This window comes from Rana temporaria, chromosome 10 (assembly GCF_905171775.1).
Source record: "Rana temporaria chromosome 10, aRanTem1.1, whole genome shotgun sequence".
Taxonomy (NCBI): domain Eukaryota; kingdom Metazoa; phylum Chordata; class Amphibia; order Anura; family Ranidae; genus Rana; species Rana temporaria.
Genome location: NC_053498.1, coordinates 8,530,367 through 8,674,545, shown reverse-complemented (window position 1 = coordinate 8,674,545; position 144,179 = coordinate 8,530,367). Strand labels below are relative to the sequence as shown.

Genomic DNA, 144,179 nt, shown 5'->3' with positions numbered 1-144,179 from the left:
ATGAGGAGAGGTGGCCATTGACCTTGACCTGAGCCGATGGGCGGGAGTATATAGCTTGCACCCACTTCATCATGCGTTCCCCCAGTCCTATATTTGTTCAGGTATTTTAACAGCAAGAGACAAGGACTTTCAGAACGCAATGGGTGCAGTGGGAGATTAGGCAATCTTTGCAGGTTGGTGTGGATGAAAAAAATCGGTTAGATTTTTAAGGAAATCTATGGGTGTATGGCCAGCTTCACACTAGGGTTAGGGCACAAGAACAGGACCATGATAGATGAAAGGAGCTTCCCTAACCTTTAGGAGTCCTTGTACTCTTGAGAAACCCCAAAAAAGAACCTTCATTGTATCTTTCCCATTGACTTTTGAAGGGCAAAATTTTGCCAAAATTTCCCCCCATTTTGACAAAATTTTGGTAATGAGAAAACTCTTCATTTTGATTTCCTATGGAAATAAATTAGCAAAATGAAGACAAGGAAGAAGGGGGAGGGGTCTGGCTGAGGTTGCGGCAGTTCAGTTGACCAGTTCAGTTTACCGAAGCAAGGATTCTAGACTAAATGTACCTGATCTCAAATCCATGAAGTCCTGCAAAGCCCGCTCACTGGGGGCGTCCAGTGTTTCCATGCTGTCGCCATCTTCTGTGATCTCAAACTCATCCCGGACCAAAGCAAAATCCTCCAGATCATCCTGCACTCCTCTGTCCATCCTCCATGGTCTACATCTGCAGGACGGACTATAAAAAGAGAAATCACAGCTCTAATTAGGAAATACATCTCATGCATAATAGTAGCTATACACCAGTAGAATTTAGTTGGAAAACAGTTTGTTTCAGAACGTTTGTTCAGTTTTCTAAAGGTTATGCGTGACAAATTGGCTTATTTTCGACCATATGGATGAGAAAATGTGAAGGTTCGGGATGGAAAATATTTCTTGTTTCTTACCTGCTTAAACCAGGATCCCACGCCAACAGACCTCTGTGTATATACAGCGGTCCTTAGACCCCTTTCACACTGAGGAGTTTTTCAGGCGGTACAGCGCTAGCACTGCTATACCGCCTGAAAAACTCCTGCCCAGCCTTCTCAATGTGAAAGCCAGAGGGCTTTCACACTGAGGCAATGCGCTGGCCAGATAGATTTTTTTTTTTCCTGTCAGCAGTATCTTTGGAGCGGTGAGAGGAGTGGTGTGTATACCGCTCCTTCCCATTTAAAACAATGGGATACCACGGTAATACCGCCCGCAATGCGCCTCTGCAGGCGGTATTAACCCTTTATCGGCCACTAGCGGGGGTTAATACCGCACCGCTAGCGACCGAATCCCGCGGCAAATCCGACGGTATAGCGCTGCTCTCTCTCTCTTTTAAGGGGGCGAGCAGGAGTGTCAGGACGCCCACTAACACACAGCTCCTTTCTCTATCTGCAAAGTAGAGTGTCCTGACTTGCCTGGTCACCCCTCCCCCTCAAGAGGCTTTCTCCACACCAGGGAGAAAGCCTTGCATTACTGTGTGGAGTTACAGACAGAAGAACAGGAAGCTATTTGTCCAGCGGATCTACCTGTACATCGATCTGCGCAAAGTTGGCAAAATCAAACGTTCTCTAGGGTATTTTCTTTTTTTTTTTTTTATTAAAGGGGTTGTAAAGGTAAAAAACAGCTTCCTTTACCTCAGTGCAGTCCTCCTTCACTTACCTCATCCTTCCATTTTGCTTTTTCTTCTGAGAAAAACTTCACTTCCTGTTCTTCTGTCTGTAACTCCACACAGTAATGCAAGGCTTTCTCCCTACTACAGGAGAGTCAGGATGCTCTCCACGTTGCAGATAGAGAAAGGAGCTGTGTGTTAGTGGGCGTCCTGACTCTCCTGTAGTCCAAGGGAGGGGGGCGAGCATGACACTCCACACCAGGGAGAAAGCCTCGCATTACTGTGTGGAGTTACAGACAGAAGAACAGGAAGTGAGGATTTCTCAGAAGAAATAAGGACATTTAAAAGAAAAATGGAAGGATGAGGTAAGTGAAGGAGGACTGCACTAAGGTAAAGGAAGATATTTGGGAAACATTTTGTTTTCCTTTACAACCCCTTTTACAATGTTTACTTGTTTGTTGTTGTTGCTAATCCCTTATAATTGCTACATTGTACCTCTTGTTACAACAACCTATGTGGCCACCAAGTGGTATTTTACTACTGCTGCTATTAGAAGAACATTTGTCTCTGTCCAATTGCAGATGCAGATTGGCTGGAAAAATAGTTAATTTTTATTTTATAAACTGACCCCAGTGGGGGAGATTGTAGTTTGTTGTATATTGTGATATAAGTGGCGGTTCACATTTGTGCGCTCTGCGACACCCCCATTTCAGCTCGCATATCGCACTGACAGTTCGGACATTATTATTATTATACAGGATTTATATAGCGCCAACAGTTTACGCAGCGCTTTACAACATCAGGGAAGACATTATAGTTACAATACAATTTAATACAGGAATGATTAGAGGGCCCTGCTCGTTAGAGCGGACATGAATCGGATCTCATTGGTGTGAACACCCATGCGATGCGATTCTGGTGCGAACCAAAACAAAGGGTCCTGTGCGAGTTTGGTCCGAATGCGATGCAATATCAGCCATACTATCTGTATGTCTGAAATCGCATTGTGTGGTGCAAATCACATGCAATGTCCGTGCAATGCGATTTCAGACATACAGATAGTATGGCTGATATTGCATCGCATTCGGACCAAACTCGCACAGGACCCTTTGTTTTGGTTCGCACCAATGAGATCCGATTCATGTCCGAACTGTCAGTTCGCAGTGCGATATGCAAGCTGAAATGGGGGTGTGTTTAACAATGTATTGACACTCCCAGCAGTTCGCATATGGCAGTTTGAACTGCCGTAGGAGTCGGGTGCGATGCGGGAAACCGAGCCTAAATGTGTTTATATTTCTGTGTCTCATGTGTAGCGCTCGTCCTCCTTTCTCTTTGGTTCAGGAAACTGATAAAGTCTTGGTGATCATGGGGCCGTCCTCTGCATTCCTTCTGGCCCTAATTGGTGAGTAGAAATCATTTATAACGTCTACAATGATTTATATTAAAATGTCAGTATATCCTCACCCCCGAGATCCAAGATGGCGGCAATCATCCATAGTCAACCATGTAATATGGAACAGTGCTTCGCAATGTGTGATCGGGATTATCTATAATGGTGTAGTCTTTGGACCAGGGGCCCCAACAAAGGGCCACTTCCCTGTTTTGGAGCTGGACTGTGGTCAGTTGGAGTAAAAGGAAAGTAGGAATAAAAATGACCACGTATCCTTGGTCAGAAAGGTGCCCCAGCATTGGTGTCAGTGAATGTAATAACCCCCCAGCACTAGGGGTCAGTAGGTATACTAACTACCCCTCAGCATTGGGGTCAGTGGGTGTCATAATCCCCCCCAACATTGGGGTCAGTGGGTGTAATACCCCCCCAGAACTAGGGGTCAGTGGGTGTCATAATCACCCAACATTGGTGTCAATGAGTGTTATAACCCCACAGCATTGGGTTCAGTGGGTGTATTAACCCTCCCCCAGTACTGGTGTCAGTGGATATAATAACTCCCATTCATCACTGGGGTCAGTGGGTGAAATAACCCCCCCAACATTGGGGTCAGTGGGTGTAATAACCCCCCCCAACATTGGGGTCAGTGGGCGTAATAACCCCCCCCAACATTGGGGTCAGTGGGTGTAATAAGCCCCCCCAACATTGGGGTCAGTGGGTGTAATAATCCCCACAGCATTGGGGTCAGTGGATGTAATACCACCCAAAAAAATGGGGTCAGTGTGTGTCATAATCCCCCCAACATTGGGGTCAGTGGGTGTAATACCGCCCCCCCCAAAAAATTGGGTCAGTGGGTGTCATAATCACCCAACATTGGTGTCAATGATTGTTATAACCCCACAGCATTGGGGTCAGTGGATGTTTTAACCCTCCCCCAGTACTGGGGTCAGTGGATATAATAATTCCTATTCGTCACTGGGGTCAGTGGGTGTAAAAACCTCCCCAACATTGGGGTCAGTAGATGTATTAACCCCCCCAGGATTGGGGTCAGTGAGTGTAATAATCCCCCCAACATTGGAGTCAGTGGGTGTAATAATTCCCCCAGTATTGGGGTCATTGGGTGCATTAACCCCCGAGGCATTGAGGTCAGTGGATGTAATAACCTCCCCAACATTGGGATCACTGGGTGTAATAATAATCCCTCCAACATTGCGGTCAGTGGGTGTAATAACCCCCCCAACATTGGGGTCAGTGGGTGTAATAACCTCCCCAACATTGGGGTCACTGGGTGTAATAATCCCTCCAACATTGGGGTCAGTGGGTGTAATAACCTCCCCAACATTGGGGTCAGTGGGTGTAATAACCTCCCCAACATTGGGGTCAGTGGGTGTAATAACCTCCCCAACATTGGGGTCAGTGGGTGTAATAACCTCCCCAACATTGGGGTCAGTGGGTGTCATAATCCCCCCAACATTGGGGTCAGTGGGTGTCATAATCCCCCCAACATTGGGGTCAGTGGGTGTAATAACCTTCCCAACATTGGGGTCAGTGGGTGTAATAACCTCCCCAACATTGGGGTCAGTGGGTGTAATAACCTCCCCAACATTGGGGTCAGTGGGTGTAATAACCTCCCCAACATTGGGGTCAGTGGGTGTATTACCCCCCAACATTGGGGTCAGTGGGTGTAATAACCTCCCCAACATTGGGGTCAGTGGGTGTAATAACCTCCCCAACATTGGGGTCAGTGGGTGTAATAACCTCCCCAACATTGGGGTCAGTGGGTGTAATAACCTCCCCAACATTGGGGTCAGTGGGTGTCATAATCCCCCCCAACATTGGGGTCAGTGGGTGTCATAATCCCCCCCAACATTGGGGTCAGTGGGTGTCATAATCCCCCCCAACATTGGGTCAGTGGGTGTAATAACCTTCCCAACATTGGGGTCAGTGGGTGTATTAACCCCTCCCTCCCCCTTTCCCGATGTTGCCACCTAGGATCCCATTGTAAAGATCCACCCTCTCCGTGTTTCACAGTGGTGGGAAATTCAAATATATACAGGGGTCACCAGGACAGGAATAGAGGGGAAATCTTTTAATGGGGACACCTGTTCTAGGGACCATGATCATAGGGGGGGATTTTTCTTATTTTGGAGAGATTATCTCACATTTTCTGTTGTGTCTACTTTACAGGAAGTGATGAAATACCCACCGCGGCCACAAAAGCTAATTTAGCACATAGGCACACCTGTGAATGCCGAGCTAGAGTTCCAGTGTTATATTCTAAAATCCCTTCCGGAAGGATTTTATAAAGAATATATATATTCTTGTTAATATGAATGAATGTGAGACTGTTTGAGCTAATCATTTTCTTATGTAAATTCGCTGGATTCGATATTTGAAACTCCAAAAACGTATAAGTTTGAATATGAAATATATATATATGTTCATTTGAAATGTTTAATGTTTTAAGTAAAGAATTGTATTTGATTGGAATGTGTTCTCCTATTGAGGTAATTCATATGGCTGTTTCTCAGTGATTGATTAGTTAGGCCACATTCTGTTTAGACTGTGATTTTAGCTGTGTAGACCTTTCACCTTTTCTTACCTAAACAAGCCATTTCCTCTTGAGATCTACAGAATATTTAGACTAGGTTCTCAGGAGACATTTCCTATGTAAAGGTTGAGATAGATGTAAAACAGATGTTGTATCAGGTTTTCATTTTAAGTCACACCCTTTTGGGAGGGTATTTGTCTGAGCGCGAAATTCAGACAAAGAAATGTCTTTGATATATAAACTATAGGTCTGAGGGCTTTGGTAGCTTTTCTCCTATTCAGCCACCAAGAAGAAGCTCACATTGACAGACATTCATTTTGCAAACATACGGAAGCAAGTCTTGGAACACACATCTGATTCATTTGAAATTCTTATTTTTTGAACTCTTATTTGAAGCTATTTGATACATTTAAACTGTTTTTGTACTTATGTTAAGTGTGTACATTAAACACACGTTTTTTTATTCACGAATCTGTCTCACGATCGATTTAATAGCAGTAAGTGTGCTATTTAAATATAAGTCAAGTTATCAACTTTATTTCATTGGCTAAGCCAGCCAGGCTTTGAACGATTTTCAAATTTTATACCACTTTCTCAAAGTGCTATCGGAGAGAAGTAGAGTATTGAGTAATTTTTGAAACGTTTGACGAGAACCTAGAAGTCAACAATCAGCCAGTCGCTCATTTTGTCGCAGTTTTTTTACAACTGTCCCTTATATCGAAAGGGGGAACATGTTAGTACTGAGAGAAACTACGGAAAGAGTTTGACGAGAGCCTAGAAGTATTGATGTATCGTGAATGACCTGGAAGATTCGTAGAACACGGAAGACTTCTTATTCGGTGAGTAAAATCATGGAATGTTTTAAATGTTCAGCAAATGAATGTCAAGGTTTATCGAAACAGATTTGTTATTCTGTTTTATGGAAGTCGTTATATTTGCAATGTTTAGAATCTAATCTGGCTATTGATGCAGAGAGATTCTCGTTAGCTAAAATTAAAAGGAAATTAAGTAATGTAATGAAACTAGTTACAGATTTTAATTCAATGATTTCTGAGGTAACAGAAATACATTCAGAGGACACTTCGGGTAATGCAGGCAATATGCAAACACATGAGAATGTATCTACTGCAGCTAGTTGTTTAAATTGTGGAACTGTATGTAATTATGTTGAGCAGAGTGAAATAGGAACGCAGTCAGATATGGTATTAACAGAATTTGCTCAGTCCTCAGATAAAATGGAGGAGATACCACATGCAGGGAAACAGGATAATATTATTGCAGCAGACATTACTAAAAACACAGTGAATGTTTTTGAAAGCATTTCAGGCAATAGTGACAAGCAATGTGTTACGTTTGTTCATTCTAAGAAGCAATGTGTTTATCCATCGTCATATGCACAGAGAAAGCAAGTTTTCAAATGTTCTTTATGTCGCAGGAAAGGTCATATGGCAAAATTTTGTTGGTCAGTGAGTGACAGGAAGTCACATAATTTCAAAACGTCTCCAAGGCGTTATGAAGTTTACTCTGTAAGATGGAGTAATCATAGGAGGTATAATTTTCAAGTTAGACAAGAAGAACAATATTATTTAAAGTACAATAAGCCATTTGTTACTTCTAATGTTACGCTGGGAGGAAAAAATAGGCATGTTCCTTAGTGAGCGGCATGGAATTTATGATTTTTGGTTATGACTTTTTGGCTATGATTTTTGGTATTGCATAAGGATTATTGAATAAGGTTTTGATGTAAGTTCGACAGATTTCATGTTGGGAATCAGAAAGTTGAATATTTTATTTTTCTGGCAGAATTGCAGACAATTCTGAAAGAAGAGATTTTAAGTGGAATATATGTAACGTCTAGCTCATGAAAAGTGAAGTGAAATTTTAAGGAATATTAATTGGTTTAGAAAAAGAGACAGAATTTATTGTTTCTTTACTTGTATAGTGTAGTGGATGTGCATTGTGCAGTAAATGTAACAGATCATATTGAAGTCTTTTTAAGATATGAAGGGAATTGATTTTAATGATAAAAGAATATGTATTAATAAGGAAGAAATTTATATATGTGTATGTATGTAGTGTTATTTGTTTCAAACATTGAGTACAATATATATTATTCCTATCTCAGCTCTTCACAGTCCATCCTTAGTAATTTTGGAGTAAGTGACATACATCCTTGTGATTTAAATTTTGCGGGGTTTTGCTTCCAAAGCTCTCCTTTGTAAGAAAAGGTGGGGGCCAAAGGGAGACATGCAGACGTGCTGACAGCCTGATAGGAATCACACACACACACACTTTTGAAAAATCACACACACAAGGAAGTTGATCCAGTTTGAAACACATACACATACGCACAATATATATATATTTATACTATCTTTATTAGTATTTTGAGGTTTCTATTTAAGAGACTTTAGCAAAGGAAGTAGGTTTTACATGGTGAAATGGTGATTCAACCTGAATTGGTATAATTGTTGCAAGGAAAACAAACACACAGATACCCTAATTTGCTGAAGAACAGAAAAAGGAATTTTTGTTCCTCTACAGGTTGATTCGATATCTTCTATGGTTCATGAGAACGTTGATGTTGCGTCATGACTTTCAATGGGTTTTTGTGTCTTGTTATATCTCAACACCTTCAGGGAATTCACTAAATTCATTCATGAGAGTTTAGGTCACTTTGGTAAAAGAATAATTGTTTGATTTTCTTATAGTAAAGTTCTAGTGGGACAAAATGGAATACATAACAGACAGTGTAATTTAATCTTGTTTTTTTTTGAGTAGTGTCAGAAGTATAGCATCTTCTGAAACACTGTGAATTTTATGACAGGAAGGAAAATGTCATTTGGTTTTTCAATGAATTTTTTTTTGTCTACGATGCACAGAGGGGCAATAGAGAAAACATAATGATTAATGGTGGAAGTTCAAAGACCTCTCAATTCAGTGGAATATGCACGTAGACAACAAAAATATGGATATACATTGATTAGTGGAAATGGTATATTATGAGATGATAATGTTATTTTATGAGATAAAAATTTATATTTTGAGATAAATGATACTGCTTTTCTTTTTTCTAGGAATGATTTTTACAAAAATTGATCAAAGAAGGAAAGATGACTACAAAAGAGATGAAAAATCTTAAAGAAAGAAAGTTGATCATCATCGTCATCGTCACAGGATTCATTTTTTTCTCTATTGACATTTTTATCAGTGGTAAAATATATCACAAACTGTTCCAGCCATGCAGAGGTTAACATGATTGACAATTTTCTCAAAGACATTACAGTATTAAGAAGCAAAAGAAACATGGACAATGATATTAATGTAGATAACAAATTGGATAGGTTTAGATATACCAATGTCAATACAGCTGATGATTTGATTGGGTATATAGCTGTGGGACAGGGGTATGAGCATTGTATGGAATTATATTTCATTCATAGTAATGAGGTGGAAATAGAAGTTAAAATAGAGTCGAAAACAAGTTTTGTTAAAATGCAAGGATTTTATAGGTTTAATAATATAACCAAGACTTTTGAATGTAATATACTGAAAAGAGCTTTTTGGACATTATTTGTAAAAGGTAATGATTCAACAATTTGGTCTGGAGATGTCAATAATGATATGTCAAGGTCTGGAAAAATATTTTATCCAGTAGACCAGTATTATTACCTTTTTCAAAGTTTTGTACAAATATTAAATCCAAAACATTTAAAAATAATTGGAGATAAAAAGGGAGACATTGTAAGAAAATGGGATTTTAGAGTGATAAGGAAGTTTGCTCAATTACGAGTCAAAATTAGCATTACTGTGGTAGATATTATTGTTCCAGAGATAAAAGTGTCACCACAGTCTTTAAAAGTCATTGAAGATGAAGATGGATTGAATTTGATGTGTAGTACTCAAATTTATTTACCTCAAAGTTCATTGTTAACTTGGAAAAGGAATGGTGATTTTTTGGGTAGTTTTTTCCACAGTACAACTAATATAATTCACAAAGGAATTTTTGGTAATGTGAATTGGATCAATGATAAATTTATTTATCATCAATCAGGTGTATCTTTAAATGATACTGGTATATATGAGTGCTGCATATTAATAGAAGGCTATCCCTTGAAATGTGCTAATGCAAGTATAATTGTCATGTCCCCAGGGAAAACTCCATGTGTTGGTAAAAACAGTGTTTTTGCTAATCCCTTCCAGATTAACCATTTACAATCCAGAGCTCTATTGAGAGAAGGAACATTCGTCATTATATTATGGAACTTTAATATTTCAGAATGGAAAATTTCTACAAGGTTTCCACAATGTCAAAGACATTTGGTTAATATGGAATTGGGTATTGAAAGATGGTTTGGAATCAATAGTCATAACAGAAATAGACGTGGTATTGTCGAAGGAGCCCTAGGGGGCATAGGTGTAATTGGCAGCATTGCAAATAGTATGGATATTAACACGTTAAAATCTGATCTTGAGTCAGCAGGTTTAGTGGGAAGTAAAGGTTTTAAGATCCAAAGAAACTTAAATCAGATATTAGAAGATATGGTTATTAAAACAGCCAATGTAATGGGTCCATCCATACTACATCTTCAGAATATTACTCTCAATTTAATGACTAGTGAAGAACATTCACATATTGCCAGATTATGTTTAGAAATTCAAACAGAATATTCCACTAATTTTAAAATAATTGCACAAGCTTTTCAGAGTGGAATTACCCCTCTTGGTATATTGCAGAATTTACCCAGAGAATATGCATATGCAAGAAATCATACTGATTTATGGGTAAATAAATGGTTAGGATGTAGTCAGGATGTATGTTATAGTTCTTCTATGATTCCTATAGCAGGGAGAGAACAAATTTTGGTTCCAATTACTGTTTTGGGATTACCAATTAGTGATACTCAATTATTATTTTATAAATTGCAGTATACAGATTTTGCGCTTAACAAGGATAATTTGGAATTAGAACAATTAGATTTGTCATCATGTTTACAATTTCAGTCTAAAGTTCTTTGTTTACCTAATCAAGATAAAAGTATATTTCATTCTTGTTATCATAATCATACATTATGTTCTGCAAGAATAGAAACATTTGAAGCTTCTTCTGAATTAACTACTCTTGTAGATAAAAGGAAAGTTTGTTTTCAGATCATGAAAGATACAGAAAGGGTTCAGACTTTCTTTTCCTCTTGCACAAACACAGAAAACCTAAAACGGGGATTGTATTGTGCAGAAGGTGATTTAAGGGCCATAAATGTAAATGGTATAAGAACTAATTTATCTCATCTATCATTGAGAAATGTTAGTGTTAGTCCGACACTATATAATTTGTCTCAAATAGATGAGTTTCCATGGAGAGAATGGGTTAACATAATTCAAAAGGATCAAGGTTTATTAATGGCTCTAGCTAAAGAACTCAGGAATGCAGAGATATCGTTTAAACATGAGCAAGGGAATTTGCAAGAGGTAGTTCACCAATGGTCCACTTTAACTGGTTCCAGTTGGTGGCATCAATTTAAAAACAGTATATCTATTTGGGGAAAAACTTCAATTACTTCCGCAGCAGGAAATATTTTATCACATCCTATAGTTATTATTTTTATTATTATTATGTTATGCATTATATATCAATTATTTTTAATGTTTAGAATGAAAAAACTGTATAAGCAAATCAGAAATGAAATCAAGAAAGGTGACGATATGTTGCAAAATAAGCTTAAAAGGAGATTAGGTTTTGGAGTTGCAAATTCGATGACAGGTGACAATGCATTTGGAGTTATTAGATCAAAGTCAGAGTGTTTGTGACATAAATGGGTGTATAAATGATTAGGAAATATGGTCATTATTCATATTTCAGAGGGGAATGTTATATTCTAAAATCCCTTCCGGAAGGATTTTATAAAGAATATATATATTCTTGTTAATATGAATGAATGTGAGACTGTTTGAGCTAATCATTTTCTTATGTAAATTCGCTGGATTCGATATTTGAAACTCCAAAAACGTATAAGTTTGAATATGAAATATATATATATGTTCATTTGAAATGTTTAATGTTTTAAGTAAAGAATTGTATTTGATTGGAATGTGTTCTCCTATTGAGGTAATTCATATGGCTGTTTCTCAGTGATTGATTAGTTAGGCCACATTCTGTTTAGACTGTGATTTTAGCTGTGTAGACCTTTCACCTTTTCTTACCTAAACAAGCCATTTCCTCTTGAGATCTACAGAATATTTAGACTAGGTTCTCAGGAGACATTTCCTATGTAAAGGTTGAGATAGATGTAAAACAGATGTTGTATCAGGTTTTCATTTTAAGTCACACCCTTTTGGGAGGGTATTTGTCTGAGCGCGAAATTCAGACAAAGAAATGTCTTTGATATATAAACTATAGGTCTGAGGGCTTTGGTAGCTTTTCTCCTATTCAGCCACCAAGAAGAAGCTCACATTGACAGACATTCATTTTGCAAACATACGGAAGCAAGTCTTGGAACACACATCTGATTCATTTGAAATTCTTATTTTTTGAACTCTTATTTGAAGCTATTTGATACATTTAAACTGTTTTTGTACTTATGTTAAGTGTGTACATTAAACACACGTTTTTTTATTCACGAATCTGTCTCACGATCGATTTAATAGCAGTAAGTGTGCTATTTAAATATAAGTCAAGTTATCAACTTTATTTCATCCAGCCACCAACATTCACCAAAATTAACCGGCTTTTACCAAATTAAAAAAAATATATATTTTGTTTTGTGAAAGCTCCAGGTCAAATAATTTTCATTCAGGCAAAACAGAGTGAATTAGGAAAAATATGCATTATGGCCACTAGATGGAGCTGAGTGAATCAGGAAAATAATGCATTATGGCCTCTAGATGGAGCTGCCAATCGTAGGAAATAAATATTTATTCTAGTAGCCATAATGCAGTATTTTCCTGATTCACTCAGCTCCATCTAGTGGCCATAATGCATATTTTTCCTGATTTCACTCTTTTTTATGAATGGATTCCATGCAACCAAGAGAGTGAATATGGAAAAACAGAAGGGGAGCCAGAACACAAGCAACAATGGAAGAACAAGTCCTTTATTTAAAACAATAATATAAAAAACGCACATCTAGGTGAGCAGATGGCTGTGTCAGGTGAGAAAGCTTCTGTGGCCGGCGTGACTGTCTGGCTGGCAGAACCGGCTTCCTCTGCGGCTTTGGCAATCCATGCATGACAACCGGTTCTGCCAGCCAGACGCCCACAGAAGCTTTCTCACCTGACTCAGCCATCTGCTCACCTAGATGTGAGTTTTTATTATTGTTTTAACCACTTCAGCTCAGGAAGATTTACCCCCTTCAGGACCAGGCCATTTTTTGCATTACTTCAATTACCCGTAATTTTTTTTTTAAATCAGCAGCTACAAACACTGTAGCTGCTGACTTTTAATAAGGACACTTACCTGATCTAGGCGTCCGCGATCCCTCGATCGTTGCAGGTCCCGGCGCCGCCATCCTCACTAAGGGAAACAGGCAGTGGAGCCTTGGGGCTTCACTGCCCGTTTCCTACTGCGCATACGCGAGTCTCGCGGCGCTGTATGAATGGGCGGCTGCTCTCTGGGATACACACAGTTCCCAGAAGGCAGTGCGCACCATTCCCCAGAAGACAACGCGAGGATGAAGACCAGCCGCGGACTAGGAAGAGGCAGATTAGGAAGATCCGCCTAGCAACTGCAATTTCTGGTAAGTAAAAAAAATTAAAAAAATCTATTTTTTTTTGTATATTTTTGGTGTAATTTTTTTTTTTTAGGGTTGACCTCCAATTTAACTGACAATTGCAACGGTCCGTGTGAAGTTGTACCCAAATAAAACGTTTGTCCTTTTTTCCCCCCACAAATAGAGATTTCTTTTGGTGGTAATTGATCACCTCTGTGTTTTTTTTTTTTTTGGTAGAAACATAAAAGGAGCAACAATTTTGAAAAAAGAAAACACAGTTTTTTACTTTCCGCTATAAAAAATATTCAATAAAGTGTAAAAATCTAATTTCTCCATCAATTTAGGCAAATATGTATTGTGCTACATATTTTTTGGTAAAAAATAAAAATAAAATCTCGATAAGTGCATATTGATTGGCTTGCACAAAAGTTATAGGCCCAGATTCACAGAGAGGTGGGCGCACATTACAGCGCCGTAACGCAAACGCCGTACGACACGCCGACGCAGCACGGAGAGGCAAGCACTGCATTCAGCAAGCCAGTGCTCCCAACGCTGCGCCAGCGTGGCATAGGATTCAAAGGCGTAGGCCGGCGTAGGTGGAAGTGGGCGTGACCGATGCAAATGAGGCGTGACCCCATGCAAATGATGGGCTGAGCGCCAGACAGATACGTATTACGAACTGCGTATGCGCCGTGACGTGGACGCATCCCCCTGCGCCTGCTCACAACCACGTCGAAACAACTGCCTAAACTATGCCGGATCACTTCGTACGGCGTGAACGTAACCTACGCCCAGCCAGACACACGTCCAACGTAATATTCATTTGCTATTATCACACAACTGGGTGGGCTCAGGGCACAATGCTCTGCGCCCCAAGCCCACCCTTTTTTAAGCCAATTAGAGCCTCAGGCACCAATCATGTACTTGAAAAAGAAAAAAAGAAAACATTAAAATCCATGCGTCCGGCGCCTTGCATGTAGATTAGGAGCCGGTGCATGGATAAGGGGGGGGCTGCGCCCCATATGGACGGGAGCCCACTTTTAGAAACCCCATTCAGCTTTCTGAAAACATCTCTGCCCATATAAATCCGACTCACACTATCCAATAGCGATGAACTTTAACACCCTGAATTTCCAAATGTATATGTGCCAATACCATGGGAATATTAGGCGCTTTATTATCATATAACATGGGAAGTACTCCCGATTTCTTCACTATTCAATCACAAAGTAAACATGTAACAATGAAGCAATGTGACTTGTGACACTAATTAATGTAAGCATCAGTCAGATGACAGCAGGTTGGGTCAGGGTCATGTAGGTGACTCTGGAAAGGATTACAATGATATCTGATTCTATATCCTTCACTCACATAACACTGGAGGGGGGGGGGGGGGGGTCTGCGAATAAAACATTCGTTGTGTGGATTTGATGGAGCCTGATATTCTGGGAAAGACGATTCATCCTCCTGCCTGCAGGAGACCCGAGACATGATCTTAGCCCAGCCAGTGGTTGATATGGGGCCCCTTATGTTTCCCCTGACATCACCATAAAGTTAAGGGAATATTCAGTCTCAGATACAGCAGACACACAAAGGGATATTGTCAAAGAGACCATGGAGATAATATAAGAGATGGTCAGAGACTGCAAACATGATACAGGAGATGGTCAGAGACTGCAGACATGATACATGAGATGGTCAGAGACTGCAGATATACTACAGGAAAATGCCAGAGACTGCAGAAATGATACATGAGATGATCAGAGACTGCAGAAATGATACATGAGATGATCAGAGACTGCAGACATGATACATGAGATGGTCAGAGACTGCAGATATACTACAGGAAAATGCCAGAGACTGCAGAAATGATACATGAGATGATCAGAGACTGCAGAAATGATACATGAGATGATCAGAGACTGCAGAAATGATACATGAGATGATCAGAGACTGCAGAAATGATACATGAGATTATCAGAGACTGCAGACATGATACATGAGATGGTCAGAGACTGCAGACATGATACATGAGATGGTCAGAGACTGCAGACATGATACATGAGATGGTCAGAGACTGCAGACATGATACATGAGATGGTCAGAGACTGCAGACATGATACATGAGATGGTCACAGACTGTCGAAATAATACAGGAAATTGCCAGAGACTGCAGACATGATACAAGAGACGGTCAGAGACTGCAGTCATGATACAGGAGATGGTCAGATACTGCAGATATACTACAAGAGATGGTCAGAGACTATGGACATAATACATGAGATGGTCAGAGACAAATTATTGATTGGAGCTCAGGGCCGCTTTTAATAATAAAACCTGAATATTTTTTTTGAAAAATGATGTTGCAGCTTATTGTTTCATGTTGGGAAATCGGGAAATTATTCCTGTAAAGCTGGAATAGAATGGAGGATGAGAGCGGAATATTGGCCCACTTTGGATCAGTAGAGGAACAAGGAAGATCCCAATCAAATGACACAGCGACGCCATAGCGTGCCAACCTACCAATTATAGAGCTGAGTGTTCGGTGCCCTGTACTTCCTCATTTTATAAGTGATGCCATGTCTATGTCACAACAATGGAAATACAGAATATACTGGGAATTAATTACTGTGCCGCACCCGTCTCCTGTATGGTCACACCTCCAGCCCTCATCCTATATAATGCTGAACCCGACCATACCTGATACAGGACCCGCCGACTACTACTACCCCACACAGGTCAGTGCCACAGCCAGATATTCCCGCATTTTTCTAACTCCTTACCAAAGACTTCACTCATCAACCTATTGTTTCTAAAATATATTTATTTAAATGTTATTTTACAGCTTTGTTTGTATCTTAATTTATGTATTTTTTTTGTTATGCTTTAACAAGTTCATGCACGCTTTGCAATGTTAAAAGTTGCTTTCAATATCTTTAAATGTGTAGATTAAAAAAAATATGTGATATATATATATATATATTCCCTGGTGATCCTGCCATAAAAGTCCTTGTCCTGGAGTCGTTATTTTGTATCTCTTTTTACAAAGACCTATGTATTTCTTTTCTCCTCAGCTCCATCTAGTGGCTATCAGGTGGTATTTTACTACCGCTACTACTAATAAAATAACATTCCTGTCTGACCAAGTACACAGAAACAATGTAGATGCAGACAGGGCTGGACTGGGACAAAAATTTGGCCCTGGGCTTCATCCAGACTGGCCCACATTGACAGGCCTCTCCCATGGTGGCCGGACAACTCCTGCACCCCTCCCCCGGCCACCCAAGCCCCCTCTCCCCCTTCACTAGCCACTAGCCATTCTACTTTATTAGAGTAGAATGACTGGTACTCTTATAGGCAGTACCAGTGGGGAAGACAGGGCTGTCTTAATAGCATCATGGGCCCCTGGGCAAAGTAATGCTCTGGGGCCCCTACAATGGAGACAGGGCAGATAAACAGAAATCACTTAGGTAGGAGGTAGGGGATATCTAGGGTGAAGAGGAGTCATAGTTCTGGGGGGATATCTAGGGTGTAGAGGGGTCAGAGTTCTGGGGGAATATCTGGGATGTAGAGGGGCAGCTCGGGCTCAAGGACCAGCTGCTTTGAGGAAAAGGGCAGGCCCCCCCCATGCAGCTGGGGCCCTTGGGCAGTGCCCAGGTGTGCCCTCTCATTAAGACAGCCCTGGGGGAAGCTAGACATTATTTCACCCGGGGCAAAGAATCAGTTCGGTGCCCCCCCCCCCTTATGGGACAAGGTTAGGCAGAAGTGAGAAACTCCCAGGCCATAGCTGTTGAGTCAGCTGTCTGTCCCCTCCCCCATGCTCCTCTGTCGTCCCCCCTGCTCCTCTGGTCCTCCCCTGCTTCTCTGTTCCCCCCAGGTGAGCCCTGCAGGTAGGGAGAGGAGGTGAGCGCTGCGGAAAGGGAGAGACAGAGGAGCGGAGGGGGGGGGGGACGGTGGTCCGCTGCCACTGAAGCCGGCCCACTGAGCCATCGGCCCACCGGGAAACTCCCTGTAGTCTCAATGGCCAGTCCATCCCTGGAGGGGAGGGATAAGAGATGAGCGCTGCGGGAAGGGAGAGACAGAAGAGTGGAGGGGGGGGGGGGGACGGTGGTCCGCTGCCACTGAAGCCGGCCCACTGAGCCATCGGCCCACCGGGAAACTCCCTGTAGTCTCAATGGCCAGTCCATCCCTGGAGGGGAGGGATAAGAGATGAGCGCTGCGGGAAGGGAGAGACAGAAGAGTGGAGGGGGGGGGGGGGCGGTGGTCTGCTGCCACTGAAGTCGGCTCACCGGGAAACTCCCTGTAGTCCCAACGGCCAGTCCATCCCTGGATGCAGATTCACTGAGTGAATAGATCATTTTTGTTTTATAAACTGAGCCCAGTGGGCGAGATTGTATTTTTTAAGAAGCAGAGCTCAGTAATTAGAGTTTGAAAAGTGTGATCACAATCGTGTTGTATATTGTATTATTATTGTGTATATATCTTTCTGTGTCTCATCTGTATGGCCAGAAGATGGCACTGAGGAGCATTGTAACAAGAGATACAATGTAACAATCTTAGAAAATAAATGTAACTAATGGCTAACCATGTTTACTTTTTTTTTTTGCCAATCCATAACATGTCTAGAATTGTAATATCTACCCGTGTATTTCTAGTCTCCTCTGCTCCATCTAGTGGCCATCAGGTGGTATTTTGCCACGGCTACTAATAAAATAACAATTGCACAGAACTGATGTCTATGCAGATTGAATGGACAAATAGGGAAATTGCACTTTTTAGAAGCAGAGCTCAGTAATGTAAATTTGTTTGAAAAGTGTAATCATGTTGTATATTGTAATATAGATGTGTTTATGTGTCTCATCTGTAGGGCTCGTCCTTTCTCTTTGTTTCAGGAAACTGATAAAGTCTTGGTAATCATGGGACCGTCCTCTGCATTCCTTCTGGCCCTAATTGGTGAGTACATTTTTTTTTGGTGTATCAGAAAAGTCCCCCACCCCAGCATCAGAGGGTGTTATAATAGCCCCCCCCAGAACTGGTGTCAATGGGGGTGATAAAAGACCATCCTCCACTTTGGGGTCATTGGGAATAATAGCAGCCCCCTTCTCAGCGGTGAGTAGAAATCAGGGGTCAGGCTTGGAGATTTCAGTATATCTTCACCCTGAGATCCAAGCTGGCAGCAATCTTTCATGGTTAAGCATGTAATATGGCCATATGGCCCAATGTTCCTCTATGATGGTGTAGTCTTTGGACCAGGGGCCTCAAAGGGCCACTTCATTGTTTGGGAGCTGGACTGTGGTCAGTTGGAGTTTAAGGAAAGTAGGAGTAAAAATTACAAAGTGTCCTTGGCCAGAATGGTGCCCCAGGATTGAGGTAATGGGATGTAATAACCCTGCAGCATTGAGGACAGTGGGTGTAAATACCCTCCCCAACATTGTAGTCAGTGGGTGTAAATACCCTCCCTAACATTGGGGTCAGAGGGTGAAAATACCCTCCCAACATTGGAGTCAGTGGGTGTAATAACCATCCCTAACATTGGGGTTAGTGGGTGTAATAACTATACCTACCATTGGGGTCAGAGGCTGTAAATACCCTCCCCAACATGAGAGTAAGTGGGTGTAATAACTATACCTAACATTGGAGTCAGTGGGTGTAATAACTATACCTAACATTGGGGTCAGAGGGTGTAAATACCCTCCCCAACATTGGAGTCAGTGGGTGTAATAACCATCCCTAACATTGGGGTTAGTGGGTGTAATAACTATACCTAACATTGGGGGTCAGAGGGTGTAAATACCCTCCCCAACATTGGAGTCAGTGGGTGTAAATACCCTCCCCAACATTGGAGTCAGTGCGTGTAATAACCATCCCTAACATTGGGGTCAGTGGGTGTAAATACCCTCCCTAACATTGGGGTCAGTGGGTATAATAACCATCCCTAACATTGGGGTCAGTGGGTGTAAATACCCTCCCCAACATTGGGGTCAGTGGGTGCAAATACCATCCCCAACATTGGGGTCAGTGGGTATAATAACCATACCTAACATTGGGGTCAGTGGGTATAATAATCATCCCTAACATTGTGGTCAGTGGGTGTAAATACCCTCCCCAACATTGGGGTCAGTGGATGCAAATATCATCCCTAACATTGGGGTCAGTTGGTGTAATAACTGCACAGCACTGGGGTCAGTGGATATAATAACCCCCCCGGATTGGGGTCAGTGAAAGTAAAAAAAGGAACCCCCCTCCTAAGTTTTTTTTTTTTTTTTGGGGGGTGGTCAGTTGGGTCACCCCCCCCCCCCCCCCGCCCATGGTTAGTCGGTCATCCAGCCAAACACTTACACTATCTAGTTCACGGACCAGAACTAGACGACGGCCACTAGGTGGTGGCTTTCATCGCATCTCCTCCTCCTCTGCATCGTTGTGGCTTCGGCCGTATGTCTCCTCCTAGACCTACAAAAGGATTGCCTGTCCTTTCAGCCAATCTGGTGATGAGACCAGCTTCCTGATTGGCCGGGAGGAGAATCAGTGTAACAATAGCGAATACTCACTATTATCCAAGAAGTGGGTGTGCTTGAGGCTCAGCGCTCTGTGCCCCGAGCCCACCCTTTTTTGAAGCCTATTAAAACCTCAGGTTTTAATCACATGCTTAAAAAAAAAGTCCATGCATCCGGCGCCCCACATGTAGATTAGGGGGCTGGGCACACGGATGGGGGGGGGGGGCGCCACTGCTTCATATGAAATATAAAAGCAAATGAACTTTTACTTAAAATGTATTAAACTTTTTTTTCTTTTATTATTTTACACTTACAATTTTTTTTTTTTTTAAATATTTAATAATCACTTTTTGTTTTCCAGGTGTCTCCTTCATATTTATATATGCTGGACCAGGTATGTATAAAAATGAAATCTCTCCATAGACGGGGATAATAGTGTAACCCAGGGGATGGGGACGGGGGACACATACCATGGGGCACACTGTATAGCTGTACAAGGGCCCTCTATGACTTTGGGGGCCCATATATACTAGATGCGGGTCAGGAGGGTTGGAGATCACTTCTGTCTAGATGTCAATAGATACACAGGGGGTGGGTGTTTTTAATTGGCCAGCAGTTAAATGGGGGGGGGGGGGGCAAAAACTGACCTTGTACAGAGGACTGAGTGTAACATAAATGAAATACCTGCCAGAGCCACAAAACCTCGCTCTGCACATAGGCAGACCTGTGAATGCCGAGGTAGAGATCCAGCCACCAACATTCACCAAAATTCACCGGCTTTTACCGAAAAATTTAATATTAGTCTTGTGAAAGCTTGGCGCTCCAGGTCGAATAATATTCACTCTTACAGAACGGAGTAGGATCAGGAAAATGCCACATTATGGCCACTAGATGGAGCTGCCGATCAAAAAAAAAATTATTCTACGATCGCCAGCCCCATCTGGTGGCCCTAATGCAATATTTTTCTGATTCACTTAGCTCCATCTAGTGGCCATAAGGCTTTTTTTCCTGATTCACTCAGCTCCATCTAGTGGCCATAAGGTTTTTTTTTCCTGGTTCACTTAGCTCCATCTAGTGGCCATAAGGGTTTTTTTTTCTGGTTCACTTAGCTCCATCTAGTGGCCATAAGGCTTTTTTTTCTGGTTCACTTAGCTCCATCTAGTGGCCATAAGGCTTTTTTTTCTGGTTCACTTAGCTCCATCTAGTGGCCATAAGTTTTTTTTTCTGGTTCATTCAGCTCCATCTAGTGGCCATAAGGCTTTTTTTTCCTGGTTCACTCAGCTCCATCTAGTGGCCATAAGGTTTTTTTTTTCTGGTTCACTCAGCTCCATCTAGTGGCCATAAGGCTTTTTTTTCCTGGTTCACTCAGCTCCATCTAGTGGCCATAAGGTTTTTTTTTCCTGGTTCACTCAGCTCCATCTAGTGGCCATAAGGTTTTTTTTTCTGGTTCACTCAGCTCCATCTAGTGGCCATAAGGCTTTTTTTTCTTGTTCACTTAGCTTCATCTAGTGGCCATAAGGCTTTTTTTTCTGGTTCACTTAGCTTCATCTAGTGGCCATAAGGCTTTTTTTCCCGATTCACTCAGCTCCATCTAATGGCCATAAGGCTTTTTTTTCCTGGTTCACTCAGCTCCATCTAGTGGCCATAAGGTTTTTTTTTCTGGTTCACTTAGCTCCATCTAGTGGCCATAAGGCTTTCTTTTTTCTGGTTCACTCAGCTCCATCTAGTGGCCATAAGGCTTATTTTTTTTTTCTGGTTCACTTAGCTCCATCTAGTGGCCATAAGGCTTTTTTTTCTGGTTCACTTAGCTCCATCTAGTGGCCATAAGGCCTTTTTTCTGGTTCACTTAGCTCCATCTAGTGGCCATAAGGCTTTTTTTTTCTGGTTCACTTAGCTCCATCTAGTGGCCATAAGGCTTTTTTTTTTTCTGGTTCACTCAGCTCCATCTAGTGGCCATAAGGCTTTTTTTTCTGGTTCACTTAGCTCCATCTAGTGGCCATAAGGCTTTTTTTTCTGGTTCACTTAGCTCCATCTAGTTGCCATAAGGCTTTTTTTTCTGGTTCACTTAGCTCCATCTAGTGGCCATAAGGCTTTTTTTTCTGGTTCACTCAGCTCCATCTAGTGGCCATAAGGCTTTTTTTCTGGTTCACTTAGCTCCATCTAGTGGCCATAAGGCTTTTTTTTCTGGTTCACTTAGCTCCATCTAGTGGCCATAAGGCTTTTTTTTCTGGTTCACTTAGCTCCATCTAGTGGCCATAAGGCTTTTTTTTTCCTGGTTCACTTAGCTCCATCTAGTGGCCATAAGGCTTCTTTTTTTTATTTATTTTTTTCTGGTTCACTCAGCTCCATCTAGTGGCCATAAGGCTTTTTTTTCTGGTTCACTCAGCTCCATCTAGTGGCCATAAGGCTTTTTTTTCTGATTCACTTAGCTCCATCTAGTGGCCATAAGGCTTCTTTTTTTTATTTATTTTTTCTGGTTCACTCAGCTCCATCTAGTGGCCATAAGGCTTTTTTTTCCTGGTTCACTCAGCTCCATCTAGTGGCCATAAGGTTTTTTTTTCTGGTTCACTCAGCTCCATCTAGTGGCCATAAGGCTTTTTTTTCTTGTTCACTTAGCTTCATCTAGTGGCCATAAGGCTTTTTTTTCTGGTTCACTTAGCTTCATCTAGTGGCCATAAGGCTTTTTTTCCCGATTCACTCAGCTCCATCTAGTGGCCATAAGGTTTTTTTTTCTGGTTCACTCAGCTCCATCTAGTGGCCATAAGGCTTTTTTTTCTGGTTCACTTAGCTTCATCTAGTGGCCATAAGGCTATTTTTCCCGATTCACTCAGCTCCATCTAGTGGCCATAAGGCTTTTTTTTCCTGGTTCACTCAGCTCCATCTAGTGGCCATAAGGTTTTTTTTTCTGGTTCACTTAGCTCCATCTAGTGGCCATAAGGCTTTCTTTTTTCTGGTTCACTCAGCTCCATCTAGTGGCCATAAGGCTTATTTTTTTTTCTGGTTCACTTAGCTCCATCTAGTGGCCATAAGGCTTTTTTTTCTGGTTCACTTAGCTCCATCTAGTGGCCATAAGGCCTTTTTTCTGGTTCACTTAGCTCCATCTAGTGGCCATAAGGCTTTTTTTTTCTGGTTCACTTAGCTCCATCTAGTGGCCATAAGGCTTTTTTTTTTTCTGGTTCACTCAGCTCCATCTAGTGGCCATAAGGCTTTTTTTTCTGGTTCACTTAGCTCCATCTAGTGGCCATAAGGCTTTTTTTTCCGGTTCACTTAGCTCCATCTAGTTGCCATAAGGCTTTTTTTTCTGGTTCACTTAGCTCCATCTAGTGGCCATAAGGCTTTTTTTTCTGGTTCACTCAGCTCCATCTAGTGGCCATAAGGCTTTTTTTTTCTGGTTCACTTAGCTCCATCTAGTGGCCATAAGGCTTTTTTTTCTGGTTCACTTAGCTCCATCTAGTGGCCATAAGGCTTTTTTTTCTGGTTCACTTAGCTCCATCTAGTGGCCATAAGGCTTTTTTTTCCTGGTTCACTCAGCTCCATCTAGTGGCCATAAGGCTTTTTTTTCCGGTTCACTTAGCTCCATCTAGTTGCCATAAGGCTTTTTTTTCTGGTTCACTTAGCTCCATCTAGTGGCCATAAGGCTTTTTTTTCTGGTTCACTCAGCTCCATCTAGTGGCCATAAGGCTTTTTTTTTCTGGTTCACTTAGCTCCATCTAGTGGCCATAAGGCTTTTTTTCTGGTTCACTTAGCTCCATCTAGTGGCCATAAGGCTTTTTTTTTCTGGTTCACTTAGCTCCATCTAGTGGCCATAAGGCTTTTTTTTCCTGGTTCACTTAGCTCCATCTAGTGGCCATAAGGCTTCTTTTTTTTATTTATTTTTTTCTGGTTCACTCAGCTCCATCTAGTGGCCATAAGGCTTTTTTTTTCTGGTTCACTCAGCTCCATCTAGTGGCCATAAGGCTTTTTTTTCTGATTCACTTAGCTCCATCTAGTGGCCATAAGGCTTCTTTTTTTTATTTATTTTTTCTGGTTCACTCAGCTCCATCTAGTGGCCATAAGGCTTTTTTTTCTGGTTCACTCAGCTCCATCTAGTGGCCATAAGGCTTTTTTTCTGATTCACTTAGCTCCATCTAGTGGCCATAAGGCTTTTTTTTTTGGGTTCACTTAGCTCCATCTAGTGGCCATAAGGCTTTTTTTTCCTAGTTCAATTAGCTCCATCTAGTGGCCATAAGGCTTTTTTTTTCTGGTTCACTCAGCTCCATCTAGTGGCCATAAGGCTTCTTTTTTTTTCTCTGGGTCACTTAGCTCCATCTAGTGGCCATAAGGCTTCTTTTTTTTCTGGTTCACTTAGCTCCATCTAGTGGCCATAAGGCTTTTTTTTTCTGGTTCACTTAGCTCCATCTAGTGGCCATAAGGCTTTTTTTTTCCTGGTTCACTTAGCTCCATCTAGTGGCCATAAGGCTTTTTTTTTTCCTGGTTCACTTAGCTCCATCTAGTTGCCATAAGGCTTTTTTTTTTTTTTTTTGGTTCACTTAGCTCCATCTAGTGGCCATAAGGCTTTTTTTTCTGGTTCACTCAGCTCCATCTAGTGGCCATAAGGCTTTTTTTCCTGGTTCACTCAGCTCCATCTAGTGGCCATAAGGCTTTTTTTTCTGGTTCACTCAGCTCCATCTAGTGGCCATAAGGCTTTTTTTCTGGTTTACTTAGCTCCATCTAGTGGCCATAAGGCTGTTTTTTTTTTCTGGTTCACTGAGCTCCATCTAGTGGCCATAAGGCTTTTTTCTCCCCCTAATTCACTCTTCTTTATGAATGGATAACATTTGGCCTAGAGAATAAATAGCCTAATAACACTTGATTTTAGCCCTAATTCACAGATAAGTATCTCTGAGAATTTGATTTATAAATTAGTATTTTCAAATGCAGCTTTCTCTTGCAATGATGTAATTAATTTTATTTATTTTTCGTCATTTTCAGTCACTGACCCTCAATGCCCAATAAACCAAGAATTCAATAGGTGTGGCTCTGCCTGCCCAGCAAACTGCAGCCACCCTGACCCTCCCGCATGCATTAAGATATGCAAGAAGGGATGTTTCTGCAAGAAGGGCTACCTAGACAATGAATTAGGAGGCTGCATCAAAGAAGAGATATGCAGAGCTTGTACAGGGAACAAAGTGTACAATAGCTGCGGGAGCGCCTGTCCTAAAACATGCAGCAACTGGAACCAAACGGGGCGGATCTGCACCATGCAATGCGTCAGTAACTGTTTCTGTAGACCCGGATTTGTGATCCTGAGTGAGGGTGATGACGAGACCCGCTGCGTCCTTCCCAAGGATTGCCCCCCTGTTAAAAAACAATGAAACTGAAGCCTTATGCAGGATTACAGGATGCTAATATAAAAAAGACTCTGGCACTTATATTAGCTGTGTGTTTACATAAAATACACACACATACACACACACACACACATACAGTATGCAATATATGTATATATTAATGTCACATTTTATGTTGATCATACACTTGGTAGTTGAATTATTGCAAAATAAGTTTACCGTCTTGTGTTTTAAAGTCAATTATCACAGAATAAAACACGTTTCCTAACAATCTAGATTGTGATTGTGCTTTATAAGGACTCTTGGGGGATTCCAAGGTGATGGGTCCTTTGAGTGTGATTTATTTTGTGTGATTTATGTGCATCATACTAGGGAACATACATACAGGTTGGAGCCCCATTTACTCTTCCTGGGAACATTTCTGCACATACAAATCTGACCCACAATATCCCATAGTGATGTACTTGCACATCCTGAATTTCCATATGTATGTCCAAATACCATGTGAACATTGGGAGGGGAGCATATGCATCTGTATCATACAGTGCCTTGAAAAAGTATTCATACCCCTTGAAATTTTCCACATTTTGTCATCTTACTACCAAAAACGTAAATGTATTTTATTGGGATTTTATGTGATAGACCCAGGGCTTGTGAAAGGATCTTTGACATCCTAGGCGAAACCTACAGCTCAGCTCTCCCTGCTTGATGAACAGTGCAGGGAGAGGAGAGCACAGAAGAGGGTAATGCCGCGTACACACCATCACTTTATGTGATGAAAAAAAACGACACTTTCTGTGAAGTAAAAAATGACGTTTTTGAAACTTCAATTTTCAAAGACGAAGTTGCCTACACACCATCGTTTTTCTCACAATGTTCTTGCAAAGCGAGGTTACGTTCCACCACGTTTTACCATTGAAGCTCGCTTCATAAGTAGCTTCTGGGCATGCGTGGATGAAAAAACGTCTTAGAAAACAACGTTTTTTGCTACACACGGTCAATTTCTGTGTAAATGCTTCATGCTTCAATTTTTTTTGGTCGTTTTTTACAAGACATAAAACGACGTTTTCCCCCACACACAGTCAATTAAAGTGACGTTTTTAAAAACGTCATTTTTTTTCATCACATAAAGTGATGGTGTGTACGCGGCATTAGGCTTTTCTGGTGCTGCAACCAAGGGACCAGACCCGCCCCTGGCAACAGGACAAGGGAGACTTTTTATTGGTCAGTGGGGCCTGAAACTATTTGGTTGGTAAGCCCTGAGTGAGTAACTCCCACCCACCACCGTATGAACTGAGCGCTGCCAGAAGCCATGCAGGGTGAGGGGTTCTAGTTGGAAAGGGGTTAACTGACTTGAAAAAAAAGAGAGAAAGGCCGGGTGCCATGGAAGTCGGCTAAAAAAAATGTTATTAAGTCAGGTGAGCAATGAACAAAAGCGAACGTGTTTCGGCCATCACGCCTTAATCATGGCAAACTGACTTGTGGTTCGCCCAGGATTGGTAAGTCCTTATATGGGATCTGGAATTCGGAGCCTCGGAGAGACTTTGGGTGGGAAAGAGGCTCCAACCCCCGAGTGAAGGGACTTTGGTTACTGAAAAAGGTTACCCTGCCTGCAGGGAAGGTCTGGAAGGAGTCAGCACCTGTCGCTGAGGTGATGAGGCTATGAGATAATGTGGACTGTCTGGTGACTGAGACATTGTTTGCTGAGCTCCTGCCGCTTTTGCAGTACACTGATCATATATGATCAGAGACTGCAGACATGATGCAACAGATGGTCATTGACTGTATATACGATACAAGAGATGGTCAGAGACTGCAGACTTGATACAAGAGATGGTCAGAGACTGCAGACATGATGCAGGAGACGGTCAGAGACTGCAGACATGATACAGGAGACGGTCAGAGACTGCAGACATGATACAAGAGATGGTCAGAGACTGCAGACATGATACAAGAGACGGTCGGAGATTGCAGAGCTGATACAAGAGATGGATGGACAAAATGATTGATTGCAGCTCAGGGCAGCTTTTAATAATAAAAGGTGAATATTGTTTGAAAAATGATGTTGCAGTTTATTGTTTTATGTCGGGAAATTATTCCTGGAGAATTGTAAAGCTGGACTAGAATGGAGGAAGAAAGCAAACGATCCGCTGAATACCGAGGGCCCACTTTGGATCAGTAGAGGGACGAGGAAGATCCCAATTAAATGACACAGCGACACCATAGCGTGCGAACCTCCTCATTATAGAGCTGAGTGTTCGGGGCTCTGGGCTTCCTTCTTTTATATCTGTAACTCTGACGACAAAGTGATGTCATGTATGAGTCACAACAATAGAAATCCTGAATATACAAGAACTGGGAATTAACTACAGCGCCGCACCCATCTCCACTCATCTCCTGTATGGCCACACCCATCTCCTGTATGGTCACACCCATCTCCTGTATGGTCACACCTACACCTCTCATCCTATATAATCCTGAGCCGGGCCATACCTGATACAGGACCCGACGACTACGACTACCCCACACAGGTCAGTGCCACAGCCAGATATTCCAGCATTTTTTTACTCATCAACTTATTATTTCTGAGATAGATTTATTTAAGTGTTATTTTACAGCTTTGTTTGTATCGTAATATGATTATATATATATATTTTTTTAAGCTTTAACCAGTTCAAGCAATATTTATCATTGACAAAAGTTGCTTTCGATATCTTTCATAAAGGTCCTTTTCCAGACACTTGTTATAGGGTGACAATGCTTTGTCCCTGGCTCCCAGATGTGCTGCTGCTTTGTCACCCAATCACCTGGGCTCCTAATTGAGACTACTAGCTAGATTCAGGATGACAAGCGCATACTTGCGGCGGCGTAGCTTATGGCATTTAGGCTACGCCGCCGTAAGTTCGCGAGGCAAGTACATGATTCACAAAGTACTTACCTGCCAAGTTACGGTGGCGTAGCCTAAAGCGGGCGGGCGTAAAATAGGCTGAGGGGGCGTGTTTTATGTTAATTAGGCTTGACCTGATGTGATTGAAGTTTTTTTGGAACTGCGCATGCGCCGTGCGCCTACATTTCCCAGTGTGCATTGCGGCTAAGTCCGCCGCACGGGCCTATTGATTTCGACGTGGACGTAAACTACGTAAATCCCTATTCACTGACGACTTACGCAAACGATGTAAATTTTTCGAATTTCGACGCGGGAACGGCGGCCATACTTAACATTACTATTCCATCTATTTGATGGAATAACTTTAGGCCGCTAATGCATTACGTAAACGGCGTATCTGTACTGCGTCAGCCGGGCGTACGTTCGTGAATTGGCGTATCTACTGAATTACATATTCTACGCTGACCGCAATGGAAGCGCCACCTAGCAGTCAGCCTAAAAATTACACTTTAGGATACGAGGGTGTAAGACACTTACGCCGCTCGTATCTGAGCCTAATTTAAGCGCATCTGAGAATACGTTTAAATTAGCGCGGGCGCACATTCAGACTTAGGCTGGCGTATCTACTGATACGCCAGCCTAAGTCTCTCTGAATCTGGCTATACAAGCGTAAATTCATTCTGTTCAATTTAATTGTGCAAATGAGGAAAATACTGCATTGTGGCCACTAGATGGAGCTGACTATAATAAGGACCGTAGTATGTTTCTTAGCGCCATCTAGTGCCCATAATCAGGGTCGGCGCTACCACTAGGCAAACTAGGCAGCTGCCTAGGTTGTACTGCCTCCTAGGGCGCCTGGCCGCTGGTGTTCCTGCCTTCTGGCTCCGCAAGCATGTAATTAACGCTCCGCAGGCAGCCGCTCCATCTGTCCGTAATGTCAAAGGCGCAGCGGCAGCGGACTGTGTCCTGAAGCCAGAATGGAAGAAAACCAGTCTCTGAGTCAGTGGCGTATCCATGTTTTTGGCTAGGAGGGGGTGGGCACTGGGACCCACACTGCACACAAGGATCGGTGCTTGGGTGGGGGTGTCGGTACTTGGGTGGGGGTCTGCACTGATGGAGAGGTCAATACTGATGGAGGGGGTCTGTACTTAGTGGGGGGTCTGTACTGAGGGGGAGGGGTCTGTACTGAGAGGGGTCTGTACTTAGTGGGGGGGGGGTCTGTACTGAGGGAGGGGGTCTGTACTTGGTGGGGGGTCTGTACTGAGAGGGGTCTGTACTTAGTGGGGGGGTCTGTACTGAGAGAGGGGGTCTGTACTTGGTGGGGGGTCTGTACTGAGAGGGGTCTGTACTTGGTGGGGGGTCTGTACTAAGAGGAGTCTGTACTTACTGGGGGGGGTCTGTACTGAGGGAGGGGGTCTGTACTTGGTGGGGGGTCTGTACTGAGAGGGGTCTGTACTTAGTGGGGGAGGTCTGTACTGAGGGAGGGGGTCTGTACTGCAGGTGGAGTGTCTGTATTAGTTGAGGGGGGTCTGTACTGCGGGAGGGGGGTCTGTAGTTGGTGGGGGGGGGGTGACACCAACCCTAGTGACGCCACTGAGGTTTCTTCACAGAAAGAGCTGTGAAATGTGGAACAGACTCCCTCCAGAGGTGGTTCTAGCCAGCTCAGTAGATTGCTTTAAGAAAGGTCTGGATACTTTCCTAAATGTACAGAATATAACTGAGTACTGACATTTGTAGGTAAAGTCGATCCGGGGAAAATCCGATTGCCTCTCGGGGAATCAGGAAGGAATTTTTCCCCTGCTGTAGCAAATTGGATCTCATGCTCTGCTGTTTTTTTTGCCTTCCTCTGGATCAACTGTGGGTATAGAATTGTGTATATGGGATTGTACAATATTATTATTATTATTTTTTTTTTTTTTATGGTTGAACTAGATAGACTTGTGTCTTTTTTCAACCTGACTAACTATGTAACTATGTAACTGTGTATATACAAATAATTTGCATAGCTATTTGTCCAGCGAATCTAACTGTACATCGATCTGCGCAAAGTTGGCAAAATCAAACGTTCTTTAGGGTATTTTCTCTCCTTTTTTTAATTAAAGGGGTTGTAAAGGTAAATGTTTTTTCACCTTAATGCATCCGCTGTCAATCACAGAGGTCAATCATAGCTGTCACATCTGCTGTCAATTACAGCGGATGACGCGGCCCGCCGGGGGGCGGGCCCGAGTGATACAGTCGGCGGCTATGGCCGACGCTGTATCACGGTAGCGCGCTTGCAAAAGCTTTCCAGAGCTCGCATGAAGGTGGAAAGCTTTTGCGAGGAGGAGCCGAGACAGCCGCCGAGGGACCCCAGAAGACCGGATTCGGGGGCCACTCTGTGCAAAACGAGCTGCACAGTGGAGGGAAGTATAACATGTTTGTTATTTAAAAAATCCGAGGAGCATTATAACAAGAGATACAATGTAACAATTTTAGAAAATAAATGTAACCAATAGCTAATCATGTTTTGCCAATCCATAGCATTGTCTAGAATTGTTACTCTGTGGCCTGGATTCAAGAAGCAATTGCGCCTGTGTAACCATAGGTTACACAGCGCAATTGCTTACTTGCCCCGGCGTAACGAATGCTCCTGATTCAGGAACCTGGTTACGCCGACTGCAGCCTAAGAAATGCGCGGCATAAGGCTCTTATGCCCGCATATCTTAGGCTGCATTCTTGCGATGGCCGCTAGGTGGCGTTCCTGTTGTGCTCAGCGTATAGTATGCAAATTGCATACTAACGCCGATTCACAACGTTGTGCGAGCCCTGCGTACACAATTTACGTTGTTTCCGTACGGCGTTTTTTGCGTAAGGCTGCCCCTGCTAATAGCAGGGGCAGCCAATGTTACGTACACCCGTCGTTCCCGCATCGCGAAATTTGAATTTTACGTATTTTGCGTAAGTGAATCGTGAATGGCGCTGGACGCCATTCGCGTTCACTTTGAAGCAAATGATGTCCTTGCGACGTCATTTGCCGCAATGCACGTCGGGAAAGTTTCCCGACGGAGCATGCGCTCTACGATCGGCGCGGGAACGTGCCTAATTTAAATGATTCCCGCCCCCTACGGGATCATTTAAATTGCGTGCGCTTGCGCCGGGCATTTTGCCGGCGCGCCCACGCAATTTACTGAGCTACTGCTCCTTGAATCAAGGGCAGCGCAGCAAATTTGCGGGGGCGCAGGGCAAAAACGTTGCCCTGCGCCTCCGTAAATAATGCACAATTCTACCTGAATCTAGCCCCTTATCTCTTGTTACAAAGAGCCGTGTATTTCTAGTCTCCTCTGCTCCATCTAGTGGCCATCAGGTGGTATTTTGCCACTGCTTCTAATAAAATAACAATTGCACAGAACTGATGTCTATGCAGATTGGATGGACAAATAGGGAAATTGCACTTTTTAAGAAGCAAAGCTCAGTAATGTCAATTTGTTTGAAAAGTGTAATCATGTAGTATATTGTAATATAAATGTATATATATATATTTCTGTGTCTCATGTGCGGCGCTCGTCCTTTCTCTTTGTTTCAGGAAACTGATAAAGTCTTGGTGATCATGGGGCCGTCCTCTGCATTCCTTCTGGCCCTAATTGGTGAGTAGAAATTATTTATGACGTCTACAATGATTTACATTGGAGTCAGGCTGGGACATTTCAGTATATCCTCACCCTGAGATCCAAGATGGTGGTGGTCATCCATAATAATCATGTAATGGCGCAATGTTCATCAGTGTGTGATCAACGTTCCTCTATGATGGTGTAGTCTTTGGACCAGGGGCCCCAAACTTAAAACAAAGGGCTACTTCACTGTTTTGGGTGCTGGACTGTGGTCAGTTGGAGTAAAGGGAAAGTAGAAGTAAAAATGACCATGGTCAGAATGGTGGCCAGAGCATTATGGTTATTGGATGAAACAACCTCCCAGCATTGGGGTCATTGGATGTAATAACCCCCCAGCACTGGGGTAGATGGGTGTACTTACCCCCCCCCCCCAACATTGGGGTCACTAAGTGCAATAACCCCACAGCACTGAGGTCAGTGGGTGTAAATACCCTCCCCACCATTGGGGTCAGTGGGTGTAATAACCACACAGCACTGGGGCAGAGGGTGTATTAACCCTCCCCAACATTGGGGTCATTGAGTGTAATAACCCCACAGCACTGGGGTAAGTGGGTGTAAATACCCTCCCCACCATTGAGGTCATTGAGTGCAATAACCCCACAGCATTGGGGTAAGTGGGTGTAAATATCCTCCCCAACATTGGGGTCATTGAGTGTAATAACCCCACAGCACTGGGGTAAGTGGGTGTAAATACCCTCCCCACCATTGGGGTCAGTGAAAGAAAAACAGAACCCCCTCCCCCAGAATTGGGACCAATGAAGTACTAAGAGTCAGAGACCCTCTTTGACATTTGGGTCAGTAAGAGCAATAATAGACCTTTTCCCTGGCAACAGGTCAGTGGGAGTAAACCCCCTCCCCCTTTCCCTGACATTGAAGTCAGTGGGAGTGATAAAAGTTCCCCCTCCCCCAGCATTGGGTTCAGTGGGTGTAATTATCCCTTAGCATTGGGGTCAGTGGGTGTAAAAATCCCCCAGCATTGGGGTCAGTGGGTGTAATAATCCCCCAGCATTGGGGTCAGTGGGTGTAATAATCCCCCAGCACTGGAGTTAGTGAGTGTAATAATCCCCTCATCTCCTCTGGATTTGGGGTCAGTGAGCGCAATAGAAGTCCCTCAGCAATGGGGTCAGTGGGAGTAAAAAAGGACCACAATCCCCCAGCCTTGGTATTATGAATAGTAATAAAAGTCCACCCCCTCATTATTGGGACCAATGGAGTAATAAAATACCTTCTCTGGCATTTGGGTCAATGGTAGTAATAACAGACCCCCTCCCAAAATTGGAGTCAATGGGAGTGATAAAAGACCCCCTCCCCCTGGCATTGGGGTCCGGGGTGGAATTAAAGGCCCCCTTCCCCCTTGATTGGGGTAGAAAATCTCCTTCCCATCCCCTGGCATTGGAGTAAAATGGTGTAATAAAAGACGGCCTCTATGTTGCCACCTACAGGCTCTCAATGGAACAACAATTTGAAAAAAAAAATTAAACCTTACAGAGGTTTTAATCTTTCCTTACTCCATATAAAATAATGATTAAAAAAAAGTGTTAACTTTAGATTTACTTAAAGTTGTTAAACTTTTTTCTTTTAACATTTAACAGTTGAAAAAAAATTAAAAAATATTTTATTTATAATTACTTTTTATTTTCTAGGTGCCTCCTTCATACTAATAAATGCTGGACCAGGTATTTATACAAATGAAATCCTTCTATAGAGGACATAGGGGATGATGGTGTAACCTGGAGGGAGGGGCATATTGGGCAGATGTACAAGGACCCTCTGTGACTGTGGGGGCCCATTTATATTAGATCCAGCCACCAAAATTCACTGACTTTTACCCAAAATCTCAAATATTGGTTTTGTGAAAGCCTGGTGCTCCACGTCAGATAATATTCATTCAGAGTGAATAAAAAAATAATACTACATAATGGCCACTAGATGGAGCTGCCGATCATAGGAAATAAATATAAAATTCTAGTGGCCATAATGCGGTATTTTCCTGATTCACTCGGCTCCATCTGGTGGCCATAATGCAGATTTTTCCTGGTTGACTATTTTTAATGAATGGTTAACGTTCAACCCAGAGAGTAAATAGCCAAATGACATCTGATTTTGCCCAGATTCACAACAACAAATTTACATGGAGAGAATTTTATTTACAAACACAGTGGAACTTCGGATTGCGAGTAACGCGGCAAACGAGTGTGTTGTAATACGGCCTATTCTTTGTTTTAAATTCTGACTCAATTTGCTCGTTGTCTCGCAAGAGGAGCAGGATTCAAGCTGCTGGGGTGTGCAGTACCACATTTGGCCAGAGGTGCGGGGGGGGGGGGGGTGTCGGTGATGCTACTGTACTCTCCTTGATAGAATGATTAAACCAGTCTATATACATTTTAAGGTAAAACAATCTCCCTGATTGGTTCAACTCTAACCAGGTTACTGCCATCTAGAGGAATTTCTTGGGTAGGACAGCCTGGGGAGCCAAAGTGAAATGAATGGGCCGGATTCAAAGAGATTTGCGCATTATTTACGGAGGCGCAGGGCAACGTTTTTGCCCTGCGCCCCCGCAAATTTGCTCCGCTGCCCTTGATTCACGGAGCAGAAGCTCCGTGAATTGCGCGTGCGCCCCGGCAAAATGCCCGGCGCTAGAGCACGCAATTTAAATGATCCCGTAGGGGGCGGGAATCATTTAAATTAGGCGCGTTCCCGCGCCGATCGTAGAGCGCATGCTCCGTCTGGAAACTTTCCCGACGTGCATTGCGGCAAATGACGTCGCATGGACGTCATTTGCTTCAAAGTGAACGTAAATGGCGTCCAGCGCCATTCACAATTCACTTACGCAAACAACGTAAAATTAAAATTTCGCGACGCGGGAACGACGGGTATACGTAACATGGGCTGCCCCTGCTAATAGCAGGGGCAGCCTTGCGCGAAAACCGCTGTACGTAAACAACGTAAATTGCGTACGCAGGGCTCGCGCAATGTTGTGAATCGGTGTTAGTATGCAATTTGCATACTATACACTGAGCACAACGGGAACGCCACCTAGCGTCCACCGCAAGAATGCAGCCTAAGATATGCGGGCATAAGAGCCTTATGCCGCGCAGATCTTAGGCTGAAGTCGGCGTAACGAGGTTCCTGAATCAGGAGCATTCGTTACACCGGGGCAAGTAAGCAATTGCGCTGTGTAACTATGGTTACACAGGCGCAATTGCTTCTTGAATCCGGCCCACTGAGTTTAAACAATTCCCAAAGACGGGAAGGCTGCTCTGGTCGGAGGAGTACGTTGTCTTATTGTATTGCCTACTGTATTGTCTATATGGAGGAGTACGTTGTATTGCCAAATGCAGATTTCTCTTGCATTTATGTAATTATTTTTTTTTTTTTTTTAGTCACTGACCCTCAATGCCCAGGAACACATGAATATAACTCCTGTGGGTCGGCCTGCCCAGCAAACTGCAGCCACCCCATCCCCCCTCCGTGTATTGCGATGTGTGTGAAGGGGTGTTTCTGCAAGAAGGGCTACTTGGCGCATGGAAATGGAGGCTGCGTCAAAGAAGAGGAATGCAGAGCTTGTACGGGGAACAAAGCGTACACCAGCTGCGGGAGCGCCTGTCCCGCGACGTGCAGCAACTGGAAGAAAAACCGCGTCTGCACCCTGCAATGTGTCAGCGGGTGTTTCTGTAAGCCCGGATTTGTGATCCTGAGTGAGGGGGGTGAAACCCGCTGCGTCCATCCCGGGGATTGCCCCTCTGCTAAAAAACAATGAACGGTGGATTACAGGAGGATGCTAATATAAATACAGGCTCTGGTATTTATACTACAGTGTAATTATTTGTAACAATAAATATGCAAATAAAAAAATGTGTGTGTATTTATGTATCTATATACAGGGGAGAAAAAGTATTTGACCCCCTGCTGTTTTTGTACGTTTGCCCCACTGACAAAGAAATGATCAGGCTATAATTTTAATGGTCAGTTTATTTTAACAGTGAGAGACAGAATAGCCATAAAAATACAGCGGAACCTCGGATTACGAGCGTAAGCCGTTCCAGGAGAATGCTTGTAATCCAAAGCACTCGCATATCAAAGCGAGTTTCCCCATAGAAGTCAATGGAAACAAAAGTAATTTGTTCCGCATTGACTTCAATGGCATGCAATACCGCATGCGGCCAGAGGTGGGGGGTGCCAGAGAGCTTTGGAAAGGCCAGAGGACACCTCAGGTGACCTCGGCAAACCTTTCCGAGCATTTCCGAATGGCGCCCCCCCACCTCAGGCCAAACGCAGTACTGCACACTGCTTTGGCCTGAATCCTGCTCGTTTAGCGAGACAACACTGGCAAACCGATTTCGGATTTTTTCAAATACAGCACTCTCCTATTGCCCGGGGGTCCCATAATATCCTATGGCCCGGGGGTCCCATAATATTCTATTGCCCGGGGGCCCCATAATCTCTTATTGCACGGGGGCCCCATAATCTCTTATTGCCCGGGGGCCCCATACTCTCCTATTGCCCGGGGGCCCCATAATCTCCTATTGCCCGGGGGGGCCATAATCTCCTATTGCCCGGGGGGGCCATAATCTCCTATTGCCCGGGGGCCCCATAATCTCCTATTGCCCGGGGGCCCCATAATCTCCTATTGCCAGGGGGCCCCATAATCTCTTATTGCCCGGCGGTCCCATAATCTCCTATTGCCCGGGGGTCCCATAATATCCTATTGCCCGGGGGTCCCATGAGTTGTAAGTCCGCCCCTGCCAGTCTTCCTTCTGGGGCCGCGGACACCGGCTGGGTGACTGGCCGAAGCCACGTGACGTCACTCCCCCGAGGAGATGCCGGTCACGGCATACGCTCTTGAAGAACGGCATGGGTGACCGTTCCTTCAGAGCATGCACGCCGATGACGTCAATATTTACTAAGCGGCGCACCCCTAGAATAAGGCTCCCCTTGTTAAAAAGCGGGGTGGTAGGCTTTTGGTGCACGCAGGAGCCCCATGAACTCAGAGCCACAATATCCTATTGTGAGGAACTTGCACATCCTGAATTTCCAGATGTAGGTGCCAATACTAGGGGAACATTGTGTTCTGTACTGAGTGCTACATTATGACATAACACAGGGAGGTCACAGGTTTCTTCACTTATAATAATAATAATAATGTAAACAGCCGTATTACGCAATCTGTCATTAACCACTTCCACTATTCTGGTGCTTCTCTCCTTCATGTAGTACCCAGCCGTGGGTCGCGGGACCCGTGGACCCGATCGCCGCTGGAGTCCCGCGATCGGTCCCCGAAGCTGAAGAACGGGGAGAGCTGTGTGTAAACACGGCTTCCCCGTTCTTCACTGTGGCCGCGTCATCGATCGTGTGATCCCTTTTTTATAGGGGGACACAATCGATGATGTCACACCTACAGCCACACTCCCCTACAGTTGTAAACACACTTGAGGTCACACTTAACCCCTTCAGCGCCCCCTTGTGGTTAACTCCCAAACTGCATTTGTCTTTTCACATTAAACAGTGCATTTTAAATGCATTTTTTGCTGTGAAAATGACAATGGTCCCAAAAATGTGTCAAAATTGTCCGAAGTGTCCGCCATAATGTCGCAGTCACGAAAAAAAATCGCTGATCGCCGCCATTAGTAGTAAAAAAATAAAAATAAATTAAAAATGCAATAAAACTATCCCCTATTTTGTAAACGCTATACATTTTGCGCAAACCAACCGATAAACGCTTATTGCGATTTTTTTTTTACCAAAAATAGGATTGAAGAATACGTATCGGCCTAAACTAAGGACATTTTTTTTTTATATATATTTTTGGGGGATATTTATTATAGAAAATAGTAAAAAATATTGCATTTTTTTCAAAATTGTCGCTCTATTTTTTTTATAGCGCAAAAAATAAAAAACGTAGAGGTGATCAAATACCACCAAAAGAAAGCTTTATTTTTGTGAAAAAAAAGGACGCCAATTTTGTTTCGGAGCCACGTCGCACGACCGCGCAATTGTCAGTTAAAGCGACGCAGTGCCGAATCGCAAAAAGGGGAAAGGTCCTTAACCTGCATTTTGGTCCGGGTCTTAAGTGGTTAAAAATCTCCATAGGTGACGTTTTACATTTTTTTTACAGGTTACTATTTTCGAGTTACAGAGGAGGTCTAGTGCTAGAATTGTTGCACACGCTCAGACGCACGCGGCGATACCTCACATGTGGGGTTTGAACGGCGTTTACATATGTGGGCGGGACTTACATGCGTGTTCGCTTCTACCGGGGACAGGGGCATTTAAAGCGGAGCTCCACCCTAAAGTGGAACTCCCGCTGATCGGAACCCTCCCCCCTCCGGTGTCACATTTGACACCTTTCAGGGGGAGGGGGGTGCAGATACCTGTCTAAAAACAGGTATTTGCACCCACTTCCGGCCACACAGTCTCGGGCAGACTGCGGACAGGACGTCACCTCCCCCCCCCCCCCTCGTTGTGTTCTGGGAACACTTGGCTCCCAGTACACAACGGAAGCCAATCGGCAGGCATAGCATGACTATCGTATGCGCCGTAGGGAACCGGGCAGTGAAGCCGGAGCGATTCACTTCCTGGTTCCCTCACTGAGAATGGCGGGGGGGCAGCAGAGTGACGAGCGATCGCTCCTCCTCTGCTGCGGACGGCGCTGGACTCCAGGACAGGTAAGGGTCCTAATATTAAAAGTCAGCAGCTACAGTATTTGTAGCTGCTGGCTTTTAATATATTTTTTTCAGCGGAGCTCCACTTTAAAAAAAATTAAATAAAATTATTTACCTAATTTTTTTTTTGGTCAAGGTCAAGTGGATAATAGGGCAATAGGGAAACACAGATTAGTGTCTATAGGGGCCCCAAGGGATGCACAAAAAAATACCAGAGGGCTGCACAAGGGTTGGGCAGGTTGGGCACCAAGAGCCTGAGCAAAGTCATTGATTGGATCTCAAGAAGGGGTTTTAATGATAAAAGGTGGAGATTAAGGCCCCGTACACACGACCGAACATGTCTGCTGAAACTGGTCCGCGGACCAGTTTCAGCAGACATGTTCGGTCGTGTGTACGGCCGACCGGACAGGTTTCCAGCGGACAAAAATTTCTTAGCATGGACATGTCCGCTGATAACGGTCCGGCGGACCGATTTCAGCGGACAGTCCGTCCGTCTGTACGAGGCCTAAAAGAAATAAATGACACTGTTGCTGCCTATTGTTTCATGTCTATATAGGATCTGAAGCTCAGACAGAATGGATGATGACGGAATTCAGCTGAATGCCCCGAAGGCAAACGTTGGATTAGTACAAACAGGAGCCCAATTAAATGACACCATGGCCTGCCAACTTACTTATTACAGGTGTCATGTGCGTCCTCCCTGACATTTTAACGCTGGAACAATATATATATATATATATATATATATATATATATGCCCCTAACCATTTATATCTATATATTATATATCCCCCCCATATATATATATATATATATATATATATATATATATATATATATAAATACATATATAGACACTAACCTGTGTTTCCCTATTGCCCGATTATCCACTTGACCTGCGATATGGCACTGCGTTACTTTAACCACTTGGGTCCACTGCTCTGACCCTCAGACTTGGGTCCACTGCTCTGACCCTCAGACTTGGGTCCACTGCTCTGACCCTCAGACTTGGGTCCACTGCTCTGACCCTCAGACTTGGGTCCACTGCTCTGACCCTCAGACTTGGGTCCACTGCTCTGACCCTCAGACTTGGGTTCACTGCTCTGACCCTCAGACTTGGGTCCACTGCTCTGACCCTCAGACTTGGGTTCACTGCTCTGACCCCCAGACTTGGGTCTCTGGCCTCCCCAGTGCACACCTGCACTCGTCGGAAGGATGGAGCCCAGAATGCTGGTCCTGACTCTACTATCAGGCCCACACACCCCTGAACAATCAGTCTCAAAACCTGGATCCAGGACTGGGGTTTTCATCCCACCCGGATCTCTAAGAAATCCCCAGGCTCCAGGTCCCAAAGTAAACTTTTGTAAATAATGAGGAAAACTGAAAAGCCAGTTTCCTCCCAAACAAGCAAATACACTGGAGCCCCTCAACCTGCCTGGTTGAGAATCCTGTATTCAGACACTGGCGGGGTACCATACTACCACTATATATATATATATATATATATTAAAAAAAATTATATATATATATATATATATATTTACTTATTTATATATATTGGGGGGGGGGGGGGTCAGTTAACCACTTCCCGCCCTGTCAATAGTCAATTGACGTCCGGGAAGTGGTTGTTGAAGTGGTTGTGAAATCCTGACTGGACATCTATTGACGTCCTGCAGGATTACATGCCGGCGCGCGCCCGTGGGGGCACGCAGCGCGGTGATCGGTAATGCAGGGTGTCAGTCTGACACCCTGCATCTCCGATCTCGGTAAAGAGCCTCCGGCGGAGGCTCTTTACCACGTGATCAGGCGTGTCCAACCACGGCTGATCACTATGTAAACAGGAAGAGCCGTTGACAGACGCGAGTAGAGGAGAGCCGATTGGCGGCTCTCCTGACAGGGGGGTTTGCGCTGATTGTTTATCAGCGCAGCCCCCCCCTCGGATGCCAACACTGGACCACCAGGGAGTGCCCCCCAGTGCTCAATAGAGTAAAACAATAATAAAATTAAAATTAACACAATGGATGCCAATCAGTGCCCACAAATGGGCACTGACTGGCAACATGGGCACTGACTGAAATGATGCCCAGCAATGCCATCAGTGCCACCCCTCAGTGTCCATCAGTGCCACCCAGTGTCCATCAGTGCCACCTCTTAGTGCCCATCTATGCCCAGTGCCCACCTATCAGTGCCCATCTGTGTCACCCATAAGTACCCATCAGTGCCACCCATAAGTGCCACCCATGAGTGCCCATCAGTGCAGCCAAAGAGTGCCCAGTGCGGCCTATGAGTGCCCATCAGTGCCGCCTATGATTGCCCATCAGTGCCGCCTATGAATGCCCATCAGTGCTGCATACCAGCGCCGCCTATCAGTGCCCATCAGTGCCGTCTATCGGTGCCACCTCATCAGTGCCCATCAGTGCCACCTCATCGGTGCCCATAATTGAAGAAGAAAACGTACTTATTTACGAAAAAAATAAAAACTTAGGGCTAGATTCATGTACGAGATACGATGGCGTATCTCTGAGTTGCGGTGTCATATCTATGCGCCTGATTCTTAGAATCAGTTACGCATAGATTTGACTAAGATCTCTTACGCCGTCGTATCTTAGTTTCAATTTTACGCTGGCCGCTAGGTGGCGCTTCCGTCGATTTATGCGAGGAATATGCTATTTAGGTAGATACGCCGATTCACAAACGTACGTACGCCCGGCGCATTTTTTTACGTCGTTTACGTTAGGCTTTTTCCGGCATAAGGTTACTCCTGCTATATGCGGCGTACGCAATGTTCAGTATGGACGTCGTTCCCACGTTGATTTTTTAAATTTTTACGTCGTTTGCGTAAGTCGTTCGCAAATAGGGCTGTACGTAAGTTACGTTCACGTCTAAAGCATTGACGATTTGCGGCGGAATTTCGAGCATGCGCACTGGGATTCTTTCACGAACGGCGCATGCGCCGTTCGTAAAAAACTTCAAATACGTGGGGTCACACTAAATTTGGATAAAACACGCCCACATCATCCAAATTTGAATTAGGCGGGCTTACGCCGGAGCACATACGTTACGCCGCCGTAACTTAGGGCACAAGTTCTTTCTGAATACGGAACTTGCGCCGTAATTTACGGTGACGTAACATATCGGAGATACGTTACGCCCGCACAACATTACGCAGGGCTACCTGAATCTAGCCCTTTTTTCAAAAAATGTCGGTCTTTTTTTAGTTGTTGCACAAAAAATAAAAATCGCAGAGGTGATCAAATACCACCAAAAGAAAGCTCTATTTGCGACCGCACAATTGTCATTCAATATTGGCTTGGGCAGGAAGGTGCGTAAGTGCCTGGTATGGAAGTGGTTAAAGTAACGCCGTGCTGCATAAAATGAAGGAGGATAAATCTTCCAGAGGTCAAGTGGATAATAGGGCAATAGGGAAACACAGATTAGTGTCTATAGGGGCCCTGAGGGCTGCACAAGGGCCCCTGGCCACAGGTTGGGCACCAAGAGCCTAACCAAAGTCATTGATTGGATCTTAAGAAGGGGTTTTAATGATAAAAGTTGGAGATTAAAAGAAATAAATGACACTGTTGCTGCCCATTGTTTCATGTCTATATAGGATCTGAAGCTCAGACAGAATGGATGATGACGGAATTCAGCTGAATGCCCCGAAGGCAAACCTTGGATTAGTACAAACAGGAGCCCAATAAATGACACCATGGCCTGCCAACTTACTTATTATGGGTGCCATGTGCGTCCTCGCTGACATTTTAAAGCTGGAACAATGATGAGGAAATGATGTTATGTAAGAGTTATAACAATGGAAAATCCCAACAGGACGAGAACTGGGAGCCAATTACTGTGTTGCCCGCACCCATCTCCTGTATGGTCACGCCTACACCCCACACCCTATATAATTCTGAACCCGGCCATACCTGATACAGGACCCGCCGACTACTACTACCCCACACAGGTCAGTGTCACAGACAGATATTCCAGCATTTTTCTAACTCTTTACCAAAGACTTCACTCATCAACCTATCATTTCTGAGATATATGTATTTAAATGTTACTTTACAGCTTTGTTTGTATCATAATAAAAATGTTTTTTTTTTTAAACTTTAACATGTTAATGTAAATATGTTTCTTGTGGCCATCTTAGTGACCATAATTCAGTATTTTCCCTATTCACACATTACATTGTAAGAAATAAATATGTTTTTTTTTAGTGCCATCTAGTGGCCATAATGGAGTTACATTAAGATATTGGGTAATATATAAGCTCCTGCATTGTCACCCTGTCACATTTTTCTTTCTCTTTACCAAAGACTTCACTCGTCAACTTATTATTTCTGAGATATATGTATTTAAATGTTACTTTACAGCTTTGTTTGTATCATAATATCATTTTTTTAACCTTTACATTTTAATGCATGCATTGCAATGGAAAAAGTTGCTTTGAATAACTTTAAATTTACAGATTTAAAAAAAATTCCTAGTGATCCTGCCATGAAGGTCCTTGTTCAGGCATTTCTTGTTATAGGGGGTGCAGGGGCGGACTGACCATTGAAGCTCTCGGGCACTGCCAGAGGGCCCCATGCCACTAGGGGGCCCCGTCAGGGTTGCCAGGTTCAATAAAACCAGGGACAGTATGTAAAAATCTGTGTTTTTATTACATCTGTCCCTGATATGTCTGAAACCGACATGCTTTTGATGTGAAAATCCAGAGATTTTAGCTGCCCTGCCTCCTGGCGTTGTGGCCATCTGTAAGCCCAGGGGGCCCCATAATCTCCTATTGCCCCATGAGTTGTCAGTCCGCCCCTGAGGGGGTGACAGCATTTTGTCCCTGGCTCCCAGGTGTGCTTCTGCATTGTCACCTGGGCTTCTGACCAGGGCATCATGGGCCCCTGGGCAAAGTAATGCTCTGGGGCCCCTACAATGATGGCAGTGCAGGTAAACAGACATCAAGTAGGTAGGAGGCAGACTGCCTCCCCTGTGTATCTATCACTCTCAGTGCCATCATGGGGCCCCCAATTTCGGTGCAGCATGGGCTCAAGGACCAGCTGCTTTGGGGGAAAAAACAGGGGCCCCCCATGCCCAGGTGTGCTCTCTCATTAAGACAGCCCTGCTTCTGATGGATCACTCCAAAGACATGCTGGTAGGTTAATTGGCTTCTGTCTAAATTGGCCCCTAGTATATAAATGTGAGTTAGGGACCTTAGAGTGTAAGCTCCATGAGGGTAGGGACCGATGTGAATGTACAATGTATATGTAAAGTGCTGCGTAAATTGACAGCACTATATAACTACCTAAATAATAATAATAATAAAATAAAACCATTCTATGCAATTCCAATGTGTGAATGAGGAAAATACTGCATTATGGCCACTAGATGGCATTAACTACAATAAGAAGTAAGTATGTTTCTTAGCGCCATCTAGTGAACATAATTCAGTATTTTCCCTATTCACACAACTGTATTGCAGGGTCAGTAGATGACACTAACTATCATAAGAAATACATGTTTCTTCATGCCACAAGTGCACAAGTGTAAAATCATGCTGTGTGCAATTCAAATGTTTGAATAGGGAAAATACTGCATTATGACCACTAGATGGTGCTGACTATAGTCATAAGAAATAAGTATGCCTCTTAGTGCCATCTAGGCACTAATGATTTTTTTTCCCCCCAGGCATATACTAGAATTTGTACATTTTAATTTCAAAGCCACTAAATGGCACTGGTTATTATAAGAAATAAATAGGTTTCTTAATGCCATCTTAGTGTTCTAGAGCAGGGGTGGGCAACCTTTGGCGCTCCAGCTGTTGTGGAACTACATTTCCCATGAGGCATTGCAAGGTTGGCAGTTACAATTGTAGTTCTGCAACAGCTGGAGTGCCACAGGTTGCCTACCCCTGTCCTAGAGCGTTCTATACATTTTCATTTCAAGGCCACTAGATGGCACTGACTATTATAAGAAATAAATATATTTCTTAGTGCCATCTTTGTGACCATAATTCAGTATTTTCCCTATTCACACAATTGAAATGCAGGGTCACTAGATCAGTGTTTCCCAACTCCAGTCCTCAAGGCGCCCCAACAGGTCATGTTTTTAGGCTTTCCATTATTTTGCACAGGTGATTTGATCAGTTTCACTTAGTAATTACCACAGCCGTTTCATCTGAGGGAAATCCTGAAAACATGACCTGTTCAGTGTCATCTTAAGAGCATTATAGGCCCCCGGGCAATACAGTGCACTGGGGCCCTGTCTACACAATCACGCACGAGAATTACTGACAAAAATCATAAAATTTACTGGCAGAACCACATTTTTTACTGCCACTGCAAAAAAAGTACCGAAAATTACAGTTTTCAGTGCCCAACAATGCAAATGTCAGTATTTAAACTATAAACATATAGCTAGTGCTATTAGAAATGTGTTTAAGTTAAACAAAAGTACAAAAAAAAATGTCTTCATTGACATGAAGGTCAGGTTACTATAACCCAGCCAGCACAGAGTTTCCTCTTACATCAGAGTCTGCAGGATTCCCCCTTATAGTGAAAGGGAACTCTTATGTAAAGGGGAACGCTGCAGATCATGATCTAAGGGGGGAACTCTGATGTGGAGGGGGGCTATGGTGACCAGAGGCAACCTTATATCAGAGTCCACTGCTTTCTCTTTCCCACTTACATCAGGGTCCGCAGACTGAGTTCCCCCTTGCATTGTAAGGGGGAATCCTGCAGACTCTGATGTGGGGGGTACTCTGGTGACCAGAGACCACCTTCCTTAGATTAAATACACTAAGGTAAGGGGGGTCACTAATATAGGAGGGGGAACCTTTATATCAGTGCCCCCTTACATTTTTGCATTCACTCCCCCCTTACATCAGCAATCCCCCGCACTCGTGGAGGACCGGATCTTCTCTGTGATTTCCGCGAACTGGGCATGGGCAGTTCTAACCCGTCACTCTCCATAATTTTTTACTGGGGTTGCTGGGCAGCCGGTGGGGCCCCCCAGGCAAGCGGGGCCCCCGGGCAACTTCCCAGCGTGCCCAATGGAAAAGATGGCCCTGGACCTGTTGGTGTGCCTTGAGGACTGGAGTTGGGAAACACTGCACTAGACGACACTATTATAAGAAATAAAAATGTTTATTAGTGCCATCTAGTGGCCATAATGGAGTTATATTAAGATATTGGGTAATTTTTCTAGCTCCTGCATTGTCACCCTGTCACATGGGCTTCTGATGGAGATTACACGTGTAAAATCATGCTGTGCAATTCAAATGTATGAATGGGGATAATACTGCATTATGACCACTAGATGGTGCTGGTTATAGGGAGAAATAAGTATGCTTATACTGTATATATCTTTCTGTGTCTCATGTGCAGCGCTTGTCTTCTCTCTTTGTTTCAGGAAACTGATAAAGTCTTGGTAATCATGGGGCCGTCCTCTGCATTCCTTCTGACCCTAATTGGTGAGTAAAATAAATGTATAAAGTCTACAATGATTTATAGTGAAGTCGGCTCAGTAATCATCAATGGATAATCATGTACCGCGTGTGATCGCGGTTACCTGCGATGGTGAAGTCATGTCTTCAGACCAAGGGCCCATAGGCGTGCGCACAGGGTGTGCCAGGTGTGCACAGGCACACCCTAATCATCCAGTGCAGCATAGATTTCCCCTACTGCCCTAGTCCCACCTTCCTGACGCACCGCTGCTGGCTTCCCTCCTCTCCTCTCCCGGCAGCTGATGCTGTGGGGATGTTTTAGGATGAATGGGGGACGGGGGGCCAGTAAATATGTAATTTATTGACCCCTTCCCTTTCTGAATAAACACAGTGAGTGATCAGTAGCGTGTGTTTGAGCTTTGGGGTGCACACCCTAATGCCATAGGCTGCGCACACCTATGCAAGGGCCCCCAAACATAAACAAAGGGCCACCTCACTGTCTATCAGACTGTTTGGGGGCCAGACTGTGGTCAGTAGGGGGGGGGGGGGAATACTCCAGCATTAGAAGTTAGTGGGAATGAAAATGACCATGTGTCTGTGGTCAGAATGATGATCTAACATTGGTGTCAGTTCGTTGGTATATTTAAAGCCCCCCCCCCCTTCAGCATTGGTGTCAGTGGGAGTAATATACCCCTCCAGCATTGGTGTCAATGGGTATAATAAAAGACCCATCCAGCATTTTTGTCAGTGGGAGTAATAACCCCCCTCCCCCAGAATTGGTGTCAGTGGGAGTAATAAAAGACCCACAAGCATTGGTGTCAGTAAAAGTAATAACCACCCCCCCCCCCCCACACAAATTGGTTAGTTTCAATGGGAGTAATTAAAGTTGTGAAGCATTCGTGTGAGTGAGAGTAATAAAAGACCTTCAATTATCGGTGTCAGTAGGATCAATAATTCCCCTCCCCCCAGCATTGGTGTCAGTAGGAGCAATAATTCCCCCCCCCCCCCCGAGCATTGGTGTTAGTGGGAGTAAAAATTCCCCTCCCCGCAGCATTGGTGTCAATGGGAGTAATAATCCCCCCCACCCCCAGCAATGGGAGTAATAATTCTCCCTCAGCATTGGTGTCAGTGGGAGTAATAATCCCCCCAGCATTGGTGTCAGTGGGAGTAATAATTCCCCCCCACCCCCAGCATTGGTGTCAGTGGGAGTAATCATTTCCCCCCCCCACCCCCAGCATTGGTGTCAGTGGGAGTAATAATTCCCCCCACCCCCAGCATTGGTGTCAATGGGAGTAATAATCCCCCCCCCAGCATTGGTGTCAGTGGGAGTAATAATTCCACCCCCCCAGCATTGTTGTCAATGGGAGTAATAATTCCCCCCCACCCCCAGCATTGGTGTCAATGGGAGTAATAATCCCCCCAGCATTGGTGTCAGTGGGAGTAATAATTCCCCCCACCCCAGCATTGGTGTCAATGGGAGTAATAATTCCCCCTCAGCATTGGTGTCAGTGGGAGCATTAATCCCCCCAGCATTGGTGTCAGTGGGAGTAATAATTCCCCCCCACCCCCAGCATTGGTGTCAGTGGGAGTAATAATTCCCCCCCCACCCCCAGAATTGGTGTCAATGGGAGTAATAATCCCCCCCCCCCCCAGCATTGGTGTCAGTGGGAGTAATAATTCCCCCCCACCCCCAGCATTGGTGTCAATGGGAGTAATAATTCCCCTCCAGCATTGGTGTCAGTGGGAGTAATAATTCCCCCCCACCCCCAGCATTGGTGTCAATGGGAGTAATAATTCCCCCCAGCATTGGTGTCAGTGGGAGTAATAATTCCCCCCAGCATTGGTGTCAGTGGGAGCAATAGAAATCCCCCACTGTTGGTGTCAATGGGAGTAATAACCCCTCCAGCATTAGTGTCAATGATATAATATAAGACTACCCCCAGCATTGATGTCAGTGGGAGTAATGAACCTCCCGGCATTGGTGTCAGTGGGTGTAATATAAGACTACGCCCAACATTGATGTAACTGGGAATAATAAAGGGAAATAAAGAGTTCCATTTCTTTCTGGGTCCTCATTGTGAAGATCCCCCCTCTCTGTGATACCTGGTGGTGGGAAATCCAAACATTTCCAGTTCTCACCAGAACAGGAATAGAGGGGAAATCTTTCAATGGGGACACCTGTTTTGGTTACATTTGTCTTTCCTTATTTTGGAGAGATTAGCTCACACCTCCTCTTGTGTCTCCCCCTTTTTTTTTTATTTTATTTTTTAAGTGTACAAAATGTGTTATTTTTTACTTTTAAATTTGAATATTTTTATGTTAAAATAATTCATGCAAATTTTAATTTAATTAATTGATGAATACAATTGTTTTTGTTTTCCAGGTGTCGCCTTCATACTAATCCATGCTCAGCCAGGTAAATATAAAAATGTAATCCTTCTATAGAAGGGGGTGATGGTGCACATTCATTCTGTGTGGATGGGGGCAAACATCTAATGTTACAATGCTATTTACTCACCAGGTCAAATATTATTCAGGGAAAATACCACATTATGGCCTCTAGATGGAGCTAAAGATCATAGGAAATAAATACAGTGGAACCTCGGATTACGAGCATAATCCGTTCCAGGAGAACACTCGTAATCCAAAGCACTTGCATATCAAAGCGAGTTTCCCCCATAGAAGTTAATGGAGACAAAAATAATTTGTTCCGCATTAACTTCTATGGCCTGCAATACCGCATGTGGCCAGAGGTGGGGAGGGGGCGCCAGAGAGTTGATGGCGCTGCGCTGCTATGTTAAAGTGCGCATGCGTGAGAATTGGGCGAGACGGGCGTTCGGGGATAGTCGCTGCTCGTCATCACTCTCCAGGTATTTTAAAAGTCTCTTTACAAAAAAAACTCGTCAGATCGGCGGCGGAATTACATATAGTAAGTTAAATTACTTGCACAATCGTATTGCCAGATAAAAGAACTTATTTTAAAAAATTTAAAAACGTGGATGGAACACCACATTAATAACAATAGAGTTTGCCTTATTCACACAGCACAAATATATATATATATATATATATATATATATATATATATATATATATATATATATATATATATATATATATATATATATATATATGCAGTTTCATGAGATGAATAGTTATTTATTTATTTTTTATTTATTTTTTAAACCACTTGACATCCAGGCCAATTCTGGCATATCGCTCCTACATGTAAAAATCACAGGGCCAGATTCACAGAGCAGATACTACGGCGCATCTCCTGATACTCCGTCGTATCTCTGTTTCTATCTATGCGACTGATTCATAGAACCAGTTACGCATAGATAGCCATAAGATCCGACAGGTGTAATTGTTTTACACTGTCGGATCTTAGGATGCAGTACCATGGCCGCCGCTGGGGGGAGTTTGCGTCGCAAACCAGCGTCGGGTATGCAAATTAGGAGTTACGGCGATCCACGACGGTGGATCCACGACGGTTTTTCGCGTTCGCTACGTCGCCGCTAGTCTAGTTTCCCGTCGCAAAGTTAGTCGTTTTTTTTTGGTGCCTTAACTTTACACAGCAATCGTATTGCTGTCTAAAGTATGGCCGTCGTTCCCGCGTCGAAATTTAAAAAATAACGTCGTTTGCGTAAGCCGTCCGGGAATACGGAAGTACGCTACGCGCGTCGCCGTTTCGAAAAAATTACGTCACGGCGCGCAAAGCACGGCGGGAGTTAGGAAACGGAGCATGCGCAGTAGGTCCGGCGCGGGAGCGCGCCTAATTTAAATGGCACACGCCCATTTGAATTGGCCTGCCTTGCGCCGGAGGCCGCCGGTGTAGTTTTCATCGCAAGTGCTTTGTGAATCAGGCACTTGCGATGAAAACTTGCGGCGGTGTAATGTATCTACAATACGTTACGCCGCCGCAGTTCTATGTGAATCTGGCCCATAATTTTTTTTCGAGAAAATTACACAGAACCCCTAAAAATGATATATGTTTTTTTTTTTAGCAGAGACCATAGAGAATACAATGGCGGTCATTGCAATTTTTTTTATTCAGAAATATCTGAATGATGCCTGTAGCTGCGCCTATCATTCAGATATCACCGCACAAAGCCCATGCCGTTAATTTACGGCGTGCGGTTGTTAATAACTACATCCCCTAAGTAAATTGGCCTCTACACATTTTGGGCTAGATTCTCGTAGGAGATACGACGGCGTATCTCCAGATACGCCATCGTATCTCTGAGTCAGAGCCGTCGTATCTTGGCGCCTGATTCAAAGAATCAGATACGCCAAAATTTCTCTAAGATACGACCAGCGTAAGTCTCCTACGCCGTCGTATCTTAACTGCATATTTACGCTGGCCGCTAGGGGCGTGTACGCTGATTTACGCCTAGAAATATGTAAATCAGCTAGATACACCTATTCACAAACGTACGCCCGGCCGTCGCAGTACAGATACGCCGTTTACGTTAGGCTTTTTCCGGCGTAAAGTTACCCCTGCTCTATGAGGCGTACCAATGTTAGGTATGGACGTCGGAACAGCGTCAAATTTTTCACGTTTTGCGTAAGTCGTTCGCGAATAGGGCTGGGCGTCATTTACGTTCACGTCGAAAGCATTGGCTTCTTGCGGGTTAATTTGGAGCATGCGCACTGGGATACTTTCACGGACGGCGCATGCGGCGTTCGTAAAAAAGCGTCATTTATGTGGGGTCACAATAAATTAACATAACACACGCCCACATCTTCCACATTTGAATTAGGTGGGCTTACGCCGGCCTATTTACGCTACGCCGCCGCAACCTTGCTTTGAGAATACGGCACTTGCCTGTCAAAGTTGCGGAGGCGTAACGTAAATAGGATACGCTACGCCCGCACAAAGATGCGCGCTCCTACGTGAATCCGGGCCTTTGTGGCTATATTAAAATGGCTCATCCCTAATCAGGTTACTGCCACCTAGAGGATTTTACTGGGCAGAGCGGCCTGAGGGGAAAAAATGTTTTAATAATTGTGTGATTAAAAAAAAAAAATACCTGGGGATAGGAAAGTAATTCAGTGCAGTTTTATCTTGTTTGTCTAAAAATTCATCAATAATATTATTTTTTTCGTTTTGACTTTTTCAGCTGCCAACACTGAATGCCCAGAAAATCAAGAATTCAATGGGTGTGGGTCTGACTGCCCAGCAAACTGCAGCCACCCCGACCCCCCTGAGATGTGTAATCGCAAGTGCAAGATCGGATGTTTCTGCAAGAAGGGCTTCCTAGACAACGGATATGGAGGCTGCGTCCCAGAAGAGGAATGCAGAGCTTGTACAGGGAACAGAACGTACGGCTGCGGAAGCGCCCCCTCCTGCGTTCAAACATGCAGCAATAGGAAAGAACTCAAGATCTGCACTATGCAATGTGTCTTTGGGTGTATCTGTAAGCCTGACTATGTGCTGCTGAGCGAGGATGATAAAACCCACTGTGTCCTAACCAAGGATTGCCCCCAATAATAAAACCATGAAACTCAAGCCTTACATGTGAAAGGCTATGCAGAAGATGACAGGAAGCTGATATAAAGATAGACGCTGGTGCTTATGCTAGCTGTGAGAGTGTGTGTATGTGTATATATATATATACACACACACATACATACACAATGTTTTATGTTGGTCATACACTTGGTAGCGGTGTTGTTATTGCAAAATAAGTTTACTGTCAATTATCTCTGAATAAAACATGATTATGTTTCCTATCCATATAGTTTGTGATTGAGCTTTATTAACCACTTAAGCCCCGGACCAATATGCAGCCTAAAGACCCAAGGGGTTTTTACAGTTTGGGACTGCGTCGCTTTAACAGACAATTGCGCGGTCGTGCGACGTGGCTCCCAAACAAAATTGGCGTCCTTTTTTCCCCACAAATAGAGCTTTCTTTTGGTGGTATTTGATCACCTGTGCGGTTTTTATTTTTTGCGCTATAAACAAAAATAGAGCGACAATTTTGAAAAAAATGCAATATTTTTTTACTTTTTGCTGTATTAAATATCCCCCAAAAACATATATAAAAAATGTTTTTTTCCTCAGTTTAGGCCGATACGTATTCTTCTACCTATTTTTGGTAAAAAAAAATCGCAATAATCGTTTATCGGTTGGTTTGCGCAAAATTTATAGCGTTTACAAAATAGGGGATCGTTTTTTTGCATTTTTATTTTTTTTACTACTAATGGCGGCGATCAGCGATTTTTTTCGTGACTGCGACATTATGGCGGACACTTCGGACAATGTTGACACATTTTTGGGACCATTGTCATTTTCACAGCAAAAAATGCATTTAAATTGCATTGTTTATTGTGAAAATGACAGTTGCAGTTTGGGAGTTAAACACAGGGGGCGCTGTAACATTTAGTGTTCACTGTGTATGTGTTTACTAGTGTAGGGGGGTGTGGCTGTAGGAATGATGTCATCGATCGAGTCTCCCCTATAAAGGGGATCACTAGATCGATGCGCCACCATAGTGAAGCACGGGGAAGCCGTGTTTACACACGGCTCTCCCCGTTCTTCAGCTCCGGGGAGCGATCGCGACGGAGCGGCTATAAACAAATAGCCGCGCCGTCGTCCCGGATCACTCCCCGAGGGGACCCGACCTCCGCATGTACAGGGGGGGGTCCCGATCGGACCCCCCACCCACGTCAAGCAGAGGACGTACAGGTACGTGCTTGTGCCTGTCCGTGACATTCTGCCGACGTATATGTACATGAGGAGGTCGGGAAGTGGTTAAGACTCTGAAAATGATTGTAAAAACAAAACAAACATGTCATACTTACCTCCACTGTGCAGACTTACCTCAGCGGCTGTCTCGGCTCCTCCCTGCTTCTGGTAACCCCCTCTGGGAAGCTCTCTCCCAAGGGGGGGTTAGCTTGCGGGCACGTTCCCAAGTCCTGCATTCGGTGTCCAGGGGGGGAGGCACTGTGGGACGCAGACGGCAGCCCATTGTGGGCTCACTATGGGCAGTGGCGTAGCGTGGGCTGTCAGCACCCGGGGCTGGGCAAGAAATTTGCACCCCCTAACCAGTGCCGGTGATCTGCCGTGCTGGTTCCAGGTATCATGGAAGTTCCAGCGCATGCGCAAACTGATGCGCTGAGATGGTTCCAGCTATCGGGAAAGTTCCTTCAAGCACTGCGCAGGTGCAAACTTGCTGACGGAAATCCCCGAACGGCGGCTGGCATCCAGGGCGACGTGGATTTTGAGGTAAGTGGCCAGTCGGCCTCACCTTCTCGCTTCGCTCGCTCGGCCTCCTGGCTCTTTTTTTAACATCCTCCAATCCACGGGGATGTTAAAGAATGAGCCTGGATGCCGGGCGAGGTTCGGAGATTTCCGTCAGGAAGTTTGCGCCTGCGCAGTTAGTGAAGGAACTTCCCCCATAGGGGAACATTGAGGACAAGTCACCGGCCCAAGACATTGTGCTGCCTGGTACCAAGAATGAAATGCTGCCCCCCCCCCCAAAAAAAAAAAATTACGCCCACCAAAATGCCCCCACATCCATTATTTTATATCGTGATAACTAAAGTGGACCTATCATGGCTCTATACATGTGTATATAGGAGTATAAAAAGGACCTGTTATGGCTCTATTCATGCAATTAACCCCACAGTGGAGCGGAGAGCGGAACGGGAGGAGCGGTCGGGCGGAAAATTAGCCCCACAGTGGAGTGGAGAGCGGAGCTGGCGGAATGGGATGGCGTGCGGGAGGCAATTTGCTGCCCCCCTGAAAGTGCTGCCTGGTACAATGGTACCATCGGGTCCCATGGTAGGGCCGGCCCTGCCCCTAACCCACGGATTTTTAGCACTCCGAGTCCCTTTCACTAGTACAGACCAACCTGATTCCTACACGACCTACCAGATTACTATACTAACCTACCCGATTCCTATACTGACCTACCCTCCTCTTCCCCCCCCCCTAGTCTCCGCACGGTCACAATCCCTGGGATCATCATGGATGGTCTTCAGTGTACATTTACTCATTGCTGTGTCAGTGTCACCGATGAAGCCTAGGCGGGGACTGCACCGCAACTTCTTCCTCATAGCGAAGTGAAAGAGCTCAAAAACTCCTAGACTGCACAGCCCAGGAGAAGAGCAGCAGGTAACCTGACGATGCGCCCCTCTAAATTTTGCACCCAGGGCAACAGTCACCCTGGCTCCCCCCCACGCTACACCACTGACTATGGGGAGCTAGGAGCATTGGTGGGGACTGAGGGCTCTTAGGGAGCTGTGAAAGGTTGAGGGGCACTGTGGGCCACTATGAAAGATTGGGAGGCACTTAGGGGGCTGGAAGGCACAGTGGGAGGTTGGGATCTGTAGCTGGCCTGAGAGGCCAATGGGATAGATCAGATGTAGTTAACCTCGGCCCCCCAGCTGTGGTGAAACTACAAGTCCCATGAGACATTGCAAGACCCCGACAATCACAGGCATGACTCCTAGAGGCAGAGGCATGATGGGATTTGTAGTTTCAGCACAGCTGGAGTGCTGAGGTTGCCGCCCCCTTGGTTAGATCATATAGCCAGCTCTGGAATTCTCCAGAATATAGAACCTGCACTTACAAAACACCACATGTAAAAAAAAAAAAAAAATGTATATGGTTGTCTAGTGTCCATAAAATACATATTTTCCTGAAATGTTACCCCCAATTCCAAAAAAGTTGAGACGCTGTGTAAACTCTACATAAAAAAACAATACAATGATCTGCAAATCTCATAAACCCATATTTTATTCTCAATAAAAAATAAATAAAACAAACATTTAAACTGAGAATAAAAGTAAGGTCATTCTGAAAATGATGGCAGCAACAAGTCTCAAAAAAGTTGGAACAGGGTGACCAAAAGTTAGCAAAGCGGTGCCGACAAGGAAGAGCTGGAAGAATATTTTGTAATTAATTCAGTTAATTGTCAAAAAGGTCAGTAACGTGATTGGGTATAAATTCTGCATTATGGGCAGTAGATGGAGCCGACGATCAAAGATATATCAATTTATTAACCACTTGCCTACTGGGCACTTTCACCCCCTTTCTGCCCAGGCCAATTTTCAGCACTGTCACTTTAAATGACAATTGCGTGGTCATGCTACACTGTACCCATATTTTTAGCCCCCCCCCCCCCACAGAAATAGAACAATATCTTTTGGTGCCATATAATCACCGCTTATTTTTTTGCTAAAGAAAATGAAAGAAAGAATTTTTTTTTTTTTACACTCCCCCTTCTCCTTCACTGATGAGGCATTGGTAGGTGACACCGATTGGCAGCACTGGTGGGATTGCCCTGATTATCAGTGTAGATGTTCCTTTCACACGAGCCGGTTATTGTCTCTCCTCTCGTGTTCAGCGTAAGAAAAGGAACGCCGATAACTGGCTTGCGCTTACATTGTGATCAGCTGTCATTGGACACGTGGTAAAGGGACACTGTGATTGGCCCCTTTACCCCAATCCAGTGGCGGTGCATCTATAAAGGGCGAAGCAATGCCGCCCCCTCTCTCCTGCACAGCTCTAATCCCCATAGATTCATGGAATGCATGAATCCATCTATTGTCGCTACTGACACCCCCTATTCAGGTGTCCGGCCCCTTTTTTGGGCACCTTAATTACATGTATCGACTGGTTTGCGCAAAATGTATAGCGTTTACAAAATAGGGGATAGTTTTATGGCATTTTTACTAATAATTTTTTTTTCTACTAATGGCGGTGATCAGCGATTTTTTTCGTGACTGCGACATTATGGCGGACACATCGGACACTTTTGACACATTTTTGGGACCATTGTCATTTTCACAGTGAAAAGTGCTATAAAAATGCACTGATTACTGTGAAAATTACAATTGTGCTGAAGGGGTTAAGTGTGATCTCATATGTGTTTCTAACTGTAGGGGGGGGGGGGGGGGGGGGCTGGACATGTGACATCAGTGATCGTCTTTCCCTATATCAGGGAACAGACGATCACTGACACTACCACAATGAAGAACAGGGAAGGTGTGTTTACACTCACCTCTCCCCGTTCTTAAGCTCCAGTGACCGATCGCAGGACACCCCCAGACTTGGGTCCACTGATCTGACCCCCAGACTTGGGTCTCTGGCCTCCCCAGTACACACCTGCACTTGTCGGGAGGGTGGAGCCCAGAATGCTGGTCCTGACTCTACTATCAGGCCCACACACCCCTGAACAATCAGTTTCAAAACCTGGATCCAGGACTTGGGTTTTCATCCCACCCGGATCTCTAAGAAATCCCCAGGCTCCAGGTCCCAAAGTGGACTTTTGTAAATAATGAGGAAAACTGAAAAGCCAGTTTCCTCCCAAACAAGCAAATACACTGGAGCCCCTCAACCTGCCTGGTTGAGAATCCTGTATTCAGACACTGGCGGGGTACCATACTACCACTATATATATACATATATACACACATATATATACAGATATATATATATGATGTATATATATATATATATACTCATTTATTTATATATATATTTACTTATTTATTTATATATATATTTGGGGGGGTACAGTGTCGCTCGACTGCACAATTGTCAGTTAAAGTAACACAGTGCCGTATCGCATAAAATGAAGGAAAATAAATCTTCCAGAGGTCAGGTGGATAATAGGGCAATAGGGAAACACAGATTAGTGTCTATAGGGGCCCCAAAGGATGCACAAAAAATACCAGAGGGCTGCACAAGGGCCCCTGGCCACAGGTTGGGCACCAAGGGCCAGATTCACGTAGAAGTGCGGCGGCGTAACGTATCATAGATACGTTACACCGCCGCAAGTTTTCATCGCAAGTGCCTGATTCACAAAGCACTTGCGATGAGAACTACACCGGCGGCCCAATTCAAATGGGCGTGTGCCATTTAAATTAGGCACGCTCCCGCGCCAGACCTTCTGCGCATGCTCCGTTTTTTAACTCCCGCCGTGCTTTGCACGCCGTGACATCATTTTTTTTGAACGGCGACGCGTGTAGCGTAATTCCGTATTCCCGGACGGCTTACGCAAACAACGTTATTTTTTTAATTTCGACGCGGGAACGACGGCCATACTTTAGACAGCAATATGTTTGCTGACTAAAGTTAGGGCACCTAAAACGACGACTAACTTTGCGAAACAAAACTAGACTAGCGGCGACGTAGCGAACGCGAAAATCCGTTGTGGATCCTCCGTAACTCCTAATTTGCATACCCGACGCTGGTTTACGACGTGAACTCCCCCCAGCGGCGGCCGCGGTACTGCATCCTAAGATCCGACAGTGTAAAACAATTACACCTGTCTGATCGTATGGATATCTATGCGTAACTGATTCTATGAATCAGTCGCATAGATAGAAACAGAGATACGACGGCGTATCTCTTTGGTGAATCTGGCCCCAAGAGCCTAACCAAAGTCATTGATTGGATCTCAAGAAGGGGTTTTAATGATAAAAGGTGGAGATTAAAAGAAATAAATGACACTGTTGCTGCCTATTGTTTCATTTCTATATAGGATCTGAAGCTCAGACAGAACGGATGATGACGGAATTCAGCTGAATGCCCCGAAGGCAAACCTTGGATTAGTACAAACAGGAGCCCAAATAAATGACACCATGGCCTGCCAACTTACTTATTATGGGTGCGATGTGCGTCCTCGCTGACATTTTAACGCTGGAACAATGATGAGGAAATTATGTTATGTAAGAGTTATAACAATGGAAAATCCCAACAGGACGAGAACTGGGAGCCAATTACTGTGTTGCCCGCACCCATCTCCTGTATGGTCACACCTACACCCCACATCCTATATAATTCTGAACCCGGCCATACCTGGTACAGGATCCGCCGACGACTACTACCCCACACAGGTCAGTGTCACAGACAGATATTCCAGCATTTTTCTAACTCTTTACCAAGGACTTCACTCATCAACCTATCATTTCTGAAATATATGTATTTAAATGTTACTTTACAGCTTTGTTTGTATCATAATAAAAATGTTTTTTAAACTTTAACATGTTAATGTAAATATGTTTCTTGTGGCCATCTTAGTGACCATAATTCAGTATTTTCCCTATTCACACATTACATTGTAAGAAATAAATATGTTTTTTTTAGTGCCATCTAGTGGCCATAATGGAGTTACATTAAGATATTGGGTAATATTCTAGCTCCTGCATTGTCACCCTGTCACATTTTTCTATCTCCTTACCAAAGACTTCACTCGTCAACTTATTATTTCTGAGATATATGTATTTAAATGTTACTTTACAGCTTTGTTTGTATCATAATATACATTTTTTTAACCTTTACATGTTAATACATGCATTGCAATGGCAAAAGTTGCTTTGAATAACTTAAAATGTACAGATTTTAAAATCATCCCTAGTGATCCTGCCATGAAGGTCCTTGTTCAGCTATTTCTTGTTATAGGGGGGTGACAACATTTTGTCCCTGGCTCCCAGGAGTGCTCCTGCATTGTCACCTGGGCTTCTGATCAGGGCAGTCTTAACAGCATCATGGGCCCCTGGGCAAAGTAATGCTCTGGGGCCCCTACAATGATGACAGTGCAGGTAAACGGACATCAAGTAGGTAGGAGGCAGACTGCCACCCCTGTGTATCTATCACTCTCAGTGCCATCATGGGGCCCCCAATTTCGGTGCAGCGTGGGCTCAGGGACCAGCTGCTTTGGGGGGAAAACAGGGGCCCCCATGCAGCTGGGGCCCCTGGGCAGTGCCCAGGTGTGCCCTCTCATTAAGACAGCCCTGCTTCTGATGAATAACTCCAAAGACATGCTGATAGGTTAATTGGCCCTAGTATATGAATGTGAGTTAGGGACCTTAGATTGTAAGCTCATTGAGGGTAGGGCCCGATGTGAATGTACAATGTATATGTAAAGCGCTGCGTAAATTGACAGTGCTATATAAGTACCTAAATAATAATAATAATAATATTAATAATAATAATAATAATAATAATAATAATAATAATAATAATAATAATAATAATAATAATAATAAAATAAAACCATTCTATGCAATTTCAATGTGTGAATGAGGAAAATACTGCATTATGGCCACTAGATGGCATTGACTACAAAAAGAAGTAAGTATGTTTCTTAGCGCCATCTAGTGAACATAATTCAGTATTTTCCCTATTCACACAACTGAATTGCAGGGTCAATAGATGACACTAACTATCATAAGAAATAAATGTTTCTTCATGCTACAAGTGCACAAGTGTAAAATCATGCTGTGTGCAATTCAAATGTTTTGAATAGGGAAAATACTGCACTATGATCACTAGATGGTGCTGACTATAGTCATAAAATATAAGTATGCCTCTTAGTGCCATCTAGTGGTCATAATGCATTTTTTTCCCCCAGGCAATTACTAGAATTTGTACATTTTAATTTCAAAGCCACTAGATGGCACTGACTATTATAAGAAATAAATATGTTTCTTAGTGCCATCTTAGTGTTCTAAAGCATTCTATACATTTTAATTTCAAGGCCACTTAAATATATTTCTTAGTGCCATCTTTGTGACCATAATTCAGTATTTTCCCTATTCACACAATTGAATTGCAGGGTCACTAGATGACACTATTATAAGAAATAAATATGTTTATTAGTGCCATCTAGTGGCCATAATGGAGTTATATTAAGATATTGGGTAATTTTTCTAGCTCCTGCATTGTCACCCTGTCACATGGGCTTCTGATGGAGATTACACGTGTAAAATCATGCTGTGCAATTCAAATGTATGAATGGGGATAATACTGCATTATGACCACTAGATGGTGCTGGTTATAGTGAGAAATAAGTATGCTTATACTGTATATATCTTTCTGTGTCTCATGTGTAGCGCTTGCCTTCTCTCTTTGTTTCAGGAAACTGATAAAGTCTTGGTAATCATGGGGCCGTCCTCTGCATTCCTTCTGGCCCTAATTGGTGAGTAAAATAAATTGATAAAGTCTACATTGATTTATAGTGATGTCGGCTCATTAATCATCAATGGATAATCATTTTTGTCAGTGGGAGTAATAACCCCCCTCCCCCAAAATTAGTGTCAGTGGGAGTAATAAAAGACCCACAAGCATTGGTGTCAGTGGGAGTAATAACCAACCCCCCCCCCCCCCAAATTGGTTAGTGTTAATGGGAGTTATAAAAGTTGTGAAGCATTCGTGTGAGTGAGAGTAATAAAAGACCTACAATTATCGATGTCAGTGGGAGTAAAAAAAAAGTCTATTGGTGTCAGTGGGAGTAATAATTCCCCTCCCCCCAGCATTGGTTTCAGTGGGAGTAAACATTCCCCTCCCCCAGCATTGGTTTCAGTGGGAGTAAACATTCCCCTCCCCTGCAGCATTGGTGTCAGTGGGAGTACTAATCCCCCCCCAGCATTGGTGTCAATGGGAGTAATAATCCCCCCCCCCCAGCATTGGTGTCAATGGGAAAAATAATTCCATCCCCCCCAGCATTGGTGTCAATGGGAGTAACAATTCCCCCCCAGCATTGGTGTCAATGGGAGTAACAATCCCCCCCCCCCCCCCCAGCATTGGTGTCAATGGAAGTGATAGCAATCCTCCAGTATTTTTGGAAGTGAGAGTAATTACGCCCCTCCCCCAGCATTGGTGTCAGTGGGAGTAAGAATTCCCCCCCAGCATTGGTGTCAGTGGGAGTAATATACCTCCCCGAATTTGTGTCATTGGGAGTAAATCCTCCCCAGCATTGGTTTCAGTGGAAGAAATAACAAGCCCCCCCCCCCAGCATTGATGTCAGTGGGAGTAATAAAAGACCTACAATCACTGGTGTCAATGGGAGTAATAAAACCCCCCCAGCGTTGGTGTCAGTAGGAGTAATGAACCTCCCACTGTTGGCGTCAGTGAGAGTAATAACCCCTCCAGCATTGAAGCCAATGGGTGTGATATAAGACTACCCCCAGCATTGATGTCAGTGGGAGTAATGAACCTCCCGGTATTGGTGTCAGTGGGAGTAATATACCTCCCCGAATTTGTGTCATTGGGAGTAAATCCTCCCCAGCATTGGTTTCAGTGGAAGAAATAACAAGCCCCCCCCCCCCCAGCATTGATGTCAGTGGGAGTAATAAAAGACCTACAATCACTGGTGTCAATGGGAGTAATAAAACCCCCCCAGCGTTGGTGTCAGTAGGAGTAATGAACCTCCCACTGTTGGCGTCAGTGAGAGTAATAACCCCTCCAGCATTGAAGCCAATGGGTGTGATATAAGACTACCCCCAGCATTGATGTCAGTGGGAGTAATGAACCTCCCGGTATTGGTGTCAGTGGGTGTAATATAAGACTACCCCCAGCATTGATGTCAGTGGGAGTAATGAACCTCCCAGCATTGATGTCAGTGGGTGTAATATAAGACTACGCCCAGCATTGATGTAACTGGGAATAATAAAGGGGAATAAAGAGTTCCATTTCTTTCTGGGTCCTCATTGTGAAGATCCCCCCTCTCTCTGATACCTGGTGGTGGGAAATCCAAACATTTCCAGTTGTCACCAGAACAGGAATAGAGGGGAATTCTTTCAATGGGGACACCTGTTTTGGTTACATTTGTCTTTCATTATTTTGGAGAGATTAGCTCACACTTCCTGTTGTGTACAAAATGTGTTATTTTTTACTTTTTAATTTGAATATTTTATTGTTAATGAAAATATTATTTTAATTATTCGATGAATAAAATCGTTTTTGTTTTCCAGGTGTCGCCTTCATACTAATCCATGCTGGGGCAGGTACATATAAAAATGAAATCCTTCTATAGAAGGGGGGGATGGTGTACATTCATTCTGTGTGGATGGGGGCAAAAATCTAATGTTACAATGCCATTTACTCACCAGGTCAAATATTATTCAGGAAAAATACCACATTATGGCCTCTAGATGGAGCTAAAGATCATAGGAAATAAATACAATGGAACCTCGGATTACGAGGATAATCCGTTCCAGGAGAACGCTCATAATCCAAAGAACTCGCATATCAAAGTGAGTTTCCCCATAGAGGTCAATGGAGACGAAAATAATTTGTTCCGCATTGACTTCTATGCCATGCAATACCGCATGTGACCAGAGGTGGGGGGCGCCAGAGAGCCTTGGAAAGGCTCGGCTACAACTTGGCTAAACTCAGAAAACCTCAGGAACTGAGTATTTCCAAACGGCTCCAGCGCCCCCGTACCTCAGGCCAAATGCGGTACTGCACACCAAGGTAGCTTGAGTCCTGCTTGTTTTGCGAGACAACACTCACAAACCGAGTCTGGATTTAAAAAAATAATAAAAATGCTCGTATTGCGAAACGCTCGTTACTCGCAATCCGAGGTTTTACTGTACTTATTAACTATGAGCGTCGGCTCCATCTAGTTGCCATAATGATGCATTACCACATTATGGTCTCTAAATGAAGGCGATGAGCACAGGAAATAAATAATTATTAACTATGAGCATCAGCTCCATCTAGTGCCCATAATGTGGTATTGTCACATTATGTCCCCTAGAACGGGTGTCTCCAAACTTTCTAAACAAAGGGCCAGTTTATTGTCCTTCAGATTTTAGGGGGGGACCGGACTGTGGCCAGGGAGAGCGTACATTTTCCAGGCATCAGTGGGAGTAAACATTGCCACATTTGGAATAAGGTGGAAGAATAGTGCCCCATCATAGTACCCCATTTTTGGCATCAATGGGAGAAATGGTGCCCCATTGTTGATGTCAATTGGCAAAATAGTGTCTTGTATCAGTGAGAGAAGAATACCCCAAGGGCCAGGTAAAAACAAGCAAAGGGCCGCATCCGGCCCTCGCGCCACAGTTTGAAGGCCACTGCTCTGGAAGATGGAGATGATGATCATCGGAAGCAAATACTTATTAACTATGAGTGGCAGCTCCATCTAGTGGCCATAATGCAGTATTACCATATTATGGCCTCTAAAGGAAGCTGATGATCATAGGAAATAAATACTTATTAACTATGAGTGTCAGCTCCATCTAGTGGCCATAATGCGGTATTACAACATTATGGCTTCTATATGGTGATGATGATCATAGGAAACAATCTTTTTTTGTTATGATCATCATCTCGTGGCCATAATGCATTCTTTTAATCATTCACTCTCTATAGATGAATAACATTTGATCTGGAATGTAAACCAGCTTAACAACAATAGAGTTTGCCTCATTCACACAGCACAAACATACATGCAGTTTCATCGGATGAATAGTTTTCAGATTATTTTTTTTTTTAATAAATACATCCCCTTAGCAAAATAAGTAAAATTATCCTCTACACATTTTGTGGCTACATTAGTTTCCATAAAATGGCTCATCCCTAAACAGGTTACTGCCACCTAGAGGATTTTACTGGGCAGAGAGGTCTGGGGGATGTGGAATAATTGTAAAAAAAAATAAAAATAATAAAAAAAAAAAAATACCTGGGGATAGGAAAGTGTATTTCAGTGCAGTTTGATCTTGTTTGTCTAAAAAAATTGTCAATATTTTTTTTTTCGTTTTGACTTTTTCAGTTGCCAACGCTGAATGCCCAGAAAATCAAGAATACATACAGTGTGGGCCTGCCTGCCCAGCAACCTGTGGCAATTGGAAAGACCCCTCGATCTGCACTATGAATTGTGTCCCTGGGTGTTACTGTAAGGCTGGATATGTGCTGCGGAGTAAGGATGATAAAACCCGCTGTGTCCTAACCAAGGATTGCCCCTAATGATAAAACCATGAAACTCAAGCCTTACAAGTGAAAGGCTATGCAGAAGATGACAGGAAGCTGATATAAAGATAGACGCTGGTGCTTATGCTAGCTGTGAGAGTGTGTATATATATATATATATATATATATATATACACACACACACACAATGTTTTAATGTCACATTTTATGTTGGTCATACACTTGGTAGCGGTGTTGTTATTGCAAAATAAGTTTACTGTCAATTATCACTGAATAAAACATGAATATGTTTCCTATCAATATGTGTTTGAGCTTTATTAAGACTCTTAAAATGATTGTAAAGCTTCACATTTTTTTTTTTTTTTAAATAACAAACATGTCAGACTTACCTCCACTGTGCAGCTCATTTTGCTGAGAGTAGCCCCGATCCTCCTCTTCTGGGGGTCCCTCGGCGGCTGTCTCGGCTCCTCCCCGCTTCTGGTAACCCCCTCTGGGAAGCTCTCTCCCAAGGGGGGTTAGCTTGTGGGCGCGTTCCCAAGTCCTGTAATTGGCGTCCATAGCCGCCGACTACAGGACTGGGCCCCGCCCCCCGCATCATTGGAGTTGATTGACAGCAGCGCGAGCCAATGGCTGAGCTGCTATTAATCTATTCAATGAAGAGCCGAGAAGACCGGGCTGAGATCAGACGCGGGACTTTTGAGGGCTCAGGTAATTAAAATGGGGGGCTGGGGGGGGGGCAGTGATCATAGGATGCATTAAGGTGAAAATACATGGTACCTTTACAACCCCTTTAATGTATTGTCATTCCTAGGTGATGGTACCCAGATGTGTAACTATAACTTTCAGGACCCCAGTGCAAGAAATGAGGGGCCCTCCGGACAGGGGGGGGGGGCTGGTAAATATTACAAAACCTTCCATTCCTCAGAAGTAAAACAAACATTCAGCCCAGGTTCACACTGTAAAAGGCTGGAAGGCATGGGGCGGGGAGGCATTGTGGGGCACAGATGGCAGCACAATGTTGGGCTGAAGGCTCTTCAGCAAATTAGGGTGCACTATGGGGATCTAGGAGCATTAATGGGGACTGAGGGCTCTTAGGGAGCCTGGGGTGCTGTGGGAGGTTGAGGGGCACTGTGAAAGATTGGGAGGCACTTGGAAAGCTGAAAGGCACAGTGGGAGGTTGGGATCTGCACTAGCTGGAGGCCTGAGAGGCCAATGGGATAGATCAGGGGTAAGCAACCTCGGTCCTCCAGCTGTGGTGAAACTACAAGTCCCATGAGACATTGTAAGACCCCGACAATCACAGGAATGACTCTTAGAGGCAGAGGCATGATGGGATTTGTAGTTTCAGCACAGCTGGATTGCGGAGGTTGCCGCCCCCTTGGTTAGATCATATAGCCAGCTCTGGAATTCTCCAGAATATAGAACCTGCACTTACAAAACACCACGTGTAAAAAAAAAAAAAACATTTTTATATGGTTGTCTAGTGTCCATAAAATACATATTTTCCTGAAATGTTACCCCCAATTCCAAAAAAGTTTAGACGCTGTGTAAACTCTACATAAAAAAAACACAATACAATGATCTGCGAATCTCATAAACCCATATTTTATTCACAATAAAAAAATAAATAAAACAAACATTTAAACTGAGAATAAAAGTAAGGTTATTCTGAAAATGATGGCAGCAACAAGTCTCAAAAAAGTTGGAACAGGGTAACAAAAAGCTAGCAAAGTGGTGCCGACAAGGAAGAGCTGGAAGAATATTTTGTAATTAATTCAGTTAATTGTCAAAAAGGTCAGTAAGGCTAGGTTCACACCACGATTTTTACATCCGATAATCGGACCGTTAAATCGGATGGAATCGTATATGACAAAATCGTATGTCAAAATTTTCACTAAAAAATCGGATCCTGATTTTAAATAATGTCTGGGAAAAAGCAGATTTTTGAAGTTATGGATATTCATAACTGAAACACCGGCACCAAAATGTCACCAAATTAATATTTCACATTTTGGTAAATGCCAGTGATATTTGGTGCCTCAAATTATCCTCAGTACCTGTGTAATTAATATGTGTTCTGTTTTAAAGGGATGAGGTGGCAACCCTAACCATGTCACAGTCCCGATAAAAAAAATACATAATCGCCGCCATTACAAGTAAAAAAAAAAAAAAAAAAAAAATTCGGACGCTGCCATTGCCGGTAATTGCCACCAATTTGGAATGCGATTTGAGACATCAAATTGCATCAACGTGAACCAGGGCTTAAAGTGAGAAAAACTGACCATTTTAACAAAAATAAATAAAAAATAAGGTAATTTTGAAAATAATGGCAGCAACACATCTCAAAAAAGTTGGGACAGGGCAGCAAAAAGCTGGCTAAGTGGGCGGTACTGACAAGGAAGAGCTGGAAGAACATTTTGCAACTAATTTGGTTAATTGGCGACAAGTTAGTAACATAACTGGGTATAAATATTCCATTCTGGCCACTAGATGGAGCTGAAGGTCAAAAGAAATCAACTTATTAAACAAAATACGGCCAGAATTTCTTTGTCGGGAATTTATTTATGGGGATCTGTAAGGCTGCTTTCACACTGGGGTGTCGGTGGTAAAGCGGCGCTATTTTTAGCGATGCTTTACCGTCATTTTTGCGTAGTTTTTCAGCCGTTAGCAGGCGCTTTTAACCCCCGCTAGTGGCCAGCGGTGCTGCCCATTGATTTCAGCCTAAGGTTGCTTTCACACTGGGGTGTTGGGGGTGTCGGAGGTAAAGCGCCGCCATTTTTAGCGGCGTTTTACCGTAATTTTTGCAGCATTTTTCGGCCGCTACCGGGGCTCTTTTAACCCCCGCTATCGGCCAGCGATGCTGCCCATTGATTTCAGCCTAAGGTTGCTTTCACACTGGGGTGTTGGAGGTGTCGGTGGTAAAGCGCTGCCATTTTTAGCGGCGTTTTACCGTCATTTTTGCAGCATTTTTCGGCCGCTACCGGGGCTCTTTTAACCCCCGCTATCGGCCAGCGATGCTGCCCATTGATTTCAGCCTAAGGTTTCTTTCACACTGGGGCGTTGGGGGTGTCGGCGGTAAAGCGGCGCTATCTTTAGCGGCACTTTACCGCCGTTTTTGCAGCACATTTCGGTTGCTAGCAGGGGGAATTTTAAACCCCCGCTAGCAGCAGCGCTTTGCCGGCAGTTCGGAGGCGCTGCCCATTTATTTCAATGTGCAGTGGTGCTTTAGGCCCCTTGCACACTGGGGCGTTTTTCATGCGGTACGGCGCTAAAAATAGCGCTGCTATACCGCATGAAAAATCATGCCCTGCAGTGTTCAATGTGAAAACCCGAAGGCTTTCACACTGAAGCGGTGCGCTAGCAGGAGCGCACCAAAAGTCCTGCTAGCCGCATATTTACCGCGGTATAGGAGCGGGGTGTTCACCGCTCCTATACCGCGCCTTCCCATTGAAATCAATGGGAAAGCGCGGTAATACCGGGCGGTATACCGGGCGGTATTAACCCTTTTTCGGCCGCTAGCGGGGGTTAAAACCTCACCGCTAGCGCCGAATATCGCGGTAAATACGACGGTATAGCCGCGCTACAAAAAGCGCGGCTATACCGTCACCGCGGCTCCACGCTGCAATGTGAAAGCAGCCTTAGGATCAATGTGTATACCCCACACCTACAGCGCTGCAAAGATGCGGCTAGCAGGACTTTTTTTTTACCGTCCTGCCTCGGGCTTTCACATTGGAGCGAGTAGAGAGGCGCTTTGCATGCGCTCGGAAGCGCTATAGCGCCCAGAAAGCACCTCAGTGTGAAAGCAGCCTAAGGCTAGGATAGAGTTTAGGAACGGAAGAAGCGGGTCAGTTGAATTTCTGATCAAATTAATCCAAAGAAAGGGAGGAGCCCAATTAAATGGCATTGAGACGTCGTAGATTCCCAATTTATTAATTATAGAGCATATGATGGTGCCCTGGGCGTCCTCATTGGCACATCATGCAAATCCCAGAGAACTGGGATCTAATTAATGTGCCACACCCAACTAAGTGTATGGCCACACCCCCTACTCTCCTCCTATATAAGGCTGAACCCGGCCATCCCTCATACAGAACCTTCTGACTACTACACAGGTCAGTGGTGCCTGCAATGGCCTAATGCCTTACTGAAGACTTTATGCATTAACTTTTTGAGATGGATTTATGTACATTTTGTTTTACAGCTTTGTTTGTATCTTATGAGGTGTTTTTTTTTTTTTAATGCTAACCAGTTGCGGACCTCCCTATAGCAGATTTACTGCTATATGGTGTCTGTTCTGTGTATCATTTTATACACATGTGATTCTGCTTGTCTGCTGCAATATTGTAATATTATAAGTTACTATGTATAATATCGCATTCCTAGTAAATTAAAAAAAAAAAAAAAAAAAAAAAAACGATTCCATAAATCTATTGCAGTTTGTGGATGGGAATAACTTTTGTGCAAACCAATCAATGCATGCTTATTGGTTGGGTTTTTTATTTGTTTTCCCCCCCCCCCCCATTGTGTGTGTGTGTGTGTGTGTGTGTGTCAAAGTTATATTATAATAATAAAAAAAAAATATATATATATATATATATATATATATATATATATATATATATATATATATATATATATATATATATATATATATATATATATATATATATATATATATATATATATATATATATTTATTTTTTTTCTTTTATTATTGTGGGGGGTTATGTGATGATGCAAGTTGATCAAATCCCACTAAAATAAAGCTCTCTTTCTAGGGAATTAAATTGCATGACCGACCGTGCAATTGTCAAAGTAATACAGTGTCGTATTGCAAAAAAATGGCCTGGCCATGAAGGGGGGGGGGGTTAAATCTTTTGCAGGTTTAGTGGTTAAGCTTTGCAATGGCAAAATCAATTTTAATATCTCTAAATTTGCAGATTTTATTAAAATAATCCCTATAAAAATTTATTATAAAAATGTATTCATTAATTTTGAAAGATTTATGTGCTGTGTATAGTTTATTTTCTCGCTATTTTTGGTGTGACAACAGCTGCAATAATTTTTGTGGTAGCATGGGGGGGGGACTCTGGTATAGTATTAAAAATAATCATGTTGACGGCCTTGTTCAGGCACTTCCTTATATGGGGGGGGGGGGTGACAACACTCTGTCCCTGGCTCCCAGTTGTGCTCCTGTGTTGCCACACAGGCTTCTGGTGGAGATTGCAAGAGGCTTTTCCAACACATTATACAGGCATGGGGCCACTGCTGTCACCACCAGGAAACCCGCCCTGAGAGATGCTATGTGGCCATTGCTGGGGTGCATGTAGTGATTGCAAAGGGGCTGCAGGAGATCAGCAACACTGTAATTTAACACAGGGTGAGGAAAGGTGAAGATTGGTGCATCATAAGTGTATGTAAAGACAACCCCCCCCCCCCCCTTTTTTTTTTTTTTAATGTAATGTAGGGAATTATTATAATCCTGGTTTGTTTAAAGAGATTACAATCACGTTGCACATTGTTATATGGACGTTCATATACATTTCTGTCTCATCTGTAGCACTTGTAACAGAGGACAACTGTGATAGTCTTGGTGATCATGGGACCGTCCTCTGGATTCCTGCTGCTTCTGATTGGTGAGTAGAAATCCTCATTTATAAGGTCTACATTGATTTATAGTGGAGTCGGCTCAGTATAGCCTCAATCTGTCATTTAATCATGATATATTGCACAATAATCCACTGTCTTTATCTATGATGGTAAGCCAGGGGCCCCGAGCTTAAAGTGTAACTCCACTTGTGTTGTTGGGAGGGGGGGGGGGGGATTCCCCTCTGGGTGATCCCATGTACATTGCAAGTATAACAAACATTTGTTGCAGTTCCCTACGCTTTTTGTTCTGAAGAAATGCCAGTGTTTGTCAGCATAGCTCGGGACTGTTCCTGATTTCGAGGGACTGTCCCTCTTTTCTCCTCATTTGTCCTTCATTTTGGTCTGATCTCTATGTAGATGTATATAAAATGCACCTTTATATATCAAAAGTGTTTTCCAGCACTAAACCTTTTCTCAATTGCTGCATTTGTAAATTCCAAAAGCCAATATAAAGTCATGGTAAAAAAGCACTCGTGGGTTTAACAAATCTTGTACAAAAAAAAAAAATCTCCCTTTAGGGGGTGTGTCCTATGCAGTGGCGTCTCCTGCTTTCATATTTAGGGGGGGCACATGGGGGGGACAGGGACAAAAGTAGGGGGGCCAACTATAAAATGCAAATTATATATATATATATATATATATATATATATATATATATATATATATATCTCTCTCCTGGGGCCCTTTACTACGATCCCACTATGGGCCCTTTCACATGTTCTGCAGTGAGCTCCCTTCCTACTATACTGGGGCCCCCCAGGGTGGCAGAAAACAAGAGATATATGTCACAAGCACAACAAGAAAATATAAGGGTCCAAAGCAGTGGAAGAACTATCAGGGTTGCAAAGGTTGTCTTGCCACCGGGCCCTGGTGTTCTGCCACAGTGGGGATCCCCAGCTGTCCTGTCCCTGCTATTTACAGCGCTGGTCTGGCTCCTTGGCAGCAGTCTATTAGGACCTAGTGCTGGTGACATTATGGGTGCATGCAGGGGAAGGCTGGCACTATTGGTTAAAGAGAGCTGAGCCCCCAGCTGGTCACCTAGCAGCAGTAATGCTGTATAACCTTCTCTGTTGACATGCTGATTGGGATGTGATGCTCCCAGTCAGATCTAATAAACACAGTATTTATTAGCATCAAGAGTACAACCACATAAATATAATCAGCAGCCAAGTGGGCTCTAGGCCTGTAAAGTGTGGGCTTTGATCAATAAAATCACTGATATTTATGACTAGGATTTGACTAAGAGCATCACCTGGATTGCATCCCGATCAGCATGTCAGAAAAGGGTCCACTGCTGCTAAGCAACCTGCAGGGAGCTCAACTGTCTACAACCAATAGAGATGGGCTCGGGTGTGTTTGAAATCCCACATGCCCGATCACGCCAGGAAGCCGACACTCCACAGTGCTAATCAATGTATGGGCTGCCTAAGAGCTAAGACCAGCCATAGACAGTTTAAATCTCCGCTGGTTCAGCAGAAACTGGCTGAGATTTGAACCATTAATGAGCAGATTCTCTTATAATTATCACTAGTGGTTGCTGTATAGCCACTAGTGATAATCACTGTTTGTCGGGAGAATATAATTGCTGGGCAGGAGGGATATTCCCCTGTCACCACTGTCTGTTGATGGGGGAATCATGCAAGTTTCTTTCCTGCAATCTGTGGATGCAGGAAAGAAATTTGCACCGTATATTATCTGCCTAACTGAAAGTGAAAGTAAATTGTGAATGTTTTGAAAGAACAGGAGAGGGGGAGGGAGACAGATCGGGGGGGACAGAAGGGATGGAGATAATGTAGTTCAGTGATTACAGTGTACTGCAGTCTGCAGTGCACACACTTAAACACGGCCCAGGCTAGAATATCTGGTTGTGTGTGAGCGCTCGCATTATGCAGTGTCGGCGAGCACAGGGAGGGGGAGGAATCCCCCGCAGAGCTGACTGGGGGCGCTCTCCCTCTCAGGGAGCAAAATACAAAAATTCCAAAAAACAAAACAAAATGTTTTGTTTTTTTGGGGGGGGGGGGGCACATGGTGGGGCACAGCATGATGTTGGGGGGGTCAGGTCCCTCCTCGCCTGTCGGCAGTTGCTTGGATTTTTTAGGAGTGGGGAAGGGGCCAGAATATATGTAATTTACCAGCCCCTTCCCTTTCTGAATGAACAATGTGGGTGATCAGTAGTGTGTGTGTGTGTGTGTGTGTGTGTGTGTGTGTGTGTGTGTGTTTGGGGTGCACACACCTATGGTTTCATAATTGACTGTCAGGTGTGCAGCAGCAGAGCACTAATGAGGAAATCTGCTGGGCCTGCTTCACTTTAGATGTGCTCCTATTGGGACTATCTCTCCAAAAGGCATTTTTGTTGCGGGGGGATGCTGACTTGTATCTTGGTGCGGATTTCTGGGAAAATTGGTGAGCCAATCGCAACAAGCAGGAAATGATGTTTCTGGGGAGTGGTCAGTACACGCTCTGTGTACAGAACAACCCCAGGTAGCCATATTGCAGTGTAGTCTCAGAAAATTACAGTGGCTGCAGATTGGAAAGGTAACATTCAATTATAATATGATTAGTGTCGCAATTTTTATATATATCTATCGCTACAAGAATAAATGAAAATTACTTAATTGATTTGATTGCCTTTTGTTTTTCAGGCATCACCTTTATATCAACACATGCCATACCAGGTACGTATAAACCTGAAATCCTCTCTATACAGTGTTTTTTTTTAAAAAAATTATGTCAAATTTTTATTTAGCTTTTACTCAGTCTTGATTAAAATTAAATTTTAATAGATATAGGAATACTTGTGGGATATTTAAGGTGCACATACTAATAAATTGATCCAGGGGGTATATTTTATTTTAACAATGATTAAAAAGTCTAAACAATTCCACAGCAAAGTACATGAATCCTTATGGATACAGCAAATTTTGATGGGAGTTCCCAACTGGTTCTTTTATTTATTTATTTATTTATATATATATATATATATATATATATATATATATATATTACTTTTTTTTTTTTTTTTTTTCTTCTCCTATATGTATGTCTATTTCCCAACTGTTTTGCTGGTCCAAAATCTCTCTATCTATATCTCTCTATTTTCAGTTCTTGACGGTGACGCTGAGTGCCCACCGGATCAAGTATATAATGAGTGTGGAAGTGCCTGTTACTCTCCATGTGGCGGTAGGGACCCAGACGTAGAGTGCACCCAGCAGTGTGTCCCTGGATGTTTCTGTAAGCCTGGATTCATGTTTCTGGAGGGGAGTAATGAGACCAAATGTGTCCCCTGCAACCCAACCCCTACAGGTGAATTAGAATTTAATTTTTATTTTTTGGTTCACTTGAGCAACCAGATTGTGTGGCCGATGCAATCTGGGTGCTCGGTTGTAAGCTGTAGCCTGTCTCTTATCCATAAGGGAACAAGATCACGCTTTTTTTTTTTTTTTTTTTTTTTTGCCCCAGAAGGATTTACCCTTTTTTGCAATGTGGCGCTGCATTGCTTTAACTGACACAATTGTGCGACGCTGTACCCAAACAAAGTTTACTTTTTTTTTTTTTTTTTCATAATGCCGCCTGCGATTTACACAATACCACCTGCTGCCCATGATTTACATAACCATGCAGCCCCCTATTTACATATTAATAATGTACACACAGAGCAAACGGCAGTAATGGCTCGCTGGGTCTATCTAAAGCTACAGCTCCAATAGCCCCTATGTAAATCAGTCCTGGTCATGTAGCCACACCCCAACATGGTTCGTCACTTCTGAAGTGAAAAAAATAAAATTAAAATTACCCAGCATCAGTTTAGTGGGAGTAAAAATTACCATAGAGGGTGAATTCTGTGGTCAGAAGGGTGCCCCAGCATTGGTTTCAGTGGAAGCAATAAAATGCTCTCCAGCACTGGGGTTAGAGTAATGAACCCCCAACCCTCACTATACTGACAGAGGAATGTCCTGGGTACTGCAGCCTAGGGTTTTTTTTTTTTTTTTTTTTTCAGGATCGGGGGGATCTCCTATATCCACTTCCTGCCCGGTCAATTGACGTCCGGGAAGTGGTTGTGAAATCCTGACTGGACGTCTATTGACGTCCTGCAGGATTACATGCCGGCGTGCGCCCGTGGGTGCCCGCAGCGATTGGTGATGCGGGGTGTTAGTCTGACACCCTGTTTCTCCGATCTCGGTAAAGCCATAGCTCCCAACTGTCCCTGATTTGGAGCAATGTCCCTCTGTCCTCCTCATTTGTCCCTCATTTTGGTCTGATCCATATAGATGTATATAAAATGCACTTTTTATCTATCAAAGTGTTTTCCAGTGCTAAACCTTTCATCTGATCTCTAAATATCTGCATTTGTACATTCCAAAAGCCAATATAAAGAAATAGTAGTTGTAAAAAAAATCACTTGTGGGTTTAATTTTTTTTTTTTGTACAATTCTCCTTTAAGGGGGAGTGGCGAGGGGTGTGTCCTATGCCTGCATACTTTTGCTGATAGGTGTCCCTCATTCCCATCTCAAAAAGTTGGGAGGTATGGGTAAAGTCTCCGGCAGAGGCTCTTTACCACGTGATCAGCCGTGTCCAACCACGGCTGATCACGATGTAAACAGGAAGAGCCATTGATCGGCTCTTCCTCACTCGTGTCTGACAGACGCGAGTAGAGCGGATCTCCTGACGGGGTGGGGGAGGGGTTCACGCTGATTGTTTATCGGCACAGCCCCCCCCCTTGGATGCCAACACTGGACCACCAGGGAGTGCCCCCAGGTGCTCAATAGAGCAAAAATAGGAAAAAAAACAAAATTAACACAATCTATGGGCACTGACTGGCAACATGGGCACTGACTGAAATGCCCAGCAATGCCATCAGTGCTGCCATATCGGTGCCCATAATTGAAGAAAACATACCTTTTACAGAAAAAAAATAAACGTAATTTTTTTTCAAAAATGTCGGTCTTTTAGTTGCGCAAAAAATAAAAATCGCAGAGGTGATCAAATATCACCAATGATAAAAATGTAATTTGGGTACAGTGTAGCACGACTGCGCAATTGTCATTAAAGGGCCACAGTGCTGAAAGCTGGAAATTGGTTTGGGCAGGAAGGTGCGTAAGTGCCCGGTATGGAAGTGGATATACACGTCTATTTACAAACTTTGTCTTGCTGGTCCAAACATTTTTATCTTTATTTTGTTTGACCTTTTTCAGTTCCTGACACGGAGTGCCCACTGGATCAAGAATATGATAAGTGTAGAAGTGCCTGTTACTCTCCATGCAGCAACATAGACCAGATATGCACCGACGAGTGTATCGCTGGATGTTTCTGTAAGCCTGGATTCAGGTTTCTGGAGGGGAGTAAGAAAACCAAATGTGTCCCCTGCAACCCAACCCCTACAGGTAAAATAAATTTTATTTGGTTCACTTGAGCAACCCGATTGTATGGTCTGTGTGGTCGCTGTGGACTGTCTCTTAAAAATAAACCCACGATCTTGCTCCCTTTTATGGATATATTTTTTTTTTTAATGCATCTCATTTAGGTGGCTGAACCCTAGAGCAGGGATAGGCAACCTGGGGCCCTCCAGCTGTTAAAATTTTCCCATGAGGCATTGCAAGGCTGGCAGTTACATTTGCTCCCAGAGGCATGATGGGACTTGTCGTTCTGCAACAGCTGGACGGCTCCAGGTTCCCTGCACTAGGGAGTATGTTTGCTCGAGCTATTGAAGCTTCGTGGCCTTCCCAGTGCAGGCAGACTATATTTATAGTGAGACGGAGGGACTGTGTCCCATCCTCCCCAGAAGACGTCACTGCTGACGAAACGTGTAAGGCCATGGCTACTCAGTATCTGACTGCATTGGCCATCAAGCACCAGCTAGTGCTCCCTGTGAAACACCATCAGTCTGCTTATCCACCCTGCTGTGAACCTGGTCAGTGAACCCTGTAAGCTTTCAATAAACGTGGATGCTTATGGACTACACAATGGAGATTTGTATTTCTTTCCTGGCATTCATTTGGATTGACTGGAGTGATGACCATCATTTATTATATTTATATATATGTGTGTGTGTATGTATAAATGTATTTTCCTTGCCCAGCCTATGTTCACATCAGATGTGCCTTTGGTCATTATAACCTTTGGCCCATCTTTTCTGGTAAGAGGCATGATGATGATTCCTAGCCGGGGGTGGATCTCTTTACACCTGAGTTGGAAGAACACATGCTAATGGTCTTTGTTCTCACTATGGGCTTCACAATTTCCATTTTATTATGACATAAGGGCATTTATATATGCACTGTTTGTTTGCACCTTAGTTGTTGCCTTTGTGCATGGCTAAGTGTTGGATAAACGCCTGCAATTTTATTGAATGCTGTTCCATATAACATGTATGTTATCATTTTTTTATCCCCAGGGTCAGGGGGGCTCTCTTGTATGCATGTCTATTTACATTTGTCTCGCTGGTCCAAAATGTTTTCTTCTTTTTTTTTTCTTCTTTCATTGATTTTCTGTTCCCGACACAGGTACCGAGTGCCCACCGGATCAAGTATATAATGAGTGTGGAAGTGCCTGTTACTCTCCATGTACCAAAAGGGACCCAGACCTGATGTGCACCCAGCAATGTATCACTGGATGTTTCTGTAAGCCTGGATTCACCTTTCTGGAGGGGAGTAATGAGACCAAATGTGTCCCCTGCAACCCAACCCCTACAGGTGAATTAGAATTTTGATTGAGAGAGACTCTTCTTTCCTGGCATTCCATTGGGATTGACTGTGGCGCGAACATCTTACTGTATGCGCTCTTGGTCATTGTAACCTTTGGCCCATCTTTTCTGGTAAGAGGCATGATGAATATTCCTAGCCGGGGGGTGGATCTCTTTACCCCTGAGTTGGAAGAACACATGCTAATGGTCTTTGTTCCCACTATGGACTTCACAATCTCCCTTCATGCACGGCTAAGTGTTGGATAAACATCTGCAATTTATTGAATGCTCTTCCATATCGCACTTTTTTGGTACTTTATTCAGTTTCATGTTTTTGCACAATATTTGTTGGATCTATAGTGCTGATTTTACACCGATTACTACACAAAGTACAAATACAAGGGCCTCTCCTATAGACACTTTATGGCTCAACTCTCGCCATACTGACATCTAGAGGAATTTCCTTGGTACTGCAGCCTGGAGGACCAAATATGATTGTGTGTCTAGTTCCAAACTTTGTCTTGCTGGCCCAAAATATTTTTATTTAAATTACATTTTTTTTTCATTGTTTGACATTTTCAGTCCCTGACGCCGAGTGCCCACCTGATCAAGAATATGATGAGTGTAGAAGTGCCTGTTACTCTCCATGCGGCGAAATGGAACTAGACCAGATATGCACCGACGAATGTGTCGCTGGATGTTTCTGTAAGCCTGGATTCACGTTTCTGGAAGGAAGTAATAAGACCAAATGTGTTCCCTGCAACCCAGTCATTACAGGTAAAATACATTTTATTTGGTTCACTTGAGCAACCTGATTGTATGGTCGATGTGATCTGGGTGCTCGATTGTAAGATGTGGACTCGCTTATCTGTAAGGGAGCAAGAGTGTGTGTGTGTGTGTGTGTGTGTGTTCCCTCATTTAGGTGGCTGAACACTATCCCAGGGGTAGGCAACCTGAGGCCCTCCAGCTGTTAAACTATATTTCCCATGAGGCATTGCAAGGCTTGCAGTTACAATTGCTCCCAGAGGCATGATGGGACTTGTCGTTCTGCAAGAGCTGGAGGGCCCCAGGTTCCCTACCCCTGCACTAGAGGGAGTATGTCTGGGTGGCCCTCCCAGTGCAGACGGAGTATATTTATAGTGAGACAGAGGGACTGTGTGTCCCGTCCTCCCCAGGAGACGTCACTGCTGACGAAACACTTAGGGGCGTGCTAACTCGGCATCTGTCTGCATTAGCCATCAAGCACCAGCTAGTGCTGCCTGCTGATCCACCCTGCTGTGAACCCTGTAAGCTTTCAATAAACTTGGATGCTTATTATGGAGATTTGTATTTCTTTCCTGGCATTCCAAGAGGGCAATGAGAGGTGTGTGAACGGGCAGATTCAGCTGCCCAGTTAAAATGGTTGCAGCCAGACTCAGAGTAGGGAGATTTCTGAAGCATATTTGGCAAGTACAGAGTGTGTGTAAGCAGACTGCAGTTCCTCTTTAATGGCTCAGCCCTCACCATACTGACATCTAGAGGAAATGGCAGCCTTGGGAAACAAGTGTGTGTGTGTGTGTGGGGGGGGGGGGGGGGGGGGTTTATTATGTCCCTGGGGACAGGAAGGCTCTCCTATATGTCTATTTCCAAAGTTTGTATTTCTGGTCAAAAATATCATCTAATACTTTATTTTTTTGGAAATTTTCAGTTCCTCAGGAGTGCCCACCGGATCAAGTATATAACGAGTGTGGAAGTGCCTGTTACTCTCCATGCGGCATAATGAGCCCAGACCTGATGTGCACCCAGCAATGTGTCCCAGGATGCTTCTGTAAGCCTGGATTCACGTTTCCGGAGTGGGGTGACAAGACCCAATGTGTCCCCTGCAAGTTTACCCTTAGGGGATAAAGTGCTGACCCCCCCCCCCCTGAGAACCTCAAGATTACAGGAAGTGAAGATAATGACAGACTCTGATAGTAGTAGTTGCATTAAAAGTGTGTAATTTAGAAAAATAAATATCTAATGTATAAATATGTGTGGTGTGTGTTTTTGGCATTATGCACATGGGCCTGACAAATGCAGTGTATAGTATTTTATGGACCTGAATACAGCAGTAGTCTATATATTTTAGACCCATGCACACAACTGCATTAAAGCGGTTGTACAGTTTTTTTATTTTTTTTTTTTGTAAATTTTACTTACAGGTAGGCCTATAATAAGGCTTACCTGTAGGTAAAAAAAAAAATCTCAAACCTTTACGGTTTAGGAGATATTCCCCTCGCAATGAGCCGCTGACTGCAGCGGCGCATGCGCAAAGGATTTTTGGCTTAAGGCCCGGCAGCTGCCAGACCTTGCTGGAATGTCTCATGCACGGGAGCAGTAGGGTGACCACATTTCCAAACTACCATTCAGGGACACCCTCCCCAGAAATCAGTTTGTGCTGTAACGGATCACAGTGATTGGACACAAGAGGCGGGATTTGATTTCTCCAATCACAAGCAGGGGGTGGGGACTGTGCTCCTCAAGGCATTCCTGGCCAGGACAAGTACTGTCAGTGAGTGAAGCGACAGCCTTTTTTGGGGTATCAGATTGGCCCGGGGGGTGGCTGTGTCAGTTTCATTCCGGGACACTATATTGTCCTGGAATAAAGGTGCCCGGGACAGACCTGCAAAATGTGGGACTGTCCCGGGCAATCCGGGACACGTGGTCACCCTAGCGAGCAGTGGTGGCTGGTGCTCCAAGCGTGCAAACGAAAAAATTGCAGTAGCCACTGTGCCATGCCATCAAACACAGCCACTGTGCCTATCAATTGTCACCAGTTTGCCCCTCATCTGCCAGTTTGCCCATACCCCCCCCCCCCCGCCTGGCACTTGCCTTTCTTGGGTCATTCTCACTCAATGTCTTCTCCCGGCCTCGATGACTGAAGTGTCATGTCAATCAGGTTACCAGTAACCAGACCCGGTGAACCTGATTAACACTGACACGGGTCTCAGCCAATCAGGGAATGGACACCCTGTGCGTCCCCTGGTTAACTATTTGGAAGCTGATTATGGCCCTCAGGCTGTAATCAGGAAGCCAAACGGAGCCGCTGACTCGGATAGACTCTTTCAAAGCCAATCAACTGCTGTTATTCAGATGGCTGGTGCTCACCAGGGGGCCGACCATCTGAATAGTGGGCAACGCCAGACAAAATGCATGGATTCATGCATTGTATGAATCTATGTATTTCAGTGGTGGTGCAGGAGAGGGCGGCACCACCACTGCGCCGGGAGTGACAACATCGCGGCTCCAGCCACTCTTCGCCGGAAGACACGGCGAGGCAACATGTCATCTCCCTCGGCGTGGACCAGGTAAGTTACTGATGCCTCGTTCTAAGGTAAGTATTTCATAATGAGCTAGTATGCGGCGCATACTGGCTCAATATGCCTCTTGCTTTACAGGGTTAAAAATTCAGCGAGTTTACTACCGCTTTAATATCGGCATTCTTGCACTGCATGGCATAAAGTAAAAATGTTTTTGTCCCTGGTCAGTCATTTATGCATATACATGCATTTTGAAATTTGCTACACGTAAGTGGAAACACTGAGACCCAGATTCACAACGGCGTATCTCCAGATACGCCGTCGTATCTCGGCGTTGTGCCGTTGTATCTATGCGACTGATTCTTAGAATCAGTTACGCATAGATATCCATTACATCTGACAGGCGTAAGTATCTCACGCCGTCGGATCTTAACTGCAATTTTTTTTTTGTCTGCTAGGTGGCGCTTCTGTCGAATTTTCCCCGTCGAGTATGCAAATTAGCTAGATACACGAATTCCCGAACATACGCGCGGCCGACGCAGTAAAGTTACGACGTTTACGTTAGGCTTTTCCCGGCGTGAAGTTGCCCCTGGGTCTATGAGGCGCAGTCAATGTTAAGTATGGCCGTCGTTCCCGCGGCAATTTTTTTTTAAAAGTTACGTTGTTTGCATAAGTTGTCCGTGAATGGTGCTGGACGTAATTTGCGTCCACCTCAAAACCAATGACGTCCTTGCGACGTCATTTAGAGCAATGCACGCTGGGATATTTTAGGGACGTCACAGTTTGTTCTGCGCGGGGACGTGCTTCATTTAAATGATACACGCCCCCATACCCGCCAAATTTTAATTCCGCCGGGTGGTTTATGTTACGCCGCAAGTTTCAGGCAAGTGCTTTATTCACAAAGCACTTGCATGTAAAGTTGCGGCGTAACGTAAAATCAGATACGTTACGCCCATTTACGTGAATCTGCCCCTGTATGGATTTGTTGCAGTGGCGGCTGGTCAAATGTTATTTATTTTGGGGAGGCGCGCGCACAACAAAGGACGAAAAATCAATTGCAGCCTCACTGCCATGCCAAACACTGTGCCCCCACCCACCTGACACTTGCCTTTCTTGGTCAGCTGTCCTCAGAGCCTATTCCTCAAAGTGGTCCCCCCCCATGTCACTTCAGCCAATCATGTAACCAGAGCCGGTGAACCTGATTGGCCATGCATTGCATGACTCTATGTATTGTTTTTCAGTGGCGGTGCAGAGGAGCGTGGGCGGCTCTCCTGCACCCTCTATGGACGCACTGCCACTGGGTTGTTGAATGTATTCTTGTGTGCAGGATCTTTCTGTAAAATGTACTTCGTTATGCATGTATGAGCCAAAAACCTTCTATTGCAAAATAAGATCTGTTTGTTCTGTATCCATTAGGGAGATTTCCTGTCCTTCAGGTTCAGTAGGAAGTGAAAGGAATACTTTCCCAATGTGAGAATTTCCTTATTGGACAATGGCTGCCTCTGTTCCTGTTCTGGAGGCAGCTAACAATTTCTGATTTACCCTTTTAACCACTTGCCGACCGATGCATGCCAATCTATCGGCAGTGTTTGGGCAAATGGGCATACCTGTGTGTCCCCCTTTAAGAAGCTGTGTGGCAGGCGCTCTTTGTAACCGGGCAACCCCGTGAACTCTGTTGGCTGGCAATTGTGTCAGAGGCAGAAGGGGATGCCTGTATAAACAAGGCATCTACCTGTTTTGCCTAGTGACAGGACACTGATCTACTGCTCCCTGTCATCGGGAACAGTGATCACTGTCGTGTCACTTGTAGCCCCCACACAGTTAAAATCACTCCCTAGGACACACTTTACCCATTGTTCGGCCTTAGTGTTGAACCCTTCCCCCCCCCCCCTTTTCCTTGCCAGTGTCATTTACACAGTAATCTGTTTTTTTATTTTTTGTATTTATCGGGGTATTGCATGCTCTGGCATATAGCGCACACCCCTAATGTTGACCCTAAAATCCTTAATGTGTTTTTTTTTTAATTACATTTTACTACAGTTTTGGTGTCTTGTCCGTCTGCGGTCTCTGTGGTGTCCTCCCACCTTCTCCCACTCTGTCTTCGTGTCGAATCCCCGCGCTCAGCTTGAAGCCTCCACCGACGTATACCGAGCGCAGTACACTCGGGTATATTCAGCCACGCTCGGCTTCTCACGCATAAACGTCACAGAGGCGATTAAGTTTGCATGTGTTGCGCTATATAAGTTTTCATTCATTCAGAGCGTGACTACGAGCGAGGCCTGGCTGAATGTACCGGAGTGTACTGCGCTCTGTATGTGTCGGCGCAGGCATTCAAACTAAGCGCAGGTATCGGCGTATATTGCGCACTCACGCTTTCCCCTTATTTTAAGGGGGGAAAAGTGAGCAGTATACGCCGATAAATACGGTAACCGATCGCTGTATGAATTACAATGGTCCTAAAATTGTTTCGCCATAATTTCAGAGCGCAGTCATTAAAAAAAAAAGAGCATGAACACAAAAAAAAATTGTTGTGCTCTGATCAGGGGCAGACTGATAACTCAAGGGGGGGCCCCGGGCAATAGATTATGGGGCCACACAATATACACAGGCCAAGTTATAGATTGGTGGTCAAATTGAAGTTCCAGCCTGTATGAAATGATATTTAAAAATCAGCAGCTACTGTATCTCACAAAAGTAAGAACACCCCCCCCCTCACATTTTTGTAAGAGTTTTCATGTGTCAAGATTTGCAGTCCAAGGACCTAGACTATGGAACACTTTACCAACCAAAATCTGAACGGAAGTGAATCACCAGGCCTTCAGAAAAACTCAAAACCATCTATTCTGAAGGCAACTTATAGGAGGAAATGGATACCAAGCGCCCCGAGGCGATTCAGTTTGCATGTGTTGCGCTATATAAGTTTTTCCATTCATAACACTGAAGAAATGACACTTTGCTACAATGTTGTGTAGTCCGTGTACAGCTTGTATAATAGTGTAAATTTGCCTCAAAATAACAACACACAGCCATTAATGTCTAAACCGCTGGCAACAAAAGTGAGTACACCCCTAAGTGGAAAAATGGCCAAATTGGGCCCAAAGTGTCAATATTTTGTGTGGCCGCCATTATTTTCCAGCACTGCCTTAACCCTCTTGGGTATGGAGTTCACCAGAGCTTCACAGGTTGCCACTGGAGTTCTCTTCCCCTCCTCCATGATGACATCACAGAGCTGGTGGATGTTGGAGACCTTGCGCTCCTCCACCTTCCATTTGAGGAGCCCCACAGATGATCAATAGGGTTTATGTCTGGAGACATGCTTGGCCAGTCCATCACCTTTACCCTCAGCTTCTTTAGCAAGGCAGTGGTTGTCTTGGAGGTGTGTATACGAAGATTGGAGTAAACTGTTAGCGCAAACCAGTGGCGTCTCCAGCTTTCATATTTAGGGGGGGCACATGGGGGGACAGGGACAAAAGTAGGGGGCCAACTATAAAATGCAATTATATATATATATATATATATCCTGGGGCCCTTTACTACGATCCCACTATGGGCCCTTTCACATGTTCTGCAGTGAGCTCCCTTCCTACTATACTGGGGCCCCCCAGGGTGGCAGAAAACAAGAGATATATGTCACCAGCACACCAAGAAAATATAAGGGTCCAAAGCAGTGGGAGAACTATCAGGGTTGCAAAGGTTGTCTTGCCACCGGGCCCTGGTGTTCTGCCACAGTGGGGATCCCCAGCTGTCCTGTCCCTGCTATTTACAGCGCTGGTCTGGCATCTGTCTCCTTGGCAGCGATGGCAGTCTATTAGGACCTAGTGTGCTGGTGACATTATGGGTGCATGCAGGGGAAGGCTGGCACTATTGGTTATAGAGAGCCGAGCCCCCAGCTGGTCACCTAGCAGCAGTAATGCTGTATAACCTTCTCTGTTGACATGCTGATTGGCATGTGATCCAGGTCATGCTCCCAGTCAGATCTAATAAACACAGTATTTATTAGCATCAAGAGTACAACCACATAAATATAATCAACCGTATGATCAGCAGCCATGTGGGCTCTATGCCTGTAAAGTGTGGGCTTTGATCAATAAAATCACTGATATTTATGACTAGGATTTGACTAAGAGCATCACCTGGATTGCATCCCGATCAGCATGTCAGAGAAGGGTCCACTGCTGCTAAGCAACCTGCAGGGAGCTCAACTGTCTACAATCAATAGAGGTGGGCTCGGGTGTGTTTGAAATCCCACATGCCCGATCCCGCCAGGAAGCCGACACTCCACAGTGCTAATCAATGTATGGGCTGCCTAAGAGCTAAGACCAGCCATAGACAGTTTAAATCTCAGCTGGTTCAGCAGAAACTGGCTGAGATTTGAACCATTAATGAGCAGATTCTCTTATGATTATCACTAGTGGTTGCTGTATAGCCACTGGTGATAATCACTGTTTGTCGGGAGAATATAATTGCTGGGCAGGAGGGATATTCCCCTGTCAGCACTGGCTGTTGATGGGGGAATCATGCAAGTTTATTTCCTGCAATCTGTGGATGCAGGAAAGAAATTTGCACCGTATATTATCTGCCTAACTGAAAGTGAAAGTAAATTGTGAATGTTTTGAAAGAACAGGAGAGGGGGAGGGAGACAGATGGGGGGGAGAGAAGGGATGGAGATAATGTAGTTCAGTGATTACAGTGTACTGCAGTCTGCAGTGCACACACTTAAACACGGCCCTGGCTAGAATATCTGGTTGTGTGAGCGCTCTCGCATTATGCAGTGTCGGCGAGCACAGGGAGGGGGAGGAATCCCCCGCAGAGCTGACTGGGGACGCTCTCCCTCTCGGGGAGCAAAATACAAAAATTGCAAAAAAAAAAAAAAATTTTTTTTTTTTTTTTGGGGGGGCACATGGTGGGGCACAGCATGATGTTGGGGGGGTCAGGGCCCCCTCTGGTCCCCCCCTAGGGACGCCTCTGGCGCAAACACTGGTATAGCTGGACACTAAAAAACAGACGATACTCAAAATTTGTATATCGTGCAAAAGTTCATTGATTTCACTAATGCAACTTAAAAGGTGAAAGTAATATATGAGAGAGACTCATTACATGCAAAGCAAGATAGTCCACTTACACAGCGTCAGGCATGGGCCCCCTGGAGCAGAGGCCTCCTCAAATTGAGAAGACGGGGGGGGGGTGAATTGAGAAGCAGGGGGTGCCACGAATTGGGGGGGGGGGGGGTTGCCATCCAGGGCCCTTTAATAAAAACAAAAAAATATATAAAAAAAAAAAAAGGGAGGGTTGCCATCCGGGGACCTCCGGGCCCCTTACAAAAAAAAAGGGGGGGGGGTTTCCCTCCAGACCCCTTACAGGTGTACTGCCTCTGCCCCCTGATGGCGGCCCTGTCTGCATTTTTCAACTAATTTGGGTAATTGGTAACAGGTTAGTAATGTGACTGAGTATAAATACTGCATTATGACCACTAGGTGGAGCTGCCAATCAAAGGAAATCAGCCTATTAAAGCAAAAAATGGACAGAATTTCTTTATGCCGGAGATCTGTAAAGCTAGGATAGAGTTAACAATGGAAGAAGCGGGTCAGCTGAATTTCTGATCTAATTTAATACAAGGATAAGGAAGAGCCCAATTAAATGGTATTGAGACACCATTCTTGTGACATCCAACCTATTCATTACAGAGCTGAGTGTTCTGTGCCCTGGGCTTCCTTATTGGCACTTTCTATCTGAACGCTGATGCCAAAGTAAATATTATGTATACATTCATGCAAATCCTACAAGCAGAGAACTAATTACTGTGCTGCACGCACCCATCTCCTGTATGGTCACACCCATCTCCTGTATGGTCACACCCATCTCCTGTATGGTCACACCCATCTTCTGTATGGTCACACCCACCTCCTGTATGGTCACACCCATCTCCTGTATGGTCACACCCATCTCCTGTATGGTCACACCCATCTCCTGTATGGTCACACCCATCTCCTGTATGGTCACACCCATCTCCTGTATGGTCACACCTCCTCCCCTCCCCTCACCTATATAATGCAGAACCCGACCATACCTGATAGAGGACCCGCCGACTACTACTACACCACACAGGTCAGTGTCACCTCCAGATACTCCCTTATTTTCTAACTACTGACTCATCAACTTATTATTTCTGAGATATATTTATTTAAATGTTATTTTACAGCTTTCTTTTATGAGTTTTTTTTTTTTTTTTTTGGTAAGCTTTAACATGTTTTTGCATTTTTTCCCAATGGCAAAAGCCACGTTAACCACTTAAGCCCCGGGCCTTTAGGCAGCTAAAAGCCCAGGCCAGGTTTTGCGATTCGGCACTGCGTCGATTTAACAGACAATTGCGCGGTCGTGCGACGTGGCTCCCAAACAAAATTGGCGTCCTTTTTTCCCCACAAATAGAGATTTCTTTTGGTGGTATTTGATCACCTCTGCGGTTTTCCCTCAGTTTAGGCCGATACGTATTCTTCGACCTATTTTTAGTAAAAAAAATCGCAATAAGCGTTTATCGATTGGTTTGCGCAAAACTTATAGCGTTTACAAAATAGGGGATAGTTTTATTGCATTTTTATAAAAAAAAATTTTTTTACTACTAATGGCGGCGATCAGCGATTTTTTTCATGACTGCGACATTATGGCGGACACTTCGGACAATTTTGACACATTTTTGGGACCATTGTCATTTTCACAGCAAAAAATGCATTTAAATTGCATTGTTTATTGTGAAAATGACAGTTGCAGTTTGGGAGTTAACCACAGGGGGCTCTGTAGGAGTTAGGGTTCACCTAGTGTGTGTTTACAACTGTAGGGGGGTGTGGCTGTAGGACTGACATCATCGATCGTGTCTCCCTATAAAAGGGATCACTCGATCGATACGCCGCCACAGTGAAGCACGGGGAAGCCGTGTTTACATACGGCTCTCCCCGTTCTTCAGCTCCGGGGAGCGATCGCGACGGAGCGGCTATAAACAAATAGCCGTCGTCCCGGATCACTCCCCGAGGGGGGGGGGTAGCGGGTGGGGAGGGGGGTCCCGATCGGACCCCCCACCCGCTAGAAGGCAAGGACGTACATGTACGCCCATTTGCCTGTACGTGCCATTCTGTGGACGTACATATACATGCGGCGGTCGGGAAGTGGTTAAATATCTGAATATTTGATTAAAATAATCCCTGTTGAGCCGGCCTTGTTCAGGCACTTCCTGGTATGGGGGGGTGACAACGCTCTGTCCCTGGCTCCTGCGTTGTCACCCTGTCACTAGGGTGATCACATTTCCAAACTACCATTCAGGGACACCCTCCCTTCCCAAAAATCAACTTGTGCTGTAACGAATCACAGCACAGTGATTGGACACAAGAGGCGGGATTTATTATTTCTCCAATCACAAGCAGGGGGGCGGCATTGTGCTCCTCCAGGACAAGTACTGTCAGTGGTTAAAGTGGTGATGTGGTGGCCTTTTTTGGGGGCATCAGATTGGCCCGGGGGGGGGGGGGTGGCTGTGTCAGATTCATTCCGGGACACTGTATTGTCCCGGAAGGAATGTGCCCGGGACAGACCTGCAAAATGCGGGCAATCCGGGACCTTTGGTCACCCTACCTGTCACATGGGCTTCTGGTGGAGACTACAAGAGGGAAGAGGCTTTTCCTACACATTTACACATTCATGGTCCACTGCTGTCACCACCAGGAAACCCACCCTGAGAAATACCATGTAACCGTTGCTGGGGTGCATGTAGGCAGGAAATGCTTGCAAAGAGGCTGCGGGAGATCAGCAACACTGTTACTGTAATGTACCACAGGATGACAAAAAGGTGAAAATGGGTGAATCTGAAGTATATCTAAAGACAAAACTTTTTTCTTTTATAGAGTTAGGGAATTATTATAACCCCAGTTAGTTTGTTTAAGAGTGTGATTACATAATCGTGTTGTATATTGTTATATGGATGTTCATATACATGTCTGTGTCTCATCTGTAGGACTCGTCCTTTCTCTTTGTTACAACAACTGATAAACTCTTGGTGATCATGGGGCCGTCCTCTGGATTCCTGATGGTATTGATTGGTGAGTAGAAATCATTTGTAAAGTCTGATTTAGACTTCATTAACACTTGTGCGACTTCAAAATTGTGTAATTTCCAGTGCGACTTGATTTGAGTTTGATGCCATCTTTAAGCGATTTTGGGATGAGTACGACTTCAGCTTTGACCAATGATAACATACATGGTGTGACACAATTCTTTTTCTTGCAGCAGTGATGGCTAGGGTTAGGCTAGGGTAGTGATGGTGAACCCTTGGCACCCCAGATGTTTTGGAACTACATTTCCCATGATGCTCATGCACTCTGTGGTATAGTTGAGCATCATTGGGGAAATGTAGTTCCAAAACATCTGGGGAGCCAAGGTTTGCCATCACTGGGCTAGGGTTATGGCTAGGCTAGAGTTTGGGTTAAGGCTAGGATTAGGCTAGGCTTCAGGTTATGGCTATGGTTAGGCTAGGATTAGGGTTAGGGTAAGGTTAGTTTAGGACAGGGTTCTCCAAACTATGGTCCTCTAGTTGTTTAGGAACTAAAATTCCCATCATGCCTAGTCATGTCTGTAAATGTCAGAGTTTTACAATGCCTCATAGGATGTGTAGTTCTGCAACAGCTGGAGGGCCATAGTTTGGAGATCCCTGGTCTAGGGTAAGGGTTATGACTAGGGCTAGGATAGAGTTTGTGATATGGCTAGGGTTAGGGTTATGGCTAGCGGTAGGCTATGGTTTGGGTTATTGCTAGGGCTATGGCTAGGTTTTGTGTTATGGCTAGGGTTATTGCTAGGGCTATGGGTTGGGTTATGGCTAGGGTTAGGATTAGGCTAGGGTTAGGGTTATGGCTAGGATTGGCTAGGGTTTGGGTTATGGCTAGGGTTTGGGTTATGGCTATGGTTAGGCTAGGGTTCGGGTTATGGCTATGGTTAGGCTAGGGTTAGGGCTATGGCTATGGCTAGACTTATGCTAGGGATAGGGTTTGGGTTAGGATAGGGTTTGGGTTAATGTCTAGACTTATGCTAGGGAAAGGGTTTAGGTTAGGATAGGGTTAGGATTATGGCTAGGCTAGGGTTCGAGTAAGGCTAGGGTTATGGCTAGGGTTAGGCTAAGATTTAGGTTTCACGGTTATGGGAAACCCAAATATTTCAATGGGGACACCTTTGAACCCCCTCCACAAAAAGAAAAATATAAGAATATTTAAAAATATATAGATTTATTTAATTGGTTAATAAATTCTTTTTTTTTTTTTCAGGTGTTTCCTTCATACTAACACATGCTGGACCAGGTACGTATAAAAATAAAATCCCTTCCTAGAAGACGATGGTGTAACATGGGGGGGGGGTGAATATACAATGGGGCATAGCATTTGTGGCCCTCTGTGACTTTGGGAGCCCCTTTATACTAGATGTGGGTCAGGTGGGTAGGGGCTCTCTTCTGTCCTAATGTCAATAGATACAAAAGTAATAATAAGTGTTCTTACTTGGCCAGTATGTATAATGGGGACCCCAAAGTTGGTTATATACAGGGGCCCCAGTGTCTGCCACTGGGTGTAACATTAAGGTAATAATAACCCCAGGGCCACAAAAGCTCACGCAGTAGATAGGAGGAGCTGTGAATGTGCAGGTGGAGATCCAGCCACCAACATTTACCAAAATTTGAAATCTCAATTTTGTAAAATCTTGGTGCCGGTGTTTCAGACACACAAAGAACCAAATTGAAATTTTACATTTAAAAAAATCCCCGGAGGCAGGGAGGCCAATTTTTTGGGGGGGCACAAACTGAAAAAAAAAAAAACATCAAATGCAGCCACTATGCCCATCAAACGCAGCTATTGTGCCAAACACAGCCACTGTACCCATAAATTGCTGCCACTGTACCCATCAATTGCCACCACTGTGTCCCATCAAATTCTGCCAGTGTGCCCATCAATTGCCTCTACTGTGCCCCATCAAATGCTGCTAATGTGCCGATCAATTGCCTCTACTGTGCCCCATCAGATGTTGCCCGGCACTTACCCGCAGAGCTTTTTTTCTCAAAAAATAGGTGCAGGAACTCAACCACGACCCCATTCAAATTTCACAAACAGTAGAAGGGTCTTAAAGGGGCATTACATACCAGGATTGCATTACATACAGAGTGTAGAGTTCAGGGGGTTACACACAGAGTGTAGATCTGTCACTTGTAAACACAGAAACCAGACTTCTGTGTTTACAAGTGATTGTGGTGAGCGGGCACCAAAGGGTCTGAGCCAGAGGTGGTGGAACTGAGTTCCCCCAAGTTCCCCCTGAAAAAAAGCCCTGCGTTACCTGTCTCAGAGCGGATCAGCGGCGGTCTCCTGCACGTCCTCCATGTCTTCTTCCGTCCTCTCTCAAGCGTCCAATCACAGCGCCTGACATTTCAGCTAATCCGGTGACCGGTAACAGACCCGACAACCTGATTGGCTGAGAGGCGGTTCAGTGTTAGCAAATAGAAATTCCTTCGCTTTGCTAACACACAGCTGAGTAAACAGCGAACGCCCAGCATGTCGCCCGCTGTTCACTTTTTTGGGCGCCGATTAGACCCGATGCTTCCAAAAAACGCTGCTGTAATTCAGGTGCCCTGCTCCCAAAAAGGGGCCGGACACCTGAATAGGGGGTGTCAGCGGCGACCATAGATAGTCATGCAATGCATGATTCTATCTATGGTGATAGAGCGGTGCAGGAGAGAGGGGGGCGGCGCTCCTGCGCCCTTTATGGACACACTGCCACTGTTCTCCTATATTTATGTCTATATTTAAAGTTTATCTTGCTGGTCTAAAATATCATTATTATTTTTTTTTTTTACTTTTTCAGTCCCTGACACTAACACTGACAGTGAGTGCCCACCGGATCAAATATATTATGAATGTGGAAGTCCCTGTTCCATGATGTGTGCCAAAAGTGACCCACGCAACCTCAAGCCGTGCACCACTGTGTGTAAGATTGGCTGTTTCTGTAAGCCTGGATTCACATTTGAGGGGAGTAACAAGACCACATGTGTCCCCTGCAACTCAACAGGTTAAAGCGCGGACCCTCCCTCTGAGAACCTGCGATACGGAGAAGATTACAGGAAGCTAAGAAAAGACAGACTGTGGTACTTGTAGCAGTTGCATAAAAAAAATATCTATGTATCTCTCTAATAAAAAAAAATAAAAAAAAAAATATATATATATATATATATATATATATTTTTTAAATAACAAGAAATAATAAATATCTAAAATTTATACTGTGTGTGTGTATATACTTTGTATACGATAAAGACAGACTGCGGTCCTTTTAATACTACTGCGATAGTAGTTGCATTAATTTATAATTTAATATTTTCTTTTTAAATATGTAGAAATGTATATGTTTTAATGTTGGGCATACCAATTTGTGAAAAATGCGGCAAACAGCGTATAGTAAAAATTTTAAATAAACAAATGCAGCGCTATGTGATATATCACTCATTCGGTTACAAAAAATAATAAAAAAATGATATATATATATAATTTCTTTTTTTTTTCTTAACCGAATGAGTGATATATCACATAGCGCTGCATTTGTTTATTTAAAATTTTTACTATACGCTGTTTGCCGCATTTTTCACAAATTGGTATGCCCAACATTAAAACATATACATTTCTACATATTTAAAAAGAAAATATTATATTTATATATATATATATATATATAAATAATAATAAATAATTATATATATATATATATATATATATATATATATATATATATATATAACAACAGACAACAGAAATAATAGTTGCGCTAAGTGAGACCATAAATGATGACAAAAAACATTAATATCACATGAGTGAAAAAAATGTATAAATAACCCCTTGACAGCAGTTGGCCTATACTGCAGTGCATCTGCTAGTAAAGATATAACCACTAATCAAGTCAATAAGACATCTATGTGCAAGCACACAAAAAGATTTGGTAATAAAAAAGAAAATATAGTGTAACATAAAGTGTCCCAAAGTGAAACAGCCAATAAGTACTAGTGTTGAGCGGAATACGCCATATTCGATTTCGCGATATATCACGAATATATAGACGAATATTCGTGAAATATTCGCTAAAATAGAATATTCGTGATATTTTATCAAAAAAAAATTTTTGCTAAATTTCGCTAATGCGAAATTGATTGCGAAATTTTGACAACTGTGGTAGGAGAACTCTGATTGGCTCTGATGCAAAAGAAGGGCGGAGAAAGTATTCGCAAATATTCGTGATATTTTATCGAAATTTCGCTAATGCGAAATTGATTGCAAAATTTTGACAACTGTGGTAGGAGAACTCTGATTGGCTCTGATGCAAAAGAAGGGCGGAGAAAGTATTCGCGAATATTCGGAAATCGAATATTCGTGATATTTTATCGAAATTTCGCTAATGCGAATGCGAAATTGATTGCGAAATTTTGACAACTGTGGTAGGAGAACTCTGATTGGCTCTGATGCAAAAGAAGGGCGGAGAAAGTATTCGCGTATATTCGGAAATCGAATATTCGCGATTGCGAATATTCGGCAACATAAAAGGATCGCCTCAGCTTAGCTACTCGGCCCAGGGTCTCTAATCATACCAGCAATGCTTTTAGACGTCGATAGGATGTGATCTGTTTTAAAAATAAATTTGAAAAAATACGAATATTCGGAATAGCGAATTTTGGCCGCAAAATTCCGCAAATGTTTGATCATTTCTTACATGGATGCCATCTGATATTGTTGTACTTATTGGCTGTTTCACTTTGGGACACTTTAGGTTACACTATATTTTCTTTTTTATTACCAAATCTTTTTGTGTGCTTGCACATAGATGTCTTATTGACTTGATTAGTGGTTAAATCTTTACTAGCAGATGCACTGCAGTATAGGCCAACTGCTGTCAAGGGGTTATTTATACATTTTTTTCACTCATGTGATATTAATGTTTTTTGTCATCATTTATGGTCTCACTTAGCGCAACTATTATTTCTGTTTTTTGTATGTTTCATGATTATCACATGTTTATGTTGCTGCTTTGACCTTTTATTTTTAATATTTGTTTAAATCAATTTCACTTGTCACTGATTAGCGCAGGAGTACCCCCCCCCTATTTTCCATATATATATATATATATATATAAATATATATATATATAAATAAAGGAAATCAGCCTATTAAAGCAAAAAATGGCCAGAATTTCTTTATGTCGGAGATCTGTAAAGCTAGGATAGAGTTAAGAATGGAAGAAGCGGGTCAGCTGAATTTTTAGATCTAATTAATACAAGGATAAGGAAGAGCCCAATTAAATGGTATTGAGACATCCAACCTATTCATTACAGAGCTGAGTGTTCTGTGCCCTGGGCTTCCTTATTGGCACTTTCTATCTGAACGCTGACGCCAAAGTAAATATTATGTGTACATTCATGCAAATCCTACAAGCAGCCATCTCCTGTATGGACACACCTCCTCCCCTCATCCTATATAATTCTGAACCCGGCCATACCTGATACAGGACCCGCTGACTACTACTACCCCACACAGGTCAGTGTCACAGCCAGATATTCCCTCATTTTCTAACTACTGACTCATCAACTTATTATTTCTGAGATATATTTATTTAAACTTTATTTCACAGCTTTCTTTCATGATTTTTTTTTCGGTAAGCTTTAACATGTTTTTGCATTTTTTCCCAATGGCAAAATCCACATTAAATATCTGCAGATTTGATCAAAATAATCCCTGTTGAGCCGGCCTTGTTCAGGCACTTCCTGGTATGGGGGGTGACAACGCTTTGTCCCTGGCTCCTGCGTTGTCACCCTGTCACATGGGCTTCTGGTGGAGACTACAAGAGGGAAGAGGCTTTTCCTACACATTCATGGTCCACTGCTGTCACCACCAGGAAACCCACCCTGAGAAATACCATGTGGCCGTTGCTGGGGTGCATGTAGGCAGGAAATGCTTGCAAAGAGGCTGCGGGAACAGTGTTGCCAACCGTCTGTATTTTTACGGACAGTTCATAAAAACTGGCACTTTTTCCCCCCGTTCGTAAATGTCCGTGGTTGCGGAAATGTGCCAGTAAAAATAGCCGAGATCGCTTTGGCTTGGAACTGCGCATTGGTGATTGGAGGCAGGGGGTGATGGTGGCTGCGGTGGCACCGCAGAGGGGGATAGAGGCAGGGAGCAATGAAGGCAGGGGGAGATTGGAGGCAGGGGGAGATTGGAGGCAGAGGGTGTTAGTGGCAGTGTTGCCAACCGTCCGTATTTTTACGGACAGTTCGTAAAAACGGGCACTTTTTCCCCTGTTGGTAAATGTTTGCGGGAATGTGCCAGTAAAAATAGCCGAGATTGGTTCATCTTGGAAATGCGCATGGAGATTGGAGGCAGGGGTGATGGTGGCTGCGGTGGCACTGCAGAGGGCAATGGAGGCAGGGTTTGATAGGAGGCAGGGGGTGTTAGTCGCAGGGGGTGATTGGAGGCAGGGGGTGATGGTGGCTGCGGTGTCACTGCAGAGGGGGGTGGAGGCAGGGGGCAATGGAGGCAGGGGGTGTTAGTGTCAGGGGGTTATTGGAGGCAGGGGGTGTTGGTGGCACCGCAGAGGGGGATGGTGGCACCGCAGAGGGTGGGAGATGGAGACAGGGGTTGTTGGTGGCACCGCAGAGGGGTTGGAGGCAGGGGACGATGGAGGCAGGGGATGATTGGAGGCAGGGGGCCTGGGGGAGATTGGAGGCAGAGGGAGATTGTGGCACTGCAGAGGGGGTGAAGGCAGGGGGTGTTGGTGGCAGAGGGGGATGGAAGCAGGGGGTGATGTGATTAAATAATTTGCCCTTATTATATAGAAAATAACAAAAATATATATATATTTTTACCTTAATATCTCCCTTAAATCACATTGCTATTTGCCCAGTGTACTTGTTTGCGGCCTAAATACTGAAATTTGCACCTAAAAATGTAATTTAGTAACTTTTGTGAAATGCCAGTAAAAACGTAGCTGCGCCAGTAAATTTCAATCTGGTAGGTTGGCAACACTGTGCGGGAGATCAGCAACACTGTTACTGTAATGTAACACAGGATGACAAAAAGGTGAAAATGGGTGAATCTGAAGCATATCCAAAGACAAAACTTTTTTCTTTTATAGAGTAGGGAATTATTATAACCCCAGTTAGTTTGTTTAAGAGTGTGATTACATAATCGTGTTGTATATTGTTATATGGATGTTCATATACATGTCTGTGATTCATCTGTAGGACTCGTCCTTTCTCTTTGTTACAACAACTGATAAACTCTTGGTGATCATGGGGCCGTCCTCTGGATTCCTGATGGTATTGATTGGTGAGTAGAAATCATTTGTAAAGTCTGATTTAGACTTCATTAACACTTGTGCGACTTCAAAATTGTGTCATTTCCAGTGCGACTTGATTTGAGTTTGATGCCATTTTTATGCGATTTTGGGATGAGTACGACTTCGGCTTTGACCAATGATAACATACATGGTGTGACACAATTCCTTTTTTTTTTTGAAGCAGTGATGGCTAGGGTTAGGCTAGGGTAGTGATGGTGAACCCTTGGCACCCCAGATGTTTTGGAACTACATTTCCCATGATGCTCATGCACTCTGTGGTATAGTTGAGCATCATGGGAAATGTAGTTCCAAAACATCTGGGGAGCCAAGGTTTGCCATCACTGGGCTAGGGTTATGGCTAGGCTCAGGGGCGGACTGACCATTGAGTCACTCGGGCACTGCCCGAGGGCCCAATGCCACTAGGGGGTCCCATCAGGGTTGCCAGGCTCAGTAAAACCAGGGACAGTATGTAAAAATCTGTGTTTCTTTTACATCTGTCCCTGATATGTCCGAAACCGACATGCTTTTGATGTGAAAATCCAGAGATTTCAGCTGCCCCGCCTCTGCACTGCCTCCTGGCGTGGTGGCCATCTGTAAGCCCGGGGGCCCCATAGTCTTCTATTGCCTGGGGGCCCCATGAGTTGTCAGTCCGCCCCTGGCTAGGCTAGAGTTTGGGTTAAGTCTTGGATTAGGCTAGGCTTCGGGTTATGGCTATGGTTAGGCTAGGATTAGGGTTAGGGTAGGGTTAGTCTAGGACAGGGGTCTCCAAACTATGGCCCTCTAGTTGTTTAGGAACTACAATTCCCATCATGCCTAGTCCTGTCTGTAAATGTCAGAGTTTTACAATGCCTCATAGGATGTGTAGTTATGCAACAGCTGGAGGGCCATAGTTTGGAGATCCCTGGTCTAGGGTAAGGGTTATGACTAGGGCTAGGATAGAGTTTGTGATATGGCTAGGGTTAGGGTTATGGCTAGCGGTAGGCTATGGTTTGGGTTATTGCTAGGGCTATGGCTAGATTTTGGGTTATGACTAGGGTTATTGCTAGGGTTATGGCTAGGGTTTGGGTTATGGCTAGGTTAGGCTTGGGTTTGGGTTATGGCTATGGTTAGGCTAGGGTTAGGGCTATGGCTAGACTTATGCTAGGGATAGGGTTTGGGTTAGGATAGGGTTAGGATTATGGCTAGGCTAGGGTGCGAGTAAGGCTAGGGTTATGGCTAGGGTTAGGCTAAGATTTAGGTTGTGGCTAGGGTTAGGGTTATGGCTATTAGGGTTATGGCTAGGGTTGGGTTTAGGGCTAGGGATAGGCTATGTTTAAGGTTAGAGCTCATTTCTCTTGCAGAAAGGAGACTTTGTCAGGTCAATTTGCTCGGGAGGGGCTTCTCTGTAGATGGGCCGGGGCAGGGGTCAAAAAGCATACTTCGTGACTGTTTGTGCTTTACAAAGTTGCACACAAGTCGCATGTATATCCTGCAGGTGCGACTTTTAAGGTTTTACATTGAAGTCTATGCCCCAGCATCAGAAGTTAGTTGGAGTGGTCCAAGTGGTGCCCGAGCATTGGTGACAGTGGCAGGAATAAACCTGCCACTGGGGTCAGTGGGAGTAATGGAAGTCCGCCTTAGTAATAAAATATCCCCCCCCCAGCATTGGAGTCAGTGGGTATACAGTATATGATAAAATCCCCCTCCCCAGCATAGGGGTCAGTGGAAGTAAAAAATGTACCCCCCCGAGGCATTGGTATCAATAGAAGTAATAAAGGCCCCAGAGCATTGGGGACAGTAGAATAAATAGAAGACTAACTCCTCATCCAGGATTGGGGTCAGTGAGAGTGATAAAAGTCCCCCAGCATTGGGTATATGTAAGAACCCCCACCCCAAGCTTTGGGGTGTCATAAAATAAAATATCTCATGGCACTCGTGTCTAAGAGAGTACCGTAATAAAAATCCCCCAGCATTGGGGTCAGTGGGAGTGATAAAAGACCTCCTCCACCAGAATTGGGGCCCCTTTCTCCCCTTGTGTTGGGGTCAGAAGGGGTATTTAAAGGACCCCCAGCATTGGGGTTAGTACGAGTAATAAAACACTCCTCTCCCCCTGGCATTGGAATTTGGGTTACTGGAAGTAATAATAGAGCCCCCACCTCCCTCTGGCATTGGGAACAATAGGAGTAATAAAAGACACCCCCTACCTTGGGGTTGGAGGGAGTAATTGGGGCATTGGGGTAGGAGGGAGTAAAAAAAGCCCCCCTTTCGTGGAACTGGGGCACCTTTTTCCCTTTGTGTTTGGGTCAGAAGTAGTCATTAAAGCCCCCCCCCCCCAGTATTGGGGTTAATAAGAGTAATAAAAACCTCCCTCTTGCATTGGAGTTAGGGTTAGAGTTACTGGGAGTAATAATAGATCCCCAACCTCCCATCAATGAGAATAGTAACCCCCCCCTCAGCATTGGGGTCAAGTTATAATCCCCCCCCCCCCCCCCACATTCCTGGTTGCAGGAACACACTGTGCAGCGGCTCCCCCTGAGCCCGGTTTCATTGTCGCCTGGATCCACCCCACCTGTGTTTCACGGTGATGGGAAACCCAAATATTTCAATGGGGACACCTTTGAACCCCCTCCCCAAAATGAAAAATAGAAGAATATTTAAAAATATATAGATTTATTTAATTGGTTAATAAATTCCTTTTTTTTATTTATATTTTTTTCAGGCGTTTCCTTCATACTAACACATGCTGGACCAGGTATGTAAAAAAATAAAATCCCTTCCTAGAAGACAATGGTGTAACACGGGGGAGGGGGGGGGGTGAAAATGCCATTGGGGATAGCATTTGTGGCCCCTTTATACTAGATGTGGGTCAGGTGGGTAGGGGCTCTCTTCTGTCTTGATGTCAATAGATACACAAGTAATGATAAGTGTTCTTACCTGGCCAGTATGTTTAATGGGGACCCCAAAGTTGGTTATATACAGGGGCCCCTTGGCCGTAGTGTCTGCCACTGGGTGTAACATTAAGGTAATAATAACCCCAGGGCCACAAAAGCTCACACAGCAACTGAAAAAAAAAATGCAGCCACTGTGCCCATCAAACGCAGCTATTGTGCCAAACAAAGCCACTGTACCCATAAATTGCTGCCACTGCGCCTTAGAACGCAGCCACTGTACCCATCAAGTGCTGACACTGTACCCATCAATTGTCACCAGTGTGCCCATCAATTGCCTCTACTGTGCCCCATCAAATGCTGCCAGTGTGCCCATCAATTGCCTCTACTGTGCCCCATCAAATGCTGCCAGTGTGCCCATCAATTGCCTCTACTGTGCCCCATCAAATGCTGCCAGTGTGCCCATCAATTGCCTCTACTGTGCCCCATCAAATGCTGCCAGTGTGCCCATCAATTGCCTCTACTGTGCCCCATCAAATGCTGCCAGTGTGCCCATCAATTGCCTCTACTGTGCCCCATCAAATGCTGCCAGTGTGCCCATCAATTGCCTCTACTGTGCCCCATCAAATGCTGCCAGTGTGCCCATCAATTGCCTCTTCTGTGCCCCATCAAATGCTGCCAGTGTCCCCATCAATTGCCTCCACTGTGCCCCATTAAATGCTGCCAGTGTGCCGATCAACTGCCGCTACTGTGCCCCATCAGATGCTGCCAGTGTGCCCATCAATTGCCGCTGCTGTGCCCCATCAGCTGCTGCCCGGCACTTACCTGTCTAGGAGCGGGTCAGCGGAGGTCTCCTGCACGTCCTCCATGTCTTCTTCCATCCTCTCTCAATCATCCAATCACAGCGCCTGACGTTTCAGCCAATCAGGTGTTACCGGTAACAGACCCAGCAACCTGATTGGCTGAGAGGCGGTCCAGTGTTGGCAAAGCAAATTCCTTCACATTGCTAACACACAGCTGAGTAAACAGCGAACGCCCAGCATGGCGCCCGCTGTTCACTTTTTTGATGGCTCTAATCAGGCGCTTCCAAAAAACTCCCCCGCCGCTGTAATTCAGGTGCCCTGCTCCCAAAAAGGGTCCGGACACCTGAATAGGGGGTGTCAGCGGCGACAATAGATAGATTCATGCATTGCATGAATCTATCTTTTGGTGATAGAGCAGTGCAGGAGAGAGGGGGGCGGCGCTCCTGCGCCCTTTAGGGACGCACCACCACTGTTTTTCTATATGTATGTATATTTGCAAAGCTTATCTTGCTGGTCTAAAATATCATTATTATTATTATTTTATTTTTTTTACTTTTTCAGTCCCTGACACTAACACTGACAGTGAGTGCCCACCGGATCAAATATATTATGAATGTGGAAGTCCCTGTTCCATGATGTGTGAAAAAATTAAACTAGGCGAAATGTGCATCGATCAGTGTAAGATTGGCTGTTTCTGTAAGCCTGGATTCACATTTGAGGGGAGTAACAAGACCACGTGTGTCCCCTGTAACTCAACAGGTTAAAGCGCGGACCCTCCCTCTGAGAACCTGCGATACGGAGAAGATTACAGGAAGCTAAGAATAGACAGACTGTGGTACTTGTAGCAGTTGCATAAAAAAAAAAAAAAATATATATATATATATATATATATATATATATATATCTCTCTCTGATAAATATATATATATATATATATATATATATATATATATATATATATATATATATATATATATATATATATATATTAAAATAACAAGAAATAATAAATATCTAAAATTTATACTGTGTGTGTGTATATACTTTATAAAGACAGACTGCGGTCCTTTTACTACTACTGCGATGTAGTTGCATTAATTTATAATTTAATATTTTCTTTTTAAATATGTAGACATGTATATGTTTTAATGTTGGGCATACCAATTTGTGAAAAATGCGGCAAACAGTGTATAGTAAACATTTTAAATAAACAAAGGCAGCGCTATGTGATATATCACTCATTCGGTTAAAAAAAAAAATATATAATAATAATAAAAAATATTTTTTTTAATAAATATATAAAAAAAAAATTATTATTATTATTATTTTTATATATATATTTATATATTTATTTATATATATATCGCGGGCCGAAATGGCAAAAAAGTAGTACAGGAACTACTTTTTGAAATCGGTGCAGCGCCGCCGATGGGGCGTCGCACTGATTAGGACGGTGCCATTGCCGGCAATTTGCGGCAAATACTGCCGTTTTGACCTGCCAAATCGCATGTCAAAAACGCACCAGTGTGAACCAGGGCTAAAGTGGAGATATATACTATATTACCAAAAGTATTGGGACGCCTGCCTTTACACGCACCTTTGGCATCAAAGTTTTAGTCTGTAGGGTTCAATATTGAGTTGGCCCCGCCCTTTGCAGCTATAACAGCTTCAACTCTTCTGGGAAGGCCGTTCACAAGGTTTAGGAGGGTGTCTATGGGAATGTTTGACCATTCTTCCAGAAGAGCATTTGTGAGGTCAGGCACTGATGTTGGACGAGAAGGCCTGGCTGGCAGTCTCTGCTCGAATTCATCCCAGATGTGTTCTGTGGGGTTGAGGTCAGGAATCTGTGCAGGCCAGTCAAGTTCCTCCACCCCAAACTGACATTTTTCTTCGCTGATGCTCAGACTAATAAAGAGTGACCTAATTAGGGTATGATGGATTATTTAATACCATTGTTTCTTTTTTATTGTGTAATGCATTTAAAAGTGAAGAAATCGGGAGAACTCCCCAAATTATATGATAATATAGCAGTGCAGAACACAATGTTCACATGGTATGGGCACACAATGGTCACATGGTATTGGCACACAATGGTCACGTGGTATTGGCACACAATGGTCACGTGGTATGGGCACACAATGGTCACGTGGTAAGGGCACACAATGGTCACGTGGTAAGGGCACACAATGGTCACGTGGTATTGGCACACAATGGTCACGTGGTATGGGCACACAATGGTCACATGGTATTGGCACACAATGGTCACATGGTATTGGCACACAATGGTCACATGGTATTGGCACACAATGTACATATGGAAATTCTGGGTGTGTAAGTTCATCACTATGGGATTTTGTGGGTCGGATTTTGTGCAGAGTAAATGGGTATGATGATACAAAGTATGATGCAAATAAATCACACAATTTTTTGTGCTGAAAATGCCCCCCTCGGCTTATATTGAGTCACCTTTTTGCACCTGATCTCCCGGACTTTGAGGACCCGGTACTTGGCACACATTTGGTCTCACACTTCCTTTACAAGTGTGCAAAGTTTGTTGGCCGGGGAGCACCGATTTTTCAAATCTAGGAACCCCTTTCATAGACTCCAATGTTAAACTGTAATTTCTCTGGTAAATTTGGGGACCCTGTACCGGCCGGTCGTAGGTCCTCTGGACCCGGATCTTGGCACACATGTAGCCCCATTTCTCCTCTACAAGTGTGCAACGCTTGTTGTCTGGAGGACCTACGGCCGGGGAGCACCGATTATTTCAAATCTGGGAACCCCTTCCATAGACTCCTATGTTAAACGGTAATTTCTCCGGTGATTTTGGGGACCCCGTATCGGATGCTCGTAGGTCCTCTGGACCCGGGTCTTGGCACACATGTAGACCCATTTCTCCTCTACAAGTGTGCAACGTTTGTTGTCTGTGGGACCTACGGCCGGGGAGCACTGATTTTTCAAATCTGGGAACCCCTTCCATAGACTCCAATGTTAAATGGTAATTTCTCTGGTAATTTGGGGACCCTGTACCGGCCGGTCGTAAGTCCTCTGGACCCAGGTCTTGGCACACATGCAGCCCCATTTCTCCTCTACAGGTGTGCAACGTTTGTTGTCTAGGGGACCTACAGCCGGGGAGCACCGATTTTTCAAATCTGGAAACCCCTTCCATAGACTTCCATGTTAAACAGTAATTTCTCCGGTAAATTTGGGGACCCTGTACCGGCCGGTCGTAGGTCCTTTGGACCCGGTACTTGGCACACATGTAGCCCCATTTCTCCTCTACAAGTGTGCAACGTTTGTTGTCTGGGGGACCTACGGCCGGGGAGCACCGATTTTTCAAATCTGGGAACCCCTTCCATAGACTCCCATGTTAAACGATAATTTCTCCGGTGATTTTGGGGACCCTGTACCGGCCGGTCGGAGGTCCTCTGGAGCAGCAGACTGGAACCTGGAACAAGCTGGATCAGCAGATAGGTGCAGCAGACTGGAACTGGTGGGTCAAGCAAGCCGGGTCAGTTATCAGACGGACGGTAGAAAGGCCCAGAGGAGCAGGCAGAAGAGAGGTCAGACAGGCCAGGGTGAGATGCAGGCGGATGGCCGGAATGGTCAGGAGCAAGCCGGGTTAGAACTGGAACAGGTTTCAGGATCACACGTAACGCTGTAGAGCAGACAGCAAAGTCCCAGAGTGTCAGTCTGGTTTAAAGAGCCTGCCTGGTGTTAGTGGGTGCGTGCGCACGCGCATGCGCATTGGCACCGCGGTCGCGCACCAGTAACTTCAGAACGCCTTTTACTGGCAGGATCTTCCTGGCATAAGCATAGTACTAACGCCCACTCACAATTTTAGATGCACAGAGGTATAAATCGTCCATAGTTACAAATCAGATCCAGGTGCTCATTCCCTATCCACCAGGGGGTAGACGTGGTCACCAGGAACTACCCCATGTACACACAAAGGATCATACAGATTGCCCAAAGCCAGGGCTGGACTGGGACAAAAATTTGGCCCTGGACTTCATCCAGACTGGCCCACTTTGACAGGTCTCTCCCATGGCGGCCGGACAACTCCCGCTTCCCCGGCCACCCAAGCCCCCTCTCCCCCTTCACTAGCTGTTCTACTTTATTAGAGTAGAATGGCTGGTACTGGTACTCTTATAGGCAGTACCAGTGGGGAGGCTAGACATTATTTCACCCGGGGCAAAGAATCAGTTTGGTGCCCCCCCCCCCCCCATGGGACAAGATTAGGAAGAAATTAGAAACTCCCAGGCCATAGCTGTTGAGTCAGCTGTCTGTCCCCTCCCCCCATGCTCCTCCGTCGTCCCCCCTGCTCCTCTGGTCCTCCCCCTGCTTCTTTGTTCCCCCCAGGTAAGCGCTGCGGGGAGGGAGAGAAGGTGGGCGCTGCAGGAAGGGAGAGACAGAGGAGCGGAGGGGGGCGGCTGTCGACTGTCGCTGAAGCCGGCCCACTGGGAAACTCCCTGTAGTCCCAATGGCCAGTCCATCCCTGCCCAAAGCAATAGTATGAAGCACTAAAACAGCTTATTCAGGGTTCAAACAGGCAGTGAGAAGACAACTTATCACCTACCAGCCATTTGTCTACCACTCTCCACCGTGGGTCACTTTTTCGAGGGGTGGCGAGTACCTGTCTGAATGAACCCCGAGTGGTAAAAAGTGGAGATGTTGCTGCACATTGAGACATGTTGGAAATTTATTCATGGATCTCCAATGGATGATGAAAGAAGTGAATCAGCTGGATTCCAGAGGGCGCTGTTTGGAAGGACAAGGAAGAACCCAATTAAAAGACATTGAGACGCCATAGCATGCCAACCTACCAATTATCAGTGCCCTGTGTTTCCTCATTGATATTCATTACCTGGGATTCTGACGTCAAAGTTATTATCATGTAAATCTTTCAACAATGAAAATAAAAAATACATGCAGAGAACTCGGAATTAATTCCTGTGCCACACCCGTCTCCTATATGATCTCCTCCCCTCACCCTATATAATGCAGAACCCGACCATACTTGCTACAGGACCCGCCGACTACTACTACACCACGCAGGTCAGTGTCACAGCCAGATATTCAGAGTTTTCCACTCCTTACCAGAGGCTTCACACATCAACTTATATTTCTGATATACACTTTGTTGTCAAAAGTATTGGGACACCTGCCTTTACACGCACTTGAACTTTATTGGCGTCTTAGTCCGTAGGGTTCAGTATTGAGTTGGCCCCGCCCTTTGCAGCTATAACACAAAGACTGGAAGGCCGTCCACAAGGTTTAGGAGGGTGTCTATGGGAATGTTTGACCATTCTTTCAGAAGCTCATTTGTGAGGTCAGACACTGATGTTGAGCGAGAAGCAGGGGGGGGGGGGGGGTTGGCAGCCTTAGGCCTGGGGGGCAAGTTCAGTCAAGTGGCCATTGAACCGCCAAATCAGCTCACCATCTATGGCCCATCTGGTTTTTCAATGCAGCCTCACCAGTGCAGCCAACTCCAGTGCCCACCAATGCAGCCTGATCGATCACTGGGGCAGGTTACATGGGAGGTATGGGGGGGGGGGTCAGCTATGGGCTTCAGGGTCTCACCCCAGTGATCTCAGCAGGTCCTTGCACGCCACAGCCTCCTGGGGGGGGTAATGCTCCTGGCCCTGGGGTCAAGTTGCAGCCAGCGCCCAGCCCTGCGTCCCGACTCCCTGGGACACCCTGCCTCTGCCTGCTTCCAAAAAAAATCCAGTCTCCGGGAGTTGTAGTTTCCTCTGCGCTGCTCTGTTTTCCACCCACTGGGAGCTTCAGCGTAGACTACAACTCCCGGAATGCAACAGCTAGCGGTCGACCTTTTGAACATAAGTCAGGGCAGCCTGGGAGGCAATTGCCACCCTGCCCCCTGGCCCAGCCCTCCCCTGGCGAGAAGGCCTGGCTCACAGTCTCCGCTCTAATTCATCCCAAAGGTGTTCTATCGGGTTGAGGGCAGGCCAGTCAAGTTCCTCCACCCTCATCCACACTATATTGCCAAAAGTATTGGCCCATCCCTCCAAATCATTTGGTGGAGGGGGGATTATGGTGCGGGGGAGGGGGGATTATGGTGTGGTGTTGTTTTTCAGGGGTTGGGTTTGGCCCCTTAGTTCCAGTGAAGGGAACTCTTAAGGCGTCAGCATACCAAGACATTTTGGACAATTTCATGCTCCCAACTTTGTGGGAACAGTTTGGGGGACGGTCCCTTCCTGTTCCAACATGACTGCCCACCAGTGCACAAAGCAAGGTCCATAAAGACATGGATGAGTGAGTTTGGGGTGGAGGAATGTGACTGGCCTGCACAGAGTCCTGACCACAACCTGATAGAACACCTTTGGGATGAATTAAAGTGGAGACTGTGAGCCAGGCCTTCTCGTCCAACATTAGTGTGTGACATTACAGCTTTGTTTGTATCGTAACATATGAGTTTTTTTTTTTTTGCTTGTTTAGAAACTGTTTATTGAGAAACATTGTATGTCATCATATACTATTACAAAATAGAAGCATCCATATTTACATAAATAGTATCATTTTAGTCGGGATAAGAGCTGATAAGTTTACAATGTTATAATAAACACAGATCAACATGTTTTGTTCTATAATATATTCTTCCAATAACACAAAATACAATGTAAATTGTCACCAATCCACGAGGCTCAGGCCCTTCCTGCTATAGGGTGACAACGCTCTGTCCCGGCTTCCCAATTGTGCTCCAGCGTCAGGGCCGTCTTTAATGTTGATTGGACCATGGGCAAAAAAAAAAAAAACATATAATAAATATCAGCTAGACTTAAAATCAGTTTACTGTATCAGATCAGGCAGCGAATGCGATTGGTTGCTAGAGGTTACAGAATATCGTTACCACTTACTGGCTGCTAGAGGTTACAGCACACATTACGGCTCACTGCTTAGTTGCTAGAGGTTACACCACATGATTTCTTCTTGTTGTTTGCTTGCTAGAGATTGCTGTACAGTAAGGCTTCATTTCCACTGGCGTTTTTACAGCCACTTTTCTGAGCGTTTTTTACAGCTTAAAAACGCCTGTCCATGTTATTCTTTGGCATCATGCCCACATAGGCGTTTTTGAGCTGCAAATGGCATAGGCGTTTTTGAGCTGTAAAAAAAAAACCAGGACCAGTGCGTTCTGTGGCTCCAGCAATAGTGCTGTAAAAACGCCAGACATTAAAAAACGCTCAAAAACGCTCAAAAACGCGCACAAACGCTTTTTTTTTTTTTTTTTACAAAATAAACATGGACAGGCGTTTTTAAGCTGTAAAAAGGCTAACAACAGTGGCTGTAAAAACGCCAGTGGAAATGAAGCCTTATACTGCTAACTGATTGGTTGCTAGAGGTTACAGCACATGATTTCTTCTCATTGGTTTCTTGCTAGAGATTGCTGTACAGTGATACTGCTCACTGATCGGTTGCTAGAGGATACAGCACATGATTTGTTCTTGTTGATTGGTTGCTAGAGATTGCTGTACAGTAATACTGCTCACTGATTAGTTGCTAGAGGTTACAGCACATGATTTCTTCTTGTTGATTACTTGCTAGAGATTGCTGTACAGTAATACTGCTCACTGATCGGTTGCTAGAGGTTACAACACATGATTTCTTCTTGTTGATTGCTTGCTAGAGATTACTGTACAGTGATACTGCTCACTGATCGGTTGCTAGAGGTTACAGCACACATTACGGCTCACTGATTAATTGCTAGAGGTTACAGCACATGATTTCTTCTTGTTGATTGCTTGCTAGAGATTACTGTGCAGTGATACTGCTCACTGATTGGTTGCTAGAGGTTACAGCACATCATCTCCTCACTGCAGAGGGACATGATATACATATGAATTTTCCGCCTTTATTTACATATAAATGCCGCCGGCCTCAGCTCTTTACATATGAATCCTGTCGCTATTTACATAGGAATGCTCCCGTTGTTTACATATGAATGACGGTTATTTACATGTAAACACAGGGTCTGCAGGTGAGTCATCTGTACACAACAATAGGGCAGAGCCGGGCAGCATTAGTAGCAGCACTTCACACTGAGATATCAGGACACAGCACAGGACTCAAACCTCAAGGGACAAGGGAATTTAAACTGGGATAGTTGGCAAGCATGAGGCAGCTGCTTTGCGCCCCACAACAATGACAGGGCCCAGGGCAGCTGCCCCCTTTTGCCCTGCCTTAAAGACGGCCCTGCCCAGCATTGTCACCCTGATGGTGGAGACTACAAGAGGCTGCTTCAGTACATTGGGTGCAGAGGTGGTCCACTGTTGTCACCATCTGGATATGCCATGCAGCCATTGCTAGAGTGCAGGAATACAGGAAGTGACTGGAAAAAAGGCTGCAGGAGATCAGCAACACTGTAATGCAACACAGGAGGAAAAACAGGTTTTGTTAAACTATGTTAATGTAAAGGTGGCGTTTTTAAAGTATATCTAGCACACAACGGGGCAGATCCTCAAAGAAATTACGCCGGCGTATCTCTTGATACGCCGGCGTAATTTAAAATTTTGCGCGTCGTATCTTTGTTTTGGTATCCACCAAACAAGATACGACGGCATCTGTGTTAGATCCGACAGGCGTACGCCTTAGTACGCCGTCGGATCTATGATGCAATTTTCCGGTGGCCGCTGGGTGGCGTTCACGTCGTAATCCGCGTCGAGTATGCAAATTAGCTTTTTCCGACGATCCACGAACGTACGAGCGGCCGGCGCATTCTTTTACTTTGTTTCCGTTCGGCTTTTTCCGGCGTATAGTTAAAGCTGCTATCTGGTGGCGTACTCAATGTTAAGTATGGCCGTCCTTTCCGCGTATAATTTTGAAAATTTTACGTTGTTTGCGTAAGTCGTCTGTGAATGGGGCTGGACGCCATTTACGTTCACGACGAAAACAATGACGTCCTTGCGACGTCATTTGGAGCAATGCACCCTGGGAGTTTTGACGGACAGGGCATGCGCAGTTCGTTCGGCGCAGGGACGCGCTTCATTTAAATGAAACACGCCCCCCTACTCGCCGCATTTCAATTCCGTGCCCTTATGCCGCGTGAAATACACTACCCTGCCGTAACTTACGGCGCAAATTCTTTCAGGATTCAAACATTTGCAAGTAAGTTACAGCGACGTAGCGTATCTCACATACGCTGCGCCCATGCAAATGTATGAGGATCTGCCCCAACACCTTTATTTTTTTATTTTTAAGATTTATTTTTTTATTGTAATATAAATGTGTTTATATTTCTGTGTCTCATGTGCGGCGCTCGTCCTTTCTCTTTGTTTCAGGAAACTGATAAAGTCTTGGTAATCATGGGGCCGTCCTCTGCATTCCTTCTGGCCCTAATCGGTGAGTAGAAACCATTTATATTATTTAGGCCGGGTTCACACTGGTGTGACACGACACTAGTACTACTTTGGATCCGGCTTTGCCCTGCGACTTGAAGTCAGAGACGCGTCCGATTTCAATGAACGGGGATCCGACTTGGATCCCCGCCAATGCCAGGCACTGCGTTTGGTATGAATCTTGAGGGGGAACTCCACGCCAAATTTTAAATAAAAACCGTCATGGGTTCCCCCTCCAAGAGCATACCAGGCCCTTGGGTCTGGTATGGATTTTAAGGGGAAACCCCATGCCGAAAAAACAGCGTTGGGTTCCCTCTAAAATCCAAACCAGACCCTTATCCAAGCACGCAGCCCAGCCGGTCAGGAAAGGGGGTGGGGGACGAGCGAGAGCCCCCCCTCCTGAACCGTACCAGGCCACATGCCCTCAACATGGAGGGGCGCCCTGCGGCCCCCCCTCCCCAAAGCACCCTGTCCCCATGTTGATGAGGACAAGGGCCTCTTCCCGACAACCCTGGCCGTTGGTTGTTGGGGTCTGCGGGTGAGGGGGCTTATCGCAATCCGGGAGCCCCCTTTAATAAGGGGGCTTCCAGATCCATCCCCCCACCCTATGGGTACCCCTACCCATTCACCTGGGGGGAAAAAAGTCTCAATAAAAAAAAACACACTACAAAGGTTTTTAAAGTAATTTATTAGGCAGCTCGGGGGGTCTTCTTCTGACTTCAGGGGTCTCTTCCGACTTCTCCGGCCTCTTCTCCCACTCTCCAGTGTCTTCTCCGTACTCTCCGATTCTTCTCTCGCTCTCCGGTGCCTTCTGCCTGGCTCTTTTACTAGCGGTGGCTCCTTCATCTTCTTCCCACTTCTCTTCTTCCGATGTTGACGCAACGCTCTCTCCCGCTGTAATGCTGTGTGAGGCACGCCCCATGCCTTATATAGGCATGGGGCGTGGTCGCCGGATGATGTCACCTGGTGACCCGCCCCTTATGACGTCACCCGGTGACCCCGACCCTTATGACGTTACCACCAAGGTGCAGGAGAGAGGGTGCGGCGCTCCTGCGCCCACTATGGACGCACCGCCACTGAGTAAGAGTAATACATTTCCCCCAGTATTGGGGTTACTGGATGTAATAAAGCATCCTCCCTAGCTTTGGGATTATTTGCGAGTAATAAACACCCCCCCCAACCATTGGGGTCTGTAGGTATATGTAATAATTCCCCCCCCCCCCAACAATTGGGGTCTGTAGGTATATGTAATAATCCCCCCCCCCACCAGAGTCAGTGGGATTAATAAAAGCCCTCCCCTTTTGAAATTGGAATTATTTGGAGTGATAACCGAACCCCCCCGAATTAGGTTCAGTGGGAGTAATAATTGACCCACCCAGGCATTGGGGTCAGTGAAAGTAATAAAAGCCCCCCTCCCCCCATTTCCCTGGCACTGGGATCATTGGGAGCCAAGAAAGACCCCCTCTCCTTATGGTGTTAGTGTTTACGTTTTTTTGCGTTCGCTACGTCGCTGCTAGTCTAGTTTCCCGTCGCAAAGTTAGTCGTCGTTTTAGGTGCCCTAACTTTACACAGCACACTTATGTGCTGTATAAAGTATGGCCGTCGTTCCCGCGTCGAATTTTAAAAAATTCTTGCGTAAGACGTCCGGGAATACGGAAGTACGCTACGCACGTCGCCGTTTTCGAAAAAATGACGTCACTTCGCGCAAAGCACGGCGGGAAATTCAAAAGGGAGCATGCGCAGTAGGTCCGGCACGTGAGCGCGCCTAATTTAAATTGCACACGCCCCTTTGAATTATGCGGCCATCACCCTGGAGGCTGCCGGCGTAAGTTTTCACGCAAGTGCTTGGTGAATCAGGCACTTGCGCTGAAAACTTGCGGCGGTGTAACGTATCTACGATACGTTACGCCGCCGCACTTCTACGTGAATCTGGCCCTTATTTTGGAGATTTCATAACCCTTCCTGTTGAGTCCTCAGTACCCGGAGTGCAGGGAAATCTCCCCGATGGGACATGGATGGCAAAAAAAAAAAAAAAAAAAGCTTTTAACCTTCACCTGTCCTATATAAAATGTAAAAAAAAGTTCTAGAAATTGTTTTGTAAACGTTTTAACCCGCTTGACGACCAATGGCACGGCTGGGCAGATCGTCATATAAAAGATGCGGCATTTGCGCAAACCAATCAATAAATAATTATTGCGATTTTTTTTTTTTTTTATATAGAAGTATACGTATATCTATTTTTTGGGGGATATTTATTATAGCAAAAAGTTAAAAAATGTTTTTTCAAAATTGTCGCTGTATTTTTGTTCATAGCGCAAAAAATAAAAACCGCAGAGGTGACCAAATACCACCAAAAGAAAGCTCTATTTTTTTGGGGAAAAAAGGACGTCAATTTTGTTTGGGTGCCACGTCGCACGATCGCGCAATCGTCAGTTAAAACGAAGCAGTGCCGAATCGCAAAAAGTGCTCTGGTCTAAAGTGGTTAAAGAATTTGGGGCCAGATTCACGTAGGTGAACGGCGACCGTAATGTATCAAAGATACGTTACACCGCCGCAAGTTTTCATCGCAAGTGCCTGATTCACAGAGCACTTGCAATGAAAACCTACGCCGGCGGCCTCCGGCGCAAGGCGGGCCAATTCAAATGGGCGTGTGCCATTTAAATTAGGCGCGCTCCCGCGCCGGACCTACTGCGCATGCTCAGTTTCGCAAATTCCCGTCGTGCTTTGCGCGCCGTGACGTCATTTTTTCGAACGGCGACGCGCGTAGCGTACTTCCGTATTCCCGGACGTGTTACGCAAACGACGTTAAATTTTTAATTTAGACGCGGGAACGACGGCCATACTTTAAACAGCAATGCGATTGCTGAGTAAAGTTAGGGCAGGTCAAACGACGACTAACTTTGCGACGGGAAACTAGACTAGCAGCGACGTAGCGAACGCGAAAATCCGTCGGGATTCGCCGTAACTCCTAATTTGCATACCCGACGCTGGTTTACGACGCGAACTCCCCCCAGCGGCGGCCGCGGTATTGCATCCTAAGATCCGACAGTGTAAAACAATTACACCTGAGGGATCTTAGGGATATCTATGCGTAACTGATTCTATGAATCAGCCGCATAGATAGAAACAGAGATACAACAGAGTATCTCTTTGGTGAATCTGGCCCATATTTTTTTAGTTACAAGAATAAATGAAAATATTATTTAACTGATTAATACATCTCTTTTTTGTTTTCTAGGTGTCACCTTCATACTAACACATGGTCTACTACCAGGTAAGCATACAAATGAAAATCTTTCTATAGAAGGAGGACGGTGGTGTAACCCAGGGGCGGACATACCATGGTACAGACTGTGCAGCTTTACAAGGGCCCTCTGTGACTCTGGGGGGGGGGGGGTCCATTTATACCCTAGGTGGGTGGGGGCTCACTTCTGTCTAGATGTCAATAGGCACACAGAGATTGGGTGTTTTTAATTGGCCAGTAGTTGAATGGGGGGGGGCTTCAAAAAATGGGCCACTTGGCGATAATGTCTGCCACTGGGTGTAACATTAAGGTAAGACCCAGGAATTTTGGGGCCTCTTACATACATAGCTTCAGGCATGGGCCCCCTGGAGCAGAGAACCAGGGGGGGAGGGCTGCTGCCTGAAATTGAGAAGCAGGGGGGCTGCCGCAAATTGAGAAGCTGGGGGGGGGGGGCTTTAAAAAAAAACAAAGAAATATAGAAAAATATATATATTAAAAAAATTATAACAAAAAAAGGGGGGTAGCCATCCGGGGCCCTCTGAGCCCTTTAATAAAAAAATATAAAATATATATATATATATATATATATATATATATATATATATATATATATATATATATATATAATATATATATATATATATATATATATATATAAATAAACATTTATAAAAAAATACATAAAAAAAAGGGGGTTGCCATCCTGGGCCCTGGGGACCTCTGGGCCTTTTAATAAAAATAAAATAAAAAAATATAAACAAAAATAAAAAAATAAACATGTATTCAAAAAAGAAAAGGGGGGGGGGGTTTGCCACATGGGGCCTTGGGGACCTCTGGGCCATTTAATAAAAATAAAATAACCAAAAATATAAACAAAAAAAATAAAATAAACATGTATAAAAAAAAGGGGGGGTTTGCCACATGGGGCCCTGGGGACCTCTGAGCCCTTTAATAAAAAACTATATATATATATATATATATATATATATATATATATATATATATATATATTATATATATATATATACTTTTTTTGTTTTTTTTTATAGAAAAATAAATAAAAAAGGGGGTTGCCATCCGGGACCCTGGGGAGCAGCCGCAATCCCAACCCTTGCGCCGCTCTCTTGCTTCTGGATAGGCCCTCAGACAGCCTAGCAGCCAGATGTGCCCTGGATAGGCCTCAGGCTCTGGCCTAGCAGCCCGGGGCAGTACAACACCCGTCTACCCAGACAGCCATCCAGGTGACACAGAACCCCGATCACCTGACTCCACCCAAATAGGCTCTCCCAACAGGCCAAGGGATTCAAGAAAACCCCTGCCCATTGGCTGAGATACCCCATATACTCCTAATCTATCCTTGCAATGCCCTTGTCTTATCTAATGTTGCCAGGTACCCGGCCACCCAGCGACAGAAAAGAGAAGTGCAGCAATTCCAGAATTGGGACGAAGTCAGTTGACTCCCTAGCAATTGGCCAAGGCAACTATCAATTGGCAAATACATTTAAGAGTAACCCTGACTAAATATCAGGGTGCTACATCACACACACATACACACAAAAAAATGTACAAATACAAAGAACTCGCCTATAGACCCTTTTTTTGGTTCAGTCAATAGCTCAACCCTTACCATACTGACATCTAGAGGACTTTTCTGGGTACTGCAGCTTTGGGTTTAGGAAGGCTCTCTTCTATATGTGTGTCTATTTCCAAACTTTATCTTGCTGGTCCAAAATATCTTTATTAATATGTTTTATATTGTTTGACATTTTCAGTTTCTGACAGTGAGTGCCCACGGAATCAAGAATATGATGAGTGTAGAAGTGCCTGTTACTCTCCATGCGGCAAAAGGAACCCAGACCTGAAGTGCACCGACGAGTGTATCACTGGATGTTTCTGTAAGCCTGGATTCATGTTTCTGGAGGGGAGTAAGAAGACCAAATGTGTCCCCTGCAAGCCAACCCCTACAGGTGAATTAGAATTTATTTTATTTGGTTCACTTGAGCAACCGGATTGTATGTTCTGCGTGGCCGATGCAATCTGGGTGCTCGGTTGTAAGGCATTGTCTCTTATCCATATTTTTTATAAATACATCTTTTATAGGTACTGTTCATGTAGCTGAACACTAGAGGGAGTGTGTCTGCTCAAGCTTTTAAAGCTGGGCGGCCTTTCCAATTCAGGCAGAGTATATTTATAGTGAGACAGAGGGACGCTCCCTGTGTGGCTCATTCCCCCAGAAGACGTCACTGCTGATGAAACGTGTAGGGGCGTGGCTACTCTGGGCGTCTGTCTGCATTAGCCATCAAGCACCAGCTAGTGCTCCCTGCTCTACACTATCAGCTTGCTGATCTACCCTGCTGTGAAGCTGGTCAGTGTACCCTGTAAGCTTTCAATAAACTTTAAGGCTTATTATGGACTACACAATAGAGATTTGTATTTCTTTCCTGGCATTCCATTGGGATTGACTGGAGTGATGACCATTGTTTTCCTTGCTGACCACCCAGCCTGTGTTAACATCTTATGAGCTTTCGGCCATTAAAACCTTTGGCCCATCTTTTCTGGTAAGAGGCATGATGATTATTCCTAGACGGGGGTGGATCTCATTACACCTGAGTTGGGAGAACACATGCTAATGGTCTTTGTTCCCACTATGGACTTCACAATTTCCATTTAATTGCTTGTTTGCACATCTTATGAGCTTTCGGCCATTAAAACCTTTGGCCCATCTTTTCTGGTAAGAGGCATGATGATTATTCCTAGCCGGGGGTAGATCTCTTTACCCCTGAGTTGGAAGAACACGTGCTAATGGTCTTTGTTCCCACTATGGACTTCACAATTTCCATTTAATTGCTTGTTTGCACATTGGCTGAGATACCCCATATACTCCTAATCTATCCTTGCAATGCCCTTGTCTTATCTAATGTTGCCAGGTACCCGGCCACCCAGCGACAGAAAAGAGAAGTGCAGCAATTCCAGAATTAGGACGAAGTCAGTTGACTCCCTAGCAATTGGCCAAGGCAACTATCAATTGGCAAATAAATTTAAGAGTAACCCTGACTAAATATCAGGGTGCTACATCACACACACATACACAAAAAAAAATGTACAAATACAAAGAACTCGCCTATAGACCCTTTTTTTGGCTCAATCAATAGCTCAACCCTTACCATACTGACATCTAGAGGACTTTTCTGGGTACTGCAGCCTTGGGATCAGGAAGGCTCTCTTCTATATGTGTTTCTATTTCCAAACTTTATCTTGCTGGTCCAAAATATCTTTATTAATATGTTTTATATTGTTTGACATTTTCAGTCCCTGGCAGTCAGTGCCCACCGGATCAAGAATATAATGGGTGTAGAAGTGCCTGTTACTCTCCATGCGGCATAAGGAACCCAGACCTGTTCTGCACCGACGAGTGTATTGCTGGATGTTTCTGTAAGCCTGGATTCATGTTTCTGGAGGGGAGTAAGAAGACCAAATGTGTCCCCTGCGACCCAACCCCTACAGGTGAATTAGAATTTATTTTATTTGGTTCACTTGAGCAACCCGATTGTATGTTCTGCGTGGCCGATGCAATCTGGGTGCTCGGTTGTAAGGCATTGTCTCTTATCCATAAGGGAGCAAGATCATTTTTTTTTATAAATACATCTCTTATAGGTACTGTTCATGTAGCTGAACACTAGAGGGAGTGTGTCTGCTCAAGCTTTTAAAGCTGGGCGGCCTTTCCAATTCAGGCAGAGTATATTTATAGTGAGACAGAGGGACGCTGCCTGTGTGGCTCATTCCCCCAGAAGACGTCAGTACTACGAAACATGTAGGGGGGGGCTACATATATATATATATTTAATCCCCAGGGACAGGAAGGCTCCCCTTTATTGTATGTTTCTTTCAAATGTTTAAAATATAATATATTGCGCTAAACTCTAACAATGTCGAATGGTGATATATAAATATGAATTTAAATATAAATTCTCCGTGACTAGTAATAATTAAGGCAGCCAACACACCAATGGATAAAGGATAAAAAGTAGAAAAGAAAAAATGCAGCGCCAAATCAATATTTTAAAGTGATAAATAATCCACCTATCAGGGTGGTTCACATATGTAATGTAGTCACCTTGTGGGGTGAATCTCACATCCAATCCCAAGTGTGGGTATTACTAACCCTGTGCAAAGAAAAATGGTCATAAATTCCCAAAAAAAGTATATAAATGATGATATTGTGAATCAAAACAATAGAGTGGAAAAAAATTTAAATCAAGAAACAAGTGAACCTGTGCTGAAACAGATACGTAAAGTCCCAAATGTGTATGAGGATGATCTTTAAAGCGGTGGTTCACCCTAAAAACTACTTTTTTTTATTACACTGCCCCCCCACATTACAATCCGATTAAGGCTCTTATTATTTGTTTCATGCTGTACATACCTTAGTTCAGCATATTCACCCGTGCATCCGGGTTGCGAGTCCCGCGGGAGTGGGCGTTCCTCACATGTGTGTGATTGACGTTTTGCCCAAAAACGAGCACCCACCCCGTCGCGTAAGCCGCGTCACAATTGGCGAAAGGAGCCGAACGGCGATGCGCATGCGCAGTAGAGCGCCGACTCGCCGTTCGGCTCCTTTCGCCAACCGTGACACGGCTTACGCGACGGGGGGGAGCTCGTTTTTGGGCAAAACGTCAATCACCAGCATGTGAGGAACGCCCACTCCCGCGGGACTCGCAACCCGGATGCACGGGTGAAGATTCTGTACTAAGGTATGTACAGCAGGAAAAAAATAATAAGAGCCTTAATCGGATTGTAATGTGGGGGGGCAGTGGAATAAGAAAAAGTAGTTTTTAGGGTGAACCACCCCTTTAAATTCTCATGGATGTATAAAGGTACATTTTCCCCTCTGTCAGACACACCATATCTCCTGGCGGATGTTCTTTGGCATATAAGTAAGGTTAAATTACTCTTACCAGCTAATGTTGACCCACAGCTCACCGTACGGTGGGTGGATCCCAAAGGCTTGTCTGGGCCGAACGCCCTCCTTGGACACCGTCGTGGATACAATTCCTTTTAGTGATGTTCCAGGTGAAGACCAACGTGTGCTGGTGAAGATAGCCACAGGAATCTCCAATAGGGTGGTATATGGGGAAGCTCCAAAAAATCTCCAATTCAGAAGGAGAGAGAAAAAAAAGAGGAAACACCTCCTCATGGTGTAAAAACGTTTTTAATTTAAAATCACAAAGGCAAAAACAAAAATGATTGCACTTCAAAGGTAAAAAATGCAAACATGGGTACATATCTTCTTCTACTCTTTCAAATGTTTATTTTGAGGTCCACAATATCATTATTAATACTTTTTTTTATTGTTTGACATTTTCAGTTCCTGACGCTGAGTGCCCACCCGATCAAGAATATGATGAGTGTAGAAGTGCCTGTTACTCTCCATGTGGCCAAAGGCGCCCAGACCTGTTCTGCACCCAGCAATGTATCACTGGATGTTTCTGTAAGCCTGGATTCACGTTTCTGGAGGGGAGTAAGAAGACCAAATGTGTCCCCTGCAACCCAATCCTTAAAGGATAAAGTGCTGACCCCCCCTATGAGAACATGAATATTACAGAAAGCTAAGATAAAGACAGACTCTGATAGTTGTAGTAGTTGCATTAATATATATATATATATATATATATATATATATATATATATATATATATATATATAGATATAGATATAGATATATCTACACATTATAAATATATATATATTTCCTTCTTAGACAATGGTCACAGGAATAAGGGTCCGCTCTATTCCTGTTCTGAAGGCAGCTCATAATTTCTGATTTACCCTTTAGTTATCATTTAAACTCCAAAAGTCAATTACCACTGGAAAATATGTGATCATGTTTCATATTGTTCTGTATCAATAGAAATTGGGCTTTCATCACAAATGGTTCTGTACTGTCAAACATCAATAAAGTTTTAACATATACAGCATGTTTACATGGTCCTACTATATGTATAAATGTGAGTTAGGAAAATTAGATTGTAAACTCCTTTGGGGGCAGGGACTGATGTGATTTATAATATAAAGGTTGCATAAAATGACAGTGTTTATATAAGTACCAATAAAAAAAAAGTGTGTGTGTACACAAAAAAAAAAATTATATTGTTGTGCTGTGACTGAACAGCAGGGGGCAGCATAGATATAGGAAACTTGTAACTAAATATAACAGATACATCTTAATTGCAACTTTGTAACTTTTCATTGATTTTATATTCTAATCTAAACAATCATCTGGTTTCCCCAGGAAGTTTGTGTTTTGTTAAAATCAAATATTTTCACATACACATCTCCGTGTCACTTTATATTCCTCATGAAAAATATTGCATTAAATGACAGCACTGTACCAATAAAAAAAGTGCATGTGTGTGTGTGTATATATATATATATATATATATATATATATATATATATATATATATATATATATATATATATAGTATGTATATACACACACATTTTTTTTATATATTGTTGTACTGTGACTGAAAAGCAGGGGGCGGCATAGATATAGGAAACTTGTAACTAAATGTAACAGATACAAAGATACAATTAAGCAGATACAGACTGTTGTCATTTTGTTTTGTTAATAAAATCCAATATTCTCACTCACACATCTCCGTGTCACTTTATATTCCTCCATGAAATACAACTCCATGTCATATAAATCAAATCTTCACTAGGGATGAGCCGAACACCCCCCTGTTCGGTTCGCACCAGAACCTTTGAACGCGCGAACATTTAGAACCCTATTGACGTCAATGGGACTCGAACGTTCGAATTCAAAAGTGCTCATTTTAAAGCCTAATATGCAAGTTATTGTTGTAAAACAGGTTTGAGAACCCAGGTCTTGCCCCAGGGAACATGTATCAATGGGAAAAAGAGTTTAAAAAACGGTCGTTTTTTCTGGAGCAGCGATTTTAATGATGCTTAAAGTGAAAAAAAAATTGAAAAAATCCTTTAAATATCGTACCTGCTGGGTGTCTATAGTAGTGGCACGTGTTTAGAACTGTCCCTGTACAACATGAGATTACTATAAGAAAAAAGTAATTTTAAACTGCCTGCAGCTTTAATGTAATGTCTGGTCCCTGCAATATGGATGAAAATCATTGAGATAAATAGCATGGGTTTCCCCGTCCCCCTCCCCCAGGTCATTACAAGCCCCTTTGGCCCTATATACTTTAAACACCAGTATACAGGCGGTGCAAACAAGACAGGGACTGTAGGTTTGTAGTTAAGTAGAATCTGTTTGTAACTTTGAACTGGTACTTTTTTTAAAGTGTAGCTCCAGCCAAAAAAATCTATTTTTAAGCTTTTCTGAAAACATAGAGAAGGGTTATCATCCCTGTAAACATTTGTTTTGCTGTCTGTGTGCATCTGTTCAGAAGATTGCAATTCACTTTCTGTCCCAATGACAAATGATTTTTTGAAAACAAATTTTTTTTTGTGAAACAAGGATTGGTGATAAAGCATCAGTGGACAGGAGACACCTCTTACAGAAGAGAATTTCCCTTCCTAGGGGTAGATTTCCTCTCACTTCCTGTTGTCTCCTTCCGTTTGCAAATTGGAGTCTTTTGTAAGTTGGATGTTTGAAAGTAGGGGCCTGCCGTATATACTCTGCAGAAATTTGGGCCCTAGGTGTTGGTGTTGCCACAACACTGTAAGCCCTCACAGTTAGTCTTGGTGGAACGCCCTGCTGTGTGAACTATTATTTCAAGAATTGTAATTACATGCCATTGTTGAACAGTGGTAGAAAAATTGGGCCTTTGGTGCTGGCGCTGGTGCCACAACACTGTAAGTCCTCACAGTTACTCTTGGTGGGCGCAGGAATGGGCCCTGCTGTGAATTAATTGGATTGAGAATTGTAATTACACGCCCCTGTTAAACTGGGGCAGAAAAATTAGGCCTTAGGCACTGGTGCTGGTGGCACAACACTGCAACCCCTCACAGATACTCTAGTTGGAGCGCAGGAATGAGCCCGCTGCAAAGTATTGCATCAAAAATTGTAATTACACGCCCCTGTTAAACAGGGGCAGCAAAAAATTGGGCCTTAGGCACTGGTGGCGGTGCCCAGAACCAAACATGTTCTTACAAGCTATCAGCATGATCATTGAGGAGGAAAAGGATAGTCACTCAGCATAACAGGATAGTCACTCAGCATCAGCATAGGCAGTCTTGAAGGGATCTGACATTAAAAAAAAAATATTCAGTTACATCAGCATCAGGTGCTTGGTAGCTGGTGGTAATCCAAGCCTGATTCATTTTTATGAAGGTCAGTCGATCGACTGAGTCGGTGGAGAGGCGCACCCTGTGATCGGTTACAAAGCCTCCAGCACCACTGAATGTGCGTTTCGGAAAGAACACTGGATGCAGGACAGGCCAGTAGCTCAATTGCATACTGTGCAAGCTCTGATCTTGCCCCTAGGTATTCCCGCACCATGTAAAACCGACACTGGCGATGGTTGCTGCAAACGGTCAGACCTTGGGGCTGTGGACTAAAAAATTGTCTGAACGCATCGGTCAGACGGCCACCTTCTCCACTGAAACCTCAACAACACGTTGTCCAGGACCAGGACTTTGTAACCTCCCAGTCTCTGTGAACGCGTTGCACAGACCTTTCTGCAAGGCCTCCCGAAGATGTTTCATCTTCTGCTCCCTCCGCAACCTTACTCTTGTAACGTAGATCAAGGAGGGTTGCCAGCCAGTAATGATCCCTCTCCTTGATAGCACGAATACGGGGATCCTTCCGCAGGCTTTGCAGGATCAGGGAGGCCATACAGCGTAGGTTTGCTGAGGCATTCGGTGCGGAGTCCTCTGGGTCACTGAGGACGACAGGATCCGCAGCCACCTCATCCCAGCCCTGTACAAGTCCATGGGTTTCTTGGGACTGTAATTGATCTCTTGAAGACTGCTGCTGATGCTGAGAGCTAGGCTTCACCTCCATGCTGACACAATCCTCCTCCTCCTCCTCTTCCTGTGTGATAGGCGGGCAAGCAAGAACACTGTCTGGATAAAGAGGGCCTTGAGAGGTAAGGAAGTCCTCCTCTTCCTCCCTCTGTTCTGCCTCAAGGGCCCTGTCCATTATTCCATGCAGCGTGTGCTCCAACAGGTGAATAAGAGGGACAGTGTCACTGATGCATGCACTGTCACTGCTCACCATCCTCGTGGCCTCTTCAAATGGTGACAGGACAGTGCATGCATCCCTGATCATGGCCCATTGGCATGGGGAAAAAAAAAAACAAGCTCCCCTGACCCTGTCCTGCTGCCATATTGGCATAGATACTCATTGATGGCCCTCTGCTGTGTGTGCAGCTGCTGCAGCATGGCCAACGTAGAGTTCCACCTGGTGGGCATGTCACAGATTAGGCGGTTCTTGGACAGGTTGTATTCCTTTTGGAGGTCTGCCAGCCGAGCACTGGCATTATATGACTGTCGGAAATGCACACAGAGTTTCCTGGCCTGCTTCAGGACATGCTGTAAGCCTGGGTACCTGCCCAAGAACCGCTGCACCACCAAGTTAAAGACATGAGCAAAACAGGGCACATGGGTCAGTTGTCCCTGTCGCAGGGCAGAGAGGAGGTTGGTGCCATTGTGGCAAACCACCATTCTTGGCTTAAGCTGGCGTGGCGTCAACCACCTCTGAGCCTGCCTCTGCAGAGCTGACAGAACCTCTGGCCCAGTGTGGCTCCTGTCCCCCAAGCACACCAGCTCAAGCACCGCATGGCATCTCTTTGCCTGCATACCTGCGTAGCCCCTTGAACGCCTACGGAGCACTGCTGGTTCCGAGAACACACCCGCCAGTCCGCCACGCCACCTCACAAACCACCCCTCTTCCTAGGCGATAGGTATCGGTAATTGGTATCAGCAGGTACCTGAGGTAAAGTACCAGTACTCGTACTCGGTGTTGAAAAAAGTGGCATTGGTGCATCCCTAGTTCTAATTATAGAGTTGAGTGTTCGGTGCCCCGTGCTTCCTTATTAGCATTCTATATTTGGATCTTTGATGCCAATGTGATATTATGTAAGTTTTACATTCATACAAATCCCAAATACAAGAAGAGAACTGGAAACTAATTACTGTGCTGCACCCATCTCCTGTATGGTCACACCCATCTCCTGTATGGTCACACCCATCTCCTGTATGGTCACGCCTCCACCCCTCATCCTATATATTCCCAAACCCGGCCATACCTGATACAGGACCCGCCGACTACTACTACCCCACACAGGTCAGTGCCACAGCCAGATATTCCCTCATTTTCCTAACTACTGACTCATCAACTTATTATTTATGAGATATATTTATCTAAGTGTTATTTTACAGCTTTATTTGTATCCTATGTTTTTTTTTTAACATCTTAATGCAAGTTTTGCAATATCTCCGAATCTGCAGATGTTATTAAAATAATGCCCGTTGAGCCGGCCTTGTTTAGGCACTTCCTGAGGCACTTCCTGTTATGGGGGTGACAACGCTCTGTCCCTGGCTCCCGCGTTGTCACATGGGCTTATGGTGGAGACCACAAGAGGCTTTTTCTACACACATTACACAGACATGGTCCACTGTGGTCACCACCAGGATACCCGCCCTGAGAAATACCATTTGGCCATTGTCAGGGTGCGTGTAGGCAGGAAGTGGTTGCAAAGAGACCAGTTGCGGCTGCTCCATAAGGGGTGCAGTGGTTCCGCCCCCCCCTAATCAATGTGCCCAGCCGCCCAACCCCTAATCTCCTCCCAGGGCGCCGGACACATGGATTCCAATGTTGTTTTTTTCTTTTTTGAAGCACATGATTAAAGCCAGAGGCTCTAATTGGCTTAATAAAAGGGTAGGCTCGGGGCGCAGAGCACTGCGCCCCGAGCCCACCCAGTTGTGCGACATTAGCGAATAAATTTTCGCTAATGTCTTTCTGCTTCTCCTCCTGGCCAATCAGGAAGTGGGTCCTGAACATTCCGGCCAATCGGGTCTCAGAACCCACTTCCTGTTTGCATAGACATGCACAGCACCCCCAAGCCCAAACACATATGCATGTGTGTGCATGTGTATATACTGACAATGTCAGTAGGGCAATGGACGGTGTCAGTAGGGCAGGGATTGGTGTCAGTAAAGCAGTGGTTTGGCAGGGCCGGGACAAGGGGTGGGCAGGAGGGACGGCTGCCCCTGGTACAATGGTTTATTGCAGGGATCGGGGGAACCCAGACCCTAACCCTAAGGCAGGGTTCTCCAAACTTTTCAAACAAAGGGCCACTTTATTGCCCTTCATACTTTAGGAGGGCCGGATTGGGGCCAGCAAGGAAAGAAAATGTTACGGTTCAGTGAGAACAAATATGACCTCAGGGTTGGTGGTCAATAGGAAGAGGAGTATTCCCCCTATTAGTAGGAGGAGTAGTATCCCATCATTGGTATCAGTGGATAATATTGTGCCCCATTGTTGGTGTCAATGGGAGGAATAGTGCCTCATGTCAGTGGGAGGAATTTTGCCCCAAGAGCCAGATAAAGGCTAGCAAAGGGCCACATCTGGCCCTCGGGCCGCAGTTTGGAGACCCCTGCCCTAAGGGAAAGGGGGCGCAGTTTGGCATCTTTGCCCTGGGTGCTGGATGACCTTGTCCCTCCACTGGTGGTTGGTGTCAGTCGTTTTTATTTTTATTATTTTATATTTTTTACAATTTTTTTTTAATTATTATTATTATTCTTTTTTTATAATTTTTTTTAGAAGCCCCCTTAGGGGGCTTTGGTGAAATATCTGGGAATCTATACAGGGCGAATCTGTGCCACAGGGGGTGATTAGGGTGTGCCCAGGCACACCTGGCATACCATGTGCGCACGCCTATGCCTGTTTGGCTGAGAGGAGAAGCAACAGCCCCCCGGCTCTTCCCTCTGGGCAGCTTCCAGCAGCCCTACCCCAAACCTAGCACCACCACCTCCTAAGGTATGGCCCCCTTCCAGTCTGACCCCCCTGGGTGGGGGGGAGGGGTTGCTAGTGCAAGTGAGGGGGGCAGGGGCAGCTTCTAGGAGCCAGCACCACCTCCAATCACCGACGTACCGTCCGTCTCCCGCGGGGGGGGGGGGGTTGGCGGTTGTGCGAGTGAGGGGGGCAGGTTTGTTTGCCCCCCCAAATATTGAGCACCAGCCGCCACTGAAAGAGATCTGCAATACTGTAATGTAACACAGGATTACAATCATGTTGTATATTGTTATATGGATGTTCATATACATGTCTGCGTCTCATCTGTAGGACTCGTCCTTTCCCTTTGTTTAAACAATTGATAAAGTTTTGATAATTATGGGGCCGTCCTCTGGATTCCTTCTGGTACTGATTGGTGAGTAGAAATCATTTACAAAGTCTGATTTATAGTGGAGTCGGCTCAGTATATCCTCAGCCTGCGATCCGAGGTGTCATTAATCACCATATATATTACACAATAATCCACTGTGTGTGATATACGATGCGTGATCAGAGTATATAATATAGTAAAATCTTCTCTTTAGACCAGGGGCCCCAAACATAAACCAAGGGCCATTTCACTGTCTAGCAAACTGTTTTCGAGGCCGTGGACAATAGAGGGAAAAAACCCCCCCCGGCATCAGAGGGTAGTTGGAGTAAAACGATCACATCTGAGGTCCAAGTGGTGCCCCAGCATTGGTGTCAATGGAAGAAATAAATACCCCCTCCCCAGCACTGAGATCAGTGGAAATAATTAAAGTTCCTCTGTTATTAGTGTCAGTGGGAGTAATAAAATCCCCTCTCAGCATTCTGGAATAAAATCTCACCCCCCAGCAGTGGGGTCAGTGGGAGCAATACCCCCCCCCCACTAGCATTGAGAACAGTGAGAGTATTGACCCCCCCCCCCCCCAGCATTGGGGTCAGTGGGATTAATAAACACCACCCCAGCATTGAAAACCTTGAAAGTATTGACCCCCCCCAGCATTGGGGTCAGTGGGCATGATAACCCCCCCCCCATTGGGGTCAGTGGGAGTAATAACCTCTACCCCGCAGCATTGGGGTCAATGGGAGTAATAACCTCCACCAGCATTGAGAACAGTGGGAGTATTGCCCCCCCAGCATTAGGGTCAGTGGCAGTAATTAATCCTCCAGCATTCGGAGTATTAGGGTCAGTAGGAGTAATAAAATCTCCCCCCCTCAGCATTGGGGTCAGTGGAAGTAATAAACACCACACCAGCATTGGGGTCAGTGGGAGTAATAACCCTCCCACCCCCCAGAATTGGGGTCAGTGGGAGTAATAACCCCCCTAGCTTTGGGGTCAGTAGAAGTAATAACCCCCTACCCCCCAGAATTGGGGTCAGTGGAAGTAATAACCCCCTACCCCCCAGAATTGGGGTCAGTGGGAGTAATAACCCCCTAGCATTGGGGTCAGTGGGAGTAATAACCCTCCCACCCCCCAGAATCGGGGTCAGTGGGAGTAATAACCCCCCTAGCTTTGGGGTCAGTAGAAGTAATAACCCCCTACCCCCCAGAATTGGGGGTCAGTGGGAGTAATAACCCCCTAGCATTGGGGTCAGTGGGAGTAATAACCCTCCCACCCCCCAGAATTGGGGTCAGTGGGAGTAATAACCCCCCAAGCATTGGGGTCAGTGGGAGTAATAACCCCCCACCCCCCAGAATTGGGGTCAGTGGAAGTAATAACCCCCTACCCCCCAGAATTGGGGTCAGTGGGAGTAATAACCCCCTAGCATTGGGGTCATGGGGAGTAATAACCCTCCCACTCCCAGAATTGGGGTCAGTGGGAGTAATAACCCCCTAGCATTGGGGTCAGGGGGAGTAATAACCCTCCCACCCCCAGAATTGGGGTTAGTGGGAGTAATCAAAGTCCCTCTGTCATTTGTGTCAGTGAAATTAATAATTATTAATAATTGCCCTCTCCCCCAGTATTGGGGGTCAGTCGAAGTAATAAAATACCCCCCCCCCCGGCATTGGGGTGATAGGGGTTATAACTCTCCCCTAATCCATACACAATATAAATAGGGTTTAAAATTGTAAAAAAAGTAAAAAAACAAACCAAAATTTTTTTATAGTTAGAAGAATAAAAGAACACATTGATTTATTTAATTGTTTCATAAATTACTTTTTATTTTTCAGGTGTCACCTTCATGCTATTATATGCTGCACCAGGTATGTACAGTATAAACATGAGTTCCCTCCATAGAAGGAGCTGATAGTGTGACTGGGGGGCAACATCCCCCTAAATCCCCCCCCCCCCCACTTCCCTTCTAGAATAATACTGAACCTCCTGAGGGTGCGCAAATCCCCCCTTCCAACACAAATTCTCTCTCCCAAATTCCTTGTGGTGCCCCCCCACCTCACATGACACCACAGTGCCCCAGGGCAGTTGTCCCTCCTGGCCACCCCTTGTCCCGGCTCTGTGTATGTTTATTTCCAAAGTGTATCTTGCTGGTCCAAAATATCATTATTAATGCTTTTTTTTTTCTTTCTTCATTTTAACATTTTCAGTCCCTGACACTGAGTGCCCACCGGATCAAGTATATGAACCTTGTGGAAGTCCCTGTTCCATCAATTGCGGCCAAAGGGAAGAATCCCAGGCATGCCTTGATATGTGCGTGATTGGCTGTGTCTGTAAGCCTGGGTTCAAGTTTCAGAAGGGGAGTAATAAAACCCACTGTGTCCCCTGCACCTCAACCCATACAGGTTAAAGTGCTGACCCTCCCTCCATCCAGAAGATTACAGAGAAGATTACAGGAAGATAAGAAGAAGAACCTGCAATGCAGAAGACTACAGGAAGATAAAGAGAGACACTCTGGTACTAGTAGTAGATGCAATAATAAAAAAATACATGTATATATATACCGGTATTAATAATCTAATATTAAATAATATTAAATAATAATATATATAAATATATATATATATATATATATATATATATATATATATATATATATATATATATATATATATATAATATATATATACCGTATTTAATATTATAGATATTTATTATTATTTCATATTATATTATTAATATATATATATTTTTTTTTATTATATATATTTTTTTGTGTATAGACATTTTATATATATATATATATATATATATATATATATATATATATATATATATATATATATATATAAAAATGTCTATACACAAAAAAATATATATAATAAAAAAAATGTATATATACATATTAATAATATAATATGAAATAATAAAAAATATCTATAATAATAAATATCTATAATATTAAATACGGTATATATATATATATATATATATATATATATATATATATATATATATATATATATATATATATATATATATATATATATATATATATATATAAAAAATATATATATATAAAAAATATATATATATATAAAATGTCTATACACAAAAAAATATATATAATAAAAAAAATGTATATATATATATATATATATATATAAATAATATAATATGAAATAATAATAAATATCTATAATAATAAATATCTATAATATTAAATACGGTATATATATATATATATATATATATATATATATATATATATATAAATAAATATCTATATATATATATATATATATATATATATATATATATATATATATATATATATATATATATATATATAATGTCTATACACAAAAAATATATATAATAAAAAAAATGTATATATATATTAATAATATAATGGTATAAAATAATACATTTTAATATACAAAAAAAAATATATACAGTTCCTTGCAAAAAGTATTCAAACCCCTTGAAATTTTCCACATTTTGTCATGTTACAACCAAAAACATAAATGTATTTTATTGGGATTTAAAAAATGGCTGCTCAAATACTGTGCGACTTAGAAAGTTGCAACAACCACCATTTTATTCTCTAGGATCTTTGCTAAATAAAACATATATAATGTTTGGGGGGCGTTCTAAGTAATTTTCCTGCAAAATAAATGATAATTTTTACACGTAGGAGAGAGAAGTATCAGAATTGGTTTGGGAGGCAAGTGGTTAAAGATGTTTGTTTATTTTTTACTATGTTTCACTGTGTTTTATTTTTATTTTTTACACTTTGTTTTGGGCAAAAGTCAATAAAATGTTAAAGGGGCTAAAGGTAAAAAAATGTTTTCCCAAACAGCTTCCTTTACCTTAGTGCAGTCCTCCTTCACTTACCTCATCCTTCCATTTTGCTTTTAAATGTCCTTATTTCTTCTGAGAAATCCTCACTTCCTGTTCTTCTGTCTGTAACTCCACACAGTAATGTGAGGCTTTCTCCCTGGTGTGGAGTGTCGTGCTCGCCCCCTCCCTTGGACTACGGGAGAGTCAGGACGCCCACTAACCCACAGCTCCTTTCTCTATCTGCAATGTAGAGAGTGTGCTGACTCTCCTGTAGTCCAAGGGAGGGGGCGAGCACGACACTTCACACCAGGGAGAAAGCCTTGCATTACTGTGTGGAGTTACAGACAGAAGAACAGGAAGTGAGGATTTCTCAGAAGAAATAAGGACATTTAAAAGCAAAATGGAAGGATGAGGTAAGTGAAGGAGGATGGCACTGAGGTAAAGGAAGATATTTGGGATTTTTTTTTTTTACCTTTACAACCCCTTTAAGATATACACAGTGGCCCGGATTCACATACATCGGCACATATTTATGCCGCCGTAGCGTATCTTCTTTACGCTATGCCGATGCAGCGCAGAGAAGCAAGCACCGAATTCACAAAGCACTTGCCATCAAATCTGCCCTGTGTTTCTTAGGCGTAAGTCGTCGTAAGTGGAAGTGGGCGTGAGCCATGCAAATGAGGCGTGACCCCATGCAAATGATGGGCCGAGCGCCATAAAGATACGAATAACGAACGGCGCATGCGCAGTCCCGTGGACGCATCCCACTGCACATGCTCAGAATCACGTCGGAACTACTCCCTAAGATACGACGGATCACTGCCACTGACGTGAACGTAACCTACGCCTAGTCATATTCACGTACAACGTAAACGACGTAAGATACGACGGCTTGTGTTCCCTGGTCCATACCTTTGCATGGGTTGCGCCTCCTATATGGGGAATAACTTTACGCCGGACGTATGACTTACGCAAACCGCGTATATTATATTATTATATTATTATATTATGCGCCGGGCGCAAGTACGTTTGTGAATCGACGCATCTCCCTCATTTTCATATTTGAATAGGAAATCAATGGGAGCGCCACTTGCGTTCAGCGTAAATATGCGCCGCGTAGACAAGTTACGTCGGCGGGATTAAGCCTGTTTTTAGGCGCATCTTAGTTTGTGGGTACGGCGCACAGATACGACGGCGCATATTTGCACTTACGCGGCGTATCTGGAGATACGTCGGCGCAAGTGCTTTGTGAATCCGGAACAGTATCTGTTCATTGTTAGTAGTACTGCGATTGGACAGCAGGGGGCAATAGATATGGGAAACTTGTAACAGATACAAAGTAACAACTAAGCACATGCATATAAAATCAATCATCTGGTTGCCCGGGGAAGCTGTTTGTGTTTTGATAATTAAATCTAATATTCTCAATCACACATCTCCGTGTCATTTTATATTCCTCCATGAAATGCACCTCCATGTCATATAAATCAAATATTCACCAACATAATAAACCGTAAAGAGGGAGAGAGTGAGACGGTGATACGTGATCATGGGGGGGGGGGGGGGGGGGGATTTATAATTTGTATGAAACAAAGTCTGTTTTTTATTGGAACCTCCTCACCATTGATTCATAACACTTTCCATGACATCGATTCCATTCCTATAATACAATGTAAAGGGATATATGAGGAATTGCAATTGTTTTACCATCACCTAATCACTAATCACATAAACCCCCTTCGTGCCCAGGCGAAATTTCAGCTTCCGGCACTGCGTCGCTTTAACTGACAATTGCGCGGTCGTGCGACGTGGCTCCCAAACAAAATTGACGTCCTTTTTTCCCCACAAATAGAGCTTTCTTTTGGTGGTATTTGATCACCTCTGCGGTTTTTATTTTTTGCGCTATAAACAAAAAAAGAGTGACAATTTAAAAAATATATATATATTTTTTACTTGTTGCTATAATAAATATCCCAATTTTTTTTTTTTTTAAAACTATTTTTTTTCTCAGTTAAGGCCGATACGTATTTTGACGTATTTTTGTAAAAAAAAAAAAATCGCAATAAGCGACTGGTTTGCGCAAAAGTTATATCGCCTACAAAATGGGGAACAGAATTATGATTTTTTTTTATTATTATTTTTTTTACTAGTAATGGCGGCGATCTGCGATTTTTATTGGGACTGCGATATTGCGGCGGACGTATCGGACACTTTTGACACAAATTTGGGACCATTCACATTTATACAGCGATCAGTGCTATAAAAATGCACTAATTACTGTATAAATGTGACTGGCAGGGAAGGGGTTAACACTAGGGGGTGAGGAAGGGGTTAAATGTGTATCCTGGGTGTGTTCTAACTGTGTGGGGGGAGGGGACTGACTGGGGGAGGTGACCGATGCTGTGTCCCTATGTACAAGGGACACAGATCGGTCTCATCTCCTCTGACAGCACGTGGAGCTCTGTGTTTACACCCCATCATTACACACAGAGCTCCACGTCACTGCTGTGTTCCCGACGATCGCGTGTACCCGGCGGACATCGCGGCCGCCAGGCACACGCATCGGCTTCCCAGCGATGCGCCGGGACAGTGTTTACCCCGCTGCGTGCCCCCCAGAGGCGCGCGCGGGTAATGCTTTTAAAAAGACGTCCAAAGACGTCCACCCGGCACTTGAGAGGCGCGCTGTTGACGTCTTTTGTCAATAGCGCGGGTCTCAAGTGGTTAAAGTGGGCCTGTCATCGGAAATGCTTTTCATGTCAAGTGCGGCGCGCTAAATAAGCACTTATTACCTCTCAGAGGTCGCCCTTTACTCCCTGGCTCGATATGCCTGCCTGCTTAGAGATGACCAGAGGTGTGCGCAGCCTATTGCATTAGGGTATGCACCTCAAAGCTCCAACACATATGCATTTGTGACATATTAACCACTTAAGACTAAGGATGAGCTCCGGCGTGTTCGCATTGAACACGTGTGGAGCCCGCCAGGAAGTCGGCACCCGCGCTGCGCTAATCACAGCCAGGCAGACATTTCCCGATGCTCGGGTGAAGAGATCGGGAAATGTCTGCCTGGCTGTGATTAGCGCAGCGCGGGTGCCGACTTCCTGGCGGGCTCCACACGTGTTCACTGCGAACACGCCGGAGCTCATCCTTACTTAAGACCCCCTTTATAAATGTTTCTATGGCTACGACTCAAACACAGAGATGCTTCAATAAGAAGTCTTCATTAGTGTCCCCCATCAGAGTACCCCTCAGCAGTTGTCCCCCATCAGAGTCCCCCTCAGCAGGTGTCCCCATCAGAGTCCCCCTCAGCAGGTGTCCCCCATCAGAGCCACCCCCCCAGCAGGTGTCCCCCCTCAGAGCCCCCCCCCCAGCAGGTGTCTCCCATCAGAGTCCCCCCCAGCAGTTGTCCCCCATCAGAGTCCCCGCAGCAGGTGTCCCCCATCAGAGTCCCCACAGCAGGTGTCCCCATCAGAGTCCCCCCCCAGCAGGTGTCTCCCATCAGAGTCCCCCCCAGCAGTTGTCCCCCATCAGAGACCCCCCAGCAGGTGTCCCCCATCAGAGCCCCCCCCCCCCCCCCAGCAGGTGTCTCCCATCAGAGTCCCCCCCCAGCAGGTGTCTCCCATCAGAGTCCCCCCAGCAGTTGTCCCCCATCAGAGTCCCCGCAGCAGTTGTCCCCCATCAGAGTCCCCGCAGCAGGTGTCCCCCATCAGAGTCCCCGCAGCAGGTGTCCCCCATCAGAGCCCCCCCCCAGCAGGTGTCTCCCATCAGAGTCCCCCCCAGCAGGTGTCTCCCATCAGAGTCCCCCCAGCAGTTGTCCCCCATTAGAGTCCCCCCCCAGCAGGTGTCCCCCATCAGAGCCCCCCCAGCAGGTGTCCCCCATCAGAGCCCCCCCCCCAGCAGGTGTCCCCCATCAGAGCACCCCCACATCAGGTGTCTCCATAGATCAGTACTTGTCCAATAGATCCCTGTAGCTCGGGTGCGCTGGGAGCAGAAGCACATTACAGGGGCGGGGCATACGTGGCATCTTTGGTTACTTGGAGGGTGGCACTCGGAGAGCATTTCTGGGAGTGCACGGGATGATTGGCAGCAGCTCCGGCCAACCCAGAAGCCTCTCATCACACCACCTATGGGAGAAGAGCCGACACACGCAGAGGGGGCGGGGCAGACAGGAGACTGCTCCATGCACACCGGACAGAATTAATTAGTGGAGCCTAGTACCGGAACGTGTTCCTGTACTAGGCTCCGCTGTGGTACCCAGCCCGAATTCCGGGGACAGCGGGAGGTATGCGCTCTTGTCAGTTGTCAGCGGAGAGAGCAAGCGGGATGGGGAACCGCATGCCCTCTGCCTCTGGACACAGACAAGGAGGAGGGAGGGGAGCACTTTGGAGCTTCGGCGCCCCCACCTCTGCAGCGCCTGGGTGCGAAGCACCCCGTGCACCCTGCCTAGGATCGGCCCTGCTCCTCTCCTGCCAGCAAGAACTGCACTCTGTTGCAGAGCTGTGTACATTTTAGGACTGGATGGACAGAATACAAATCCTTTTGACCTCAGCATATTTATACTTAGATATACTGGGCTGGATTCAAGAAGCAAATTGCGCCTGTGTAACCATAGTTACACAGCGCAATTGCTTACTTGCCCCGGCGTAACGAATGCTCCTGATTCAGGAACCTCGTTACGCCGACTGCAGCCTAAGATCTGCGCGGCATAAGGCTCTTATGCCCGCATATCTTAGGCTGCATTCTTGCGATGGCCGCTAGGTGGCGTTCCCGTTGTGCTCAGCATATAGTATGCAAATTGCATACTAACGCCGATTCACAACGTTACGCGAGCCCTGCGTACGCAGTTTACGTCGTTTCCGTACGGCGGTTTTCGCGTAAGGCTGCCCCTGCTATTAGCAGGGGCAGCCAATGTTACGTATACCCGTCGTTCCCACGTCGCGAAATTTCAAATTTACGTAGTTTGCGTAAGTGATTCGTGAATGGCGCTGGACGCCATTCACTTTAAAGCAAATGACGTCCTTGCGACGTCATTTGCCGCAATGCACGTCGGGAAAGTTTCCCGACGGAGCATGCGCTCTACGATCGGCGCGGGAACGCGCCTAATTTAAATTATTCCCGCCCCCTACGGGATCATTTAAATTGTGCGCGCTTACGCCGGGCATTTTGCCGGGGTGCCTACACAATTTACGGAGCTACTGCTCCGTGAATCAAGGGCAGCGCAGTAAATTTGCGGGGGCGCAGGGCAAAAACTTTGCCCTGCGCCTCCGTAAAAAAAGCGCAAATCTACCTGAATCCAGGCCACTGTATTTAGATATTGTTATGTAACATCCACCAAGAATTTCCCTTTAAATAAAACTCTGCTTGGCTGGCACGTTTCCACGCGGTCGGAAGAATTTAATCGACTCGCTCCCATTCTTTACTAAGTCACCGGGTTAGCCTACAAGTCTGCCGGGATTTTCGCAGGATTACTCATCGCTAGTAAATCTCTGTCTAGGAATAAACTCTCAGAGTTTTTATGGCCCAGGAATAGCACAACACAGGAATCAGGCCGAAACACGTTCGGCTTCATTAAAAAGAAATGACGTATCCGATCCGCCTTAACAACACTTAGCAACTGAGTCTCCAAACAGCAATCTGAGGCAACACGGCGTGCGATTTTACTACTGGAATGCGTGGGAAAAAGACACGCAACATGTTAGATATGTGACACCATGCACGTGGGACTAAAGGAGTATGTCTATTGAACATTTTAAGTGCACTAGTTGTGCGACATCACATAACTCGTCTCAAACCGTAGGAATACAGAAAGGAGCATCAGCTCAAAACCAGATAAAAGAGTCCAAGATTTTTTTTATTCTTGGTAAAAAATAAAAAAATAAAATCATATAAAAACAGTGTCAGGGATAAGTCCTGATCGGGAGGTGTATTTCCCTACAATTTTGAGTTGTGCTCTGATGAAGGGGGGTTGTCCATCGAAACATGTTAGCTGAAAGACCACTTTGGTTCCTGGGTTTATGTACAATGCAGATTTTTTTTAAATAAAAATCAATAGAAACCTTTATTAGTTCACTTTAACCACTTGCCGACCGGCCACCGCCGTTATACGTCGAAAAGTTGGCTCGGCTGGGCGAGAGCACGTAATATGACGTCCTCTCTCCCAGCCGCCACTAGCCGCTCGCCCCCGACTCCCGTGCGCGTGCCCGGCGGGCGCGATCGCCGCCGGGCACACGCGATCGCTCGGTACAGAGCGGGGACCGGGAGCTGTGTGTGTAAACACACAGCTCCCGGTCCTGTCAGCAGGGGAAATGCTGATCTTCGGTTCATACAATGTATGAACTGAGGATCAGTGTTTCCCCTAGTGAGGCCACCCCCCCTACAGTAAGAACACACCCAGGCATACTTAACCCCTTCCCCGCCCCCTAGTGTTAACCCCTTCACTGCCAGTGGCATTTTTATAGTAATCCAATGCATTTTTATAGCACTGATCGCTATAAAAATGCCAATGGTCCCAAAAAATGTGTCAAAAGTGTCCGAAGTGTCCGCCATAATGTCGCAGTACCGAAAAAAAAATCGCTGATCGCCGCCATTACTAGTAAAAAAAATATAATAAAAATGACATAAAAATACCCCCTATTTTGTAAACGCTATAACTTTTGCGCAAACCAATCAATAAACGCTTATTGCGATTTTTTTTTACGAAAAATATGTAGAAGAAAACGTATCGGCCTAAACTGAGGAAAAAAAATGTATTTTTATATATTTTTGGGGGATATTTATTATAGCAAAATGTAAAAAATATTCATTTTTTTCAAAATTGTCGCTCTATTTTTGTTTATAGCGCAAAAACTAAAAACCGCAGAGGTGATCAAATACCACCAAAAGAAAGCTCTATTTGTGGGAAAAAAAGGACGCCAATTTTGTTTGGGAGCCACGTCGCACGACCGCGCAATTGTCTGTTAAAGCGACGCAGTCCCGAATCGCAAAAAGTACTCTGGTCTTTGGGCAGCAATATGGTCCGGGGGGTAAGTGGTTAACCACATGCCGACTGCCGCACGCAGATATACGTCGGCAGAAAGGAACAGGCAGTCAAAAGGACGTATATGTACTATGTACGTCCCCTTTAAGAAGCGGCATTGTGGACGTGCGTGTGCCACCGATGGGAAAAAAAACGATGGGGCCCACACAGGACCGTTTTCATCAGACGAACCGATCGTGTGTACAGGGCATAAAAGGGAGCAAATCAGAGATGTTCATTGTTAGGGTTTACATGCGCTTTAATTTCAATTCTTGTAGGATGCGACTAATCGCTGTCAATCATGGCACAAAGAAAAAGGAAATCTTCCCACCGCCTCGTCTTATAAGAGACAAATTAGAGAGTTCAAGACGTTTGTTGAAGTTACATCACTTGCCAAGACAACAGGACAGCTCATGTTGAAGTAAGGGATAATTAGAATGGGCCTCCGCCCTCCTCTACGTAGAGAAGACTCTGGCTGAGAAATGAGGGATATTTTTAGCTATGGTAAATAGGTGTCATGGTCTTCAAAATAAAAAGACCATCAAATTTAATATAATATAAATCAAACCTTATTGACCACTTGACAAAAGATTAACACCAGTAACACAAATGAGATTTGCCCCCCCCCCCCCCAAAAAAAAAGACTTGGAAATGCAATGATAAAACAGGTGAGAGTGAATATGTAGCGCTAAATGTAAAAACAGTGAGATATGTACCGTCAGGGATGGACTGGCCATTGGGACTACAGGGAGTTTCCCGGTGGGTCGATGGCTTAGTGGGCCGGCTTCAGTGACAGCGGACCACCGCCCCCCTCCGTTCCTCTGTCTCTCCCTCCCCGCAGCGCTCACCTCCTCTCCCTCCCCGCAGTGCTAACCTGGGGGGGAACAGAGAAGCCGGGGGAGGACCAGGGGAGCAGGGGGGATGACAGAGGAGCATGGGGGGGGAACAGAAGGAGCACAGGGGAGCTGACTCAACAGCTATGGCCTGGGAGTTTCTCACTTCTGCCTAATCTTGTCCCATAAGGGGGGGCACCAAACTGATTCTTTGCCCCGGGTGAAATAATGTCTAGCTTCCCCACTGGTACTTCCTATAAGAGTACCAGTACCAACCGTTTTATTCTAATAAAGTAGAACGGCTAGTGGCTAGTGAGGGCGCATGGGTGGCTGGGGGGGGGTGGGGGCTGGAGTTGTCCGACCGCCATAGGAGAGACCTGTCAAAGTGGGCCAGTCTGGATAAAGGCCAGGGCCAAATTTTTGTCCCAGTCCAGCCCTGTGTACCGTATATACTCGAGTATAAGCCGACCACGAGTATAAGCCGAGGCACCTAATTTTACCACAAAAAACTGGGAAAACGTATTAAATCGAGTATAAGCCTAGGGTGAGAATGCAGCAGCTACTGTAAGCGGAAAAAAGAGGGTCAACAGTGCCCATTTGCAGCCTCACTGTGCTCATTTGCATGCCTCACTGTGCCCATTGCAACCTCACTGTGCCCAACATCACTGTATCCATTGCAACATCACTGTGCCCAACATCACTGTGCCCATTGCAACCTCACTGTGCCCAACATCACTGTGCCCAACCTCACTGTACTCATTTGCATGCCTCACTGTGCCCATTGCAACCTCACTGTGCCCAACATCACTGTGTCCATTGCAACATCACTGTGCCCATTGCAACATCACTGTGCCCTTTGCAACCTCACTGTGCCCAACATCACTGTGCCCAACATCACTGTGCCCATTGCAACATCACTGTGCCCGTTGCAACCTCACTGTGCCCAACATCACTGTGCCCAACATCACTGTGCCCATTGCAACCTCAGTGTGCCCGTTGCAACCTCACTGTGCCACTCACCTGGAGGATACAGGAAGCGTCCCTAGGCCTGAGTGCAGAAGCCAGGAAAGGAGGGATGCAGCGCTGGTGGAGAGGCCGGGAGTACCAAGATGGCCGCCGGTGCCCGGGACGATGGTGCAGGTCAAAAAAGTAGGTTGTAATTGATAAAAACCAACAAACATTAAAAGTGATCACAGTTAAAAATAAAAAAGCAATATGGGGAGTGGTGTACCTGTCCGATGTGTTTCGGCCTAGCCTCGTACACACGATAGGTTAACCAGAGGACAGCGGTCTGATGGACCGTTTTCATCGGTCAAAACCTATCGTGTGTGGGCCCCATAGGTTATTTAACCATCGGTTAAAAAAAGCTAACTTCCTTTAAAATTAACCTATGGATTCCTAACCGATAGGTCAAAACCGATCGTTAGTAGGCACGACCATCGGTTAAAAATCCACGCATGCTTGGAAGCATTGAACTTCGTTTTTTTCAGCACGTCGTTGTGTTTTACGTCACCGCGTTCTGACACCATCGGTTTTTAACTGATGGTGTGTAGGCGTGACGGACCATCAGTCAGCTCCATCGGTTAACCTATGACAACGGTCCTTCAGACTGTTGTCCTCTGGTTAACCTATCCTGTGTACGAGGCTTAAACTAAGAAATTAGTGGACCTATAATAGCATTATTATTAAGATTAAATATGATAATAGTACATCTGTCACGTTCAGGGGTCAGGGGTCAGGGGTCAGGCTCAGAGACCAGTAGCTATAGCATAGAGAGGCTCCCACCAACCAGCAGGATTGGTCACCCTGGCAGATAAGGCAGACTCACAAGACTTACAAAAGATCTGCCTTGTTTACATAGGCAGACCACCGCTCTGCCTCTCTCAGAAAGATCACCAGGTTTCCACCGCCGCCGCCAGAGCCCCGCTCCTGCTGTGGAAACCAGGAGATCATTCCGAGAGGCAGAACAGCGGTCTGCCTACGTAAACAAGGCAGATCTTTTGTAATGCAGCAAAACATGTTAAATTCTCTTAAATTATTTAGTTAAAAAAAAAATGAAAAATAAAACCAAATCTCTTGTATGAATATTTCTTAGGAGGGACTGCTGGTTACCTTGGGGGGGAAAGGGACCCAGTCAGCTCAATAAATAAAAATATCACATCATTATCTATAATTTTTTCTGTTACACCTTTGTTCCTCATCTTACTCACGGCAGAGGGAATCCTCTGGATGGATCTGGATTGTGCTAGATACAATGATAGAAGGTGACGTAATAATACATATGAAACCTTCACATGGTTTAGATCTGCGTCATTCACTTGCACTGAATGTTGGGTGTCTGTGAATGAGACACTGCAGGGGTGTCCGTGTGCTGAGGTATGTAGAATGTAACAGATTCATGACTGGAGAAGGACACATTCTATATCATTAATTAGTCTTTCCCTAATGTTTAACAATTCACATTTATTCATAATTAATTAACTAAAAATAGAAGGCTAGTACAAAATAAATTATTGTCTTGGATTTCCATTCATTTTTTTTCTTCCATTTTTGTTCATATTAAAGTGGTTCTAAAGGTTCCCATTTAAAAAAATAAATAACAAACATGTCATACTTACCTCCACTGTGCAGATCGTTTTGCACAGAGTGGCCCCGATCCTCCTGTTCTGGGGTCCCGCGACTCTCTCGGCTCCTGCCCACTAGTGTTGCTCACGAATATTCGCATTGCGAATATTCGTTACGAATATGGCATATTCGAATATTCGTGAATAACTCGAATTTCGCGGCCAAAATTCGCTATTCCGAATATTCGTATTTTTTTATAATTTATTTTTAAAACAGATCACATCCTATCGACGTCTAAAAGCATTGCTGGTATGATTAGAGACCCTGGGCCGAGTAGCTAAGCTGAGGCGATCCTTTTATGTTGCCGAATATTCGCAATCGTGAATATTCGATTTCCGAATATTCGCGAATACTTTCTCCGCCCTTCTTTTGCATCAGAGCCAATCAGAGTTCTCCTACCACAGTTGTCAAAATTTCGCAATCAATTTCGCATTCGCATTAGCGGAATTTCGATAAAATATCACGAATATTCGCGAATACTTTCTCCGCCCTTCTTTTGCATCAGAGCCAATCAGAGTTCTCCTACCACAGTTGTCAAAATTTCGCAATCAATTTCGCATTCGCATTAGCGAAATTTTGATAAAATATCACGAATATTCGTGAATACTTTCTCCGCCCTTCTTTTGCATCAGAGCCAATCAGAGTTCTCCTACCACAGTTGTCAAAATTTTGCAATCAATTTCGCATTCGCATTAGCGAAATTTCGCAAAACATTTTTTTTGATAAAATATCATGAATATTCGATTTTAGCGAATATTTCACGAATATTCGTCTATATATTCGTGATATATCCCGAAATCGAATATGGCGTATTCCGCTCAACACTACTGCCCACAATAGATAACCCCCTCTGGGTAGATCTCTCCCGGGGGGGTTACCTTGAGGGTGCGCTCTTGTGTCATACACTCGGCGGCCATATCGTATCGTCCATAGTGTATGACTATGAATTCACCTGACCTGTGTGTCTATTGTTATTGGCCAGTTTACCCCGCCTTGAATCCAAGGGATGGGGGAGTATCTCTGAGTTATATATCTGTGGTAACATGTGCTTAAATAAAGGAGTCTGCTGGTTTTCACCCAGCAATGAAGTATGGCTATTGACTGGGTGGGCTAGAGAGTTTTGGATAGTGCTGGTTATGGACAGAGGAAGAATTTAAGACGGACTTAGTCCTGTTGAGGACAAGGGTTCTTACTTCAAAGTGTGAGCACTTTTGCAATTTGAGCATTTATGTTTAATCCTGAAGATAGACCTAAAGACATCTTCAGTTGGGTTTTTATTAGGGTTGTCCCGATACCACTTTTTTAGGACCGAGTACAAGTACCGATACTTTTTTTCAAGTAGTCGCCGATACCGAATACCGATACTTTTTTTAAATGTGTCCCCAAATGCAGCCATGTCCCCCCCCATATGCAGCCATGTCCCCCACATATGCAGCCATGTCCCTCTAGCCATGTCCCTCACATATGCAGCCATGTCCCTCTAGCCATGTCCCTCACATATGCAGCCATGTCCCTCTAGCCATGTCCCTCACATATGCAGCAATGTCCCTCTAGCCATGTCCCTCACATATGCAGCAATGTCCCTCTAGCCATGTCCCTCACATATGCAGCAATGTCCCTCTAGCCATGTCCCTCACATATGCAGCAATGTCACTCTAGCCATGTCCCTCACATATGCAGCAATGTCCCTCTAGCCATGTCCCTCGATGCGGCGGCACGATGCGGCGGCAGCAGCGGGGGGGAAAGTATTCTATTTAGGTATCGGGGGTATTTGCGCGAGTACGAGTACTCCCGCAAATACTCGGTATCGGTCCCGATACCGATACTGGTATCGGTATCTGGACAACCCTAGTTTTTATATCTGACTCTCCTTTGATGTCTATGATCAGCTTCAGTCCTTTAAAGCGGGAGTTCACCCATTTATTTATTTTTTGACCTTTTCCCCTTAGCTTCCTGCTCGTTTTGTCTAGGGGAATCGGCTAGTTGTTTTAAAATATGAGCAGTACTTACCCGTTTTCGAGATGCATCTTCTCCGTCGCTTCCGGGTATGGGTCTTCGGGAGCGGGCGTTCCTTCTTGATTGACAGTCTTCCGAGAGGCTTCCGACGGTCGCATCCATCGCGTCACTAGTAGCCGAAAGAAGCCCAACGTCGGTGCGGCTCTGTACTGCGCACCGACGTTCGGCTTCTTTCGCAAAATCGTGACGCGATGGATGCGACCGTTGGAAGCCTCTCGGAAGACTGTCAATCAAAATAGGAACGCCCAGTCCCGCAGCCCATACCCGGAAGCGACGGAGAGGATGCATCTCGTAAACCGTAAGTACTGCTCATATTTTAAAACAACTAGCTGATTCCCCTAGACAAAACGAGCAGGAATCTAAGGGGAAAAAGTGTCATTTAGGGGTGAACCTCCGCTTTAAAGTGATGTTTAAAAAAACAGTGCTACCTATATAGCCAAGGTTGAGTCACCCTATACCAGCCATTCTCAATCAGAGTTCCCTGGAGCCTTAGATTCCCTCCAGAGGTATTGCAGGCACTGTGATTCATCAATCGATTAAACAAATGATTTAGCTTGACTAAATTATTTGTTCAGGCATTCCCTGACACATCATGTTGGCCTTTGGAATGTCCATAGCCTGGCCAAGGAAAAGTGTGGGCTGAAGTCCATATACAGTGCCTTGAAAGAGTATTCATATCCCTTGAATTTTTCCACATTTTATCAGGTTACAACCAAAAAAGTGAATTTATTTTATTGGAATTTTATGTGATAACCCAAAACAAAGGGGCACATAATTGTGAAGAGAAAGAAAAATGATAAATGTTTTTCAACATTTTTTACAAATAAATATGTGAAAAGTGTGGGGGGCATTTGTATAGCGCCCCCCTAAGTCAATACTTTGTAGAACCTCCTTTCTCTGCAATTACAGCTGCAAGTCTTTCTGGGGGTGTCTCTACCAGCTTTGCACATCTAGAGAGGGACATTTTTGCCCATTCTTCTTTGCAAAATAGCTCAAGCTCTGTCAGATTGGATGGAGAGCGTCTGTGAACAGAAATTTTCAAGTCTCGTCACAAATTCTCAATTGGATTTAGGTTTGGACTTTAACTGGGCCATTTTAACACATGGATATGCTTTTATCTACACCATTCCATTGTAGCTCTGGCTGTATGTTTAGGGTCGTTGTCCTGCTGGAAGGTGAACCTCCACCCCAGTTTCAGGTCTTTTCTTCTAAGATTGCCCTGTATTCAGGGATGGACTGGCCATTGGGACTACAGGGAGTTTCCCGGTGGGCCGATGGCTCAGTGGGCCGTCTTCAGTGACAGCAGACCACCACCGCCCTCTTCTCCTCTGTCTCTTCCTCCCCGCAGAGCTCACCTGGGGGGGAACAGAGAAGCAGGGGGAGGAGCATGGGAAGGGGACAGACAGCTGACTCAACAGCTATGACCTGGGAGTTTCTCACTTCTGCCTAATCTTGTCCCATAAGGGAGGGGGGGGGCACCGAACTGATTCTTTCCCTCGGGTGAAATAATGTCTAGATTCCCCACTGGTTCTGCCTTTAAGAGTACCAGTACCAGCCGTTCTACTCTAATAAAGTAGAATGGCTAGTGAAGGGGGAGAGGGTGCTTGGGTGGCCGGGGGGGTGCGGGAGTTGTCCGGCCGCCATGGGAGAGACCTGTCAAAGTGGGCCAGTCTGGATGAAATCCAGCCCTGTCCCAGTCCAGCCCTGCCTGTATTTGGCTTCATTCATCTTCCCATCAACTCTGACCAGCTTCCCTGTCCCTGCTAAAGAAAAGCATCCCCACAACATGAAGCTGCCACCACCATGTTTCACGGTGGGGATGGTGTGTTTAGGGTGATGTGCAGTGTTAGTTTTCCGCTCCACATAGCGTTTTGCTTTTAGGCCAAAAATTTCAATTTTGGTCTCTTCTGACCAGAGCACCTTCTTCCACATGTTTGCTGTGTCCCCTCCCCCACATGGCTTCTCACAAACTGCAAACGGGACTTCTTATGGCTTTTCACCAATGTCCTTTTTCTTGTCGCTCTTCCATAAAGGGCAGATTTGTGGAGAGCACGACTAATAGTTGTCCTGTGGACAGGTTCTCCCACCTGAGCTGTGGATCTCTGCAGCTCCTCCAGAGTTACCATGGGCCTCTTGGCTGCTTCTCTGATCAGTTTAGGTGGACGGCCATGTCTTGGTAGATTTGCAGTTGTGCCATACTCTTTCCATTTTCCGATGATGGATTGAACAGAGCTCCGTGAGATGTTCAAAGCTTGGGATATTTTTTTAAAACCTAACCCTGCTTTCAGGGCGGACTGACCATTGAGTCACTCTGGCACTGCCCGAGGACCCCATGCCACTAGGGGGCCCCATGAGGGCTGCCAGGCTCAGTAAAACCAGGGACAGTATGTAAAAATCAATGTTTTTTTACATCTGTCCCTGATATGTCCGAAACCGACATGCTTTTGATGTGAAATCCAGAGATTTTAGCTGCCCCGCCTCTGCACTGCCTCCTGGCGTGGTGGCCATCTGTAAGCCCAGGGGCCCCATAATCTTCTATTGCCCGGGGGCTCCATGAGTTGTCAGTCCGCCCCTGCCTGCTTTATACTTCTCCACAACTTTATCCCTGACCTGTGTCATGTGTTTCTTGGCCTTCATGATGCTGTTTGTTCACTAAGGTTCTCTAACCGACCTCTGAGGGCTTCACAGAACAGCTGTATTTATTCTCAGATTCAATTACACACAGGTGGACTCTATTTACTAATTAGGTGACTTCTAAAGGCAATTGGTTCCACTAGATTTTAGTTAGGGGTATCAGAGTAAAGGGGGCTGAATACAAATGCACACCCCACACTTTTCACATATTTATTTGTAAAAAAAAAAAAAAACATTTATCATTTTCCTTCCACTTTGTGTTGGTCTTTCACACAAAATCCCAATAAAATACATTTATATTTTTGAATGTAACATGACAAAATGTGGAAAATTTCAAGTGGTGTGAATACAGGCAGGATGGTTGGGAACAGCAACGTGCATTCCAAGCGTTCAACTTTGGTAGTTGTGACAAATCCTTCATTATAAGTTGTTGAAAATCAAATATTCTTTGTAAACAATGACTCTATTTACTGTCACATAAATGTAAAACTTAAAAAAAAAAATAGATATCCACCAGTTACCTAACATCACTTTTTCATTGTATACCAGGTGTGGTTAGGAATCCCAAATTCTGCAGGGCAAGAATTTTCTAGACTTCTTTTGAAGATCCTTGATGCGTGTTCCTGGATGCCATAGAGATGTGTAGATCTCGGTGATGATGTCACCCAGTCTACGTCTATTCACAAATCCCTTCATTTATTGAGATCCACACCTATGTTCCCCAACCATATAAATATCCTTCGGCTTCAAAGCACTTCCAAACACATAAGCAAGTCAAACAACCACAAGAGCGGATTACATTGACATTCAAAAGGTAAGAGTTTTGGAATATTTACATTTAGAATATGAGACTTTCATGCGAATGTTCTAAATATAAAAAAAAATCTTGCAATCCACAGATCAACATGATGAAACATGTTGCCGTGAAGATCTTTCTAACACTTGGTAAGTACATAAAAAATATAATGAATAAGAATTATTTAGCTGTGTACTGTGTACTAAGGACAAAATGATATGCAGGCATACTTTAAAAAGTTTAGGTGATAATTCAGGTGATCATTATGGCATATATATGGGTGAAAATAAATTACTCAAGCAACATAGCCTTTAAAAAAACATGTATTGACATTTTAATTAATGTTGTAAAAACATTTAACAAATGTAACAATTATAATTAGAAATAAGTACCGTATCCTTAAAACCTAACATAGTCACACATTTACAATACAAAGTGCAGGTAGTGTAAAAAATTAAAATAAATTAGGAATTTTTTTTGTGTATTTCAAATTCAAATAAATGAACGGAAAACGAACTAATTACAGAAAATAAACTCTTAAATATTTCTTATTAAATTGTTACATTTAAATTTCTAAGCATTATGGGGTAGATCCACATAGAAATGGATTGGCGCAGCATATCAGAGATACGCTATGCCGCCGTACCTTACCTGGCGTTCTTTCGAATCCTCAAAGATTTTGCGCCGTAAATTACGGCGGCGTAGTGTATTTCTGGCGGCGAAATTCAAATCGGCGATTAGGGGGCGTGTTTCATTTAAATGAAGCGCGTACCCGCGCCAAATGAACTGCGCATGCTCCGTTTTGAAATTTTCCGCCGTGCATTGCGCGAAATGACGTCGCAAGGACGTCATTTTTTAAACTTAGACGTGACTTACGTCCATCCCGATTCACAGACGACTTACGCAAAAAAAAAAAAAATTCAAATTTCGACGTGGGAACGACGACCATACTTAACATTGCAAGTCTAACTATACGCCGCAAAATAGCAGCTTTAACTATACGCCGGAAAAAGCCGACTAGAGACGACGTAAGAGAATGCGACGGCCGTGCGTACGTTCGTGGATCGTCGGAAAAAGCTAATTTGCATACCCGACGCGGAAAACGACGCAAACTCCACCCAGCGGACGCTGAAGTATTGCATCTATGATCCGAAGGCGTACGAAGTCGTACGCCTGTCGGATCGAACCCAGATGCCGTCGTATCTTGGTTTGAGGATTCAAACTAAAGATACAACGCGGGTCATTTGAAAGTACGCTGGCGTATCAGTAGATACGCCGGCGTACTCGCTCTGTGGATCTACCCCTAAGTGTTTTTCATTGCAGTAGCCTTTTCTACACTATAGTCTGTAAACTTATTTAAAATGTCTAAGATATATATATATATATATATATATATATATATATATATATATATATATATATATATATTTTTTTTTTTTTTTTTTTAATTAATTAACAAAATGT

The 144,179-nt window shown here is 44.4% G+C and overlaps 5 protein-coding genes and 2 long non-coding RNA genes across 14 annotated transcripts in view; all 7 read left to right on the top strand.

Moving 5' to 3' along the window:
* The first annotated feature begins 15,927 nt into the window (after positions 1-15,927).
* Positions 15,928-25,365, top strand: LOC120916276 (serine protease inhibitor swm-1-like). The gene is made up of 4 exons (XM_040327156.1): positions 15,928-16,012; positions 18,167-18,227; positions 20,130-20,162; positions 24,740-25,365. The coding sequence occupies exons 1-4, from the start codon at positions 15,956-15,958 to the stop codon at positions 25,120-25,122; spliced, it is 534 nt and encodes a 177-aa protein (XP_040183090.1). The 5' UTR covers positions 15,928-15,955; the 3' UTR covers positions 25,123-25,365.
* Positions 25,366-27,472: 2,107 nt separating this feature from the next.
* LOC120916277 (mucin-5B-like) lies at positions 27,473-35,487 on the top strand. The gene is made up of 4 exons (XM_040327157.1): positions 27,473-27,629; positions 31,548-31,608; positions 33,276-33,308; positions 35,016-35,487. The coding sequence occupies exons 2-4, from the start codon at positions 31,572-31,574 to the stop codon at positions 35,390-35,392; spliced, it is 447 nt and encodes a 148-aa protein (XP_040183091.1). The 5' UTR covers positions 27,473-27,629; positions 31,548-31,571; the 3' UTR covers positions 35,393-35,487.
* Positions 35,488-42,040: 6,553 nt separating this feature from the next.
* On the top strand, positions 42,041-116,271 carry LOC120916274 (von Willebrand factor-like). 6 transcript variants are annotated; one of them, XM_040327150.1, is made up of 6 exons: positions 42,041-42,255; positions 59,606-59,666; positions 110,655-110,690; positions 112,433-112,627; positions 113,970-114,164; positions 116,026-116,271. In XM_040327150.1, exons 1-6 carry the CDS (start codon positions 42,103-42,105, stop codon positions 116,223-116,225), a joined length of 840 nt encoding a protein of 279 aa, XP_040183084.1. In that variant the 5' UTR covers positions 42,041-42,102; the 3' UTR covers positions 116,226-116,271. The 6 variants fall into 6 exon arrangements, with proteins under 6 accessions (XP_040183084.1, XP_040183088.1, XP_040183087.1 ...); XM_040327149.1 differs by lacking the exon at positions 42,041-42,255 and adding an exon at positions 57,279-57,582; XM_040327152.1 differs by lacking the exons at positions 42,041-42,255; positions 59,606-59,666 and adding exons at positions 85,043-85,114; positions 107,360-107,420.
* Positions 67,453-77,738, top strand: LOC120916273 (von Willebrand factor-like). Of its 3 annotated transcripts, XM_040327146.1 has the most exons (8): positions 67,455-67,515; positions 68,964-69,039; positions 71,695-71,727; positions 72,155-72,355; positions 74,245-74,433; positions 75,553-75,741; positions 76,314-76,508; positions 77,419-77,738. In XM_040327146.1, exons 2-8 carry the CDS (start codon positions 69,003-69,005, stop codon positions 77,613-77,615), a joined length of 1,041 nt encoding a protein of 346 aa, XP_040183080.1. In that variant the 5' UTR covers positions 67,455-67,515; positions 68,964-69,002; the 3' UTR covers positions 77,616-77,738. The 3 variants fall into 3 exon arrangements, with proteins under 3 accessions (XP_040183082.1, XP_040183081.1, XP_040183080.1); XM_040327148.1 differs by lacking the exon at positions 72,155-72,355 and having other exon boundaries at positions 67,453-67,515; XM_040327147.1 differs by lacking the exon at positions 74,245-74,433 and having other exon boundaries at positions 67,453-67,515.
* On the top strand, positions 92,438-98,882 carry LOC120916278. The gene is made up of 4 exons (XR_005743979.1): positions 92,438-92,595; positions 94,299-94,383; positions 97,092-97,124; positions 98,625-98,882. It is a non-coding gene; the product is annotated as an uncharacterized LOC120916278 (long non-coding RNA).
* A 4,363-nt stretch (positions 116,272-120,634) lies between the features above and the next one.
* On the top strand, positions 120,635-125,409 carry LOC120915970. Its single transcript, XR_005743923.1, has 4 exons — positions 120,635-120,930; positions 122,932-123,016; positions 124,795-124,827; positions 125,167-125,409. It is a non-coding gene; the product is annotated as an uncharacterized LOC120915970 (long non-coding RNA).
* A 17,213-nt stretch (positions 125,410-142,622) lies between these two features.
* The window catches only part of LOC120916272 (zonadhesin-like), an 8,731-nt gene continuing 7,174 nt past the window's right edge, over positions 142,623-144,179 (top strand). Inside the window, exons 1-2 of the mRNA XM_040327145.1 lie at positions 142,623-142,733; positions 142,819-142,864. Of these exons, the coding sequence (XP_040183079.1) occupies positions 142,825-142,864 (40 nt within the window). The 5' untranslated portion in view covers positions 142,623-142,733; positions 142,819-142,824. The remainder of the gene's footprint in view (positions 142,734-142,818; positions 142,865-144,179) is intronic.

Bases quoted from the DNA above. Each gene is read 5' to 3' on its own strand.
- LOC120916274 (XM_040327149.1), top strand. From the start codon at position 57,394: ATGATGAGGAAATTATGTTATGTAAGAGTTATAACAATGGAAAATCCC. The intron at 110,691-112,432 runs GTAAGCATACAA...TGACATTTTCAG, and splicing joins AACACATGGTCTACTACCAG to TTTCTGACAGTGAGTGCCCA. The intron at 112,628-113,969 runs GTGAATTAGAAT...TGACATTTTCAG, and splicing joins CTGCAAGCCAACCCCTACAG to TCCCTGGCAGTCAGTGCCCA.
- LOC120916273 (XM_040327146.1), top strand. From the start codon at position 69,003: ATGGGACCGTCCTCTGGATTCCTGCTGCTTCTGATTG. The intron at 75,742-76,313 runs GTGAATTAGAAT...TGACATTTTCAG, and splicing joins CTGCAACCCAACCCCTACAG to TCCCTGACGCCGAGTGCCCA. The intron at 76,509-77,418 runs GTAAAATACATT...GGAAATTTTCAG, and splicing joins CTGCAACCCAGTCATTACAG to TTCCTCAGGAGTGCCCACCG.
- LOC120916276 (XM_040327156.1), top strand. From the start codon at position 15,956: ATGCTGAACCCGACCATACCTGATACAGGACCCGCCGACTACTACTAC. The intron at 18,228-20,129 runs GTGAGTACATTT...TTTGTTTTCCAG, and splicing joins ATTCCTTCTGGCCCTAATTG to GTGTCTCCTTCATATTTATA. The intron at 20,163-24,739 runs GTATGTATAAAA...CGTCATTTTCAG, and splicing joins ATTTATATATGCTGGACCAG to TCACTGACCCTCAATGCCCA.
- LOC120916277 (XM_040327157.1), top strand. From the start codon at position 31,572: ATGGGGCCGTCCTCTGCATTCCTTCTGGCCCTAATTG. The intron at 31,609-33,275 runs GTGAGTAGAAAT...TTTATTTTCTAG, and splicing joins ATTCCTTCTGGCCCTAATTG to GTGCCTCCTTCATACTAATA. The intron at 33,309-35,015 runs GTATTTATACAA...TTTTTTTTTTAG, and splicing joins ACTAATAAATGCTGGACCAG to TCACTGACCCTCAATGCCCA.